The sequence below is a fragment of the Lygodium microphyllum genome, chromosome 1, assembly GCF_053477565.2.
Source record: "Lygodium microphyllum isolate KBCC chromosome 1, Lygodium_microphyllum_v1.1.10, whole genome shotgun sequence".
Taxonomy (NCBI): Eukaryota; Viridiplantae; Streptophyta; class Polypodiopsida; order Schizaeales; family Lygodiaceae; genus Lygodium; species Lygodium microphyllum.
In genome coordinates, this window is record NC_141135.1 from 101188192 (window position 1) to 101332370 (window position 144179).

The 144179-nt window shown below is 41.1% G+C and overlaps 1 protein-coding gene and 1 pseudogene across 7 annotated transcripts; both read left to right on the top strand.

Annotated features, from left to right (window-relative positions):
* The first annotated feature begins 32102 nt into the window (after positions 1-32102).
* On the top strand, positions 32103-114325 carry LOC148041463 (uncharacterized). 6 transcript variants are annotated; one of them, XM_087688307.1, is made up of 6 exons: positions 32103-32368; positions 32736-32895; positions 86370-86602; positions 86681-86830; positions 113364-113508; positions 113666-114325. In XM_087688307.1, exons 3-6 carry the CDS (start codon positions 86475-86477, stop codon positions 113981-113983), a joined length of 741 nt encoding a protein of 246 aa, XP_087544433.1. In that variant the 5' UTR covers positions 32103-32368; positions 32736-32895; positions 86370-86474; the 3' UTR covers positions 113984-114325. The 6 variants fall into 6 exon arrangements, with proteins under 6 accessions (XP_087544433.1, XP_087544423.1, XP_087544416.1 ...); XM_087688297.1 differs by lacking the exon at positions 32736-32895 and adding an exon at positions 83186-83437; XM_087688290.1 differs by lacking the exon at positions 32736-32895 and adding an exon at positions 83186-83410.
* Positions 114326-122429: 8104 nt separating this feature from the next.
* LOC148041464 (ribonuclease TUDOR 2 pseudogene) lies at positions 122430-123816 on the top strand (annotated as a pseudogene). The gene is made up of 2 exons (XR_015691122.1): positions 122430-123027; positions 123142-123816. The product of XR_015691122.1 is annotated as a ribonuclease TUDOR 2 pseudogene (transcript).
* Positions 123817-144179: the final 20363 nt, after the last annotated feature.

Genomic DNA, 144179 nt, shown 5'->3' on the forward strand with positions numbered 1-144179 from the left:
GTAAAATATGCAGGCCGCTTACTGACATATCTTATGCTAATCATGGGATTTTAGCCCTAATAATTGGTCATCTTTAGAAAATGCGGACCTGAGAGAACACATCATATCCATCGGAGTGCAGATAGACTTGACTGTTTGCTTCACAATGCCCTCTTCTTTAGTGGACAAAACCCAAGGAGCGCAAGGTAGCTGCAACCAACCATTAGCACTCGACTGCAACCAAAGCGCCTCCATCTTACCTCCCTCCTTCAAATCCATTCGTGCCCCTATAGTGTCTCTCTTTCTTGTGATGTGATCCCATAGTAAGCTACCCACGTTCTTGAAAATATACATGGGATCCAATAAGTGGTTGATATGTAAGTGGGTCCAATACGGAAACTCATAGAAAATTGAGAATTGTCACATTCCGTTTGGATGTGACTTCGTGTGGACCATTTTCAGCTCATACCAACTTTGGGCATTCATACGTGCTGGCGATCGTCCAAGAAAACCTTCCCTGAGTTCATGACCCTCTGGCAAGAAAGTGGCGTGTCCTTGATATACCATCTTATTCATGGTTCGTGACCTTCAGGAGTCTAACTGTGGCCCACACAATGGACATGCATGATAACTTAAGGTAACCAAACCTGTCCCAATACCTCTATCCAATGAATACAAACTTGAACAAGCTATGATAGATATTACCAACGAGAATGGAAGCCTACTTACATGAGCACTCTCCGAATCCCAAAAAGTCATGCATGGTCCACACGAGAATGGCTCGAATATTGGTGAACCGTCGACCATCGCACTTGCTCATATCTTGCACAGTGACCCCTCCTCCTACAAAACCTTAAGCTCATCGACTAATGGACGAAGATACACATCCATATTTTTGACTTTGTAGCGACTGGGAATGAGCAAGCTAAGGATGAGATGTCCTTTCTTCATAGAAAGCGATGGAGGGATATTGTAGTTGACAAGGACTATAGGTCACACATTGTAAGAAGTTGAGCACAGACTGAATGGATTCACGCCATCCATAGCAAGACTGAGCCAAAGATTCCTTGGCTCTCGGGGCAAAGCCTGGGAAGGTAGAGTCAATATGACTCAATGCGTGTGAATCCACTGATATTCATTGAACTCCATCTGTGGATCTATTCTATGCATGCCACGTTGTCAAGCTCGCCATGCAGGATGTACGAAACATGTGGTTTATGCGAGGGATAAGCAAAAAGTGTCTAAGAACTTTTTGAGGGATGGTTTGCCCTTGCAAGTCCTGTCGATACCTGTGAACACCACACTTTGGACATGTCTCCATAGTCTCGTATTCTCCTCAAAACCATCAATCGTTGATACATGCATGGATGTTGTTGTAGTCCATGCCAAGCTTTTGTAAAACATGTCGGCATCATCGCGAGACTCAGGCATGGTATTTGCAAGTGGTAATATATGATACTTTAGTAACCTGAAAACAAATCATAAAACACCTTGAAAAAGCACAAATATTTTTTTATCATAGTGCCAAAAAGAAATCAACAAAGCGTACGTAGAAGGTACTTGAACAACTCAGTCACACTCGCATTGCTCCACCCGTATTTTGCTTGCACACTTAAGAGTGCAAGCAGTGTCTTCAGGTGAGATACTCGGAACCCATCATATAATGGTATGGATGCTTCCTCTCTAAGCAGATCAAATGTCTCGACATCCATGGGCATCAATGCATGGTTTGGGTTGAGACCTAAATGTTACCATTGTTCATTGACAAAGAGCTTCATCAAGGATGTGACTTCTTTGCATGTGCTCCCAAGGAGGTAGGGCAACAATTAGTGTAGGTCACATGCAGCAACACATCTAGCCAACAATGACTACCATGTCAAACGATGCAAAGAAAGATGTTCTATTGGGCATAATGAGATGTTAGCCATTGCATTTTATCTTATTAATAGATGTTGCTCTCAATTCAATGTCTAACTTGACCTTTCTCCCTTTTAGGTGCATACCTTTTTAATTCTTTGACTTTAGAATAAGAGATACATATATATGCAAAGATAAAGGACATTAGTTAAGAATTATTAGAGGAGGATACTTCTCACATTTGGATTTTGTGTAACAAGCCATGACAGATGATTGAAAGGAAGATGTCCTATGTGGGCATAACGAGATGTTGGCGACCACTGCTACGAACATACAAATGACCAGCAGTTGCATTTCAGGGCAACGCGATGAATTTCGTTAATGTTGAAGCCAAGGAGCAGCAATGTCCCACTATAATATTCTAGGCAAGAGTGCATGGAGTTCAAGGATGTTTCTTCAGAAGAGAGCTTGGAGAGATATGGCTTCTTTGTGGAGATCCAACTCCTCCAAGTCATGTAGGTGCTGTTATCCACAGACACAGTTATGGCAGTAACTTTGAAAAAGGAAATGCTGAGGCTATAGATGCCCAATGTCAATGATTGAGGTGCAAGGGAGGAGCTCTAGAAGTAGAGATACATTTGGTAAGCTGCCCACATTCTTGAAAATATGCATGGGATCCAACAAGTGGTTGATCTATAAGTGGGTCCTATACGGCAACTTGTGGAAAACTGAGAACCGCCACATTCCGTTTGGATGTGACTCCCTATGGACCATTTTCAACTCATACCAGCTTTGGGAATTCATACCTGTTGGAGGTCGTCCAAGAAAACCTTCCCTCAATTCATGACCCTCCGACAAGAAAGTGGCGTGTCCTTAATATACCATCTTATTCATGGTCAGTCACCTTCACGAGTCTAACTGTGGCCCACACAATGGACATGCATGATGACCTGAGGTAACCAGACCTATCCCAACACCTCTATCCAATGAATATAAACTTGAATGAGCTATGATAGATATTCCCAATGAGAATGGAAGCCTACTTACCTGAGCACTCCCCGAATCTTGGAAAGTCATGAATGGTCCACATGAGAATGGCTCGAATATTGACACACCGTCGACCATCACGCTTACTCATATCTAACAGGTGACCCCCTCCTCCCACAAAATCTTAAGCTCATCGACTAATGGACAAAGATACACATCCATATTTTTGACTTTGTAGTGGCCACGTACAAGCAAGCTAAGGCTGAGGTGTCCTTTCTTCATAGAAAGCCATGGAGGGATGTTATAGTTGACAAGGACTATAGGCCACACAATGTGAGAAGTTGATCGCAGACTCAATGGGTTCACGCCATCCATAGCAAGACCATTTCGAAGATTCATTGGCTCTCGGGCCCCTAATATTTGTTGAACTCCCTTTATGGATTTATTCTGTGCATGCCACGTTGTCAAGCTTACCATGCCAAACGTACGAAACATGTGTAACGTACCCACTCCTCAAATTGTGAGGCACGTCTTAGCAGTCCATCGAGAGATATATCTAGAAGACGCCACCCAACACTCCCAAGGAATGACACGGGGTTTGCCAAGTAGGGTCTCTCGAGTTTGCCTCGCAACGGAACTTATCTGGCCATTCCCACTAGGATTGACCTGAAGTTCGAGTTTCTCGTAGTCGAGTCTTCCTAACAGCCTTCTAGCGTCTGTCTACAACTACTCCACTTTGCACAGGTACAACTGGACCAAAGCAGACTCATACCGCACTTGGCTCAAAGAAAATGAAAAACAAGAGGGATGCATCACTCCATCTCTCTGCCCATAAGGCATAGTCCCATTCCGGTCCCCTAAAATGGCATGAATCGGGTTTTTAACTTACAAGTTCTAAGGTCCTTGTCTATCTAACGTTCGCATCAAATAAATTCCATTGAGGAAAGCTCTCGGCTAACCGAGACCACCCTTCCATAGGATAGACCCATTGGTCACATCCACCACGCTTCCCTCGTGGGTTGTTTTAGTTATCTAATTACCTACCACATTATATTTGACACATAAAAGCAGCTTCCTTAATTAACCCGTTAATCACAGGTTCCTTTACGTAATTTAGGGCATAGACATGAAGACAAGATAAAACAAGATCAAACACTTCCTTAACTTATCTTCAGATTAATGTTTATCTACCACCCATACAGGAGAATTAAGTGTCCCTTTCTGCCTCCGCAGAAAAATCCTTCCATCTCTTGGCAATAAAAACCTAAAGGTTTATCCTACCAAGATTCTGCCTTGTAACTAGTATCAAGGCCTCGAGATCCCATCTCCAGTCACGTAGAACACTTGTGTAGGGTCCGAAGGCATTGGGATTTATGGCCAGAGCCCCCTCTGGCACCCAAGCGTCCTCCTACGCCAAGTAATTTCCACAGAAAGACCTCTCGCGGTGGGTTCGGTCCACATTCTCAGCATGGATTCATAACCCCCTTGGTTAGGGTTTAGCAGTTCGCGGGGGGTAGCTAGCACCATCCTTCCTTAATTATCCCTTTAGGAAATCATCCACAGCTGAAGCAACCAGCCTAATAACATTTACTAGGGAAAACATCCCTTTTTATTCCCATGGCAATTTATCCTTACAGTTCCCACCATGAAAATATAATCACTTGGATATTCATCCAAAACCACAACCAATCCTTAAGTATCCTTTCGGCAACAATCAAGCTGAAACAACCAGCCTAACATCCTTTAACTAGGAAAACATCCTTTCCTAATCCAGCAAGTAACCACTCTGCTTACTAATCTCTTTTCCATCTTAAACAAGGTCAACCAAGGCAACGGACAGGCCTTATTCGCAACCCAACCAAGGGTCTTTTATTCTTTCAGTTCTTTACTCATCTTCCTCTAACCAAGTTCAGTTAACACACTTGGCAACGCAAGACTTTTCATCTAGGCCTTTAGGATAAAGTCTAGATGCATGCATCCCATCCATCTTCTCTTAGTGCGGTACTATGCAGAATTTTCCAATCAAACTTATCCATCATCCACATGGTGCGTTTAATATATTAGTACATCCTAAATGACCTTTAACTCTCTTTGTACCTGACAACGAATACTTATTCCTAATGCACTGGATCTCATGTGACTTGCATATATGAAATTCTAGGTTTCTATCCATCAGTGCAATTGCATCCTATGAATGGAAACTAACATTTCATGTGTTTAATTTTTATGCAGATGCAAATCATGATTTTTATTGGTTAATTTAAGCATTGCTCTACGCGAAGGTCTATCATTTTATGTAAAAAATTATGAAAACCTTATCATTTCATGTGCATCAATCCATAAAAAATCCATTCTATTTGTCCACTTGACTCCCATGCAATCATCCCGTATTTGCAATATTTTGTGCAACAATATTTCATGTACTAAGCTAGTTAATATTTCAAGCAGCTCATGCACTTGACTTTTCATAATCATGCACTTTAAGTATGAAAGAAAAACCATGAACAACACGTAATAAGAATTGTGGGAGGGTTAGAGGGCATCCTTTTCGAGTGGGTAGTCAATGTCATATTGCTAGGTGTCACGACCCATCCACAGACTTTCGATCTCATGCATATGCGTAACCCTGAGTGTCCTTGATTTCTCGATGGCTACAAACGAGTCTTCGTGCTTGGCCTTCTGATTTCTCTTCAAGTTCTCTTCTTTCTCACCTTCTTCTTCTCTCTCTCCCTCTTCTTCTCCTTCTTCTTCTCCTTGTCTCTCTCCCTTCCTCTTCTTCTTCTTTTTCCACTCTTCTTTTCCTTCTCCTTTCTCTTCTCTATTCTTCTTCTTCTTCTCTTCATATCCTTCTCTCTCTCTCCCTCTCCCTCTTCTTCTCCTTCTCTCTCTCCCTCTTCTTCCTCTCTTCTTCTCCTCTCTCTCCCTTCTTCTTCTTCTTATCTCTCTCTCCCTCTTCTTATCCTTCTCTCTCTCCCTTCCTCTTCTTCTTCTTCTCTCTCTCCCTCTTCTTCTTCTCCTTCACGGCCTGGGGGGCGGTGCCTGCAAGAGGCCACGGGGGGGTTGTTTTCGAGCCAGGGGAGGGGGAGGAGGCTGCGCTATCCAAACGGAGGGAGGGAGGGAGGGGGCCGTGCTATAGTCGAAGGGGAAGGGCTTGTTGCCGTAGCAGGGGGCATCTTATATGGTGGAGAGGGAGGTTGTAAGGGAGGGGGAAGATGGGGCCACCCCCCACTTGGGGGGCTACATGTCCCCCTCTTATTACTTCTCTCTCTCTCTCTCTCTCTCTCTCTCTCTCTCTCTCTCTCTCTCTCTCTCTCTCTCTCTCTCTCTCTCTCTCTCTCTCTCTCTCTCTCTCTCTCTCTCTCTCTCTCTCTCTCTCTCTCTCTCTCTCTCCCGCCATGCACACAGTAGAGGGAGAGAGAGGGAGAGTAAAAAAATTTACCTTAAATTTAAAAAAACCTTTAAAGGGGGGTTCTTATGGGGGAAGGCACGAGAGGGGGGGATATTAAATCCTCTCCCCCTTAGAGAAATCGAGATGTCCTCATCTCGAGAAGACTTGGGCAAGACAAGCACTAATGGGGCTTATGACCTATGGGTTAAGACCCACCATGCATTTGCTGCGCTACTCTTAATGTTTCAAGTAGTGCACTCATATTTTTCGAATTAACCATAGGTATAAGAGTAGGATCTATTCTCAATTGTGTTACATGTCGACTAAGCTTCTAGGAATTTTAGTCCTTTTAATGGGCTCTAGATCTTCGTCTTCATCTGATCTGTCTATATATCCATAGACTGCACATGTGTAGCTTCGTTTTCTTAGAGGCTCAATGTCTTCTGGACTTAGATCAAGGCAGTTTGCTTGGATGTGTCCTAGCTCATTACAATGGAAACATTGATGGTAGGGACATCTCCTATGGATGTGCCCTATCTCTGCGCACGTATGGCATCTCTTATCATGATCTCCATAATCATCTTTGCTACAATTGCCCGATTTAAGTTCTTGGACGATTGAATTCGCTTGGAGTAATGCATCTTGCAAGTCCGTTGGACGCATTGCTTCAAGACAGTGATCCAAAGGAGTGCTCAGGCCATGGCAAAACTTGGATACTTATTGTGCAATATCCATAGGTGGCGCATATTTTAGTAGGATTACAAACTTTGAGTAGTAAGCTTCCAGGGTTAATTCCAGCTACTTGATCTTGAAGAATTCATTCATCTTCAAGGTCTAATAGGTTGGCCGAAGGTATCATCTACGTATAGTATCTTTCAACTGAGTCCACGTAACACCGGCTTCAGAAATACCTTGATCTTTGCACCATTGCTTCCACCATAACCGAGCCTGGCCAAGTAACTTCAATTTTCCAACCATTGCTTGATTCATGGAGGCAGTTTCCAAAGTAGAGAAATAGTCATCCATCATCTCAATCCATATCTCTGCCTCTGCTGCGACATCTAACCCTTCTCCATCAAACTTGGGTGCCTTAATTTGCTTGAGAAGAAATTTCTTCTCTTACATGTCAGCATTCGTGGGTGCAGAAGGTGCCTAATAATCAAGCCATACCACTCAGGTTACTTCTGTTTAGGATATGTCTATGAATCGAACATTAATCGATTATGTATCATCATGAAGTTTTTCTCTAATACCAACTATAACGTGCCCACTCCTCAAATTGCGGGACGCGTCTTAGCAATCAATTGAGAGATATATCTACAAGACACCACTCGACACTCCCAAGGAATGACATGGGGTTTGCCAACTAGGGTCTCTCCAGTCTGCCTCGCAACGGAACTTATCCGGTCGTTACCATTAGGATCGACCAGGTTCCTCGTAGTCGGGTCTTCCTAACATCCTTCTAGCGTTTGTCTACAACTGCTCCACTTTGCCCAGATACAACTGGACCAAAGCAGACTCATACCGCACTTGATTCAAAGAGAATGGGAAACAAGAGGGATGCATCACTCGATCTCTCTGCCTATAAGTCATAGTCCCATTCCAATCCCCTAAAACGGCATGAATTGGGTTTTTAACTAACGTTCACTTCAAATAAATTTCATTGAGGAAAGCTCTCGGCCAACCGAGACCACCCTTCTGTAGGATAGACCCATTGGTCACATCCACCACGCTTCCCTTGGGAGTTGTTTTAGTTATCTAATTACCTACCACATTATATTTGACACATAAAAGTAGCTTTCTTAATTAACCCGTTAATCACAAGTTCCTTTACGTAATTTAGGGCACAAACACGAAGATAAGATAAAACGAGATCAAACACTTCCTTAACTTATCTTCAGATTAATGTTTGTCTCCCGCCCATATAGGAGAATTAAGTGTCCCTTTCTACCTCCGCAGAAAAATCCTTCCATCTCCCGACAATAAAAACCTAAAGGTTTATCCTACCAAGATTCTGCCTTGTAACTAGTATCAAGGCCTCGAGATCCCATCTCCAGTCACGTTGAACACTTGTGTAGGGTCCGAAGGCATTGGGATTTATAGCCAAAGCCCCCTCTAGCACCCAAGCATCCTCCTACGCTAAGTAATTTCCACAGAAAGACCTCTCGTGACGGGTTTGGTCCACATTCCCGGTGCGGATTCATAACCCCCTTGGTTAGGGTTTGGCAGTTCGCGGGGGGTAGCTAGCGCCATTCTTCCTTAATTATCCCTTTAGGAAATCATCCACAGCTGAAGCAACCAGCCTAATAACATTTACTAGGGAAAACATCCCTTTTTGTTCCCATGGCAATTTATCCTTACAGTTCCCGCCATGAAAATATAATCACTTGGATATTCATCCAAAACCACAACCAATCCTTAAGTATCCTTTCGGCAACAATCAAGCTGAAACAACCAATCTAACATCCTTTAACTAGGAAAACATCCTTTCCCAATCTAGCAAGTAACCACTCTGCTTACTAATCTCTTTTCCATCTTAAACAAGGTCAACCAAGGCAACGGACAGGCCTTATTCGCAACCCAACCAAGGGTCTTTTATTCTTTCAGTTCTTTACTCATCTTCCTCTAACCAAGTTCAGTTAACACACTTGGCAACGCAAGACTTTTCATCTAGGCCTTTAGGATACAGTCTAGATGCATGCATCCCATCCATCTTCTCTTAGTGCAGTACTATGCAGAATTTTCCAATCAAACTTACCCATCATGCACATGGTGCGTTTAATATATTAGTACATCCTAAATGACATTTAACTCTCTTCGTACCTAACAATGAATACTTATTCCTAATGCATTGGATCTCATGTGACTTGCATATATGAAATTCTAGGTTTCTATCCATCGGTGCAATTGCATCCTATGAATGGAAACTAACATTTCGTGTGTTTAATTTTCATGCAGATGTAAATCGTGATTTTGATTAGTTAATTTAAGCATTGCTCTATGCGAAGGTCTATCATTTTATGTAAAATTTTATAAAAACCTTATCATTTCATGTGCATCAATCCATAAAAAATCCATTCTATTTGTCCACTTGACTCCCATGCAATCATCCCGTATTTGCAATATTTCGTGCAACAATATTTCATATACTAGGCTAGTCAATATTTCATGCAACTCATGCACTTGACTTTTCACAATCATGCACTTTAAGTATGAAAAAAAAACCATGAACAACAAGTAATAAGAATAGTGGGAGGGTTAGAGGACACCCTTTTCGAGTGGGTAGTCAATGTCATCTTGCTAGGTGTCACGACCCATCCACAGACTTTTGGTCTCATGCGTATGCGTAACCCTGAGTGTCCTTCATTTCTCGATGGCTACAAATGAGTCTTCGTGCTTGGCCTTCTAATTTCTCTTCAAGTTCTCTTCTTTCTCACCTTCTTCTCCTCTCTCTCCCTCTTCTTCTCCTTCTCTCTCTCCCTTCCTCTTCTTCTTCTTTTTCTACTCTTCTTCTCCATCTCTTTCTCTCCTCTTCTTCTTCTCCTTCTCCTTTCTCTTCTCTCTTCTTCTTCTTCTTCTCTTCATATCCTTCTCTCTCTCTCCCTCTTCCTCTTCTTCTCTTCTTCTCCTTCTCTCTCTCCCTCTTCTTCCTCTCTTCTTCTCCTCTCTCTCTCCCTTCTTCTTTTTCTTCTCCTCTCTCTCCCTCTTCTTCTCCTTCTCTCTCTCTCCCTTCTTCTTCTTCTTCTTCTTCTTCTTCATGGCCAGGGGGGGCGATGCCTGCTGGAGGCCAGGGGGGGTTGTTTTCAAGTCGTGGGAGGGGGAGGAGGCTGCGTTGTCCAGACAGAGGGGGGAGTGTCAAGGATGATGGGGGGGGCATACTGTAGTTAGAGGGGGAGGGCTTGCTACCATAGCAGGGGGGCTGCCTTATATGGTGGAGGGGGAGGTAGTGGTGGGGGGGTGGGGGGGGGGGGGGGGGGGGGGGGAGACGGCGCCACCCCCCACCTGGGAGGCTACATGCCCCCCTCCTATTATACTCTCTCTCTCTCTCTCTCCCCGCCATGCACACGGCAAGGGAAGAGAGAGGGAGAGTAAAAAAAATTGCCTTAAATTTAAAGAAACCTTTAAGGGGGGGGGAGAGGGGGGTTTTTATGGGGGAAGGCATGGGGGAAGCACGGGAGGAGGGGAATATTACAACATGTGATTCATACGAGGGATAATCCGAAAGTGTCTAAGGACTTTTTGAGGGATGGTTTTTCCTTGCAAGTCTTGTCAATACCTATAAGCACCACACTTTGGACATGTCTCCATAGTCTCGTATTCTCCTCGAAACAGTATGCAATTGTTGATACATGCATGGATGGTGTTGTAGTCCATACCAAGCTTTCATAAAACATGCCGTGCATTATCAAAGACTTGGGCATGATATTTGCAAGTGGTAATATATGATACTTCAGTAACCTAAAAGAAAATCATAAAACACCTTGAAAAAGCACAATTGTTTTTTATGATAGTGCCAAAAAGAAATCAACGAAGTGTATGTACAATGTACCTGAACAACTTGGTCACACTCACATCGCTCCACCCGTATTTTTCTTGCACACTTAGAAGTGCAAGCAGTGTGTTCAGGCGAGATACTTGACACCCATCATATAATGGTATGGATGCTTCCTCTCTAAGTGGATCAGATGTCTCAACATCCATGGGTATCAATGCATCGATCATTGCATCCATCTCAGGCTTCAAGTTTGTAGAAAAGTCTGGAAGGCTGCCTGTCTCCTCTAGTATTGACAGTATAGATTGGGTAGTACCTTCCAAGTGGTGGATTGGCTCAGGCACTCCATCCATTGCACGCCCACAAGCTCTCTTCTAACTGGCCGCAAAGGGTGCACTCCTCAGGATGAGACATCACCTCCCTGTAATAAATTTTCTGACCACATCCAATGTTTTTGTATATTATATTCAATTAGTTTGTGAATACAATGCATGATTGATATATACTTTTCTCACCATTTGCTTAAAATCTAAGATCGTAATCAATGATCTCTAATTGAAACTCGTCAAAGCGTCATATGTGTTCTATAGACAATCAACGTTTTTGTCTAATTGCCAGCTTACATTGAAAGCAAAGACATGGGACACACTGATTAAGATACACCTCGCGATCTTGAACATCACGGCCTTCATCATTTTCCATTTGGTCTACATTACGACAAACAATTTGTTTTTGTTATCATTCTTTTTTTCTTTCTTAAATTGTTTGAGAAGGGATTTCTTCTCTTGTAACTCAACAAAATTAATATATGTAAAGTCTCCACCCACCTACACGGATGGGCCTACAGTATGTAAAGTCTAATATACTATGCATGGGACGAGGGAGTAGCTACCCTATGTCGGAGTGTTTCCCATCCCATGGTATTGCATCAGACCTCACCACCTTTTTTCCTTTGTGTGCACCTTTAACAAAACCTCTCTGTCTCTCTCTACTACTACTACTACCACTACTATTACTAGTACTCGCCTTCCTGAAGCGTTGAACACACCCAAGATGCACCCTAAAAAATCTCTCTCTCTCTCTCTCTCTCTCTCTCTCTCTCTCTCTCTCTCTCTCTCTCTCTCTCTCTCTCTCTCTCTCTCTCTCTCTCTACCACTACCACTACCGCTACTCGCTTTCTCGAACACACCAAAGGTGCATCTTTAACAAAATCTCTCTCTCTCTCTCTCTCTCTCTCTCTCTCTCTCTCTCTCTCTCTCTCTCTCTCTCTCTGTACAACTACCACCACCAATATTACTATTACCACCACCACCACCACCACCACCACTACTATTACTACTACTACAAACAAGAAAAGAAGAAGTTAAAGAACAAGATCTTACCCTCTCTTTGTTTTTTATCCATTCATTCTCCTCCCTCCCTTCCTCTCTCTCTCTTTCTCTCTTTCTTTATTATGTTTCATGTTTATTCCCTCTCTCTCTCTCATTCCTTCTTTTTTTTTTCTCTCTTCCTCTCCGTCTCTCATTTCCTTTAACAAAACATCTCTCTCTCTCTCTCTCTCTCTCTCTCTCTCTCTCTCTCTCTCTCTCTCTCTCATTCCTTCTTTTTTTTTTCTCTCTTCCTCTCCGTCTCTCATTTCCTTTAACAAAACATCTCTCTCTCTCTCTCTCTCTCTCTCTCTCTCTCTCTCTCTCTCTCTCTCTCTCTCTCTCTCTCTCTCTTCTACTACTACTACAAACAAGAAAAGAAGAAAAAGCTACTACTACTACTACTACTACAAACAAGAAAACTACCACTACCACTATTACAACAACAATAACAAATAAGAAAAGAAGAAATTAAAGAACTACTACTACTACTACTACCACCACTACTACTATTACTACTACAAACAAGAAAAGAAGAAATTAAAGAACAAGATCTTACTCTCTCTTTGTTTTTTATCCATTCATTCTCCTCTCTCCCTCCCTCTCTCTCTCTTTCTCTCTTTCTTTATTATGTTTCATGTTTTTTCCCTCTCTCATTTCCTCTCTTTCTCTCTCAGTACACATCATTTTTAACAAAAACAAGAAAAAGAAAAGGATAAAAACAAAAACAAACCAAGAGGGAACAATACACTCACCACAAAGGCCCAAGTATGGATTTAGCAGCTCCTCTTTGCCCTCCGTGCACTTCCTCCTCTTCTTCGCAAACGGCAGCGACGGCGGCTGTGAGAAGCTCTCCTTCTCCCTCTTTCTCTCTTTCTCTCCCTCTCCCTCTCAAACATAAGATGCAGTTTGCTCTCCCTTTCACTCCATCTTTCGCTCTTCCGCGCAAAATGCCGCATTCGAGTTTCGGTCTGCTTTTTTCACCTAAGTACTGTCGCTATTTGCAAATGCGACACCACTAATTTGCATCAGAAATGGTCATCGCTATACTCCTATATCCTTGTAGTGACAATTAGAGTCAAACATGATGGTAAAGGGAATGATTGCCATGGTAAGACTCATAACCCAATAGAGGCAAGTCAAAATCTCATTGGTAGTCATACAATAAATCCCATGAACCTAAATCCTCTCTTACTTGTCATTATTCTGGGCAATAGGATCACATAAGGCCACAATGCCATAAAATCACAATGATAGGCATGAAAAAGACAAAGAGAAAGAGCAAGGTAATGCCAAGTATTTTGATGATTGCATTGTTCATAAGTCCACTATTAAAATTGAAGAGATAAATGACTTGGAGTATAGTTCAGATGATTATATACTTGCTAATCCTTTACTTGATGCTAATAAATTGACTCATATTCAGTCCACTTACTCTCAGGATTGGCTTCTTGATTCGAGGGCTTCCTTTTATGTTACCCCACATCATCATCAGTTTTATACCTACCGAACTATTATAGGTTTAATTAGATAGGTTCATGATCATGTATGTGGTATTGTTGGCATAGGTGATGCGAGACTACAGTTTGATATAGGTACTCTCATTATGTTGTATAATGTATGTCATGTCTTGGCTCTTACTAAAAGCCTTATCTCAACTAGACAATTGGATAATGATAGATATCATGTATTTTTTGGTGATTCTACATGGAAAATTACATGTGGCAACCTCATTTTTACTAGAGGTTCCAAGATTGGCAATCTATATCCCTTGCTTACATTTGGATCTATCGATCATGTTTTGGCTGTGACCACTCTTCCACATGTATCTCTTTGGCATTTCTATCTTGGTCATATGTATCTTAAAGGAATCAAAGTCTTGACTCGTTTGCAATACTTACTACCTCTTGACCACTTATGTTTTGATCCATGTGAATATTGTTTTTATGGTGGGTAGACTCATAACTCGCACAAAAAGTTGTGCTTTACACACATGGGTAAGCCTTGGCTTTTGTGCGTTCAGAAACTTGTGGTCCCCTGTCGTATCAATCATTAGGTGGTGCAAAGTATTTCATTGCATTCATTGTTGATAATTATTCACACAAGGTCTAAGCCGAACCCATAAAGCAAAAGCTAGAAGTTTTGTCTACATTTTATCACTTTCTTGCCACAGTTGAGAACCAGTTTGGGCAACTACACAAACTGTGGCTATGTCTTCACCTTTGCTAGAGATGTTTCTTGGATGTCCACAATGCAAAAATGTACATCCTTATCTAATACCAAGGCTAAGTACATTGTAGCCACACTAAGGCTTGCAAGGAGGCCCTATGGTTAGGCTATTTGTTTGCAAATCTTGGTATGACTATGACTCCTACATTGTATTCAAACTCTATGAGTGCCATTTAATTGGCATGTAAACTAATCTTTCATGTGAATAAGGACATTGAGGTTCATTATCACTTCAACAAAGAGGTGATTAAGGACAAGTAGATAGAGCTTCTAACGAGCATCTTGTAAATTTGCTTACTAAAAGTCTCCCAATGGAACATTATGCCTTTCTTAGGAAGTTGATGTGCATAGGATAAGATGACGCCTATTCCTCATCATGTTGTACTTATATGTATACATTGTACTTTGTCACTTTTTTATTATTCTCTCTTCACTCAAGTGCATTCCTTTTAAGTGGGATATTGTTGGAAAATAAAGGTCACTTGTGTCTAGCTACCTACATTTAGTTTATACAAAGTGCTCACACACGTACACTACAGGTGGCGGCCATCCATCATTGTTACTTTATTATTTATTCTTCCTATGACAATAGAATAAGGAAATGCCGGTTACACATTGTGAATTTTGGCATTCATACGTACCATCTTGCTCTCTCTTGCTTGAACCTCCATAACTATTACTTCTACTTCTTATGCTCTCACTCTTGCTCTATCTTTCACAATATACAATCTTGAATGAAATAGGAAGACCTAAAGAGGACACCCATTGATTGTTAAGCTCCTAGAAAAATCATGCAAAGGGAAGATATTGGAGTAGCCAAGGCTACTTCCTTGCACTTTGTGGGCTAATTGCACTACTCATAGTAGTACTACATGTTATATGCGCGTAGAGTTTATATATGGACAAAAGCTGATCATGCCAATAGAGGAAGTGGTTGCTACATGGAATTTATTACCATGGGAAGAAGGAATGAGTAGAGAGGAGCTTCTTGCCCTTTAGATTCAATAGTTAGAGAAAAGACTTGAAGATGTATAATTTATAATGCTGAGGTTGAAGGAAGCCAAATAAAAGAACAAAGACATTTGATAAGATGCATAAACTTTGTTTGAGAGCCATGGAAGCAGGAGATTGGGTGCTTGTATATAATAATAGGTGATAATCAACTTTGGACCTCCATGAAGGTCTCAATGAGATGGTTTGGCCCTTAAATTGTGAATCATACATATGTTAATGCTACCTATTCTCTTTGCAAACTTGATGGGGTGAGATAAAGACGTCTACAGTTGGAAAGAGGATCGAGGTATTCAAAAGAAGGGATTCAACCATCTATGAAGAGGATGAGTATGTGCCAAAATCTAGAAAATGTGCTTGTATAAGCTATGGACAAAATGTCAAAATGGGTTATTGCCTCTAGGATCCAAAAGCTAGGAAGATCGTACATAATAATTATGTGAACTTCAATGAGGAAAAGATGCATAAACAATCCCTCAAGAAAGTGAAAATAAGAAGAGTTACTTTCTAAGATGTATCTCCACTATTGTATTGCCACAAAGGGCAAATGAAAGTGCACAATGTATAGAGAGAAAGAGCTCAAGTAGTGCTTCTACTAGTGAGTAAAAGTGGACATATTTGTGGAGTATTAGGTTGAAATCCCTACTATGCCTCATGAAGAAAGGGTGGAGACTAAAGTTCCCACTCAAAATTAGCCCATTGTGTTATGGAGTGTTGAGATGTCAAGCTCAATAGGAGATGATGCTCACATACCTAGATAACCATTTCCACATTCATACCACTTGTCTAGTTGGTACCTGCATTGACATATACTTCCAATGATACTTTATGGCTAGTCCATCAACTCGAGTTATGAGATATTTATATAATCATCTTGCTAGTTAGCTTGTTCACACTATGGACTACTTACATATTATGTATGTTGTAGTTTCTCTTTACTCTTGGTAGACTGTTATAGTGGAGAAGGAGAAGAAAAATTAGGGTTTTTAGCCTTCTATCTTACATGCATTCTTGGTGTGTTTTGTATCTTGCAAAAGCTCAAGCTCCTTCCCTCTTCCCCTATATTTTCATGGTATTAGAGCAATGTCCAAGTGAGAAGTTATGAGCCGCAAGTAGAAGAGTCTACATGAGTCATAGATTGAATTAAAAAAGGATGCATTTTATTAATCAAAGATTCACAAACAATTGATTTTTTAAATAGGCCATGAATGCACAAGATAGGGAGGTTTTATATATTGAATCTCTTAAGACAAGGAAACCTTGATGTGGAGCACACAAGTGGACCTCTCTCATATAATCTCCAATTAATGTGTGGCCTTCATGAGCTTGGAGTGGCTAAGGAAATATGTAGTCAGATTTGCATTCCAAGTGCATTCTAGCATCCTTCATGAGTCAGAGGATATTCGCGTTTGAATCTAATAAGGTTCACATACTCTATAAAACTTCTCATTTCATAGACAATGTGTTGCAGGTATTGGATGTGGCAATTAGAATTTGTAGACTATCAGACATTATAGGTACCATTTAATGTATGCTTATGCATTAAAACTACTACATGTGATAGTTTACCTAAATTAGTAGGTTATTGATGATAAGAGCATATTTTTTATTTTACCATACAATGTCTAAAGGGTTAATTTAGATTGTTAGTGACCAGCTTGACAAGCATAACTTCCATACTTGGAAGTTTAGATTAATGAATTTCATTATGGGTAAAGTTTATTAGGCCTTTATTGAAGAAGATAATGCTTAGGCTCCAAAGTTACCTATGGGACTTTGATGCTCTGAATAATGTGCTACCTCCACAAGTGGTTGAAGAGGCCATATATATTTTCAAGAGGCTAGGAAAGCGATGGCAAGATGAGAGAGTCAAAAATCCCACATTGTGGAGGAGAGAACTTATCGATACTGGGAGGATAAGGTGATGAAGGAGACAAGAAAAGTCAAAGGCTACAAGTCCTAGTCTAAATGGCATCAAAAGATATGGGACAACAATTTTGAGGCATGGATAGCCTTTTTTAGTACTCTCCCATATGAAAGGAATGACCCCATTTACATGGCTTACCCGAGACGCCACTATGTGGATTTTGACTAGGGGAAGCACGGCAGATACAACTTCCCTTTGATCTATAATGTCAACACTTTCCAGCCCTGAAGAGTGCCTCATTTTTGGAGCTCAAGATCTCCAACCTTCCATCACTCACTCCCTAGATGAGTTCACACTGACCCCACCTTCCTTACCACTTGTAATTATCTCCATCTCTTGCGATTCCTATTAAAGTAGAAGCCAGTACCATAGGAAGAGTGCCTACCACTGCTCTACTTTGACGCCAATCTCGGAATAGATAGCTTGTAATGACTCACCTCATGTTGAGGGCCGCTCTCTTACCAACATTTTGCATGAGTCTCTTAAAAGATATAAGTGATAGTAGGTTCTCGAAATGTAACCATCCTTTCCTCTCTACTACCCCACTCAATGTAAGGATTAATCTGAAGGGCTGCATGCTAAGCCCTGCGTTCCTTAGCAATCCCTTAGGCCCCCTTGTGAAGCTCCTAAGGAGCATGAGGATGACATCTGTCTTGTCTCCTCCTACTTGTACCAAAAAGAAAAAGAAAAGAAATAAAAAGGAAACAAAGAAAAAAGAAGAAAAGAAAAGAAAAAGAAAAGAGAAAATGAGGAAAAGGGAAAGAGTGAATGAAGTCCACTATAACATCAGAGTGCCACAACCATTGCACCTAGGGGTTGTGCACCTTGGTCCATTGCCATTTCAGCTCATCCATGAGATTCTAGAGTGGCTTGAGATTGGCAACTAGGTTACCGGCTAGTTCCCTCATCAAGTACTCAAGAATCCTTTGGAGCTCAAGTATATTAGAAGGAATATGGAAAGGGGCAAGAGTTTGTCATCTCTACCAAGGCTTCTGGCCATCATGCAAAGTGGTACGAAAGGTGGGGTCTTAACCTTCGGTAGCTAGGATGTGGTGGCTTTATGGGACTCACCTACTGTCCTTGCAACCTACTTATAATCCTCTTCTTTGTCCAAAAATGGCAGGTCGATGGTGGCTAGCACATGCATCCAATCCCACTCGTCTTTAGGGACCGACGGTGCATTCCAAGTGTCCATCTCGACTCTTATTGCCTCCAAACCTGTTACCTAGAAATATAAGGCCATTACCTCGATCTTTGATTACTCGTGTGTCCTACATCTAGGGTTAGCCTAGCAGAATGTCATAGTCTACTCCCTTCATAACTATGAAGTTCACTGAGAATTGGACACACGCTATTTTCAAGGGCCAATTCTTTAGCACTCTGAATGGCCTAACTTTCATGTCATTAGCCACCGTGACACTAAACCTTGCGATCTTCACAAATGGGTTACCCCATGCCTGTAGTAGGACTACATGGCTAAGCACACTAACTCGTGCTCTCCTGTGTCTATGATCCCCTTTCTTGTGACGTCTCCTAATGCTACCACTGGTAGGACTGCATGCATCTTTGTGCCCTCCAGAAAGCATTTACATGTAAGAACGTAGGTACTGAATTTAGTGCTAGGCTCGGTATCTCTATGGCTACATCATGGTCATGCAAATTGGATGCTCCTGGCTTGTTAAATCCCTCTGCCCCCCCCCCCCCCCCCACTACTTCAACTCTCACCATAATGAGAAACTTTGCCTAAGTAAATCCCCCATTAGAAAAGTCATAGGGGCCGATATCAACATTGTAAGCAGGCTACTAGCTGCTTGTCTTTCAATATGCTCTATACTCTTTTGCCACTACTCTTGGACAGTGCACCCACCTATATGGCGCCTAGGCTTTGTCTTTGTGGTGCTACATGGGGTGCGGATGCTTTTGTAGATTCTATGTGAGTAGGCAAGATGTACGTGCTCAAACTAGAGAACTCATTGATCTTGTCTTCTAGGATGCTCTTGGGCTTCTTTCACCCACTCCTTGACCTTGTCAACCACTTCCAATTGGTGCCTCGGATCAGGATATTCCCAAACCTTGGCACTCCTCTTCTCTGTTGTCTTAAGAGAAAATGTTTCCACTTTTGCATCCATGACTTGCTTGCCTTTCAGTAGTGTAGTTGGCACTATCAGTTTTGAGAACAACTTTTGTCTCAATTCTCTTCCTTCTCCGCCTACAACTCCTTTTCCCTATGGAGGTTGGGTCAAGGTTGCTAGGTCCAAGTAATGAGATACTGGCCTACCTCATCTACGCCCTAGTCATGACATTCAACAAGATGGAAGTGGCCTTGCAATCAAATGTTTCAACTCCAAATAGCCCCAAAGGTACAGATGGCCCGATAACTAAACTAGTGGACGGTTTTCGTCTAGGGCACTCAACATACAAATGAGTGATTCCACACTCAGGGCATCTCAAGTTGGCCTTCTCTTGATTAGCTTGCTCTCATTTAGGAAATGAGATGAGATGTGTCCTGGGGGTCCCAAGTCTAGCATGCGATTGGCTCTTGACTTTTGACCTCCTAGGCCTCTACCCCTTCCCTAGCCTAACGCGGTCACTCATATTGGTCTAAAATCCATTAGAATGGGATTACCCTCTTCATTGTAGGAGATGTAAGGGTTTACATATGCCTCTTCCTCATTTGGCTCCTTGACATAATGCACTAAAGTGTCACTTGGTGGATAGGTCACAAAGGGTCCAGGTGATCTTAGTATGCCCCTAGGGTTGATGTCCATTCTAGGGATATCTGGCATGGCATCATTAGACACTAGAAGAGCTAATGGAGCTCCCCTTTCGAATTGTGGTGGCAAATGATTTTCCAAGTAGTGTGGCTAGTTGTAAGGTTGTGGGTATGGTAACCTCCTCAGTAAATTAAAACGCATGGCATCATGGCCAAACCTACCACAGTTGGCCCAAGGTCTAGATCTAGGATCCATGCACTCGACCAAGAGGTGGTTCCCTCTACAATGCATGTATTGCACGTGAGGTTGGTTAGGTCTCATGCACTCAACCAAGAGGTGGTCCCCTCTATAATGCACGTATTGCACGTGAGGTTGGTTAGGTCTCCTCATCATCTCATGGAGCTTGGCCAACTCTAGCTTTACATCCGCCAATTCCTAGCTTGGGTCAACACTCTTTCCTTTCTCTTGGGTGCTCTGGCTCGATCTCTTGCTAGTAGTCGTGGCTCTATCTGAGGTTCTAGATGTTGCACTATCTCGACTTGTGGTCCTTGGGTCTCTCTCTTTGAGCAGGTTGTCCACTCATATGGCTTCTTCAAAGACTCTAGCTAGCACATCCCTTTGCAAGGTTGAGTTGCTCACCAAGGCCATGTAAAGCTCTTCACTCCTAATTTCACTTATGAATACGATAAAGACCACTCACTCGCTAGGTTGCTTTCTGTGGCTAGGATTCCTTGAAGAGACTCCACACATGGGTGACATAGTCTCAAATATCCTCTTTGTCCTTTTGACTGTCATTCATTAGTCGAACAATAAGGTTATCCGAGTACCCTGCTGCAGAGAATCTCTTGGTGAAGAGACTCTTTATATTGTTGAAATTATTCCATTTGGCATTGTCTAGACTAGTGTATCATGTATCCCAAGGCAAATACCAAAAGCCTGCGCATGTTGAGCATGGTCTGCTAGGTTGTTTGCCTCACATACCTACTCAAACTACTCTACGAAACCATATGGGTCGTTATCAGGCTAATACTTGTCAAGTTGCTTGGCAAATACGGGTATCTATCTTTGGCTTTTTGAATTCGAAGTAATACCTAGTCTTGTTAGTAACAACGTTGCGAGGACTACTCCACTCTACTCACAATCGTGTTATCTATGAGTTGCTTCTCAACGTAAGGTCAGCTTTAAGTGCTCTTTCCCTCTCAGCATTTGGTCCTGTCCTGTTTCTATTGGCAAGTGCTAAAACTCACTAGACCTCTTGCATTTCTATCTCTTGCCTCAAGCTCTCAAATCGCTACTCCTGATTAAAGGCAACTATGCCTTCCAACACTTTCTTTGCTAGACTCTGCTCTTCCTTGAGGTTTGCTATGATGTCCTCGGTTGGTCTACCATGGGGCTCCATTTTGGTCTGCAAATCATACTAATTTATCATTTGCTTGATGTCAACTCAGAAGTCTCCCAAGTTGAGCTCACTATTTTCGGAATTGGTGCTAGATCCTGGCATTTCGTTAGTCTCTTGGGCTACTAGAGTGTCGATTTATCAGGTTGATCAACTTGTGCAAGATTGAGTCCCTAATCGTGTCAGCTCCTTGTGCTCTCCAAGAGGCTTGATTTGGGGCTTAGTATCCTCGGTTGTGCATTCAAGATTTGAGGGTCTTCTCCTAATTGTGGGTTTGTTCAGTTTTGCTTATCTTGCGTGTGAGTTCTTTGTTATTTCAGAAAGTTCTCAATTTTAAGTGCAGTCAAGTGCTCGTGGGGTGCTTCCTTTCATGTGCAGTGCAAAATCAGGCTTTTAGCTTTATAGGTGCACTTCAAATGATTATTTATGCAATGTGTGATTGTGATGAAAACAATGTGGTGCAACACACACTTTTTTAGTCTACTCCTATAGGTGGTGGTCTGAGAAGTGTTCGTAATCACTTCCTAGGCCGCTAAGTCATGATTTTTGGAGTGTGGAGGATCTATGAGCCTTTCAATGTATGTGGAGGTCTACAGGGGTGTTTCTCAACTCCGAGTTGGGCTCTGTTTGGTTTAGGCTATATTGGTTTTGTTAGCTCTCAAGTTTTATTTTTGGTGTCCAAGTTTCAGTCATCTGATTTTCAAAATCGGACTCTTTGATTTTGGCTCTATCTGAGTGGTCGACTTGGATGGTCCGAGTTTGAGGGATCGAGTCGAACTATTCGAGTTCGAGTATTGATCCAAGTTGTTTAAGGGTCGAGTCGGATAGCCATCCAAGAGTCAGAGATGGTCTAATTGGCAAGTTTGAGTAGGACGGTCCGAATAGGTTGGTCTGAGTCTGGAGACTCAGACGAACACAGTGTGTCCAAGTGGACGAATGATCCGAGTGTTCGAGTCTAGTGACTTGGATGAGGAAAGGGTGTCTAAATGGATGAACATCAAATGGTCTGATTAGGGCAATTGGAAACTATGGTGCATGTTTGATTATGGCAGTAGTGGCGAGTTACAGAATGACAAAAAATATTTAAAAATCCTACACGCGTCGTGCTAATGATTACAACTAGGTTACTCACACTAATCAACAAGCATCAAATAACATCCAAAACATACCTAGAGGGCCAAAACATGCTGCAATGAAGATCACCAAGCAAAATCCCCCCCCCCCCCCTCTCTCTCTCTCAAATGAGGAAATGAACTCTCCCACTAGTTCCTGGCCTATTAAAGCCCTTCTCTACTCAATTCTAATCTTCCCCCTTTCTTCCTTTTGATGTATTACACATTAAAGCTCTTTTTCTCTCCCTTTTTCCATGTTTGGTATGTTTACAACAACAGAAACCCTATTGTGTATAACCTTCTTTTTCTTGTTTTTTCTTTATCCTAATGCATTGAAATTACAACCAAATACCTACACTAATCCAACCTACTCATCTAGATCCAAAAAATCAAAAATTTTACTTGCTAAGGAAATCGAATACCTCTTCAAACTCCCTCACTTATCTACCTCAAGCATCGGTTCGGGGAAAACCCTACTTCAATGCTCAATTTGGAGTGCGTAAGCACTCAATGCTCGAATCCATTGGTCTCGACAAATGGAACCAAAATGTGGAAGCTCACAATCGATTTGCCAAGACCCTTGGACGGCTTATTGTTTCAAGCATTTCAAGCCAAGTGCAATGGCTACCTCTCACATAGTCATGCACGCTCTCACACCTACAAGTGTAGTGAGCTTACCTCCATGATATCCTCCTCAAGCACTCCAATAGCTCAAAGATCCAAGGTGCAAGCTTAGGCAAGCTCGATTCACAAGCTCCAAGCTCCAAGCTCCATCCTCCATTGTTGCATGTGAGACAATAGAAGAGAAGAGAAGAAGAAGAAGAGAGGAGAAGTTGGAGAGCTTCTTCACCACAGTCCCTCACCCTCACACACTCACTCCCTCACACTCCCTCTCTTAAGCACAAGCACAAACACAAGCAAGCAAGAGCAAGAAGAAGAAGAAGAAAAAGAAGAAGAAGAAGAAGAAAAAGAAGAAGATGAAGATGAGAGCTACTTTTGGCCACACACAAGAATGAGCTTCTCTATTCACTTTTTGGCTTTTATACATGCCCTAATCCCTTTTGGGCACACACCCTTTTTTTACATTATTGGCCATTCTAGCCCAAGTCCTTTTTTCCTATTCCCTTCTATTTACATTGTGGCTTCACCCATGCCCGCCATCTATTCTTCATAAATTGCACAGGAGGGAGCCTCGTATTCTTTTACAAAGATTTAGGGGCGCCTTTGTATTTTAAAATACGCCTCTTCCATTTTTGCACTCGCCTTGGTTTTTTAAGGTGTCTTTGTGATTTTGGTCTTTCTTCCTCTTATTTCTACTATCAAACCGCATTTTTCCACTTTGCCCTGTATTTTAAAATTCTCTTTTGCTGTCTTTTTTTTCCTTTCTTGCATTGGGGTTAACATTATCAAAAGAAAATACTCAAAAATTTAGGATCAAGTTGTTTGGTAGAAATACCAAAGCCAAAAATTTATAATTGAAGTCTAAGTTAAAAAATGTCAAGCATGGCAATTTATATATCACTGACTATGCATTGAAGATTAAGAAAATTGCTAAAGCTCTTAGATCTATTAAAATATAGGTTGATGATGATGATAGAGTGGCCACATATTTGGATGGTCTGGGTGAGGAGTAAAAGCAGTTTCGAACCTCCATTGACACAAGAGATACCATTCTTTTTTTTATAGACCTGATATCTATGTTGATATTAGAAGAGAAGAACTTGGACCTTGTTACATCCTCGCTACAAAGCAAGAATAGTTCAAAACCGGTGCTTTTCTCTATAATAAAAGTAGAGATAGAGGTTGCGGTGATGGAGGTTGCGGTGATGGCCATTATGGAAAAAATCAAGGGCAATCTCATGACTCACAGGAGAGTCACATGTAGATGATAGAGGCCACCCTGAGGGGAGGGGGTGGATGTGGCAAATAGAGCATATGTTATGATAACAAAGAATGTTATAATTGTGATCAAAAGAGTTATGTTGTAAAATAAGAAGAGGTGGAAATTTAGAAATAAAAAATAATCACATGATAATTATATGCCAAATCTTGAAATGCCTAGTCTTGTGGAAACATGTGATACTACAATGCATCCTAGTGCTCATGTTGCAAATATCCCATTATCTATGCATGATAAAAAAGTTGTGTTTAGTTGATGTGTTGTATATGCCTAATATTACAATGAATTTGATTTCTATTGCCGGGAAAATGGTTAAGGATTTCAACTAAAGTTCAATCTAAATGGTTTCTTCATAGAAGATTTTAAGAATGAATGTAAGTTAGTTGCAAAGGCAAGTGTATGGGAAGAATGTTTACCTTAGATATTAAGGTAACCAAGGTGCTACTACCTTTGCAAAAGGTGCAGGAATTATGACTAGCATTAACATTTGACATAAATGTATTGACCATGTAAGTATACAACGGTTGAAGAATATAAAGTCACATGAGATTTTGATAGGCTTTTGTAAGTTCAAAGTGGGGGATATGTAGAAAGTCTATGAAGCATCTTAATTTGGAAAACGGATAAGGTATGCATTTCCTCATGATAAACATGTAAGCAAGCATTTACATGATGCTGTACATTTGGATGTGTGGGGTCCTACAAATACCACATCAATGACTGAATGTGAGTATTTTGTAAATTTTATTGATGATCATACAAAGGAAGGTATAGATGTATTTCATAAAGGAGAAAAGTGAGGTGTTCTATCACTTTCAAGATTTTAACATTTTGGTTGAGAAGTAAACAAGTATGCAAATTAAGTACCTAAGGTTAGATGGAGGGGAGAAATATTTCTCCAACAAATTCATGAATCTTTTGAAACAACATGGAATTCAAATGTAGTTTATATACATGTATACTTCACAACAAAGTGGCATTGCTAAAAGGAATAACATGCACAATCCAAAAATTATATGAGCCTTGATGGGGGTGAAAAGAACATGCCTTATTATTATTAGGCTAAAGTTGTCTCTAGAATCGTGTATATTATGAATAGGAATCCCATTGCTATAGTGCATGGTGTGACACCAAAGAAGAAGTTTACTGGCAAGAAACAAAATTTGTCACATATATTTAGATGCATTGCATATATATACGTGCTCGGTGAGCTAAGAAAGAAGTTGGACCCAAAAGCTAAAACATGCATATTTATTGGCTATTTCCTTGAGCAAAAGGGTCACATGTATCATAATCTAGTCTCACAAAAGATAGGGTGAGTGAGCAAAGATATGGTATTCGATGAGATTAGCACTTGGTATACTTCTTAAAAACATATTGTTGTAGCAAGTTCTTTCATATAAATAACACTCGTAAAAGTGTAAAAAATGTGTCATGAAAGGGGAAAAAAAAGTGATTGAGTCACTTGGTATGCCAAATGTTTCTATAGGCCATTCACATGTAGATGATGAATTTGATAGCTTTGGTTAGTGTATGGATGAGGAGCTTGGTATTCTAGTTGTTCATATACCTTGTGTAGGGAAAGCCACAGTTCAACTAGAGTATGATATTCTATATAGAGATTGGCTATGTTGCTCACCATTATGTGTATATGGTGAATGTTATTAAATCAATTGCACTTGTTTTGAGGAGGCGATTGGTCATGTGCATTGGGAGAAAGTCATGGATGAAGTAATAGTTGCATTGGATGTCAATCAAACTTGGGATTTGGCCTAGGTAGTTCACTATATGTATACCCTCTATATCACCTGCGTTCAAGGGGCCTATTTATAAATATCCTTATTTGTGGATTTTTTCTTAATAAAACACAACCCTTTTCTATTCAATCTGTAAGTAACCCCTTTATACGGGACCCTTCTGTATCTAAAAAAGTGTAAAAATGGTATTTTAAAAATCCTTTGTGTTGAACCCACGTGATACATACATATATTTATGACTAACCTCCTCGGGGGATTTGGTGTCATTGACTAACTAAAAGAAAGCTAAAGATTGCAAGTGGATTTACAAAATAAAGAATAATGTAGACAGAAGTGTAAGTAGGTATAAAGCAAGATTGGTCTCCGAAGGTTATGCATAAACTTATAGAGCCGATTATGATGAGACAGTTGCTCCAATGGCAAAGATGGAAACTATTTAAGCTATCATTGTAGTGGATGTAGCAAAAGGCTGGGTCTTGCATCAAATGGATGTAAAGAATGCATTCTTGCATGATGAGTTGCAATAAGAAGTGTATATGGTGAGCCACATAATTATAGGAGCATGGTTCACCCTAATTATGTGTGTAAACTATATTAAGCATTATATGGATTGAAACAAGCACTAAGAACATGGCATGACAAGATAGCACAATATCTTGTATCTATTGGTTTTCATGTTGGAAATCTAAATCTCTCTCTTTATGGGCATAATAATGATAGGGATATTATTGTGATTAGCTTATATGTGGATGCTTTGATTGTTGAGGATGACAATGTGCAAGAGGTGGAGCATGTAAAGAGTCTTCTCAAGGAAAAATTTAACATGAAAGATTTGGAAGAGCTAAAGTATTTTCTTGGCATTGAGGTGATTAGCACATTTAAGGGAATATGGCTCTCACAAATCAGTACATATTGGATATATTGATGAAGTACGGTATGTTTCAAGCTAAGTGCTAATGTGGGTGAGATATTGGAGGATCCCACAATGTGCATGAAGATGTTGAGAAGTTTAATCTTTATTACTATCACCAATCCAAATTGTAATTATTTGGTTGGTTTGGAGAGTTAGTTTATGTAAGTAAGCCTCATTTGGACATTGTGGGATGTACCTTGCAACACCTAAAGGCCACATTGGATTATGATATCTTTTATGAGGTTAATTTGATGGTGCATTTATTTAGTTGTATTGATGAAAATTAGGCAAGCAACGTGTTTGACCATCAATGGCTATGTATTTTCTTTTGGGAGTGGAGCAATGACTTGGAGCAATAAGAAATAACCCACTATTGCACCATTGAGTACAAAGGGAGGACTATATATAGGGGTGCTGCTATGGTAGTATGTGAGCTGGCTTGGATACAAAAGTTACTTGATGATTTAGGGATATAAACAAATAGAAGAGTTGTCATCTATTGTGACAACATGAGCATCATAAAATTGGCAAAGAAACCCAACATTTCATGCACATACAAAACACATTGAGGTTCATTACCATTTCATCAGAGAGGGAGTCTTAACAAGTGGCATTGATCTCATAGAGGAGCAATGCAAATCTTTTCACCAAGGCCAGGCTAGGAATAGAAAAGCTTCAACAGTTTCAAAGATGACTAGGAGTACTCACATTCTTGGATGATCATTTTCATTAGTGTGGTTGGTGCTTGCATTTGAGATATGCTTCTAGTGATGCTTTACAACTAGATGCCTACTCAAGATACAAGATGTCTATATAGTTATTTGGCTAGCTAGCATGTTTAGACTATGGAACGCTTGTATATTATGTATGTTGAACTTTCTCTTTTTTCTTGGAAGACTATTATAGTGGAGAAGAAGAAGAAAGATCAAGGTTTTTAGCTTCCTATCTTGTGTGCATTCTTTGTGTGTTGTGTATATTACAAGAACTCAAGCTCCCTCTCTCTTCCCCTATATTTTCATGAAGATCTACTTGTATCTCATTTCCTCGAGATATTCTAGCCTAGGATTGACCATATGATGTTGTTAGTTTGTGGAGAGCCATCTTTCTATAAAGAGACCATAATTGTGATGACAAGCTTAAATGGAAGCTAATTATGCAATCAGAAATGAATTCTACAACAAAAAATCCAGCTTGGAAATTAGTTTATGTGCCAAAGGGTAAGAATGTATAAGTGGGTTTATAAACTGAAGGTTATGGCTTATAATGTTAAGTCAAAGTACAAGGTACGTCTCATAGCCAAAGGCTTCAAGCAAGAGAAAGGTGTGGATTTTGATGAGATCTTTCCATTTGTGGTGAAAATGACTACTCTTCACACTATGCTTGCTTTAGTGGATAAAGAAGATATAGACATTATGTAGTTGGATATAATGATGACATTCTTACATGGTGATCTTCATGATGAGATCTACATGCGACAACCAGAGGGCTCTATGGAAAATGGCAAAGAAAAGCTTATTTAGAAGCTCAAGAAAAGGTGCGATGGTGGCGGGGTTTTATGCTAATATATTTAGGGAGAGGGTATACAATAAAAAGCGTACATTAGAGTAAATATTTTATGCATTTAATGCTAAAACAAAAATCATTAATGCAAATGTATAAGTGCAAAAATTACCAAAAGCAAGGCAATGCAAAACTTAATGCTTAATGAAAAAGAAGCATTAATGCAAAAATTACCAAAAGCAAGTCAATGCAAAACTGAATGCTTAATGAAAAAGAAGAATTAATCCTATGTTTAATTGTGTTAATTGCCTTCCTTACTTTATGGTCTCTACATAAACCTTTCGTTGTGTGTTGCTATGCCAAGATGAAGTTGTATAGCATAGAATTGATCGTATTTGCCTCCACTTGCGGTCAGAGTCATTGACTATTTGGCCTATGGTTTTCACTTACATTTGATTAGTGGTCATCATCAACAACCATTTGCATTTTGAAGTAGTGTCATTGATGTGTTTTCTTGGAAATTACATGTGAGGATCACATTAAAGTCGACGAGTTCCATTCCATTTGGACAATGCATTGACTTGTGGTAGTGATTTGATGGCCTTTTCAATCACCTATTAGCCTTGTTTTTAATTCTTTTAATCCTTTAAAATTCAGGGGGGAGGGGGGGCGGTTCATATGTAGCACAGGAAAATAACCTAATATTTTCGCATTAAAAATGAAGACATTCCATTCATTTCCCCTTGAAGAACCCCTATATGTCCTTATCTCAATCAAAAGATGTCCTCATCTTGATCAAAATTAAATGTATTCTTTTGCTGAGAGGATTCATGTACTAATGTTGTATTCCCTTTAGGGTAGTTCTTCCATTGCACTAAAGTACTTACGATGGTGTGGTTAATACCACTTGTTGACCATCTAGAAGATGATTAGGATTAGATACATATGGTTTCATAGAATAAATACATCATGAATCTTTTCATGCGCCCCGAGTTCTAGCTTATAAGCATGTGTGCTTAGACATTTAAAAATCTTTCAAGGTCCATAATATCAAGGACTAGAGTACTTATTGTACTTTCCAATTAGCTTTAAGCACCTTCTAGGCCATATTGAAAGAAAAATGGCATGCTATAATGGTTTCTATCTTATCTTGATATTCTTTTTAAAGGAGCTTGGTTGAGGGAAGACATAGTCTTGGATGAATATTTATACTAGCCAGTGAGTCCCTAAAAGTCACAAACATCCTTGACAATTTGGTTTAGACTGTTTGATCACTCACAAGAAGGCAACACATATACCATCTATCCAAGAACCAAATTTTGAGCAAATAGAGAGAAATGAAGACTTATTATTGCAAGTGGATACAAGAGTGAGCTTTGAGAGCTAATATTACAATCATTCAAGTACAAGAATGATCCATGAAAGTCCTAAGATGCATGGGTTCGAGAGATGTGGATGCGTTCTTTTGTCATTCTAGCATGAGCAGTAGCTATGTGACCTTGCCCACATCCTCCTCCATCCCAATCATTTGGGAAGTCTCCATTTCCATGCTATCTTTCATTGGAGTTTCCTTTAGATTTGAGTCTTGGGCAAATTTTCATGAGGTGTGTGGCTTTGCTATAATGGAAGCATGTATGCAAGGAATTTTGATTACCATGTAATGTCTAGTTTCTTTACACTTGAGACGTCTTATGCCATCCTTATGAGTTGATGAATAGCCATGGGTAGCGAATAGTTTCTCTAACCTACTCATGGCATTAGCTTGATATCCCTGATATTACTTTTGAATCCTAGTGCTCAGAAGTCGTAGGAGTTCTTCCCATGAGGATTTCTCATGGGAACCGATTTCCTACCAAGCTTTGGGTTTTTGAAAAACCAAATTGGTCCTACCATGGTCTCTAATTTTTAAATAAAAAAAGCCTTCGAAAAGTTAGGCTTCTTCGTCCTCCATGCCCCTCACTCCCTTCTTCTTTTTTCGCTTCTTCTCCACCCTTTGCCAACGTTGCTGGCCATTAATACATCCTTGCAAACATTCTCCAATTGTGCATTGTTTGGGCTACTTATTGCCAACAAGATCATAATGCTTGCCCTGGGCTACCTTTGAGCCAAACATCGAATGCAATTTCAATCATGAATTTACCATCTAATATGACCTTGCTCAATAGGTTACCAATTTAACACCAGGATCACAAATCTAGAGAGGTTAACTTTGCACAAAGCATGACTAGTCACAATTTAACACCTACTCTTGCCTTATTCAATAGGTTAATCATTTCCTGTGGTTGCATTTAAATCTAGTGAGCTAGACATAGTGCACTCCTCTTGCCCAAATACATTTGCACAAACAAGTCCTGTAGGATATCTGAAGGCAATTTTCTTGGGCTCTAAAGGCATTGCACATGATACTTCTTCTACACAAGAGTGTTCATAGCAAACCCTATATGTCGATGCATTTGACCATTTAACATGCACTGGCTTGCGGAATGTTTGCTTTTTGCGAGTTAGATACCACTGACCCAACCATTGCAATGGTTGCCTTGCATTGACCAAAATAGCTGCGAGTGAAAAGAATACTTGCTAGTATCCATATTGTTGACCACTTCTAGTGTAGTCTAGTAGCTCTAGCACCATTTTCATAAGTTTGGTAGCTTTAATGCCACTGTAATTTGGCATCAACAATCCTAGCATCTTCTCCCCTTGTCTCTGCCCCCGATTCTCCCATTCTTTTTCTCTTGCTTGTGATAAAACCTATCCTTGTTTTGGGGACCAACAATCATAGGACCACATAGATTTACCCAGAAAGGAAAGGGGTTTTCCATAGGGTGATCACTCTCGGGGTGTTTGATAAAAACCCCTTGTCTTCTTGAAAAATAAAAAATCATCCCCATGTGGCATTGGGAGGTTTCCATCTTTTAGAGAAAACCTCCCCTCCATATGAGTCACTCATCTTTGGAGTCAAAACTCCAAACCAGGAACCGCCTTGAAAACCGGTCTCTAAACTCAAAACCAGGAACACGCGTCAAAATCTATTTTTAGTTATCAAAAAAATGAAAAGAAAAATGGGATTTTGCCCGCCTCCCACCGTACGTGAGTCAAGGTTCATTTTTGAAGGTTGCACAGCCCTTCTGGGCCATTCTTGACCTGCTGGAGAATCCCAAAATATGGCAAGCAATGCATTTGAAAGGCAAAATAAAAAATTTGCCCTTCTTGAAGAAGGGCAAAATTTTTCTAGCATTGCGTTGGAAGGGCACTTTTTTTCTTTAAAAATTAGTATATTATATTATAAATAAATTTATTAATCTAATTGCCCAATGCCTAGTTACTAAGGCTATATCAATGATTCATAATAGAGTTGATTAAATCAAATATGTATAGTATAAATTGAATGAAAAATTTATCTTACATATGAATTAGAATTTTATCGTTGTTAAGTGATTTTAATTAAAAAGTTTATTTACACAAGGTTTAGATCTTGAAAAACAATATTTATTGCACGCATAATTCGAAGGCCATATTTTAAAAAGTGACCTTCAAGTGGAAGGGCAAGATCATAGAGAGACCTTCAGGAGAAAATACGGACTAGCCCTTCAAAAATGAACACTGACGTGAGTCTGTGCGTGAGAATATTCTGTGCGCGCGCTTACACGTGTGTGTGTTCGCGTGAGATTGACGTTTGAGTGTATTATACTCATAACTCTTGAAGACTCAGCGTTTGTGGGTGTGTTTCTGATTGTGTAATATTGTATTCAATTCAATGCTGATAAGCCCCGAAGTCCCAGCCGAGGCACACTAGGAAGGTTGGCTTCCTCCATGGCGGGAGCGATTAATCAGTTTAGCAGGTAATCTTGTGAAGTAGCTCGCCTTTCAGAATAGCTGTGAAATTTCATCAGTTCTGTAAGTTAGGCACTCCATATCTCTTCTTGCACGTCGAGGGTTTTGTATTGCTTTTGCACCGTATCGAAGATTAACATGCAAGTGTAATCATGTTGATAGAAGTATGCTAGTACAATCATACTAGCCTTCCAGCCTCCTATGCTGGAAGACTATGCAAGTATAATCTTTGTCGTTAGAAGTATGGTAGTAGCTTCCAGCCTCCTATGCTGGAAGACTATGACCGTGGCATCTCTAAGGGCTTCAGTCTCACTGCCAGTGATGTCAGATTCGATTGAATTCACACGTTCCTCTGCTCTTTAATGGCACATCCAGGAACGCATTAACAGCTCAAGGAAGCAAATTCTAGACGCTAGCACAAGTTGCATGGTTTGGGTCATTGTATGGAATCTAATGATCATTTGATGAACACGTTCTTTGGGCTTCCCATATGAGGAGTGTATGGCTTATCAACTCAGTGTTTTTAATTTTCCAGGTATCTCAATCTGCTTGCTTTTAGATTTCAGGTATCTCAATCTGCTTAAAGGTACTGAGTTAGATAACTAGAACAGTCAATGTGAACACACTAAATTTGACTTAAAAGAAACATGTTGAAATGCATGCTCTAGAAAGAGATGCCTCCTTTGTCAAAACACATAAAATGATAGATAGATAGAATGTTAGAGCTCCTAGTGTCTCTGTCTGACTTAGACGAAGGCTTATAGGTAGGAAATGATTGGGCATGACACAAATGACTGCTAACAAAATAGTGTGACACTGAACTCAAACACAAAGAGTGAATGAAATGATGAATCATAAATTATGCTGATACAATGGAGTGACACAGAACTCAAACACAAAAAGTGAATGAAATGATGAATCATAAATAATGCTGATACAATGGAGTGAGCCTCACATTTTTGTGTCTTTGGGACTAGTACTAAGGTCAGCAGAGTCCAAGCAACGGTGCCCATTAAAGCTTGGAGATGACTGCACTGTGTTGGCTGATCAAGCTGCAGCACTTGGGGATGAGAATGCTTTATGGAGGGAGTGAAACACACTTCTCTAGGCAAGGGGATGTCAAAGAAGACACCGGATGATGATGGACAGCAGTAGAGGGAGCGGAACACAATCCTCAAGAGCTGTTGAAGATGAAGATGATCTAATCTTTCCGGAATCATGATTGTTATCAGGAGATTCTGGGCAGCCAATTTGAAGAGAAAATGCAAAACTGCAGATGATGGAATGGCTCCAAAATGATGTCAACTAATGATGAATGAGGTTGCCTGCAGCGATTGAGTATCCACTAGCATAAAATGCAAACCTTGCTGAGAAGGATTGGTGATCAACAGCCAAAAGAGCTCTTGAGGGTTGGCAACCAGCTCGGCTGGCTGTGAAGACCAGAAAACACGGTAGTCTCAGCTCATGAAGGACCTCCAGCAGCAAATCAGGGCATGGGATAAACCAGAGATGCTAGGCAGCCTATGGAGAAAAGAAACATGTCATAAACTGCTATGATTGGTCTAGTGCAAGTTGCCTAAGGGAGGATGGCATGTGGGCAGCAAGGTGAGAAGATTCTAATGATGTGCAGGCTGCTGTGGGAGCACTCAAGATCTGGTTGCCTGCTGAGAGAACTCGTGGGCAGCTGAAGAAGAGAGAGGGAATGATCTAAGTGTGGAAAGAATGAATGGAGTGATTAGGGGAGAGTGAATAATGTCCATGACATACCCTATTTATAAGGAATTTAGGGTAATTTCCTAAAGTACAAATAAAGTCTTTTTGGGGTGTGGCTGTTAATGGAGACTAAAAAATTGGGAATGAATGCAATACAATCAAATATTAATGTATATAATTGCTTGCTCAACCCCCCTCTCAAGCCCAAAAAGGTGCCCTAAGAAAGATTCTCCATGTGACGCGTATGACGAGTTGTAGCCAAACACCTAACGACGGTCAATCTGTTCGTGAATCAAATGGCACGAGTGATCCTTTCTTTCACCTTCCAACCTCGCCTAGATGAGTGCTGGCTCCTCTCTCCCCGTTTCCTCTGCCAGCCATCCGCTTCAGGTGAGTCCTACTATTCTTAGACTCTCTTACTCTCTAGGCTCCCCTTGACCCCGTTCGAGTGTCCAAGGCCTCCGGATGGTCATCCCTCGCGCGTGTCTCCCCTAAATTATCTTATTAATGTCACATTTCCTTCCCCTTAAGAATCGGTTTCGTCCTCGAAAACGATACTTGGAATGTCCAACTATAAATTGGGAAACCTTTTCCTTAGGGTATTTACTTGCTCCCATGTTGAGCTTTCTTCTGAACAATCTTTCCATTTTACTAAATATTCTTGATAAATAGTATTTCTTGTTCGTCTGTTATTACGAACATTTAATATTCTTTCTGGTTCATGTGGATTAGATTGGTCATCTAATAGCCCCTCAATGTTATCATTTAAGATTAGATTATCCAAATCACCCAGCTTATTCCTTAGCTTACTTACATGAAAAACTGGATGTGTTTTACTACTAGCAGGTAGTTGGAGCTTGTAAGCTTGTCCTCAAACCCTTTTAAGTATTGTGAAAGGACCACAATACCTGGGTGAAAGCTTTGGACATCATCCCATTTTCATGGTTTTAGTTTGTTCAAGCACCTTAAGATTAGACCAATTCTCCTTCTTCAAAGGAGATGTCTCTTCGGTGAGGATCTGCATAAGCTCTAGCTCGATTTTGAGCTTTCTTGATATTTTCTTGAGCAAATTTTAATATACTATTCATATCCTCCAAAAAGTCCTTGGTTGCCTGAATCTTTTCCTTATGTAGTCCTACTGCATGAGGAGCTTTGGGCTGAAACCCATACATTAACATAAATGGACTATATCCGGTGGAAGAGTGCTTGGCACTATTATATGCAAACTTTGCTATCGGTAGATACTCTTTTCAATTAGTTTACCTTTTACTTACATATGCCTTGAGCATATCTTCAAGGATTTGGTTAACCCTTTCAGTTTGCCCATCAGTTTGCGGATGGTCCGCCATACTCATGCTAAGTTTAGTATCCAACTTTCTAAATATAGCACGCCAAAATTGACTATCAAATTTTCTATCTCGAGCAGAAACTATATTTGTCAGAAGGCTATATAATCGGTATATGTTTTCTACGAACAATCTAGCCAATTCTGGTGTTTTAACATCAGTTGAAGTTGGAATAAACCTAGCCATTTTGGTTAACCTATCCACAATCACCCACACAGAGTCGTGCCCCCTCCGTGTTCTGGGTAACGCAACAATAAAGTCCATGGAGATACTCTCCCATTTTCCTGAAGGAATCTCTAATGGGTGGAGAAGTCCTCCCATTTTCAATCTCTCAGCTTTATTAACCTGGCATTTATTACATTTGACCACATAGTCAAGGACGTCCTTATTCATTCCAGGCCAATAGAACTGCCCTTTAATAAGACTATAAGTCTTACTAACTCCTGGATGTCCCACGCTAGGGGTATCATGACACTCAAAGAGTATCTGGCGCCTTATTTCTTCATCTTTCAGGACACATACCCTATCCTTGTAGAGTAAATAATCATTATCAATGGTAAAATTCTTCCACTTGAATCTCATTTGAGCAACCCTTGATGCTCCATTTCCTTGATTAACATCCTCAGATATTCCTTCCTCTGTGGAGGCTCTTTCATTTGGATCCCCATTATTTATTGCTTCCCATATGTTGGAATATGCCAGATCAACCTAGCATTTCCCTTTCAAAGTTTCAAGTAAATCGGAAGTGAACTGAGTAAAACTCAATTCATTTATGATGGGCATTCTATTGAGTGCATCAGCCACTATATTGTACTTCCTCTTTTTATATCTTATTTCATAGTCGAACTCTTGAAGGAGTTCGGCCCATCTGGCTTTACGCCCTTGTAGATCCGGTTGGTCATTAAGCCACTTAATGCTTTCATGATCCGACAAGATCAAAAGTTTGGCACCGTACAGATAGTGCCTCCATTTCTTCATTGCATGTACTATTGCATACAACTCTCTCTCATAAACAGAATAATTCCATTTTGCACGGTCTAATTTCTTGCTTTCAAAAGCAACTGGTCTACCTTCTTGTAATAAGACCGCGCCTATCGCCTTATCACTGGCATTGGCTTCAACCACAAATGGTTTATTGGGATCCACAATTAATAGTACTGGAGCTGTAGCAATAGCTACCTTAAGTTTTTGAAAACTTTTATTTTGGTCTGTTCCCCAGTTAAAGCTCTTCCCTTTCCCTTTAAGTTGGTCTGTCATTGGAACAGCTATTTTGGCATAATCTTGAATGAATCTACGATAAAATCTAGATAATCCTAGGAAGATCTATAGCTCTTTCAGGTTCCTTGGAGATGGCCATTCAATAATTGCCCTTACTTTTCCTAGATCTATCTTGATTCCCTCTTTCGAGATAATATGCCCCAAATATTTGACCTCTTGTGCGAAGAATTCACATTTAGTTTTCTTCGCATAAAGGGAATGTGCTCTCAATTGGAATACTAGTCGTAAGTGTTCCAAATGTTCTTCTCTTGATCTACTAACGATCAAGATATCATCCAAGAAGACTACTACAAAATGTCCTAGATAGGGCCGTAACACACTATTCATCAGCTTCATAAAGGTAGCTGGTGTATTAGTGAGGCCAAGGGGCATCACCAAAAAATCATAATGCCCATATCTAGTATGAAATGCTGTCTTAGGAACATCCTGTGCCTTAATTCTTACTTGGTGATAGCCTGATCTTAAGTCTATTTTTGTGAAGAATTTTGCCCCTTGTAATTGATCAAAAAGATCTTCCATTCTGGGCATAGGAAATTTATTCTTCACCGTTATCTTATTAAGTGCTCTATAATCAACACAAAGTCGCATAGAACCATCTTTTTTCTTTACCAATTTAGCGAAGCCCAAGGTGAATTGCTGGGTTGTATAAACCCTTTATCAAGGTAATTCTTAATTTGTCTTTCAACTTCTTGGTGCTGTGTTGCACTTAACTTATAAGGTGGTTTAGAAATAGTGTGTGTATCCCTATCTGTGTCAATTGGGTGATTTATATCGCCCCTATCTGGTGGAAGGCCACTTGGTAAATTAGAAGGAAACACATCTTTAAATTCATCTAACAAACCACTTAATTCATTACTTACATTCAACTCACAAACATAAGAAAATTGTTGCTTTATATTACAGAAAGTAAAAGTGTTTTGTATAGGAAGAGACCATAACATATATACCTCACAAGCTTCCTTCTTTATCAGCTTCTGAACTTCAGTGGAACACAACAAAGGGTTATCACGTACTTCATGTTCGCCTTGAATCACAAAAGTCTTACCATCCCTTTCAAATTCCAGTGTATTATGATGATAACTACGTTTTAAGGATGGTTCCAATCCCCATAGCCACTCCCTCCCTAAAGCAATATCGGCTCTTTCCATATTCATAATTTGGAAATCAAGTTTATCTTTATATCCTTGGATCTCAATTTCCAAATTGGATACCATTGTATCCCATCTTTTATTATCCTGACCTTGCATCATACGAACAACATATTGATGCCCACTCTTTTGTTGGGGAAGTTTCAATTTTTTGACAAGTGCATAATTTATGAAATTGTGGGTAGTAGAGTCATCAATCATGACTCTAACTCTCTTTCCAGCTATCAATCCATGCACTCTAACTAAATCATGTGGTCCAAAGGTAGACTGCCACATAGAAGTTGACATACAACACCTGTGTTGTACATCCTTGTGCAAGACCTCTAAAGATTTATACCTTTCATGCCCTTTTAATTCTAGGGTCTGCACTACATGGATTTGTTTTTCTTTTCCGTTGCCCTTGTTCTTATCCTTTCCTTTATCTTCCCCCTTTTTCCTTTGAGGGTAATTCCAGGCAGCATGGTTAGGGGATAGACAATTGAAACACAGCCTTTCTTTTTTGGCCTTATCAAAGTCATCTTGACTTAACTTTGGCCTTACATATTGTTTCTTTTCAAAGGGTTGTTTCTTGCCTTTAAGAAATGGCATTTTCCTTTTAAATTTGCCTACAAATTTTGAGGTTTCCAATTCCTTAGTCTTGGGCTCCATATCAATGAGACTAGTGAGTGTACCTGGACGCGTACTATCTTCATTGATTAATGCAAATTTAATTGCCTCTTCAAGCATCTTAGGCAAACTCCTTTTCACTTCCTTTTTACAAGCCTTATCTAGTCCCCTAATGAATCCTCTTGTCTTTTGAAATTCATCTATTCCTTCCAATTTGAGGATTATCTCACGATATTCCTCCAGATATGTCAGCAGGGCTCTTTCCTTTTGTCTGACATAATCCCAATCTTCCCAATTTCTTTCCATTTCATTTTCAGGAAGGAATTCTTTTAAAAAGACCGATTCAAATTGAGTCCAAGTTTCAGGTATTTTATTTGCCTCCTTTAAAGTTCGCCACCATTTATATGCCTTTGGTCCCAAAGTTAAACTGGCCTCCAGCGCTTGGAGATGTGGTGGAGTATTTTTAAGTTTGTGCAAATCCTCCCATTTTTGGAGAAAATTAAAGATAGTGTCTTTATTTCTGTCTTTTTCCTCCCCGTGAAACCGAGGGGGTTTCATATCTTTTAACACTGGGTTATCCCTCAGCTTTTGGTGGGGTTTCCTAGGATCTCGCATAGTCACATCTAAATCTTTCGATGAAGATCGAATATCCGAGGTTTCTAGCTTATTTTTATTCCTTTCTAGTAATAAGGTTAATTGAGATTTTATTTTGGTGAGTGTTTGAGTTAGAAATTCCATTTGAACCTCTTGTGTTTGCATACGAGTAGTTAGATCATCAAATTGTTCTCGTGTGGCAAAAAATTCTTCCCATTGTTCTTCTTGTATTTCCGTTTCATGGGGATCTACCATAGGGTGGTTCCCAGAACTAGAGCCTTCGATTACCCCTTCTCTCCCTTTCCCCTCCATTAATACACTGGAATTGGAAAGCAAATATAAGAAATTTGCGTACAAAGTTGGGGTACTTCCTTGATTACAATAAAATAGAAGTCAATGATCTTTGTAAAGTAGAGATGGCGGGAAGAATGAGGCAGCTGGGAACACGGCCTGTCGGCAGGAGCGTTTGGTATGGGTGTAATTAATCACCCCCTGTCAGGTCACGTGGGAACACAGGCTGTGAACCAAAAAGATTAAAGATTAAAGATTAAAGGGGGACTTAGTCCCATCGTAATCGCCCGCAGGAAAATTAACGATAAGTGTAATCTGTTTTGCCCCCGTTCGTCGTGGTCGCCATCGTTAACACAAAAAAAATGACGACTGATGTGTCCCGGCTGCCAATCTCGTGAAACGGCTATTTGACGTGACCCGATGAAGACAGGACCCAGCGGCTCTTCGTGAGGACAGGACCCGTGGCTCTTCGTGAGGACCAAACCCGTCAGCTCTTCGTGAGGATAGAACCCGCGGCTCTTCGGCTCTGATACTAGTGTGACGCGTATGACGAGTTGTAGCCAAACACCTAACGACGGTCAATCTGTTCGTGAATCAAATGGCACGAGTGATCCTTTCTTTCACCTCCCAACCTCGCCTAGATGAGTGCTAGCTCCTCTCTCTTCGTTTCCTCTGCCAGCTGTCCACTTCAGGTGAGTCCTACTATTCTTAGACTCTCTTACTCTCTAGGCTCCCCTTGACCCGTTCGGGTGCCCAAGGCCCCCGGACGGTCATCCCTCGCGCCTGTCTCCCATAAATTACCTTATTAATGTCACACTCCACTTGCATACATCTTCTAATGACCCCGTCTTATCAATGAATAATCATTTTTTGTTCCCTCGGATTACGCTGTCGGGATTTCTCTCGGAACATGCATGAGTTCTTCCCCATGAGTAATTATGAATGTCGGTATAAATTCCCACAAGGACTGCATGTGAACAAGGAGTTAATAGCATAAGGTTTTAAAATAAAACTTTCGAAAGAAGAAAATAAGGAAAAAAAAATTGCACATGAACCTTCCACATAGAAGTTCCCTTCCAAGCCACATGAAAATCACCGTTAAGAAGAAAAAGAAGAAGAAGAAAAAAAACCTTAACATAAAGGTTAAAGAGGAAACGAGAAGCTATATGTATGAGGTGATGCATGCAAATCACGCAGATGAGGGCAATAGCAATAATATAAAGCACATAGGAACAAGTCCTAAGTAATCAGGTTTTAAAAAATCTTAATTAGATATAAAGAAAAAAAACAGAGGAATGGGGGTGGCCTGAATTTGGTTGCCAGTGTGTCTCTCTTGAGTCCCCTTCTCTCCCTCACCATCCCCTCGTTCCCCTATCTCCCCCCCTTCCCCTTCCCTGCATCACCGTTACCATCACCTCTTCCCTCTCTCCCTTCCCCCAAAAATTCCTTTTTAATGACCTCTTTAATAAAAAGGAGAGGAAATCTTTAATAAAACGCACTCTTCATTTTTCCAAAAATTCATTAATATACCTTTAATAGAGAGTACTCTTCTTTTTAAATTTATTAAACGACCTTTCATTAACTAAAGGTACCTTCTCTCCCCCTCCCCCTTCGCCTCTCAAAAAAGAAGAAAAAAAGAGTACCCCCCTCTTCCACTACTGGGGATTTAATGATAATACTCCTTTTATTTGTGAGGATATTTTATGTTGAAATGCATGGATCTAGAGCATGGCTATGGCAGATGAAAGAGAAAGAGAAGACTCATGATAACATTGACTTAGAGACAATGACTATCACAAGAACGAATTAGGTTCCAAGATGGAAGCTTGGACTCATAAACACAATCTTGCGTGTGTAGACAATGACAACGATTGAAAGGACAAAAAGTACAATGACATTGCATTCAAATGATAGGCAAGTATAATGCTTTATAGTCTTTTGGATAGGTAGCACTTTTCATCACTATGCTTATGGGATTCAGTCCCTTCTCCTAGATTGCTTGCATTTCCCTTGGCCCAATTGCTCCATACAAAGAGACTACAGTGGGTGTGATTGCCTAATTCTCATTACCCCTTCTCAATTGCAACCAGAAAAGCACAAAGTGTGTAGAGGTTTTAGTGAGCAATCGCTTGCAAAGTGTAGGCACACCACAAACATGGTAATCGTCCAAAGGCTGTTGCAAACAAAGCAAAGTATGGGTGTCAAAAACATGGTGGATATCTAGAGGCTATAACAAGGGCTTCACAAAGTGTACAGAGGCTGTAATGCCAGGTTACATGAGGAGTTTACAAGCTTATGAAAAGGAGTATTAAAGCAAGGTTATACAAGGCTTAAAAAAAGTCTATAAGAGTAGTGTGAATAGGACCAGTGAGGCTTGTCCTTCTACTCTTGATGGTATTCTTCTTCTTCTGCTTCTTTATGTCCACGGTCTTCTTCTTCTTTCACAGTTGCAAGATAGGCCTTTTGATGCCTTTTTTTAGCATGATATAACTTTTCAGTATGTCTGGTCCTTTTGCAAAAATCACAAACTAGCTGGTCCTTTTTGCCTTTGTATTTGTTACTAACATACAACACTTGTTCATCCTTAGAGGTACTTGGCTCTTCTTTATTTTTGATTTTCTTTTCTTCTTCTAATAGGGAGGCTTGAATGTCAACAAGTTTAGGATTTGGCATATTGATTAAAGTAGTGGAGACATTATTATAATCAGGAGATAGACTTTTTAATAGAACACCAATGTATACATTTTCATCCATTTTTATGCTGATCCCTGTAAGCTAGGTCAAGAGACTTTCCATGTAATTCAGATATGTTGCAAGAGATATGTTAGGTTTCATGTCTAGTCTAAAAAATTTAATTAATAAACCATACTTTGAAGACTTTGAGTGTGCACCAAACAGAGTATCCAATCTTTTTCAAGTGTCATGGAATGTGTCATAGGAATCCACATGGTGGATATAGCTGTCATCTAGTTCAAGCTTTATGATGGCTTGAGCCTTGTCATCACTTTTCTGCGAGGCAACTGCAAGAGTTGCATCCCGGGTTTTCTCTTGTCGACTAGTAATGGCCCATAGACACTTCTTCATCAGGATGAGCTTTATGCATGTTGGCTAGTTATGAGATCCGACTCCTTTGAAGCAAAATGATGAAGAGTCTTTGCCCATGTTGGAGTGAGTGGAACAGTAGCAAATAAGCACCAAAACTCTCAGAAATGAGTCAACTTTGGCTATGTCAAGAGACACAAGCAATGGCAGTGATAAATAGTATCAAGAGATACTAGTTGAACTAAATTGATGAGCTTGAATCCTTCAAATTCTCATAAATCTCCCCCTCGTTGGTTTGATGGGCAACTCTTGTTGGAAACTCACTAAATCAACAGATCAAAGTGGCAGATACTTGGTTCAAGTGGCAGGAGTGAGAAAATGTAGTGTTTTATGAGCTTCAACCCAAATGGCTATGGATTCGTGTTTAGGGTTTTAGAACAGGGGCCTAATTTTTTGCTTATTGCAGCTCACATAGATGGCCATTTTGAAAACCCTTTGAGTGGGAGAGAGCTTAGGTATAGAGCTTTCAAAGCCCTATGATCTTGGTAGGAATCACTCCGCGTGCGGGGAGAGTAGGCCGCATGAACGGGTGTAGGCGTAGAACAGACAATGATGACGAATTTGTGCAATGCTGGGCTCAGAGTACGGTAATGTTGATGTTTGAAGTGATAGAAAATTGCCCCTTGAGTAGAGCAAGAGGTCCACAAAAGAAAGTTTAGTGAGATATATCTTGGTTTGAGAGATATGAAAGCTCCAAGCAGGGTAGGTGTAGACTAGCTATGGCTGCCATGAAGGTAGGGAGTGTAGATGAAGAATTGAAGTCAACCACTTGGACTGAGCTGGACAGAGATGAAGAGGAGCTGAGAGAAGAGTTTTCAGAGCTAAGCCATGCTCACTATGGCTTTGCTACCATGTTGAAATGCATGGATCTAGAGCATGGCTATGGGGGATGAAAAAGAAAGAGAAGATTCATGATAACATTGACTTGGAGACAATGACTGTCATACAAGTGAATTAGGTTCCAAGATGGAAGCTTAGACTCATAAACACAATCTTGTGTGTGTAGACAATGACACTGACTGACAGGACAAAAAGTACAATGACATTGCATTTAAATGATAGACAAGTACAATGCTTTATAGTCTTTTGGGTAGGTAGTGTCAGAGTGCAGCGGTGCGGAAGCGTAGGACTGAGAGAGAGAGAACGTAGAGAGAGAAGGGAGAGAAAGAGACAGTGGACAATGAAGATCTGCTGTATAAAGAATGCTGAATACAAAGATATACACGGGCGCAGTGCGCTGGACTGCGTGTCTCCACCTCGACGATGCGACCTGCTGTCCACCTCGAAGTCTGCTGCAGTCTGCACTGTCTGCTGTCTGAAATCTGTGAACAGAGACAGAGACTGCACGTCACCGGTCTGTAATCTGCGTCAGAGAAGAAGTGTGTCCAGACTGCTGAAAGTGTCGACTATAAATAGTCAAAATTTGCCAGGAAATAGGCGCCAGAAATACCCTGTCGGCTGCATTAAATGCAGCCGACTGACTGTACAGGTCGGATTGCCACGTGGCAGTCCGACTGCACTCTGCCTGTCCGACTGCACAGCGATCTGATCTCTAACACCCCCTCTCAGAGCCTGGGCAGGGCAGAAGCCTGAGGGATCTGGAATGTCTCCGAAGTAGAGCCTGAGGAAGCGCCTTCGTAAACAAATCCGCAAGATTATCCTCCGTCTTGCAATACTCCACAGTGATGGTCTCATCCAGAAGCTTTTCTCGGATGAAGTGGTACTGAATCTCAATGTGCTTCGTCCGGGCATGAAAAACAGGGTTCCTTGCCAAGGCAATGCAACTCTCATTGTCACATCCCAGCAATGTAGGACAAGTCTGGGGGCACCCAAGCTCCTCCAACAATCTCCGAAGCCACACAACCTCGTAGGTGGTGGAAGACGCGGCCCGATACTCCGCCTCAGTAGACGAAAGGGCTACCGTGGGCTGCTTCTTGCTACTCCATGAAATAACACCTGCACCCAAAGTAAAACAGTAACCTGTAGTAGACCGCCTGTGGTCCACGTCACCGGCCCAATCAGAGTCGCTCCAACCTGCAAGTACAAGATCTGACCCATCTGTCCTTGCGGGGTAATGAATCCCCAAATCAGACGTCCCCCTCAGATACCGAAGTATCCTCTGAGCAGCCTGCCAATGCACCGTCTTAGATTCACTCATGAACCTTGCCAAGAGCCCAACAGCAAAACATAGATCAACCCTGGTGTTGAGAAGCCAAATCAAGGACCCAATCAATTGTCGATAGCGGGACGCATCCGCCAAAGGAGAAGCTGAATGGGAAGTGGCCTTCCAGTTCGGATCCATAGGAGTAGAGAGGGCCCGACAGTCTTCCATCTCAAAAGACACCAAGAGCTCCTGTACATATCTCTGTTGGGAGATAAAGATCCCCCTTGGAGACTGATAAATCTCATGGCCTAAAAAGAAATGGAGTAGCCCCAAATCCGTCATCTCGAATGTCCGATGTAAAGCTGACTTTGTCTCCTGGACCTGCTGTGCATCATCACCTGTGACAATCAAATCATCAACATATAATACAAACAGCACACAACCATCCTCGGAAGTGTGAACATACAGCTGCGGATCGGCCTTGGACCGCCGATATCCCAACTGAGACTGGAGGAAGGAATCAATCTTCTCGTTCCAAGCTCGTGGGGCCTGCTTGAGGCCATACAGGGCCTTCTTCAGCCTGTAGACTTTCCCATCTGAAGAACCAAAGCCAGGAGGCTGCTCCACATAGATCTCCTCCTTCAAATCACCATTCAGGAAGGCCGACTTCACATCCAACTGATAAACAGGCCATCTCCTATGGCCAGCCAAAGCAAGAACAGCTCTAATGGTTGCCATACGAGCTGTGGGGGCAAAGGTGTCATGACAGTCAATCCTTGGGCGCTGTGCAAAACCCTTAGCAACAAGGCGAGCCTTGTGCTTATCCAAAGTACCATCACTGAGATATTTGGTCTTGAAGACCCACTTGACTCCAATCACCTTCTTCTTCGGGGGGCGTGGCACAAGTGAACAAGTGCCATTCCTCTCAATAGCCTCCAACTCAGCTTCCATAGCTTTCTTCCATGGGGCGGACTGTAAAGCCTCCTTCACGGAGGTGGGCTCTCGATCCTGCATAACACGGGACATCAAACAATAGTTGGAGCAAACAAGCTCCGAAGAATGCGCCTGGTGCCTCTGTGACCGCCGCGGACCATCCTGCGGTCCCCACTCCTCAGGAACCCCCTCGATCCCTGAATCACGAAGTGTGTCACGGGCCCAGCGAGGAGGAGGCCGAACCTCCCCTCGTCGTTCTCCATCAGCAGAAGACTCTGGAATATCTACCGGTGGTAACTCCTCAGAGGTGTCCGGTGGAACAGTAGACTCTATGTTAGAAACAGAATCATAATCAAAAGGCACGGGCTCCAGTGGAACTGTAGAAGGAGCCCAACTCTCCCCTGGATCTCCAAGAACGGGATGCTCCTCACCCGTTGAAGTAGCCGGAACCTCCACAAACCGCACATCACGGCTAGTGTACACATCCCGCTTGACGGGATCATACAGTCGGTAGCCTTGGGACTGGGAGCTGTAGCCAACAAATACCTGTTTTCGGGAAGCCGCTTCAAATTTATCACAATGAGCCTTGGGAATGTGAACATAGGCATCACAGCTAAAGACTCGAAAGTAAGAAACATCTGGCTTCGCCCCAAAATAAGCCTCAAATGGAGTCATCCCTTCCACGGCCGAAGTAGGGGATCGATTAAGGATGTGGACTGCAGTAGCCACAGCCTCGGCCCACAGAACCTGAGGGGTCTGTCGGTGCTCCACCATGGTGCGTGCCATCTCGATCACACTGCGGTTCTTCCATTCAAGAATACCATTTTCTTGAGGAGTATTGGTATTGGCAAACTCCTGGTGAATTCCTCTATCTGCACAAAACCGAGCAAACTCATTAGACACAAATTCACCTCCCTTGTCGGATCGCAAGGTCTTCAACTTCCGGCCTGATCGATTCTCCTCAAAGAGAAGCCAATCCTTGAAGTGCGAGAAAGCTTCTGACTTTAATGCCAAAAAGTAGGCCCATGTCATCCTGCTATAGTCATCCACGATCAGCATGAAGTACGAGCTCCCACGCAAGGACTCATTCCTCATAGGGCCACATAGATCCGTAGATACTAGCTCCATCGGTGAAGTAGACCGCCGCGAAGCTGTGTGGGGAATGGCATCTCTATGCTGCTTCCCTCGTATGCAGGAGACACATGGCTGCTGGCTCACCACAATATCCGGCAACCCTCGAACAAGCTGTCCACGTGATGCCTTCCGAAGATAGTCATAGGTCAGGTGACCAAACCTAGCATGCCATAACTCAGACTGTGACTGTGAGGTAAGAAGAAGAGTAGAGAGGGCAGTGGAAGACTTCAGTTTGTAAATGCCGTTCTCCTCATATCCGGATGAGAGAACCGTCCTCAATCCACGATCAAGGACTCGCACAGTAGAACTGTCAAACTCCACCAAAAGACCAAGGGAGCAAATCTTATGAACTGAAAGGAGATGGTACCCTAATCCTGGTACATGTAAAACCTCTGAGGTATGGGTGCCACCTCGTCCATCCGGAATAAGCTGCATCTTACCCCGACCTGCAACAGAAACTGAAGAGCTGTCTCCAATGAGAACCTGCCCACGCGAGGGTCGCAGCTGGGCAACACCATCTGATGGAGTCATGTGCCGTGAGGCACCACTATCAACAATCCACTCTCGAGCTTGGGGAGCCGTCATTGCAGCATCAGAAGCATTCGGTGAAGCGTCCTCAATGACAGTTAGATGAAGAAATGCAGCTGATGAGGGTGCAGCCACCGCTTCAGAATCTTTGGTGTCCTTCTTCTTGGTGTCCTTCGTGTCTTTGTTAGGGAAATCCTTCTTCCAATGGCCAGTCTTTCCACAAATATGACATGTGGAGTCTTTGTCCTTGTCCTTCTTGGACTTGTTATCCCCCTTCTTCTTCTTTTGGTCCTTCCCCTTCTTCTGAGATGCTTGACCTGACAGCGCCTCCGACTTGGAAGCATTCTGTCCCTTTAACTGTTCCTCTTGGTCCAAGACCATAGGAATCAACTCTTCCCACCGAAGAGTAGACTCTCGCCCCGAAGCAATAAGGGCAGAGTAAAATGTACCGAATCGTGGCGGCAACTGGGACAATAGTGTGATCGCCATGTCTTCGGAGGAAATCGGCTTCCCCGCATTTTGAACCTGCATCTGTAGCTGCCTTAGCTTGTTAATGTGCTCCCGTAGCGAAGAAGACTTATTTACGGACAAGGTCCGCATCTGAACCTCCAAAGAAACCCTCTTCATCAGGGTCATCCTATTGTACATTTGATCAAGCTCCAGCCATATCTCACGAGCCACCGTCAAGTGCTCGATGTGAGCGATCACGGCTGTAGTGCATGATAGAAAGAGAAAGGATCGAATCCTGGCATTCAGTTTGTCCCAATGAGACTGGGCCCTGGCCAACTCCGCACAAGCATCGGAAGAGAGTTTGGAATCATCTCTTAGCGAGGGCCGGTCAATCTCCTCCTGTACCAACTCTGCCAAATCATAGGACTCAAGGATGGCCAACATCATGACGCGCCAAATGCGGTAGTTGTCGCCGTCGAGCTTCTGATCTGTAGGAAGAGCCGGTAAGACAGGCACCTTCCGGTCCATAATCGCTTGGAACTCCAAGTCCATCTCTGTAGACATCTTCACCTGCAATGCCTTCTCAAACGCAAAAGCAGCCCCCTCTAACTGGGTAAACTCAGCCTGCTAAGGCTCTTCCGCGTCCTGAAGCTTCTTCACCCGCTAGAGGCGATGAAAAAAACAAAACTTGCACTTTTAGGCTGAAAACTCAAACTTCCTCCACGTCAAACAGCAGTAAACAGCAGCAAATCCACCACCTGTACTCCTTTCCTGTGCGCCCACACTCGTTTTAGCCTTGTTCCAAGGCGCAACCCTCCTGTCTGCCCTTTAACGCAAAAAACGCAAATTTGTGTCGCGATGGAAACTCCTCTTCAGGTTGATTTTGCGCTCAGTCAGCCCTCAAATATTGCTCTGATACCATGTCAGAGTGCAGCGGTGCGGAAGCGTAGGACTGAGAGAGAGAGAACGCAGAGAGAGAAGGGAGAGAAAGAGACAGTGGACAATGAAGATCTGCTGTATAAAGAATGCTGAATACAAAGATATACACGGGCGTAGTGCGCTGGACTGCGTGTCTCCACCTCAACGATGCGACCTGCTGTCCACCTCGAAGTCTGCTGCAGTCTGCACTGTCTGCTGTTTGAAATCTGTGAACAGAGACAGAGACTGCGCGTCACCGGTCTGTAATCTGCGTCAGAGAAGAAGTGTGTCTAGACTGCTGAAAGTGTCGACTATAAATGGCCAAAATCTGCCAGGAAATAGGTGCCAGAAATGCCCTGTCGCAGCCGATTGACTGTACAGGTCGGACTGCCACGTGGCAGTCCGACTGCACTCTGCCTGTCCGACTGCACAGCGATGTGATCTCTAACAGGTAGCACTTTTCACCACTGTGCTTATGCAATTCAATCCCTTCTCTTGGATTGCTTGCATTTCCCTTGGCCCAACTGCTTCATACAAAGAGGCTACATTGGGTGTGATTGCCTAATTCTCAACATTTTGTAAAAAACCACCTCCTCCCTCCCCAAACTTTTTATGAGCACATTTTGTATCCCCCCCCTTGAAATTGACACTTGGCTAATTAAAGTTACGACAATTTGACACATGGATTTTTGACTTTATGACAATTAGATCTTTTACCCTCCTCTTGCCATGTGCTAATACCTTAAAGATCCCATGACATGAGCGGGATTGTCATACTTCCTCTCTTCTCAACTTTAAAAGGAAGCCTAGTTGTGAGTAAATAGTATAAAAGGCAAGCAATAGCTCGATGATGCCCGATAGAAGGGGAGACAAGTGAAAACAAAGCGATGCGAGGAAGAGAGGAATGATAAAATACTTGCACATTCGAGACAGAGTGATAAGGTGAAGTCTGAATTTCTTAACATATATTTTTCTAAGCCATAATTCCTATCGGTTCTCTTTTCTCCTCATCTATCATTTTTCATCTCATCCTACTTTTTTTTTTTGTCCCGTCCTATCCGCTTTTTTTTCCTCCATTCCTTATGCCCCCATGCAAAAAGGTCAACGTGATGAACGAGGTGGGTCCACCAACATTGCGGGTTATCATTAGTAACACTTAGCGCAAGGGAAATGACGGTCAACAATGCTATTCATTTCAATATACAAAATCAAGTATTTGTGCATAATTTGTAAAATAAACCATATGATCCCTAGGAAAAAAATTATGGAACAATCAATTATCTGTCTATTTAGTAGTTTAATTTTCAAAATTTAAACATTATCTTAAGTAGAAGCTTTAATAGATTTTAATTAAACGAATTTGGTATTTGTTGAATCTTAGTGAAAAACCATAAGATTTACCCAACGAACAAGATGTATCTTTTATGGCATTTTTAATGATTAAAATATCACAATGACATTCATGCATGTACATTAATAACTTAGAGAAAAGTCAAGATGTTAGCATTTTTGCATGAAGCATGAGCTTGGCATTAAAAATAATGTATACATAATTAGTTAAATTCTTTAACTCATATCTTGAATTATTATCATTCTTTAAAATCTCATAGAGCACCTGATGTGACCAACATAAAATTATGTAAATAAATTATAGATTATTTTCTCAAATTTTGAGAATAAATCTCATATGACAATATTAGATTAATACTTAGGAGTTATTCAAAAAATAAAATAGAATGGTTGCACCTAGTCGCATGTTGACAAAAGAATGAAATTTTAGCTAGTGATATTTTTATTGAAAGATCAAATGCTAGAATTTCTACTTAATACAACCACTTAGATTAGAAAACATGATCATACTACATGTATAAATCTCCCTTGTCACTTGAACAATAAAATACTATTTGAGAAGGAATGATTAATTTTCACTTGCGTCAGATATTATGTGTAATTGTGCATCCAAAAAAATTATTAAAAAAATGTTGTTTGATTAACGGTAGTGTCTTAGCCAAAATGAAGGCTAGTGGTGGATTTGCTGTTTGATAAAGATGTTTTAGCCTAGTTAAGGCCATTTTTGGTTACGAATGGATGTGCTTGGTTTTGGATGTGTTTGAAAAGATGTATGTTAAAAGTCAAGTAGACAAGATGTGATGATATAGTGTAGATTCATTGCAAGAGGTAGCACTACGGTTTATGTGATAATGTAGTGTAGATTTGCCGCATGAGACAGTACCATGGCCGGCATGTACTCACCCCTAGTTCTTGCGGTCACGGCTTACATGCGGCCAATTTGTATCCGTTTAGAGTATAGACCACCATCTAGACGAGAGGGTAAATGTACGAGGAAGAATCATCTCTTATGGGGGTCAAGAATCAAGGGGGATCTGGTAGTAAATACTTGAATCAGTCCTAAGATAGGAAAAGAATCATTGGCAAGCACAGTGCATGGGGTAGGTGCATGGGAGAGACCGCAAGACAAAGAAAGGGTACAAGGTAGGAAAATGAGTACAATGGAGTAAGCATTGAGTAGCCTAGAAATTATGGGTTAGTTATTGCTCCGAAGAAGAGAGCGGATTTTTGAAAGGATTAATGTCTTCATTGATTTGAAAGGACTGTTTTCATTGCTTGTGTGTTGTGCTTAATGAAGATGTGAAATGAATCCAATGTAAATGGATAATTAAGAAAGTTGCTTTTATATGTCAAACAGTATGTGGTGTTAGTATGCTTTGTTTAAATAACTAAAGAAAACCATGTTTAATCGAGAAGTGGGCGATTGTCTTTTCTTGATGGAATATGATCGATGGTTGGGTGAACCAAGTAAGTTGGGTGTTTTCTTCATATTGAAAGTTAGGAATAAGAGCTGTATAGTGACTTTTCCTAGGGTTCACATTCCTAGATTCTGATCACACCGTTTTAGGAGAACGAAGATGAGATTTTGCCTTATAGGCAAAGGGGTAGAATTTAGCTCCCCCTCATCTCTCCGTCATTATAAACCAAGTGCGGCAATTAACTTGCTCTTAGTCTTGTAGGGTCACAATGTGATCATTGTTGGGATTGAGCATTACAATGCTGTTAGAGATTATTAGGCCTTTTAGAAACCTTGAGGTCGATCCTTGTGGGTCAAGGCCAAACGCTTTGTAGTGAGGTAGATCCAAGGTGCTCAGTCAGACCAAAGTTTCTTGTGGAGTGTGGACGGCGGCAAAGCTAGGATAGATCGTGGATGACTACCAAATGTTACATTCTCACAATTAAGTGGTGGGTATTTTATACACCTTTTAAATGTACAACAAATATAAACATAATTGGTTCCCTATTTATGGACAATTATGTGGCAAGGTAGTCGATGATGAGGAAACTACCTCGAGAGAAGCTACTAGTTCTATATCTATGTTTGTGAGAATGCAAATTCATGTCTAATCTTGGCCAAATGATACTACCCCTGTCTCTATGTTAGACAAGTTGCGGAAGCATAGTTATGGAGTGATGGCTGAAAGATCCAAGGCTCTAGTGTACATAAATCTTGTAGATATGTGAAACTGGAAGAAGAAATCCCCTCTGAAGTCCCCTTCGAATCCCACTCTTAAGTGTTAAGCTAAAAAAGATTCATTACACATTAAATCTTTGTTAGCTCATTAAAGCAGTCCCAAAACTCAAAGATTACCAAAGTTTGTGTGTCCCATTAGCCAAAATCCTAAATTTGAAGAATCCATATCTATAGATAGGAGGCTCCCTAGCCACTCAGGTCATTGCTTCTCTTGCAAGTCATCACGCTTCTTGCATTGGAATTTAAGCACTACGCCTTCAATTCTGAGCACGCATCTAGAGGTGGCTATCAAAACCCTAATTTTTGTTGTAAATTAGGATTTACATAAGAGATTGATTAAAATCTCTTCCTTTGATGGCTCAGACTACTGGAAAATGCTGAGATAACTTGAGAGATGGTTGGATGAAGCTATCACCTACAGCTTAAGACCACCAGAAAGACTGTTGCCCCCTCCTGTATGCTGTCATTTGCACCAGAAGGGCCTTGGACTGTTGGCATTTTAGTGTATTCAGCCTACAAGAGAGAGGGAGGAGATGTTGCTGGTCTAATTTGCAGCCATTGGAGGATCTTTTGAGGCACCTAGGGGTAGGAGAAGACCAATCAACAATAGGTGGCAGCATCTACATGCTTTTGAGACAGGGAAGTAGGAATCAATGACTTATTTTCTTCAATTCTTTGCATCTACAAGCTGTTGAGACAGGGCAGCAGCAATAAATGACAGATTTTCTTCAGTTCTTCGTGAAGAAAGTCTGAATTTTCTCTCTCCTCAACATCCTCTCTCATCTCCTAGTCTTTCTACAATCTTGCTCCGAAGATTACAGCATTGAGATTACCAGAGGCTAAGAAATTTCAGATTTCTTTTCTATAAACCCTAATCTGTAGGAGAAGTTAGGGTTTAGCAGCAGCCTCGAGAAGTGTGCCAGAAATTGGAAGCTCCAAGACTCGGATTCAACAGGGCTGAAGTTGTTTGTAGTCAAATTCAAGTGGAGGGACTAACAAATCAATGAATTTGGGGCATTCTCTATCTCCATCAAAGTGGGTGAAGGCCCATTGACTACTCGAATCAAGGGGCAAATTAGATTGAAGACTTGCTAGTCATTTTGGATAGCAAGGGGAGTTGGAATACCGAAAGGATTGGGAGAATCCCATTGTATATTAACTTCTTCTTCAATTAAGTTAAATAAATATCGAAAGGGGCGCTAGTTTTGGGGCCAACTGGGTGTCCATTGTCCAAGATTGTAAGTTAATTTGCATTTCTTAGTTTTGTAATAAATGTTAACACTATAACTAAGTTGTAATTAGGGAATTACCGACCATCCATGGAAGAAAGATTGGTTTCATGGTTCCATTGTTGGGATTACCACTCAATCCCTTGATTTGGTGGGCCCAAGGAGGCACCTGACTGCAAGCCAAAGCTTTATGCTAGTGCTGATTTTCACTCTTAGCTGAGAAATTACAGCAATATGTATTCATATAGTGAGATGGACCCAAGCAGTGATGATGCCTCTCAATATGAACATTCATATGGGAATGAAGGAAATGCAATGCTGACCTTGGATAAGGCTTAGACCATGGACAACAAGCTGAATGCTCTTTGGGAAGATGCATAGCCTTCAGGGCATAAGGAGGCTGATGACCAGCAAAGTGAAGAGGAATTTGATGATCAGTTCAAGAATCGGATGAGGACAACAATGAATTTCTTTATTGAATTGGGAAAGGATCCTCAATTTACCCGATTTTTGAATACTCCAAAAAGAAGAATAATAAAGGTAAGAAGAAGAAGATGCCTTTTATACCTTTGGGATAGCAAGATGCACGGAAAATAATGCCAAACTCTTCATTTAAAGCTCCCAAAGATGCTAATGAAATGAAACAGTTGGTACCTATGGAGCAAGGAATGCAAATGCAAGGCCATCACGGAAGTGCCAATCCAATGGATTTGGACAACCGGGCATGCATGCTATGATGGGGCAGCTAGGATATTTTGATGGAAGCACTATTTTTCATGCTATGGTGGGATAAGGACTGTATATGGGAATGTATGGCACAAATCCCTATGGTATGCACCAACCAATGCATGGTGTGTAAGGCCCAATGTATTCAGGTATGGCTAGAAATATAAAAAACCCTATGTATGGCAGCATTGACTTGATTCCTGGGGCACAAAGTACCAAAGGATATACTTGCTGAAATTCAGCTTGAGGTTGGGGAGTTGGATGAGATTTTGGTACTCCAGCAAATTTTGACATATAAAGAAAGAAAGGTCAAAGGTAAAGTTTTCAGGAGATACTTGGTAAAATTTCAAAATTATTTACCAATGGATGCCAAATGGATGGAAGACCAAACCATCCTCAGTTGTTGTAGCTTTACCAAGATGTCTTTTAGTTAGAGACGACTTTAGTTCGGGCTCCGTTAGGTTCAGCAGAGCAAGGGTCCAGAGTATTGCCCAATGCTTAAGGGGGAGGTAGCACTTCCACTCGTCCAATTATGGAGAGCTCTCATATGTAGTGGATCTCGGATGTATTCAGCATGCATCCAAGGTAGTGCATTGACAATATGTTTGCCATGGGGTCACTACTTAGTATACTAGTCATTGTGATATGTATGTAGATGAGTACGAGTTTCATCTGGGCACTAGAACTATACTTTTGCATCAGCTTATGATCAATTCAACATGAATTTTGTCTCAATTTTGAGGCAAAAATTCTGATCAGTTTCAACTCAGTTTTTGATCAGCTTGAGAATCATTTATAGTCACTTTTGGAATCAACTTTGCATCAGTTTCTGCATTGATTGCTGATCAGTTTTTGCAATGAGTTTATGATCAGTTTGGGGTCACATTTGCAGTAGTTTGTGATTAGTTCTCAGATCAGCGAGTGATCAATTTATAGTCAGATTATGCTCAGCTTTTAATGGTTTACATGTGGTTCCATGGACAACATCGTATGTTATGATGCCATTGATGTTTTAGCCATGGTTTATGCTTGGTTGTACTATGCTATGGTTTGATTTTGCCAGATGAGTTGAGCTCATGGGAAATAGATATGTCACATGATAATTTGGCAATGTTTTTAAGATTCTTTGAGTCTTATGTTATGTTATGATTGACTGGTAATTTTCAACATGTGTTGGAACTTGGGTATATGGAATGGTTGAGCAACAATGCACAATGTTGTGTTAACTACGATGCCTTGTGGAAATTCCATCCACTATTTTGCTTTTGATGCATGTGGTAGTGCAATCAAGGACGATTGCAAGGATTTTAAGGGGGAGGGCTGTCATGAGGACATGTATTTTTGAAACCTCACTTAACATGTGGATTAATTTTTAATCACATGGTTAAGTAAATGTTGCACATGTGAGGTGTAATAGGGGTTAGAGTAAATTTAAGAGCCCGAGACTCCAGGAAATCACGGGATGTCAAAGGAAAAAGTGACTATAAGCTATGAATGAAAAAACAACTTTAGAGGCTAGAGAGAGGCATTTTAGTGTATTCAGCCTACAAGAGAGAGGGAGGAGATGCTGCTGGTCTGATTTGCAGCCATTGGAGGGCCTTTTGAGGCAGCCAGGGGCAAGAGAATACCAATCAATAGTAGGTGATAACATCTATGGGCTTTTGAGATAGGGCAGCATTAGTCAATGACTGATTTTCTTCAGTTCTTTGCATCTACAAGCTGTTGATATTGGGCAGTAGAAGTAAATGACAGATTTTCTTCGGTTCTTCACAAAGAAAGTCTGAATTTTCTCTCTCCTCAGCATTCTCTCTCATCTTCCAACCTTTCTATAGCCTTGCTCCAAAGATTACAGCATTGAGATCACTAGAGGCTGAGAAATTTCAGATTTCTCTGCTATAAACCCTAAGCTGCAACAAAAGTTAGGGTTTAGCAGTAGCCTTGGGAAGCATGCAAAAAATTGGAAGCTCCAAGACTTGGATTCAATAGGACTGAAGTTGTTTTTAGTTAAATTCAAGTGGAGGGACCAGCAAATCAATGAACTTGGGGCGTTTTCCATCTCTGTCAAAGCAGATGAAGTCCAATTGATTCCCCAAATCAAGGGCAAATTAGATTGAAGACTTGCTGGTCATTTTGGATAGCAAGGGGAGTTGGAATACTAAAAGGGATTGGGAGAATCCCATTGAACATTGATTTTTTCTTCAATTAAGTTAAATAAATGGGGAGAGAAATAAACTCGCAAAGATCGAAGTTATCAAGAATACACTCTAGCTTACACGACCGTAGAGAATAGTTGGAACCGTCCAACTTGTCTTCTTTGGGCAAAGAAGACAAACATGGGCACTTGTATAGTGGGTGCCATGTAAGGCATCTTCAGGCCAATAGAACGTGCCTTATGAGAAACATGAAGGGAGGGAGGAGGAGAAGGGTGCTCAAATGGGGAGTTGGTATAGGGGACTTAGACCTCAAATAATCTTATCACTTAGAAGAGTGATGAGAGACCTCACCCTCTTTAGTAAAGCTGAAAAATTGGTGTTGAGACATCTTCAAGAACTTGCAATCACCCTGAAAATTGCGCTTGATGAGCAAACAATAGAAAAATAGGAGAAATCAGCTATCTTCTACGCCTAGATGATGTCTCTTGCACCTAGATGGGGTCGCTTGTGTCTAGGAAGTTGTCGCCTACAGTCAGGGACTGTCGCTAGGGGGCAAAAGGGTAGAAAAAATCTGCGTTTTGCTGCTAGATGGTGTGGCATGATTTGAAAGGCAGTTGCCTTGGCAGCAGAGAAGATGGGAAGTAGGGGGAGCAGTCGCCTAGTGCTTGGAGGGTTGTGTTTGCAGCAAACACAAATCTGGTGAAGGTTGCGGGTCAGTTCGGGGTGGTCTTTGCGATGAAAAGCTCCTTTGTGGTCTCTTGTTTGGCTTTGATACCATGTGAGAGTGCACAATAGAAGAAGGAATTCCAACACAAAGAAAGAAGACAGCAGGAAGATGAAGGAAGAAAGAAATCTGCACTGACTGAAATAAATGCTGAATACAAACAGATGGACCGAACAGTCCCTGCGCGCAGCCCGAGGAGTCAGTGACCAGATCTGGCCTGAAATGATGATAGCAGCAGCAGCACTAGAGAGGAGTGTACCTGCAATCGTAGGAGCAGCCTGCAAAAGAAGTGATCTGCTCCAGCCAGCCAGCCAGCTGTAAATAGCAGAGAAGGGCCAAAACTGGCCGACTTGATGCTGGCTGACGGCTCGGCTGTATAAAAAATGCAGAAAAAATACAGCTGGTGTGGCCATAAAATGAGGGAGATAGGACAATGTCTGACATAGTGGCCCAGGTTGGGGAATGCTGAAAAATGCTTACAGAATTGGGGAAATGCACACTAAAATGCTAGAGCTCCCATGTCTTTGTTAGACTCTGACAGGAGCTCACAATCAAGAGATAACAGAATGACAACACTAAAAGTGACAGGTTAACAAATACCTTATCAGATAGTGACCTTGATGAGCCACCTACTAGTTTTGACAAGGCCCTTATTGTATTTGTTCAATCATTGTTTCTTGGTAATGCTGAACCTTATCAGTATGCCTTTTGAATCAAATCCTAAAGTAGTAAATAATTTGTTTTGGAATTAGACATCGACCATGCCAATGCATGTGTTAAGACCTTTCAAACACTTACTATGTGGCGTGTTCTATCAGGATTTTTATCCAAAAAGATTTGTATTTTCCTTTTGTGATTCTACTAGAAGCTATATTTTAGGGGGGTTGTAACCACTTATTGCACTCTAAGTTGATCCGGAAAGCTATACCCATATATTTGGCCTCTAGCCATGTGCCCAGTGCCTTTGAGCCATGTTGGCTTTTAATCAACCTCTGAGCCATGCCTTACTTCGGATCCTTGAGCTTTTCAGTAGACCATGTCATGATCTTTCTCACAGTGCATCTCTCTCACTTATGTATCTCTTTTCCAAAACCATTGTACGGGATTAGACATTGCCTCTTAGAGGTAAGATATTTCATTTTCCTTTTTTCCATATGTTTCATGTCATGGGGTTTAGTCATCCATGACCCGAAGGGGGAATTTGTTAGATTTATTTATCCTCGTGCATGAAGACACATTGTTGTATGTAAAAGTGCATGTTTAGGTGTGAACATCTTTTACACCACTTGGCATTTAATAAGGCTCAAAGGTGTGGATGGATACCTCAGTCTATATATTCAGATCTTATCACTTGTATTTTTATCACAATCTATCACATCAATATATTCAGCTTGTTGTGTACTAGCAAGAGTTCTCTCTCTTTTTTTTTCATAAAAGGAAGAGTTCTCTCTCTCTCTCTCTCTCTCTATCTACCTGCCTACCTACCTACCATGGAGCTTCACCCTTCATAGCCTATTGGTCCATCTTCATGAGTGCCATACCCAACAACATGTAGTGTCTGATGAGCAAGACATTGTGCAGTCTTTTGTACTAGATCCTAATCCCTTTCCTCACATTCTTCCTTCAGAGATAGTGCCTTTTGAGCCGGGTCTACTATTTGCTCTTGACCTACCATCAGATTCTTCAGCTTTAAGGCCCCTTCTGCGAGATCCATTATCTCGCTGGTAGTAGCAGACTATGTGAGATTCGGGGATCCTTACATCGGATTTCACTCCAAAGGGCCCTCGAAGATCTGCTCGGCTTGCATCTCAGGATTCATTTGCATTGCTGTTTACATAGTGCATTTTGAGGTAGATAGGCTCTTTAGTATCTTTAATAGCAAGAGGCCATGGAAAAGGAGCTAGAGAATATTGACCAAAATAAGACTTGGACCTTGGTGGATTGTTCGAGCCACAAGAAAGTCATCAGGACGAAGTGGATATTCAGTACTAAGCTAAAAGTTGATAGGACTTTAGGCAAGTACATGGCTTGTCTTGTGGTGTAAGGGTTTCGACAGAAGCAAGGTATTGACTATGAAGAAACCTTTGGTTCTACTGCGTGGTTGACATCATTTCATTTGTTGGTTGCACTAGCCACTTTCATACCATGCCGTTAAACATAATGGCCTTATCAACTTTTCCCTCTATTTGTATAATGTGCTCCCTCCATAATATCAAAGCATTATTCCTTCCCTATCTCTATGGATGGTCGACTACCAAAAGCAAGAAGTTTTTTCGTCCCATTGTTCTTTTTTTCTCTATTTTATCCTCTCTAGACAATGCTTCCCTTTTTACAGAGCATCTCCTTTTTATTTTGAACTTCTAACACTAATAATAGTCTTTTTGCATGCATCCTTTACCTTACATCCATTCCACAAGCTTTTGGTAGCCTAAGCGTATACTTTTAAAGTCCCATGCCACACACACCTTAGCCTTGGACTACGGTTGGCGAATCTATTAGGTGGATGTTAGAAGTGTCTTTCTGAAGGGTTATTTGGAGAAGGAAGTCTATGTGGAGTAGCCTCTTGGATTTGCTTCTACTGACCGGAAAGATAAGATCTTTCGCTTGCGGAAAGCTCATTACAGACTAAAGCAAGCACCGCGTTCTTGGTTCTAGAGGATGGATAAGTTTTCTAGAACTCACGGATACCATTCTACCCCTTATGACCCGAACTTATATGTCCATACTACATCAAAGAGGGTCAGCTAATTCTATTATAGGTAGATGATTTAGTTATCACTGACTCTCATTTTGCTACCATAGTAGAAATTAAGGCCTAGCTTTATTCTACTTTTGAGATAATAGACCTTGGTTTATTGTCTTATTTTTTGGGGATGGAGGTAGTTCGATCTTCAAATAGTATTTTTGTGTTGAAATAGAAGTATGCTCTTCAGTTAGTGGACCAGTATTGCAAAGATTAGACACGACCTGTGGCCATGCTTCTTGATCCCACTATCCATGTTTCTAAGGATACCCTCAATCAACCCATCTATAGGTTTGTGGATGGTAGGGAAACTACTTTGGTTCATTGGCACTAGACTAGATTTAGCTTACTTAGTTTAGTTTACTCAATTAGTATTTTATTGCATGTCATATTGGATTGCATGTCTTCATGTTTTGAGATACCTAGAATGTCATATTGGATTGCATGCCTTCATGTTTTGAGATATTTGCAGTCTATGAAACCAGCCTTCCTTCTTGGAATGGGTGGTGATAACCTGATTTAAGAGTTAATTACAGCAATAAATAAATGCACATAAAATGAAATACACACTTTACCATAACATTCTTGGACAGTAGACTCCCTGTTGGCCCCAAAACTGGCGCCCCTTGCGGTATTTCTTTAGCTTTCATTCAATTGGAAGGAGTACAACTTGAGATTTTTCAATCTTCTCTTGCTAACCAATTGCTCTTGCTGTCATAAATGACCAGCAAGCCTTTTGGGTTATTTGCCCCTTGATTCACCCAAGACTTCTTCTCCAATTTGACCCTTGGCTGGCCAAATGCTGCCCCAAATCAATTCGGGATGGGCTGGCTCCTGAAATCCCTTGATAATCTTCAATTATCAGCTGCTGATTTCAGTCCCTTGAGCCTTCAATCTCTGGCACTGATCCAAGGTGGCTGCTAAACCCTAACTTTTGCTGTAAATTAGGGTTACTACAGAAATTACAGCTCAGCCCACCAAAAATGGCTGAGATCTCCTCTGAATGGCTGAGAATTGCTGAGAATGGCTGAGCATAGGCTGAAGGAGATGAGAGAATGCTGTAGAGAGAGAAAATTCTGAGATTTTTCGCGAAGAACTAATCAAAATTAGCTATTGCCTTGCTGTAGCAGCCCCAAATGGATGCACCAACAACAATAGGAGCATCAGAGACTGTTTTCTTCAGGAGAAAGTGCATCGGCAACAATTGCCAGCTTCCCAAGGTCAAGAATATGCAATTCCATCACCAAAATGGTCTCCAATGATTGGGAAATGGCCCCAAAAGCTAGCAGCAACAATCCAACACCTCTTTCCAACAGCTCCAAAATGAAAAATGAGATTTCCCTCTCCCTTCAGCCCTATTTAGCCTTTCCCCCACTTGCATGGGAAAGCTTTGTCAAGTGGCAGCTTTCTTAATCCATTTTCAGCAATTTTCAGCCATTTAATTAATTTTCAAAATTAATTAATTCTGAAAATTAATTCAGCCCTTAATCCATGGCAAAAATTTTGACCTTGCCCATCCAAAAATTAATTGGCTAGGCCATTTGCAACCCAAAGTGGTCCCATGCATTAATTGACCCTTGGACAAGCATTAATCCATTAATTAATGCCTAGTCCCTAGTGTCACCAGTGATACTTAATGGCCAATTAATGGTTCTAGGGGCAAACTAATACCAAAATTCACCTAGAATCTAACTAGTGTAACTTGTTACAACTTTTTCTTTTGACACCCATCTTTTTCACAAGGTCCTTCGGTCTTCAACTGTGAAAAAGTAGCTTGCACCTCACATGTGCATCTTTTAATTGCACATTTGATTTATCTTTTAATCAAATGTCAATTAAACATAAGCAAAGCATCAAATTTTCATGTTCTCGTGACAGTCTACCTATTCTTATGGCCTAACTTATGGATTTGGTTTATGTTTTCAAGGGTACATTGACTTTGACTAGGCAAGAGATCTTGACACTCGGTGTTTCCATGGCGGCTCTCTCTTTACCTTGGGCATGACATCCATCTCTTGTGCTAGTCGTAAGTTGGAGACGGTGATAGCTTCCATGGTGAGGTTGATTATCGGACTCTTTTTGATGGTATCATAGAGGCTATCTACTTGAGAAGCTTACTAGCAATACTTTATTTTTCATGCGACTCTCCCATCGCTGCTATTGTGATAACAAAAGTGCCATTGCCCTTGTGGGCAATCTAATCATTACACCACGGATGCGGCATATGGGAGTCCACTTCCACTTTAGTAGAGAGATGGTTGAGCTACGTATCATATACCTAGAGTTTGTGCCTTCATCTGACAACTTTGCAAACATATTGATCAAGGTGGCTAATATTGCAGTATATTCCACCCAAGATCGGCTTGGGTATAGCCGATATCGCAATATATTCTACCCGGGATTGTCTTGGGCACACCTTGTCTTACTTCTTCAAATTAACGGGGAGAGGGTGATTGCCTCTAGCTTTTCCTTCCAGTTTGAGAGGGGGTGGCTTTCTTCTCTTGGTGATGACAGGATGCTGTTTACAGTTTCTTTTCTAGACATTTTGTATATTGTACTTTATATCTTCATTTGTATCATCAGGATGACATGATTGTAAAATGGTACTTGGATAAGTAAAAATGCCTCTACGAGGGCACTGTCCAAGTGGCACTATTGCATAGCATTGTGCATAAGCATGATTACATCTGCATTGTCTCTTGCATAACTCCAGTGTATTGACATTCTGTTCTTATAAACGTGCATGTGTGTGTATTTATCCCTTTTCTGTCTTTTGGAGTGGTTGACTTTGGATCCATAGCACTTGGACAAGTAAACAATGCCCCTATGAGGACACTGTGCAAGTGGCACTATTGCATAGCATTGTGCATGAGCATGATTACACTTGCATTGTCTCTTGCATAACTCCAGTGCATTGACATTCTGTTATTGTAAACATACATTTGTATACATTTATCCCTTTTCGGTCTTTTGGAGCAGTTGACTTTGGATCCAGTACTTGGACAAGTAAACAATGCCCCTACGAGGGCACTGTCCAAGTGGCACTGTTGCATAGCATTGTGCATAAGCATGATTACATCTACATTATCTCTTGCATAACTCTAGTGCATTGACATTTTGTTCTTGTAAACATGCATCTGTTTGCGTTTATCACTTTTTGATATTTTGGAGTGGTTGACTTTGGATCCACCATATTCGTAGCATTGCATATGGTAGTCTCTAGGGCAATCTCCCTTGCTTGCTTAGCTCTGCTAGCTTGCCTCCTTACATCTTTTTTGCCTCTACATACCCATCATATTTGCTGCATACACCACTAGCCTCTTTCTTCGTCATTGACATCCAATAGTGGTAGGGATAGCTTGTTTTTTTTGTGGAAGCCTTTGGGCTTGGCTACTAGTCTCCTATCTGTTACTTAATTGACTGCCACCTCTACTTTTTAAAACAATCATTCTTTAAGAAAAAAAGGTTCATAGTGGTTCCATCCGTCTTTGTAGGACTTGATAGACCAGTGGGTAGTCGACGTGCACCCTTTGTCCAATGCCCTAGCCTCTTTGGGATGACCACTTGGACTCCCTTGGTAAGATAACTATCATCACTGTATTCTTGGTAGGCCATTGGGTAGCCACCATGCATCCTTTGTCCAATGCCTTGGCTGCTTTGGGGTGGAACACCTTAGTGTAAAAACCCATAAAAACAAAAATACTCACAACTTTGGGTTGGCCTTTCTTTCTAGCTCAGTTTTTGGGCCTGAGAGGGGGTATTATGCTAAGGTAAGTATTACATGCTGAATTAGCCACTTAAATAGTTTAAAAAATGCTTAATTATTGAAAATTCTAAAATAGTGTTGCGGTTTGAGAGAGTTTTAGAACGACAGAACGGTGTGCGGTACGAGGTCTCGAAACTTTCTATAAATAGGCATGCTATCCTCCATTTAGTACCTCATATTATACACCATTTTAAACTCTCTCGAACCGTATACCATTTTAGGGTTTTCATTGATTAAGCATTTTGGGGACTGTTTAAGAGGCTAATTCAGCATGTAATGCTTATTTTAGCTCAACACTCTCTATCACCCCCAAAAACTGAGCTAGAAAGGAAGGCCAACCCAAAGTTTTGTTTTTTGGTGTTTTTATCCCAAGGCATTCCATCCCAAAGTAGCTAAGGCATCGGACAATGGATGCGTGGTGGTTGCTCAGTGGCCTACCAAGACTACAAAGGTGATGGTTATCTTACCAAAGGGAGTCCAAGTGGTCAACCCAGAGAGACCAGGGCATTAGATGAACAATACACATCGGCTACTCAGTGGCCTACCAAGTCCTGCAAAGACAAATAGAACCATAAAGGACCCTTTTTTTGTTTGTTTGGTTTGTTTGTTTGTTTAAGTGCTTGTTTCAAAAATTGTGAGTTATGGGCGATTAAGTAATGGACGGGAGACTAGCGGTTAGTCCCAAATGCTTTGACAAAATAAGTAAGCTACTCCTACTAATAGGTGGTGATGACAGAGGAATAGACAAAGGGTGCACGAAGCAAATATGGTGGGTATGTCGAGAGGCAAAAGAGATTTGTGGAAAGCAAGCTAGCAAAGCTAAGTATGCAAGGGAGATTGCCATGTGCAATGCCATGAATATGGTGAATCCAGAGTGGACCACTCCAAACACCAATGCATTGGAGGCATGCAAGAGACAATGCATGTGTGATCATGCTCATGCAATATGCTATGCAACAGTGCCACTTGGATAGTGCCCTCGTAGGGGAATTGTCCACGTGTCCTTTTATAATTATGTCATCTTGATGATGTGGATGAAGACAAAGTACAATATACATAATGTCTGAAAAAAAACTGTAAATAACTTCTTGTCACCACCAAGAGAAGAAAGCTACCCCCTCTTAAATTGAAAGGAAAAGCTAGAGGGAATCTTTGTCTCCTTGCCAATTTGACGAAGTAGGGAAAGTAGGGGAGGGTGTACCGAGGCTGATCTTGGATAGAATATATTGCAACACTGGCCAATTGATCTGCCTTGGTTAACATGTTTGCAAAAATTGTCTAATGAAGGCACAAACTCTAGGCAGATGGTGCCTGTTGGGTGTAAAGGCCCTTTACGCACTCTCCCGTGTATATATTACTTCACACATGTGAACTCACCCTAGCGAGTGTAAGTGTACCGTACCCTAAGTATAAATACATTCTTTTATTCTTTGTGTATACCACACTGGTACACACCTATCCATGGACTCATTCTCACTCTATCTCACTGTTCAGTATTGTTTAGTTTTGGGTCATTGAGCTCCTCGATTAATGTGCATGCTCTCAGCTCTCTTTCTCTATCTGCTTCCGCTTCAACTATACAAATTTGTATCAAAGCTACAATGGTTCTTGTATACCATAGGCAATAGGCACCAGTTGCAAGCTCAACAAGATAGCGACAGTTGTCAGACTTAGGTTACATGCACATAGTGGAGACTAAGGTGACTATTGTAGTCAACACGCAGGAGTGTTACAGGCGACAGGCGTAACAGTCTGGGGACTGTTGAAGAGCGGGCAACCAGTCAACAATGCACGGGCATCGGATAGGAGACGTGGGCAGTTGACGGGGTGGTTGACGGACTGACAAACAGTGACGGGCTGACGACCAACATGGGCGACAGACTGCCGCGTGACGGGCGAATGCGGCATGTCGGGCGACTGGAGGTCGGGGATTGCAGGGACGACAAACACGTCACGCGGCCGCATGATCGTCGGGCAGGTCAATGGCCCCAATATTCCTTTTTTTTCTTTCCTAAAATTAGAAATCTTTAGTCAGATTTATTTCCCCTCATGCGGGTGTTCATGAGAGCAAGCACATAGCACGAATCTGTGCCAATTTGCTCCATAAAGTTTGGGGCTTTTGCAGAAATCGTGAAATTTCTGCAACATTAGCCTGTACTTGATGCTCGGGAAGATGTATTTATACAACTGGAGCAAATTCACTACATAAATTTTGGGGCTTTTCACATTGGTGATGTATTTTGAGTAGTTTTGAGATTGGATAGTGAAATTTGCAGCAGATTCACTACTGAGTGGGAGTCTTTTGAGTTTTGGATGCTTCAAATGTTGAAAAAGGGCAGCTTTTCTTGGTACATGTATTGCTGAATACTCACTATGCAGTGAAACAGTGGTAAATACAGCATTTGGATCATTGCATTTGGGAATTTTGGTGATGTATTATTGAAGTGGGAGCTGTTCTTAATGCTAATGTATCAGATTTGATTCGTGCATATGCTGTAATTAGTACTTGAGACTTAAATTTGCAGCTAAACATCTGCTTCTTGGACACCTTGGAAGTACAAGAGTGTGTACTTGCTGTTACAATTCAGCAACCTTGCTATTGGCTGAAAGCATTCAACCCTTTATTGTAGTTGTGTATTGTTGAAGATGACTGGCAGTGCATCTACGTCTGACACAAAGAATCTCTTTGAGATTCGTAAATTCGGGGGCAATGGTTTTGATATTTGGAAAGATCGTATGTAGGGTATACTCTTTCTAAAGGATTGTGATGACGCTTTAGAAGAACATAAGCCTGTTACTTTGTTAGATGAGAATTTGGCTAAAATGAATAAAAAGGCCATTACTTACATTAAAATGGCTGTCATAGATGATACCTTGGTTGATATAAAGCGGCTTCATACTGCCTTTGTAGTTTGGTAGAAACTCAAGGCTACTTATGAGAATACAACTCTTGTCAATCAAGTACATCTCATGCGGAAGTTGGTCAACTTGAAGCTTGATGAGTCCAAGCCTACCTCGGAGCATTTGAATACTTTCACTGGTATTTTGGGTTAGTTATAGGATGTAGGTTTGCCAGCTTTTGATCCTAAATTGAGGACTATCTTCTCGCTAATGACCTTGCCCGATTCATGGGAAGCATTGGTTGTGTCATTGACCAATAACCCCAACTTGACATTTGATGGTGTGCATGGTTTTATTCTAAATGAAGAGATTAGACGCAAGGCAAGTGGGGAAAACAGTGGATTAACTTACATGTAAGAGAAAGAACTGAAAAAAGATATAATGCTGCAAATAAAAACAAAAATTGCAACAAAAGCAAGGAAAAACAGCAAGATGTAACTTGTTATCAATGTGGTTGCAAAGGGTATAAAAAGCTCGATTGCAGGTACTTTTAAAAAGAACAAGAATGCAAGAAGCAAGCTAATGCAAAAGGCAAAAAGAATGACAAGGATGGCAGCTCTACCCAGAGATAGAAAAAGTAAATGTGGTATCTAGTGTTATTATTAAGAAAATAGAAGAGGATAAAGATGTTGATTTGTTGGTTGCATTTTCAGATCCTCTTGTTATGACAATGGAGGACATGTATATCACTAAAACAGATGCGATAGATGCTTTGTTGTTAGCTCATGGTGCTTCTTTTCATGCAACTCCATCTCTGGAGTGTTTTTCTACTTATGTAGAAGATAATCTTGGAAAAGTCCACCTTGGCAACAATTATGCATGTGATATTGAAGGAATGGGCACCATACACTTGGCTCTAGAAAATGGTCAAGAATTGATTCTTCATGATGTTAGGTATGTACTTGGCATCAAGAAGAGCTTGCTTTCTGTTGGGTAGCTAGACAACAAAGGTTACTTCATTGCTTTTGGTGGTGGTATGTGGAAAATATAGAAAGGATCTATGCTAGTCACTAGAGGTGGTAAAAAGGGGACTATGTATTATCTCTACTGCAAGGCACTTCTTGGAAAGTTTGTTGTAGTTGCTCAAGTACAGTCACACATGGAGTTATGGCACAAGCGTCTTGGACGTATGAGCCAAAAGGGTTTGTAGTCACTCTCTTCACTTGGAAGAGTTGATGTGAAAAACTCAAAGCTTGAATTTTGTGATGATTGTGTTTTTGGTAAACATGTAAAGAGTTCATACTCGCATGGAGCCTCTAGGAAGGCATGTATCTTGAATTTAGTCTATTCTGATGTTTGCACCATGCCAATAAAAACTTATAGTGATTTTCATTATTTTGTGTCTTTTATTGATGACCATTCTAGGAAACTATGGGTCTACTTGCTTAAGTAGAAAAGCGAGGCATTGGATGCTTTTAAAACGTTTTATGCATTGGTTAATACTCAAAAAGGCTTAAAGTTAAAATGCATAAGAACAGATAATGGGGGAGAGTATGTATCTAAAGAATTCAATAAGTTTTGTGATGACAATGGGATTAAACGAGAGCTTAGAGCTCCTTACAATTCATCATCTAATGGTGTGGCTGAGCGAATGAATCGCACGTTATGTGAAAAGATTCGGTGCATATTGTCCATAGCTAATCTCTTGCAATCGTTTTGGGGAGAGGCAATTAAACCGTGGTGCATATTTGCAACCGATCTCCACATCGTGCACTTGAAAGTGGCATCCTTGAAGTGGTTTGGTCTGGCAAATGTGCTTTATATGACCACTTACGAGTCTTTGGCTGTGAATGCTATGTACATGTACCTGTTGATAGTAGAATCAAACTTGAGATGAAATCTCATAGAGGCATCTTCATGGGTTATGGAGATAAAGGTGAAATGGGCTATAGAGTTTGGGTTCCAAGCATGAAAAAGGTGCTACGCAGCCGGGATGTGTTATTTAATGAGTCAAAGCTACTGAAAAATGTCACATCTAATGACTCAGACAAAAAGAAAGTTAAAATTCAGCATGATAAGTTACTTGAGCAGCAATGGGCTATTGAAAATTCAGCTTCTTTTGATGCTGATTATGACAATCAGCGTATCATTATTGAGCCAAATGAAAATGGGCAGCAAGGGGATGTTGAACATCAGCTTGAGCACCAAAATCAGCATGCTGAAAATGAATTACAGTAGCGTGAAATTGTATTACAGCAACCTGAACATGTAGTTTAGTAGCCAAACAATGAGGTCATCGACATTTCCTTGGATGTGGATTCATTACTTGATAACACAGATCATTGGGTAAGAAGGTCTACATGTGTCAGAAGACCTATACAAAGATTTGATCCTTCTTTGAACTGCATTTTGCTCACAAATGAAGGTGAGCCTCTTACGTATAAAGAGGTCTTATCATGTGAGTTAAAGAAAAAGTGGGAGCTAGCTATGCAGGAAGAAATGAAGTCATTGTATCAGAATCATACTTTGGGATTTTGTTACATTTCCCAAGGATAGGAAAGCTATTCCTAACAAATGGGTCTATAAAATCAAATGTGTGGATGGCAAACCCAAATATAAAGCTAGACTTGTGGCTAAGGGCTATACACAAAAGGAGGGCATTGATTTTTAGGAAGTGTTTTCTCTTGTTGTCAAAATGACCACTCTTCGAGTGTTATTTGCCATTGTAGCATCTATGGTTCTTGAACTTGATCAGATGGATGTTAGAACTGCATTTCTGCATGGTGATCTGGAAGAAGAGTTGTACATGAAGCAGCCCGAAGGCTTTGTTATACATGGAAAGGAGCATTTGGTATGTAAGCTTAAGAGAAGCTTGTATGGTTTGAAAGAGGCTTCTAGACAATGGTATAAAAAATTTAATGCCTTCATGCTCTCACATGGATTTAAAAGGAGTAGTGCAGATCATTGCTTATATATTCAGAAGGCTGATGATAGAAGCCTTATTATACTTGTGCTTTATGTGGATGATGTGCTTATTGCTAAGATAAGCATAAAAGCCAGATTAATGCATTGAAAAGATAGCTGAATTCAGCCTTTTCCATGAAGGATTTGGGTGCAGCTGAACAAATTTTGGGCGTGCGTGTAACACGAGATAGAGAGCAACAACTCTTATTTCTCTCGCAAGAAAAGTGCATCAGCAAAGTACTTGATCGTTTTTCTATGGCTGATCCTCTTGGTGTACCTTTTCCACCTTAGCTTAAGCTTAGCAAAGTAGATTGCCCAAAAGATGATAAGGTAGCTAGTACTATGAAGGGTGTTCCTTATGCTTAAGCTTGTGGTTCACTCATGTATGCTATGGTTGTTGCCACTAGACCTGACATTTCTTACCCATGGGGGGTTGTAAGCAGGTTCATGTCAAATCCTGGCAAAGCACATTGGGAAGCAGTGAAATGTATCTTATGGTACCTTAAGGGCACACAAAGAAAATGTAATTGCTATGGCAAGGGTACGTTAGATTTACAAGGGTATTGTGATGCAGACATGGTAGATGTCTTAGGTATTTGCAAGTCTACTAGTGGGTACATCTTTACCTTGATTGGTGGGGCGGTTTCTTGGTGCTCTAGATTGCAAAAAATAGTAGCACTCTCTACCACTGAGGCTGAATATATTTCAGCCACTGAAGCTTCAAAAGAAGCAGTTTGCTTGGTCGTTTGGTCAAGGATTTTGGGCTGCCTACCAAAACACCTATACTTAGATGTGATAGCTAGAGTGCTGTATGCTTGACTAAGAATGCCATGTTTCATGTACGCACCAAACATATTGATGTTCGGTATCATTTTGTCAAACAGGTTCTAGATGATGGTCTAGTCACCCTGATTAAGATCAAATCACGGGATAACCTTGTAAATGTTCTCACCAAAAGTCTTGCAAAGGCTCCACATGAGCATTGCATCAAACTTGTGGGAATTGGTTAAAGGTTCGCTTCGAACCTTTAAGTGGGAGGTTGTTGGGTGTAAAGGCCCTTTATGCGCTCTCACGTGTATATATTACTTCACATATGTGAACTCACCCTAGCGGGTGTAAGTGTACTGTACCCTAAGTATAAATGCATTCTTTTATTCTTTGTGTGTACCACACTGGTACACACCTATCCATTGACTCACTTTCACTCTATCTCACTGTTCAACACTGTTCAGTTTTGGGTCATTGAGCTCCTCGATTAATGTGCCTGCTCTCAGCTCTCTTTCTCTATCTACTTCCGCTCAACTCTACAGTGCCTAACTCAACTTGCTCTTTGGTGAAGTGGAAGTCGACTCCCACATGTCGCGTTCATGATGTAATGATCGGATTGCCCGCAAGGGCAATGATACTTTGGTTGTTGTAGTAGACAAAAGTAGAAGAGTCACATGGAAACTGAAGTGCTACTAGTAAGCTTCTCAAGTAGATAGTCTCTGTGGTACCATAAAAAAGAGCCCCATACTTAGCCTCAACCGTGGAAGTCAACATTCTCTTGCTTATGACTGGCTTAAGAGATGTGTGCCGTGCCCAAGATAAAGAGGTAGTTTCCATGGGAATAGCGGATATGAGGATCTCTTGCCCAGCCATCACAGTCAATGCACCCTTGCAAACTAAACGAGAACCATACATTAGGCCATAAAAATAGGTACAACACAAATATCTCAAAACATGAAGAGATGCAATTCAATGTGATATCCTAGGTATAGTGAAACACTGATGACTAAGCAAACTAACTGAGTAAGCTAAATCTAGCTTAGTGTGAATCAAACAAAGGAGTTTTTCTACCATAGATCTATAGGTGTGCTCGTCAAAAAGCTGACCTAGGGTATCCTTAGAAAGATGGATAGTGGGATCAAGAGGTGTGGCCATAGGTCGTGTCTGATTTGTACAATATTGGTCTATTAACTAAAGAGCGTACTTCTACTGTGATGTAAAAATACACCCTCCCAGATCAAACAATGTTCCTCTTATCAAATACTACGTCTCTCCTAACGATCGCCTTGTTTGTTCGAGGATTGAAGAGACCATAGGCTTTCACTTCAAAGGAGTATTTGACAAAAGTCGAGATTAGCTTGGGGAGTGAGCTTGTCTATCTTATCATAAGGGGTGTGCGTGTAGGCACGACTCCCAAAGACTCTAAAGTGGGAAACTATAGGCCGAGAGCCAAAAAATTCTTCATATAGTCTTCTGAGGGGCAGCCGTAGTTGGGGCATCGGTTAAAGATATACACCAAAGTGTTGATAGCCTCAATCCAAAGGCGCTTAGGGAGCTCTGTTGCAAACAGCATAGAGTGTGCCATGTTCATGATGGTCCGGTTCCTACGCTCTACAACTCCATTTTGGAAAGGGGAGTTGGTAGAGGTAAGGTGGTGTGAGATGCCATGCTCTTGTAGAAACTTGGAAAACTTGAAACCAGCCTTTCTTCCGTGGGTGGGTGGTAAATCTCTGATTACAACTTAATTACAACAGCAAACAATAAATGCAAATTTGAAAATACAAATTTACCTACTTTCTTCAGATCCCCTTCGCAATCCAAACTCCCCTTGTTGTCCAAAGTGACGAACAAGTCTTCAATCTGTTTTGCTCCTTGATTTGGGCACTTAATTGGCCTTCACCCACTTCATAGACGATGAAAATGGCCCAAATTCAATGGATGGCTAGTCCTCCAGCTGAATTTAGCTGAAATTCACCTTCAGCCCTGAAAAATCCAAGTCTTGGAACTTCCAATTTTTGGCACGCTTCCCAAGACTGCTACTAAACCCTAATTTCTGCTGTAAATTAGGGTTTACAATAGAGAAATTTGCAATTTCTCATCCTACGAGGGTCTATATGCTGGGATCTTCGGAGCAAGGCTGTAAAATGGCTGGGAGATGAAAGAGAAAATTCAGAGTTTTGTTATGAAGAATGATTGAAAACCAGTCAAATGCAGCTATTGCCTTGCCACAACAGCATTAAATGCTATCGCCTACAGTTGAGACATCCAAATCAGTTGCCACCTTGTACTTGGATGCAATCACCCAGCTGTGGAGGGTCCAAAACTGCAATCGCCTCCTCAAAACTCACTTGTGGCTGGTTGCAATGGCTGAAAATAGGCTGGCCATGGCTGCTCACAACTCTCCCATATTTGCTACAGCCAGAAGGATCTCGTTTTTTCTCTTCTTCAGCCTTTTATAAGCCTAAATGGGCTAATTTTCCATGTGGCAGCCTTCCCAAATGGTTTTTCCAACATTATCCATAATTAAACATTGATTTTCAGCCTTTAATATTGAAAATTAATTTAATAATTATTTCGGTGCCCAGAAAAATAATCTGACTAGCCAATAATTAAATTGACTAGGCGTCTTCCACTCTTGAGTCTCTCTGTGCCATCTTTGACCATTAGATCGGCGTTAGGTACCATTAAATGCCACATCTCTACTGACACTTATGGCCAAATGAATGACCTGGGCCAACAATTGACACCAGATACCACCAAGTACCTATGCAATATAACTTATAGTAACTTTTGCATTTGATATCTTGTGATTTTATGAGGTTCCAGGCTTGTAAATTTACTCTAACCTCAGTTGCACCTCACATGTGCAACATTTACTTAGTCATATGATTAAAAATTAATTCACATGTTAAGCGAGGTTTCAAAAATACATGTCCTCACGACAAAACTTGTGGGAGGAGGTGAACTCGCCTCCACTTTCACTCCTCATGTATCCTATATGATGACTGGTTTGGTTATGCACTAGTAGCACCTTAGTATAAAAATATGTGAAGGCATCAAACTTATGCTTGAGAAACTGTACCCATATGTATCTAGAATGATCATCCACAGTAAAAAAGAAGTATAGTGTGGTCTTCAAGGCGGCAGTGGATGTTGGCCCACAAAGATCAACATGAATCAATCTAAGAGACACCTTGGCTCTAATGTGTAGACTGCTGAGGAAATGGGATATGGTGCTTTTTCCTAAGTTGACAAGCTTTCCAGATATCCTATCATAGCTTTTGGCATAGAAGGTCATCAACCATTTGTCGATGCAACAACTCATAAAGAGAGTTGTATTTGAGATGTCCTAAGCGAAAATGCCAAAGACACTCAGTGCTCCTAGGCTCTCGTGTGGTAGCTAAAGCTTGGAAGCTATGAAACTCAAGAGCCCTCAGCTATTGGCTTGGAAAAAAAGTGTCATATGGTACATGCCATTAGGTTGTGCCTCAGTGCAAGTAATCACTAAACTAGTCCAAGATTCAAGGACCTCGACTATGGTCGCTATGGAGAAGACTGCTCGACCAACCAGCAAAGCTGCTGAATGGATAACAGGTTGACCCCAAGTTGGGAGGCATAGTATACGTTATTCAGCATAGCAAGATCCAAGCCCTGGTCAGTGGCAAAATTGATGCAACCATGAGTGTGAATCTTGATTGAGTTGTTTCCAACTCGGACTCGGTCGATCGTAGGGGCCTGGGAAATGAAACTGTAGTGGATGGGGGTCATATGATGATTAGCTTCATTGTGCACAATCAAGGAGTAGCAGTATTTAGCAGGTGCAGGAGATGTACTCGGACAGGTGAGCAGGAGTTGTAGGTGTCGCAGGCGAGCAGGGCAGCAGGCGTGCAGCAGTAGGTGACGGGACCAATCTAGTGGGCGTGATAGGGCAGTAGTCGTGGCACAGGGCGACAAGGCAGGGCAGGTGTAACGGCTAGCAACGGACCAGCGGGGCAGCAGTTGAGCGACGACACTTTGCAGGCGACAGTTGACAGGCGATTGGATGGCTGACGGGCGCATGGCGACCTACGTGGCTGATCAACGGACCCCCCGTCATGTTATTTTTTCTCAAAAAATCAGTTTTTACCCCTTTTCCTTTGCGACTGTTCGTGCGTGTAAGCACAGTTCAAGTTTTTTGGGTAGATTTGTCCAGATTTGATGCGAGTAAGACACAACACTGATATTTGTCTAAGAAATTGCAAGGATTTGTTTTGCCTCCGACATTTGGGGCTTTTCATGTACATGCAAGAATTGGGCTGAAATTTACCCAATTTCTCGACATTGATGCACATTGGACCCCGTGCAATTTGGGGTTTTTGCTGTTTGGGAAAAATTTGTGTGCCATTTGGTCATTTTATATACATGCGGGTTTAATTCCATGCAATTTGGGCACCTAGCACTTGGAAAAATTTGGGGGTTTTGTTGAAATTGCTCTATTTTGGCAAAATTGGCCTGTTCTATGCATGTCAGAGACAGGGCAGATGTATGGTTGATGCTTTGAGCACAAAAAAATTTGGGGCTTTTGACCGTGTGTGCCAAATTTTGTGCCCGTGGGTGCATGTACAACATAAATTGTAGCTAAAATTTGGGACTTCTCATGTAATGTGATGCATTTGTCCTTGGAACAGCTATAATCAGTTGTGGAGTGTTGTAGAACAAGGTTTAGTGCTTCTGAAAATTTATTTGCGGTTCTGAAATTACTGCTTTTACGTGGTCATTTATTGTTGATTGGTACTTGCTTGTACCTTGGTCACATGTGTGCAGTTTGGGCCTGCATTTGCTGAATTTTTTGGTCACATTTGGGCTAAAATCATGGCTAGTAGTAGTGATAACAGTAATCTCATGCACATTAAGAAGCTTGAAAGAGCACATAACTTTGCAATTTGGCAAAAACAATGCTATAATATCTTGTTGCAGAAGAAGCAGGCAAAGCCGATTAAGACCAAAGGGGCAAAGCCCGCAAACATGGAACAGGAAGTTTGGGATGAGTTAAATGAGCTTGCACGCTCAACCATCGAGCTACAATTTCTGATGCCTAGCTGTTTAACATTGAAGGTTTGGATTCTGCCTATGCTATTTGGACTCAATTGGAAGAACTGTATGCAAAGAAGAGTGTCGCAAGCAAAGTTTATTGGCTGAAAAAGCTTATGGATCTACGTATGAAAGAGGGTACAGCAATGTCTACTCACTTGAGTGAGTTTAACTCCATTTTCAGCCAGCTAGTTGCCTTGAAGTTCATGATTGATGAAGAATTTAATGCTATGTTCTTGCTTTGCACTCTGTGAGAGAGTTGGGATACATTCAAAACTGCTATGAGCAATTCTAATGCATTTCTTTTGTATGCTGATGTAGAGAGTGCTCTACTCATGGAAGAAATGAATTGGCAGAACAATGTATCCAGTAAGTCTTCCAGTGCTTTGCATACTAGGGGCAGATCACAGCAGAAAGGCAAATCTGATAGCAAGCGATGCAGTCAATCACATGATAAGGATGTTGAATGCCATCATTGTGGCAAGAAGGGTCACTTTAAACGTGAGTGCTACAAATGGAAGAAAGAGAAAGGAAAGGGCAAGAATACAGATGATAGCAAGGAAGAGAAGAAAGAGAGTTAGCTGAAGAAGAGCAGTGTCAAAATTGAAGAGGTGAATGTAGTCACTCATGACAGTGATAGTGGAAATGACGTACTCTTTGTCTCTTCACACTTTAGTACACATGCTTTACTTGCAGATACGGATGATGACATGCATACTTGGATTCTAGATTCAGGTGCTTCCTTTCATGTCACCCCTCATCGTGAGTGGTCTTTTGACTATACACGGGGTTGACATGGTGTTGTTCATCTTGGGAACAACTATGCATGTGACATTGCAAGCACATAGTAGCTAGATGACGATGGATTTCATACCACCTTTGGTGATGGGAAATGAAAGATCTGTAAGGGATCTAGAGTGATTGCCAGAGGTTGTAAAAGTGATACCTTGTATCCTCTCCATGTATCTAGTGTGCGTGACCATGTTGTTGTTGTGACCGAGCAGCCAAGTGTTTCTTTGTGGCATGGCTGGTTGGGACACATGAGTCAAACTGAAATGAAAGTGCTTTCTTGTTTAGGTTACTTGTCTGGTCTTCGTTATGTTGATTTTGAGCATTGTGATCATTATGTTTATGGTAAACATGCAGAGACGTCTCATAAGAAGTCTCTTTCGCTGAAATCTTCTCCTCTAGAGTTAGTACATTTCGATGTATGTTAAATGTCAAAGTTATGTTTGGGGGGAAAGAAATATTTTGTCACCTTTGTTGATGATGCTACATGGAAGGTATGGATTTATCCTATTTGTAGCAAGGACGAAGTGCTTGACAAGTTTCAAAAATTCTTGGCATTGGTTGAGAATCAGACTGATAAGACACTTAAGTGTCTTTGCTCTGACAATGGTGGGGAATATGTGTCCAAGGCCTTTCACGCATTTTGTGACAATAAAGGGATAAAGAGGGAGCTCACTGCCTCTCATAATCCACCCCAAAATGGAGTTGCAAAGCGTATGAATCGGACCATATAGGATAAGGTCTGTACGATGTTGTCTCATGCTGCATTACCCCATGGTTTTTGGGCAGCGGCTGTTATGATAGTCGTACACTTGATTAATCGGTAACCAAACAGGTCTTTAGGGGGGGGGGGGGGGGGTTCCCCAAGAAGTGTGGTCGGGCAAGCCACCTTCGTATGCACACTTGAAAGTGTTTGGTTGCGAAGTATTTGTGCACATACGTAAGGAAAAATGTAGCAAACTTGAGCCTAAGTCCTGTAAATGTATTTTCCTAGGATATGGTGATGAATGTGAAATGGAATATAGATTATGGGATTCCGAGAAAAGGAAAGTATTACGTAGCAATGATGTTATCTTCCGGGAAGATCACATGCATAAACAGCCCGAAAAGACTGAGGAGGTCCGTAGGGTTGTATTCCGGAAAGAAATACCTTTTGGACAGCAAAATGTGTCTACTGTACAGCCGCAAATACCTGCTGTAAATGAACCTGCAAATGCAGAAAATAATGCTGGAAATGATCAGTCAGCTATTGCCCATAATGGTGAGCCACTGGATGTGTAGGAACAGCCAGGACATCAAGCTGTTAATGTTGATTTGCAGGCTGAAATGCCAGGACAGCAAGCTGAAAATGGAAATTTGCAGGAACAATGAGCAAACAATGATCATTGGGTTAGGAGATCATCTAGGGCTACTAGGCAACCTAATAGATTCGTTCCTGGTGCAAACAATGTGGCTGATTATGTCATGTTGACAGACTGTGGTGAACTATCTTGCTTCAAGGAAGCAATGAACAGATAGGACAGTAAGAAATGGTCTAAAGCCATGTCGTCAGAGATGGAATCTCTTGAGAAAAATGGCACTTGAGACGTGGTGCAGTTGCCTAAAGGGCAAAAAACCCTTCTATGCAAATGGGTTTACAAGATGGTGGTCACTTTTGGTTCCTCGCTACAGTACAAAGCAAGATTGGTTGCGAAGGGGTACAAGCAGGAACATGGAGTTGACTTTGACGAGATCTTCTCTCCTGTAGTCAAGATGACTACATTGAGAACCATTTTGGGCTTGGTTGCAGCTAAAGATATGGAGCTCATACAGATGGATGTAAAGACTGTATTCTTACATGGTAATATGCATGAAGACATATATATGCAGCAGCCTGAAGGGTTTGTGGCAAAAGGGAAATAGAAGATGGTATGTAAACTGAAAAGGAGTTTGCATGGGCTGAAACAAACACCAAGAGAATGATATCATAAGTTTGATACATTTATGCAGTCTCAAGGTTTTCATAGAAGTCAAGTGGATCACTGCTTGTACACCAAGAAGGCCGCAAATGGCAGCCTGATTATCTTGGTTTTGTATGTTGATGACATGCTGATTGCTGAAAGGGATACTCATGCCTTGGACTCACTGAAGCAAAGTCTTCATGGCAGCTTTGACATGAGGGATCTTGGTGAAGTAGATCACATTCTTGGCATGTGAATACTCAGAGATAGATCACAAGGATTACTCTATCTATCTCAACAGGAGTATATCATCAAGGTTTTGCAACGTTTCAATATGGAGGGGGGGGGGGGGGGACAATTGGGGTTCCATTGCCTCTATATGTGAAACTCAGTGCAGAGGACAACCCTACATCGGATGATGAAAAGGCTGAAATGGCCAAGATACCATATGCTTTAGTTGTTGGTAGTTTGATGTATGCTATGGTTGCTACACGTCCTGACATTGCCTTTGTAGTAGGAGTGGTTAGCAGATACATGGCACACCCTGGTAAAAAGCATTGGGAAGTAGTGAAAGATATTATGAGATACCTCAAAAGCACAAAGGATTTGTGCATTTGCTTTGGAAAGTAGAAGGCATCTATCGTTGGCTTTACGGATGCAGACTATGTTGGTCATGCGGATTGCAGAAAGTCCACTTTTGGGAATGTGTTTACCTTCACAGGAGGACCAGTCTCTTGGATCTCCAGGCTACAAAAGTGTGTTGCATTGTCTACTACAGAGGCAGAGTATGTGGCTGTCACTGAGGCATGCAAGGAGGCTTTATGGCTTTCACGTTTGGTGGGAGAGCTTGGTATTATAGAGTTACTTGTTCTCCATTGTGATAGTCAGAGTGCTATCATACTAGTACGGAATCCCATCTTTCATGCAAAGACAAAGCACATACATGTGAAGTATCACTTCATTAGAGATGTACTTGACAACAAGAGCATTGAGCTTGTCAAAGTGCATATAGATGATAATCTTGCAGATCTTCTCACGAAGGGTCTTCCAGTAGAGCGGTTTGCTCATTGCCGACAGATGATGGAAGTTGGATAGATATATGTATTTCAGTTTTGTACATACCTAGGCTTAGCTGATTCTTTTCTCCTCTTAAGGCACATTGCCTTTAGGTGGGAGGTTGTTGGGAATAAAGGGCCATCGTGCCTTTTATATACGCATGGGTGTGAACACACCCTTAGCATATTCGTACTTTCATATGTATATATATATATCTAAAAAACCTAAAGAGGTACACTCATCTTTGTACTGACCAAAAAAGTGTCATGCTCACACTCTCCTTTCTACTCACTACTCTCTCTACTCTGTGTGAGTGTATTATCCGTCACGTTCACTCTCAACTCCACGTCAGGCTCCAACATCTCATTAGGTTTGACCAAGTAGTAAAGTTCAACCCAGTAAAATGAGTCTTGTCATTAAAGGCATGTTTCGCTGATGGGGAGGAGCCATGAGAGGTCGGATAAGTGGAATAAGTTGGAGGTGGATAGGCAGAAATAAGTTGGAGGTGGTTAGGTAAAAATAGGCTGAAAATGTCCAATGGATGGAGATTGATGTGGAGGCACTAGAACATGAATGTTTCTATGAAGTGCTGGTGGAGGTGGAGAGATCGGGACACGTAAGTCCTGCTGTCCAACAGTCAACGGTGCCATAGTTGCCTCCGTATGATCCATACCTTACGGCACTGTATGTATCCGTACGAAAAAACATGCCCACTTTTGCTACTGCATTTGCCATATACTGCCGTGTTTCGTCCGCACTTTAAATTGGTGCGTTTCGCTTATGTGGCACTTTGGGGGGATGGGAAGCCTTGGATACCTCATCTCACCCCTCCCCCCCCGGAAGCCCTCCTTGGATTCCATCCAACTAGCAGCCCTCTTTGATTGTTTGACCCTTCTCTCATCTACAAAAGGTGCTCCTCTCCTCCATGCTTCCACATCAATTCAGCAAGCATTTGCCATTCTCATCTCTCTCTCTCTTGGATTTTGAATTGATTTGTGATTTGTCACTCTCATCTCCCATCCCCTCTTTCCCGTACCCTATCAAAGCATTTGGCATTCTTATTTCCTATCCCGTCTTTCTTACTCTTACTCTTTCAACTTTACCCCAACCCTCTGGCCTCTCCCTCTCTTTCAACTTTCAAGTTTCAAGAGTCAAGACTCAAGTATCTCATTCTCCCTCTCCCTCTCTCTCTCTCACTCTCCCCTGGGCCTCTCCATTTGTCATCGGCACCATGACTTATGAGAAGCACAAGGCCTTCAATTTGCACGTGATCCATGTGGAAAGGGACACAAAGAAGTCCAAATCCCACCATTGGACATGCAAGTATTGCTGGAAGCGCTATATAAGTGGTGCAACTCGGCTTCTCCAACATCTTTCTAAGACGGGGAGGCAAGTTACTCGATGTAAGGAGATCCCTCAAAACATCGCGGAGGAGATTCTTGCCAAGATGAGAGGGGGGTCCACAAGAGCAGGAGGAAGTGGCTTATCAGCACCAACTCCTATGCCTACTAACAAGGAAGCATCGAATGTGGGCATATCTTTAACCGATGCGGGAGAGGCCTCTACCATTGGTGGTGGGGGCTCGACATCCGCATCCGCATCCGCATCGGGCTCCGGTAAAAGGCAAAGAGTGGAGGCTCATGCGGCACCGGAGAGAGAATCCTCTCTTTCTCAAGCTCCTAGTCATGTGTGCGGATTGGTTGCCTTTCTTAAAGAAAGGCAATGACTTGCGGACATTGAAATTGCGCACATGGTGATTGAGTGCAATCTTGCATTCAATGTCCTGAAGCAAGAGCAATGGAGAAGATGGTAAAAGCCATTGTCAATGTGGGTCCATGTGAAGGATGAGCTGGTGTCATATATAACGACACGAGGATGAAAAAGATTGATGAAGAGAAGGAGAGGATTGATAGAGCCCTTGATCCTATTCGGGCTGCATGGATAAAATATGGTTGCTCCATTCTTACCGACGGATGGAGTGATCGTAAGAAACGAGGCATCATCAACATACTCTTCTCATGTCCACTCGGCACTTACTTTTTGCGGGTTGTAGATACCGGCAAGAGGGGGAGGAAAACGACAGGCGCATTTATCTACTGTCACATTTGGCAAGCTATCATCGAGGTATACATTGCCTTTGAAATTTGTTTCACTTCCTTTCATTATGATAATTGATTTATGCAGAACTACCTATCTCCCTATTCTAATTTCTCTCTAATATCTATCTCGATTCTCTCTTTCCCCTTGGGCAACAACCTCCATCTCTCTTCATTCTTGAATCTTGAAAGTTGAAACTCGAAAGGCTTAACTCTCTCTTTCTCTCTCTAACCTCCAAGTATTGTTAGTATACTTGTAATTTGTAAATTATGGTTGTAGGTGGGCCCCTTGAATGTGGTGCAAGTTGTTACCAACAATGCATCGAATTGTTGGCGCATGGGCCGTTTGCTTGAGGCCAAGTTTTCCACAATTGTGTGGACTCCATGTGCAAGTCATTGTTTGGATTTGCTCATGAAGGACATTGGGAAGCTCAAGTGGGTGGTCCGCAAAGCTACATCAGTTGTCACCTTCTTCATGGTAAAGGTAAAGATGCTTGCGATGTATCATGAGCATAGCACACTGGAGTTGAAGAAGTCTTCTTCAACTCTCTTTGCTTACATGTGGTTATTGCTGGAGTGCCTTTATGAGGTGCGGTTTACTACCTTGTGCTAGACAGTGATGTCCACTCTATGGAATGAATGGGATGAGCATGAGATAGAGGAGGCCAAAGCCATACAACGCTTGTGCCTCAACGAGTAGTTTTGGTAGAAAGTTTATGCCGTTGTCATTGTTGTGACTCTCTTTTATAGGCTGTTATGTATGAGTGATTACGAGGGGTCCACCATGGGCCTTCTCGTTCACTTGTTTAGAGCGGCATTGGTGGAGACATGTGCTTGTACAGTGATCACAGAGACACAACGTGCACATGTTTTAGAGATAGCAGAGAGGAGATGGATATGGATACATAAGTCCATTCATGGTTTTACTGCATTGGTACATCTAGCCTACAAGTCGCCGGTGGTCATGGATGATAGAGAGCCTCGTTCGGACCAGCTTGCTTATTTGACTTATACCGTCCCTATGGATGACCACAATGCAGTGTTGGAGGAGCTAGGATGCTATGCAGATCAAAGAGGGTATGTGGCTTTTGCTTCTTCCACTTATTGGAGGAGAGAGTCACTTGTGAAGCCTTTATTTTGGTGGTAAAACTTTGGATATGCATGGGAGACCCTTCAGCCCTTAGCCGTGAGGGTCCTTGCCCAAGATTGCTCTTCAGGTACATGTGAGAGAAACTTGAGTGCCTATTCTCCCATTCACACGAAGATTTGCAATCGGCTTAGCACACGATAGTTAGAGTGGCTAGTCTATTGCCACACTAACTTATGCATGATGAGGGCTATGATGAGCATGGATAGTTCGAAGCAGGTAAAGTTTAAACACTTAACTGTAAAATTTAAAATTTGTTGTTTTAAACTTTGAACTTTGAAGTTATACGTTACAATTTAGACTTAACCATTTACAATCTTATATGCATTGTGTAGATGAATGTTGATACATTCAAGTTGACAGGCGATACTCTTCCAAGTGTACATTAGGAGGTGAACGAGGAGGAGATGATTTTTGCAGAGCTCTATAGAGAGCTTATAGCAGTAGATACTCGTGATACTCATACTCAGTGTGCTCATGGGCGAGGAGTTCAAGTAGGTGGTAGCAGGGGCATGGTCATTCGACGCCTTCCAACATCGAGGGGTGATTCGAGTGGCCTATAGACATATGTAAGGCGGGGCTCTAGTAGATCACATCTTGTGCCTCATGATGATATCTCCCCCTTGCCTACATAGTTGCCACCTAGGGAGCCATCATTTGATGATGATGGTAACCTCATCAGTGAGGATGAGTATGAGTATGTCTTATCGTTCGATGCTGAGGAGTCATCTTCAGACTCTCTTGATGAGCACTCAGATGGTTCTGATGATGATAATGATGATAGTGATGCTCATCATAGATTCATTGGTCTCTCTCTTTTTTGTATCTACTATCATTGTATCTACATGCATGATGCCACTATGATACACTAGATTGTAGTTGTATTATATGTTTTGTGCAGCCCATGCGGCCGCGATGGTCACCCTCATGTATTTATCTTATTTTGTAATGAAATGGCTATTTTCCCTTTAAACATGTATTCTATCATTTAATGATTTATGGTTTTTTAAAAAATCATGTTAATTTTTTTTCGTACTAATATCATACTGTACCTCATAAAATCACAAGGTACCATTTAGTACCGTATTTTATCGTACTATACTATATTGTATCTTTCGTTTCAGACAACTATGAGCAACGGTATAGCATAAAGAACAGAAGGCCCACTAGGTAATGCCATGCAGGCAAACTGTGGTACCAATTGATCCACACTTGGTGATGGCTAGGTGGCATTTTTCAAGCCGTGCGGTGTGAATAAGCCAAAAGTGTATGGTTGGAAGGATAAATTTCGATCATGGAGATACCACTCGGCTGAGGAAAAGATGAGGTTCTAAAGGGCACGTCTAAAGGTGAAGGATCCCCTTGGGTAGTTCACTGTATGTATATCCTCTATATCATGTACATTCAAGGTCTATTTATAAATATCCTTATTTGTGAATTTTCCTTTAATAAAATGTAACCCTTTTCTATTTAATTTGTAAGTAACTGCTTTATATGGGACCTTTTTGTATGTAAAAAATGTGTAAAAATTGTATTTTAAAAATCCCTTATGTTGAATCCACGTGATGCATACATATATTTATGACTGACCTCCTTGGGAGGATCCCCTGGTTTGATGTGTGAAGACATGAAAGGTGCACTTAATGGAAGTTGAAAGCAAGGTGTTGTGAAACTGGTGGGTGGGATGGTTGGGATATTAAATGAATTTGTCATTTTGTATAGTAGTGGGAAATGAGTTAGGTTCCTTTTGTCCATTAAATGCAAATGAAGAAAAAGATGGTTCAACCAAATCAAATTGACGATGAAATGTAAAAGTTGAAGGAAAAGATGAAGAAGCACTCACAAGTGAATCTTGCAACTTTTGCTTACCTTTTCTTGAGTTCAAATGAAAAAATCTATCCTCTTCGGGGCTTATGAACCAATACTTGTTATGAAGAGTTTCTTCATCCTGAGCATTGGATTCATCAATATCTCGTGGAAAAGAGGAAGTAAATTCAAAAGATTGAGAAGTATTGATATACGTACTTGACATAGGAGTGAATGAAGGTGAAGAATTGTATGGGAAACATGAAAGAGGTAGAGTTGGAGATGATTGCAGTAGAGAGGAAAATGGTCTGTACTTCATGCCAGTTTCCACGTCATGGTGATCAATCCTTAGAGGAGCTTCCGTCCTTCCTAAAAAATCATTAGATTGATGTACCGAATCTAAAGGGGAAAACTCAAATTCGCCTTCAATCTATTGTTGAGCTCGATATATGAGGATGAGATTGTATTTAGCTCGTGAGATCTTGTATGGTCTATTGATTCCATGGTAGTTTGAGAGCTCTTCAGCCATGTTGGAAGTAGGAGGAGCAAGTTGTGAGGTCCACTCCGTCTTGTGTCTCAATATGCTAGGCTTGAGAGCATTATGATGATGTGGTAAAGATGTATTTGAAGTCATCTTGCCCTCTTGTTGTTCTTGCTGCTTGTGAAGGGCTTTCAAATCAAAGGCCAAGGTTTCATGGAAGAGAGGCTTGCTCTGATACCATGTGGAGGAATACCCTGTCGCAGAAACATAAATGAGAGTGTATGACAAAGCATAAACTCAATAGAACATAGTTACGGTTAGGGTAACTCAAAGACAATGAACACAATGAAGATCTGAATGAATGAATGAATGCTGAATATACAATGCTCATGCAGCAAACAAATCGTTTAGGGAATAAAAATTGTAATGCAAACTCTTGTGTCTTGAGGACTGAGGTAGAGGTAATGAGTGGGAGAGTATGTCGTACTCTTGACAGATCCTGAAACGCAGCAAGACAGCCTCCAAGATGTTTGACATCAGTAAATGCAGCAAGGGTGATGTTGGATCAGTGTTAGCGTGGACAGGCAAAGGAGAGAGAAAACTGCAATTGCAACAGGCTGATGATGACATGGCAGGCTGATGGCAGAAAAAACATAGGTATGATGATGTGGTAAGATGATGGCAATAAAAACACAAGTATAATGACATGGTAGTCCGTACTACAGCCACAGATCACAAACACAGTAGTAGAGCAGGTTGCCAGCTGTAGATGATGCAGCAGATGTAGTAGATGCAGCAAAATAGTGTAGATTGCGTGATGGAGGCTGGAAATAGGTGTCGGATGGATGTAGGTAATGTCAGGCAGCCTTGTTGAGATGACCTCCGCGAACGGGGTGTGGATAGCAAAGCTAGATCACCTGAAACTTGTAAAAACGCGATTAAACTGAAATGGAGGGCAGCTTGGCTATTTATAGAAAGTTTTGGGACCTCGTACTGTGCACCATTTTAAACTCTCTCGAACTGCACACCATTTTACAGTTTTCATTAACTAAGCATTTTTGGGGCTGGTTAAGAGGCTAATTAACCATAAAATACTTATTTTAGCTCAACAATAACTTCCTCTAATAATCTTCTCACAAGAAGCACAAACAGGTCGATTTCTTGCCATCTATCCATCGGGCACAATGCGACCTGTATCACATGCAGTGCTACACATAACAAGTCACTATCATGTTGTGAATAGACAAATGAGAATCCACAAAATAAATAAATAAATAACATCTTGTCATAACATTTGTTGTGAAGTGGATGACTTCGCGAACCTAAAATCTAAAAACTTTTGAACATGTGGCGAACCTAACATCTGAAAACAAAAATTATACAACCTCATAATAACAAAAAAGAAATTATATGAGCTAAAAGATTAAGAAATAATAGAGAGAAAATACACAATAGGGCCCAATTTCCCCTATGACGGAAGCCATGGTTTGCCATCCAACATGCAAAGTCCGTCCTCTAGGTATGAACCACACCCTTAGACACTTAAGCTAGAGACTCCCACTCCATGATCCATAACGGTGAACAATGGCAGTCTATACAACCAGCACCGTTTCTTCTACTATCACTTTACAAGTTAATATCTGGAGTACCATGAGGTGCGATGAGTTGATTCCAATTAACAGGAGGATGTTTTTGAGAATTTTGCGCTGCCTGGGCCATGAGGCCCACTGTGGACAGCAAGTCTTCGAGTAAACTACATCCCACCATGGTTGTGAAGGTCTGTTGCTAGGTATAAGATAGTGCCCTTTTATCTAATCCAGCTCATTTGACATCTTTGTGTAACATGATATTTTTCTTTGAAAAAAAAGGTTGATTGTTGTGTCCATGTTGCAGATTATAGGTTTGTTTGAGGGTTTAACTTGTGTTTTCAATGTTTATCTAGCTTGTCAGGTTTATCTTATTTAAAAATTCAAGCATGGCAAAGGTGTGACTATGCAGTTGATGTTGTATTAAACCTGCAGATTCGTACCAAGTTTCACACTTACAACTGTTGATACAAACTCTCAAAAAAGAAAAAGCTTGGGTTATTGTGGTGGCCATTTCTCCTTAATGATGTGTCCAAATACATGCACATTAAGAGAGAGAAGATCGGATCTATACAAAACAAAGAACAAAAGCTCCTCCATGGGAAGAAGGCATATACTTTTAAGTTCTTTGATACCCTTATCTATAGAAACAGACAAGAATTTGTCAGGTAATGAGAGTATTCAGGACTTTACTCATTGTTTTGCGAGATGTTATTGCATGCCAATGTTATGTCCCCATCAAGTAGCCTCTTTTCTTGTGTAGCAGATATGAGGCAACTCAAGAATACTGTACAAGAATTTGGATTTGATGGATTAGGCTCCAAATCTGAGGAGTATGCTGCAGCAAGGGTCATTGCTTTAGCACAAGCTGGAGAGGGAGCTGTGCTTTTTTTAGGGTAAGTATCACCATTTTGTATGGTGTACACAGTTTGCAAGGAGAATTGTATTTGTAGGCTTATCTGTAGAAGTTTTTCCTTTTACTCCTTGCCATAGGTACGAGTTCTTTTGTCTTGAATATTACATAGGAGTTGCCCTTAAGCTGTTACTAAACTGGGTGTATCATCAAGAAATCTGTTGTCCTCATAGTGTGATCAGCAGCTGAATAGGCAGCAGTGGATGACTGACCTCCATGCTTGACTGGATCGAGGGTTTTCTTTTGAGAGAAAATACAAAGGTAGGGTGCAAAAAGCTTTAAAAATGATATATAGTTTCTTGCTTTAACTGATAGAGAAAGAGCTCATGCCCGTCACGTCGCAAGCTGCCCCCGCTCCGTCTGATCGCACCAGTTTGACAGCTCTCCCCCCCATGGTGAGTCCCCCCCCCAACCCGGCGGCCATATCCCGCCCTGATAGATCACGCCCTCCCCGCCTGTCCATCTTTCGCCCCCACCCTTGATAGTTCGCCCCGACAGCTCGCTGTGTTTGCTACCGTCATATCCACCCACCCACCACCCCCCCACCCCGCCCAATTGCCAAAAACAGCAGCTTCCCTCCCCTTGCCATTGTTTCCCCCCACCCTCCAGTTGTTCCCTCTATCTGCAGCAACTTTCCCCCCTGAGGTAGCACCGCGATGTGATTGATAGTTTTCTCAGAAGGGACGCACAATGGAAACCTCTGGTCAGACGTCGCCGCACTCAGCGAGTGCCCCCCCAATCAAACACCTTGCGCGTTGTCCTCTCTGAGGAGCAGGTCTTAGCCGTCCAAGCTAAGGAGCTGGAGCTAAAGGAAACAACGATTTATGGTTAGGTAGTAGGACATTCCCCAACCAAGGCCCAACTTCGGGATTGGCTTCACTCCACGTTGCGCATCGGCACAATGCAGATCGTGGAGGTGGTCCTAATGGGCCAAGGGATCTTCATGGTTTGGCTCAGTTCGATAGACGCAGCTCGTGAGTTACCTGCCAGCTCACCATATGCATCCACGAAGGGGGTCATATACATGGTCCCTTGTACAGTGGAGGCATTTGCACTCCACAACAGGTTTCTTTGGCACCCGTTCACCCTTCTTTTCCCTAGCCTGGCGATAGAGTATCAGTGGAAGACTTTGGACGGCTCTTCGGCACTGTCCTTCCCTCATTTTTCGTGGATAAATTGACAGCAGTTGGAGTCCCAAAGGTACGGGTGGCAGTGAAAGAGGTCAAAAATATCCCACAGTTCTCAGAGATTGGGGTGGGCGGGTACTATACTTGGCAAATCGGCTCTAATAAAAATACTAAAGGTAAACTACCTCACTAAGGATGGTTTGCCAAGTCACCCTCCTCCATCCATTTGCATCTATCATAGGTGAAACAATATTCACCTTTACCAAAAAGCACATGGAAACTTTACCCCTAACTCTTCATGCCCCAAAACCTGCATTAGATTCTAGGCGTTTTTCCCTTTGGATCACACAAATCCTTGCAACTTTCACATTGCTGCCCAAAATGGTACATTGGCTGCATTTCCCTCATGACCAAAAACACTATATAGAGCCTTTGTATGACAAGCATTGATACCGTAAGTTCCAAACACACCCAAGTTAGCAAATGTATTACTGAATATGCAAATTTGTGCCATAGGCATCATGCCAACATTACCATACATGGAAGTTTGCACTCCACTTTCCATACTTCAATACATTGTGTATTGGGCCTTGCAAAACTCTGCACAGGTGGCTGCATATCAAATACATTTGGTCATTGCATTCCCATGGCTGAAGCATTACCAGCTATTGCTTGGAAAACTGAACCACCACCAAAGTACCCTAAGGGCTCTCAAAACACAGCAAGCAGCCTCGGTAAGCACACAGCAGCTGCAAACACAAATGTGTGTTTGGATCAAGCTGAAAGTGGTGGTGGGAGCTCAAGACAGTGGGCAGCAAGCTGAGGATGAAGATGATGATGCAAGCGGCTACTGTGACTGCAAAATGCAGCTTTTTACTGCCCTTGGTAAGTTGGCAACTACTGCAAAGTGTCTGATGCCCAAAACATGATGTGATAGGCTGTAGAGGAGTCACAAGAAGCAAATGCAGCAATTAGGGCAGTGTAGACAGCTCACCTGGAGCTGGACACGAGCTGGTAGCACCATGAACTGAGGTATCTGCCAATGGAGGAGTGTAGATAGCACTAGGAGGATGGCACCAGCTGATGGAGAAAATGCAAGAATAGGATGGGACCGAGTGGAAGAGCAGCCTTCTATTTATATATGTGGATCCTCCCGAATTCGGGTTTGGGCCTTTGGCTTATGGAATAAGAACACTCTCTAGGAAAGTTGTCATTTTAATGAAAGTTTCATAATAGCATGTTTTGGGGCTATTTTAAAGAGCTAATTGAATGGTTTAAGTTTGTAATGCATTTTTACTCAACAATGCCTATTCCATGTCCTTCAATCAGCACACTAGTGGTCAATCACCTACCAATTAGCACACCAAAAAATATGCCTCAAAGGCCATCACTCTATCTATGATGTCCAACACTACATTCGGATCAACTTGATTCATGAGAAAGCATCAACCATGGAAGCTATGGGGGCTGCACTAGAACCCCCTGAGCCAGAAGAGAGACCACCCATTAACTCACGGATTGACTTTTCTCCTTCATCTAGCTGTTGCGGAGTTTCTTGTGTCTCTAAACATTGTCAATCTTGGGATGTTGCTTGAAGGGAAGGATCAAGGAGGGCTGAGGCCACAGTTTGGAAGAGTGCCAATGTAAGGGGTGTGGTGTCCACTGTTGGTGAAGGTGAAGGTAAGACAAAAGGGGTCCGGGGATGGAGGCTGGCCGGCAAGTAGAGCAGCAAAATTCCAGCCAGGCGGTGCTGGCAAGGGGCAGGAAGCGGGCAAGTGGGGGAGCTGGCAGGTGGTGAGCAGTGAGCAAAGGGCTGGTGGAGCACAAGGTGGTAGAAGGCACGAAGCAGGAAAGGGGGGAGCTGCAGCTGGCAGGTGTGAAGGACAGGAGAGGAGGTGCAGCTGCAAGGAGGGGCAAAGACAGGCACAGGTGGCACAGTGAAAGGCTGAGGGCAGGCATAGGTGGCAGGACTGAGGAGGCAAAGGCTAAAGTCAGGCAGCGTCACCTTAGGGCTGCAAGGAGAAGCTCGCCCAACTGATGCATGCAACAGCAGGGTCAGCACACACGCATTTTCAGCTTACTTGTTTTTGTTAGACCCTTATACCAAATGTTCTCCCTTTACAGGGCCAGTCTGGGAGATCCATATTCTCTGTGCTTATATTTATAGATCTATTCACTGTTTTTACCTTAGTAACAATCATCATTGAGGAGGTTTTGATAAAAACTTCTCTGTTAAGGAAAGGTTCGGAAAAATAACCCTTCCCAATGTGTCTTTTAAAGCATGATAATAATTTCTCAAAAGAGTTAAATCGGTAAAATTGTGTTTTCACCTTGTCCATCAAGCAAAGGGTGATACAAAGAAGAAAAATGCAGCTTGGCTATCACATTCTAAAACAGAGCTTTCCAAATTAAAATGGCGGTCCAAGAATCCTTACCATCCACACCTGTTTTAGGCAAAACATAGAGCCTAAGCATTTTAGTCTGACACACATTCTATCACCCATTATGATTTTGAGGAAACAAAAGTTCAAATATACCAATATTGTTATTCACAAGAATAATGTGTCACCATCAGTGTGGTCCACTTGCCATTATTCTATTTTGAGTCATTGGTATACCTGTAATGAAGTCCATGGCAATACTCCCCCAATGATGGTTTAGAGAGAAGCAAAGGCTATAGCAGTTTTTAAGTATTTCCATAGACAAATTCAAACAATGCATTCCCTAACAAGAATGACAACCGTTCTTGAGACCTGGCACTGACAATTCCACTTTCTTGCCGAGGGTACATTTTACTATAAATGCCAATATCCATCCTCATGAAAGCCCAGTCACGTCTAGGAAGTGCTGGCTAGACTTCTCACTGCCCGTGTCTCTCCCGCCAGCCGTCTCCTTAAGAAGAGTTATACTATTTTTGCACTCACTCACTTCCTAGGCTCCCCTTGACCCCATTCGAGTGCCCAATGCCCCCGGATGGTCTTCTCTCGCACTTATTCCCCAAAATATTACACCATAAATGTAACATTTCCTCCCCCTTAAGAATCAGTTTCGTCCTCGAAAACGATACTTGGAAGGTCCAGTTGTAAATTGGGAAACCTTTTCCTTAAAGTACTTACTCACTTTCATGTTGAGCTTTCTTCCGAACAATCTTTCCATTTAACCAAATATTCTTGATAAACAGTATTCCTTGTTCGTTTGCTACGAACATGTAAAATTCTTTCCGGTTCATGTGGATTAGATTGGTCATCTAATAGCTCCTCAATATTATCATTTAAGATTAGATTATCCATATCACCCAGCTTCTTTCTTAGCTTACTTACATGAAAAACTGGATGTGTTTTACTACCAGCAGGTAGTTGGAGCTTGTAAGCATGTTCTCCCACCCTTTTAAGTATTGTGATGAAAGGACCACAATACCTACGTGAAAGCTTTGGACATTATCCCATTTTCATGGTTTTAGTTTGTTCAAGCACCTTAAGATAGACCGATTCCCCTTCTTCAAAGGAGATGTCTCTTCGATGAGGATCTGTATAAGCTCTAGCTCCATTTTGAGCTTTCTTAATATTTACTTGAGCAAATTTTAACATGTTATTCATATCCTCCAAAAAGTCCTTGGCTGCCTGAACCTTTTCCTTATGCAGTCCTACTGTATGAGGAGCTCTGGGCTGAAACCCATACATTAGCATAAATGAACTATATCCAGTGGAAGAGTGATTGGTACTATTATATGCAAACTCTGCTATTGATAGATACTCTTTCCAATTAGTTTGCCTTTTACTTACATATGCCCTGAGCATATCTTCAAGGATTTGGTTAACCCTTTCAGTTTGCCCATCAGTTTGCAGATGGTCCGCCGTACTCATGCTAAGTTTAGTATCCAACTTTCTAAATACAGCACGCCAAAATTGACTATCAAATTTTCTATCCCGAGCAGAAACTATATTTGTCAGAAGGCCATACAATCGGTATATGTTTTCTACGAACAATCTAGCCAATTCTGGTGTTTTAACATCAGTTGAAGTTGGAATAAACCTAGCCATTTTGGTTAACCTATCCACAATTACCCACACAGAGTCGTGTCCCCCTCTATGTCCTGGGTAATGCGACAATAAATTCCATGGAGATACTCTCCCATTTTCCCGAAGAAATCTCTAATGGGTGGAGAAGTCCTCCCATTTTCAATCTTTCAACTTTATTAACCTGGCATTTATTACATTTGACCACATAGTCAAGGATGTCCTTATTCATTCCAGGTCAATAGAACTGCCTTTTAATAAGACTATAAGTCTTATTAACTCCTGGATGTCCCGCACTAGGGGTATTATGACACTCAAAGAGTATCTGGCACCTTATTTCTTCATCTTTCGGGACACATACCCTACCCTTGTAGAGTAAATAACTATTATCAATGGTAAAATTCTTCCACTTGAATCCCATTTGAGCAACCCTTGATGCTCCATTTCCTTATTGAACATCCTCAGATATTCCTTCCTCAGTGGAGGGTCTTCCATTTGGATCCCCGTTTTCTATTGCTTCCCATATGTTGGAATATGCCAGATCAACCTGGAATTTCCCTTTTAAGGATTCAAGTGAATCGGAAGTGAACTTAGTAAAACTCAATTCATTTATGATGGGCATTTTGCTAAGTGCATCAGCCACTATATTGTACTTTCCTTTTCTATACCTTATCTCATAGTCGAACTCTTGGAGGAGTTTGGCCCATTTGGCTTTACGCCCTTATAGATCCGGTTGGTCGTTAAGCCACTTAATGCTTTCATGATCCGACAAGATCAAAAGTTTGGCACCGTACAAATAGTGCCTCATTTCTTCATTGCATGTACTGTTGCATACAGCTCCCTCTCATAAATAGAATAATTTCGTTTGGCACAGTCTAATTTCTTGCTTTCAAAAGCAACTGGCCGACCTTTTTGTAATAAGACCGTGCCTACTGCCGTATCACAAATGGTTTATTGGGATCCACAATTAATAGTACTGGAGCTGTAGCAATAGCTACCTTGAGTTTTTGAAAACTATCATTTTGGTCTGTTCCCCAATTAAAGCTCTTCCCTTTCCCTTTAAGTTGGTCCGTCATTGAAACAACTATCTTGGCATAATCTCGAATGAATCTACGATAAAATCCAGATAAACCTAGGAAGATCTGCAGCTCTTCTAGGTTCCTTGGAGATGGCCATTCAATAATTGCCCTTACTTTTTCTGGATCCATCTTGATTCCCTCTTTCGAGATAATATGCCCCAAATATTTGACCTCTTGTGCGAAGAATTCACATTTAGTTTTCTTCGCATAAAGGGAATGTATTCTTAACAATTGGAATACTAATCATAAGTGTTCCAAATGTTCTTATCTTGATTTACTAAAGATCAAGATATCATCCAAGAAGACTACTACAAAGTGTCCTAGATATGGCCGTAACACACTTCATCAGCTTCATAAAAGTAGCTGGTGCATTAGTGAGGCTAAAAGGCATCACCTAAAAATCATAATGCTCATATCTAGTACGAAATGTTGTCTTAGGAACATCCTCTGCCTTAATTCTTACTTGGTGATAGCTTGATCTTAAGTCAATCTTTGTGAAGAATTTTACCCCTTGTAATTGATCAAAAAGATCTTCCATTCTCGACATAGAAAATTTATTCTTCACTGTTATTTTATTAAGTGCTCTATAATCAACACAAAGTTGCATAGAACCATCTTTTTTCTTTACCAATAAAATTAGCGAAGCCCAAGGTGAATTGTTGAGTTGTATAAATCCTTTATCAAGGTAATCCTTAATTTGTCTTTCGACTTCTTGGTGCTCTATTTCACTTAGCTTATAAGGTGGTCTAGAAATAGGGTGTATATCCCTATCTATATCAATTGGGTGATTTACATCACCCCTATCTGGTGGAAGGCCACTTGGTAAATCAGAAGGAAACACATCTTTAAATTCATCTAACAAACTACTTAATTCATTATTTACATTCAACTCACAAACATAAGAAAATTGTTGCTTTATATTACAAAAAGTAAAAGTGTCCTGTACAGGAAAAGACCATAACATATATACCTCACAAGCTTCCTTCTTTATCAGCTTTTGAACTTCAATGGAACACATCAAAGGGTTATCAGATACTTCATGTTCACCTTGAATCACAAAAGTCTTACCATCCCTTTCAAATTCCAATGTATTATGATGATAACTACGCTTTAAGGATGGTTCTAATCCCCATAGCTACTCCCTTTCTAATGCAATATCGGCTCTTTCCATATTTATAATTTGGAAATCAAGTTTATCTTTATACCCTTGGATCTCGATTCCCAAATTGGATACCATTGTATCCCATATTTTATTATCCTGACCTTGTATCATACGAACAACATATTGATGCCCACTTTTTTGTTGGGGAAGTTTCAATTTTTTGACAAGTGCATAATTTATGAAGTTGTGGGTGGTAGAGTCATCAATCATGACTCTAACTCTCTTTCCAGCTATCAATCCATGCACTCTAACTAAATCATGTGGCCTGAAAGTAGACTGCCACATAGAAGTTGACATACAACACCTATGTTGTACATCCTTGTGCAAGACCTCTAAAGATTTATACTTTTCATGCCCCTTTAATTCTAGGGTCTACACTACATGGATTTGTTTGTCTTTTCCCTTGCCCTTGTCCTTATTCTTTCCTTTATCTTCCATCTATTTCCTTTGAGGGCAATTCCAGGCAGCATGGTTAGGGGATAGACAATTGAAACACAGCCTTTCTTTTTTAGCCTTATCAAAGTCATCTTGACTTAACTTTGGCCTTACATATTGTTTCTTTTCAAAGGGTTGTTTCTTACCCTTAAGAAATGACATTTTCCTTTTAAATTTTTCTACAAATTTTGAGGCTTCAAATTTCTTTAATCTTGGGCTCCGTATCAATGAGACTAGTGAGTGCACCCGGACGCGTATTATCTTCATTGATTAATGCAAATTTAATTGCCTCTTCAAGCATCTTGGGTAAACTCCTTTTCACTTCCTTTTTACAGGCCTTATCTAGTCCCCTTATAAATCCCCTTGTCTTTTGAAATTCATCTATTCCTTCCAATTTAAGAATTATCTCACGATACTCCTCGAGATATGTCAGCAAAGGTCTTCCCTTTTGTCTGACAAAATCCCAATCTTCCCAATTTCTTTCCATTTCATTTTCAGGAAGGAATTCTTTCAAAAAGACCGATTCAAATTGAGCCCAAGTTTCAAGTATTTTATTTGCCTCTTTTAAAGTTCTCCACCATTTATATGCCTTTGACCCCAAGGTTAAACTAGCCTCCAGCGCCTAAAGATGTGGTGGAGTATTCTTTAATTTATGCAAATCTTCCCATTTTTGGAGGAAATTAAAGATAGTATCTTTATTTCTATCCTTTTCCTCCCCATGAAATTGAGGATTAGATGCCCGTCAATATTTAATGCGGGAGATTTCTACTATGTGCCCCTCTCTATTATCAGTCATAAAGCACGACAGACGGTTCTCTGTTTAGTAGTATTAGATGCCCGTCAATATTTGATGCCGGAGATTTCTGCTAAGTGCCTCCCTCTATTATCAGTCATAAAGCACGAGAGACTGTTCTCTGTTTCTCCCCCCAGCCACGTCTAGGAAGTGCTGGCTAAACTTCTCACTCCCCGTGTCTCTCCCGCCAGCCGTCTCCTTAAGGTGAGTTATACTATTTTTACACTCACTCGCTTCCTAGGCTCCCCTTGACCCCATTTGGGTTTCCAAGGGCCCCGAACGGTCTTCTCTCGCACTTGTTCCCCCGGACGGTCTTCTCCTGTTGGGGGGGGACGGGGATAGGTGGGGGAGGGGTCGCCTGAACTGGGTAGATATCAAGGGAGGGAGCGTGGAGCTACGAGGGCGATAGGGGGGGGGGGGGGGAACGCCATGTCTCTGGAGGAGGGGGGGTGTATGCTAGGGTCGGGGGAGGGGCCGGGGGGTGGAGGGGCTAGGGATGGGAGCTATGGGCCCTCAAGTGAGGCGGCCTGAGACGCCTCTGTGGGGGGTGGATGTGGAGATCTGTGGACTTGTCGGGCAAGGCGAGGAGGGGGGGACGCTCGCTCTCCATCACCCTACCGTGGCTGTTTGAGGAGTTCCCTGTGGTCCCCCCTGTCGTCTCCCTCTTTGTCGTCTCTCTACTCGTGTAAAACCGTCCGCATCCACCTGTGGGCTTGTAGGCAGGGCCGCCCTCGCACTGAAGTGCGTATACCGAGAGGTTGCACCTCCACTCCCCTAGTGATGGACAGCTCAGTTATGTAGTGGATCTTGGATGTACTTTGTTTACATCTAGGGTAGTGTATGTTGATAGTATTTTTACCATTGCCATCACTATTCAATGCAGTAGTCCATTGCAATTGGTATGTGTATGTGTATAGTTTGCACCTAGGCTTTGAAACTATACATTCGTAAGGTCACTAACATGTATAAAATACATGGAATGTACATATGGATGTGATGTAGGGTACATTTGCAAGGCATGTATGGGACACATGGATGGTATGTAATATACAAGAGAAATACATTTGCATGAGTTACATGTGGTTTGCAGCTGATATATGCTCTACATGAGTACCATGTGGCACACCATTGCTACGAGGCATTGGTTATGCTCAGCTTATGCATTACTTTGCCTTAATAATGAGAACAGTATTGGGTTTTGGCATGTGGATGCACCCCTTATGATTCTAACAGTAGTTATGATTTGTGTGTGTGAATCATAATTAGTGACTGGAATTTTAGACATGTAGAGGGCATGAGCATGGTTAAGCAATAGGTGTATATGTTATTTGACTATGATGCCAACATGTATTTCTAGTAGTGGCGATAGATGCTTTTGAAAAATTGTAGTGCAATTGAAGGTGATTACAAGGATTTCAAGGGGGTGGTTTGTCATCAGAGGGACATGAAATTTTGTGCTTTGCTTAGCGTTTGATTTAAGTGTTAATCATATATGCACTTGTGATATGCACATATGATGTGCAAGTTAGTTATTTTACAATGTTGGGCCAAGGACCCTGAGATTTTAGTGGGCGTCAAAGGCAAAAGTTGTAATAAGTTGTACACAACAGCCTACAGGTGCTACGTAGTACCTAGTGACAATAAATTTTATAAGCTTGTTGACATTAGAAACTATGCATTAATTAGCTTGGTGACATTAGAAATAGGGCATTAATTAATTAATGCTAGTTTAGGGGCTAATAAATGCTCAGGAATACTTGGATGACAAATTGGCCTAGCCAATGTAATTGTTGGCTAGTTGGTATTATTAATTTTCTAAGAAAGAATTAATACTTAAATCAATTTTCAGAATTAATATTCTGAAAATAAATTTGATTGCACTAAAAATTGTTGAAAAATGCATTTAGAAGGGTGCCACTAGCAAAACTTGTCCATGCAAGTGAGGGAAATGCTATCAGAGGCTGGTGGAACCTCATCCCAAAGTTGTGGAGGTTACGAGAGGAGGAGAGAGCTGCTGCTAGCAATTGTCCAACCAGTGGTGATCAGCCCAGCCATTGGAGCTGCCCATCATCACTCTCCATCATTAGATGCTTGCTGTCCAGCCATTCCACAATGTTCTTGATTGTTTCCAGCCGTCTGTTTATTGGTATCAGCCAAGCGGCCTGTTGCCGATCACTCCAAGCTATTGTACAACCTGCCATGTCAGCCTACAGCTGCGTTTTTAGGTTCCAGCTGCTGCCCAGCCATTGTGACTCTCCTCCAGCTGCTGCATTTACTGATTTTCTCTGTCCTCTAGTTGTTGCCATTGTCGCTGCAGTTTGCGTTTGTTGTCTTCTCTCTCTTGACAGCTGCATTTGTTGGATACTTAACTCTCTTTTGCCTGTTTGGCATTAGATCCGACTATCTCAGTTGCGTTTGCTGGTGTTTGACACATTGGGAGGTTGTTGTTTACATTTCCGGATCTGTTTAGGAGTGCGACACACTCTCTAGCTCAATATCTCTGCCTTCCTTGAGACATGAGAGTTCGAAGTTCAATATTCATTCCTTGCATGGTTTGTTTGTTGCATGAGCATTGTATAGTCACTAGTCATTTACTTCATTCATTCATTATGTTCATTGTCTCTGAGTTACCCTAACCCTAATTGTGTTCAGTGTTTAGTTTGTGCTTTGTTGTACAATAGTCTTGCATTTTTTGTGTTCGGAGTATTTCTTCACATGGTATTAGTAAGAAGCCTTGGCCTTGATCTAAAAGCTCCTTGCAAAAGCCAAAATCACAAAGGGGAAGATGAGTGGAGCGTTGCTCCCCCGTGCTGCGAACATGTCCCCTCCCCCCGCCGCGTTGCCCTGCCTTATCCACCCCTGCTTACTGTCCCCCCTGCGCTAACTCTCCCCCGCCCTGACCCCCCTCCTCCCGCACTGCCCGCGCCGCCTCCACCCTGCGGCCTCGGCCCTATCCGGAAAACCTACCATCCACGCTATGCCCGTTGTGAGCCGGCCATCCATGGTGTCCAGCACCTCTCCCACCGTCAGAAAACAACATTTCCTCCTCGCCATCGGCGGACAATCCCGCCCCCTCCCTCTAGTTGCTCCCTCCCTTTGCAGCAACTTTTCCCCCTCCAGTAGCACAGTAGCATGATTGGTAGGTTCTTAGCAAGAATGTGCAATGGAAACCTCTGGTCAAACGCCACTGCATTCTACGAGTGCCCCCCAGTCAAACACCTTCCGCATCGTCCTCTCTGAGGAATAGCTCTTAGCCATTCGTGCCACAGAGCTGGAGCTGAAAGAAATAGCGATCTTTGGTCAGGTTGTAAGACATTTTCCATCTAGGGCCCAGCTTTGGGATTGGCTTCACTCCATGCTGCGCATTGGCACATCGCAGATCGTGGAGGCAGTTCTCATAGGTCAAGGGATCTTCATGGTTCGACTCACCTCTGCGGACGCAGCTCGTGAGCTAGTGGATAGCTCACTCTATGTCTCCATGCGAAGGGGGTCATTTACATGGTCCCTAGTGCAGTGGCTTCAGAGTGTTGGCATTCGTGCTCCATAACAGGTTTCTTAGACATCCGGTCAACTTACTTCTCCTCGGACGAGCGGTAGAGTATCGCCAGTTAGTGGAGGATTTTGGACGGCTCTTCGGTATAGTTCTTCCTACCTCCTTCATGGATACAGTGATAGCCGCAGGAGTCTCAAAGGTACGGGTGGTAGTGAAAGATACAAAGAATATACCAAAGTTTTTGGAGATTGAGGCAAACGGACACTCTTCAGGCAGCAGGTTATTATGACTAGGCAGCCAAGGCAATGCTTGCGTTGCTATGACTTTGGGCATGAGGCAGCAGATTGCACGCACTTCGGAGCCAAGACGGCTCCGCTGATAGGCCCGTAGGTGAATGTTGACGGTTTTACACGGGTCCAGAGATGATAGAGAGGGAGACAGCAAGGGGGGACGCAGTCAGAGCCCCCTAGACACAACCATGGCAACATGGAGCAAGAGGGCGAGCGTCGGCCCTCCGGTAGAGCCCCCCGCAGCCCCCCGTTGCTCGTTCCACCCGGTAGGACCACAGGCCTCCACATCCACCACACATGGAGGCGTCACAGGCTACCTCACCTGAGATTCCACGGCCCCCATATACCCCTCCCCCCCCCACACCCACCTCGTACCTCCGACCACCCTACCATCCCTTGATCTTCCTCCTTTCCACCATCTCCCCCACCAATCAGTTTTTCTGATCCTCACCTAGTACAGGTGATCCCCCCTCCTCTCCCCTGGCCCATCCCTCCCTTTCCCACAAGAGGTGATGAGCCCCATACGCCTACATCCTCCACTCACTAGCAGCCTAGCAGCAACCCCCACCCCCCCCCCCCCCCCCTACACAGCCACTAGCTCATTTGTCCCTGCCGCCCATCACACTTTCCCAAGACAAGCACAACTGCTACCACAAGAGTTCTTTCGCAATGGTTCGTGGTCCTATTTGAGAGTTGCAAAGCGTGGAGGGTTTCCACTACCTTTAGAGGTGGGGGATCTTCGTGGTACGCAAGTCGAGGAGCGGCAAGGTCCATTTACTAGCACCACCGGATGGACCAAACTATGCTTTCTTTCTTCAGACCTCTCACTTAGGAGACTGGATGATGACATATATAGAGGAGGAGGTGAAGAGTCAGGTGGCAGACCACATCTCCCAATGGATGGGAGAAGGAGAACTAGCACTCTTTTCCTAGCAATGGCCTGGTTGCATGATGGACATTAACTAGTGGGCTGGTGTCGAGGTCTCACATTTGAGCATTATCTTTCAAGCCTCTCCACAGTGGAGAGCACTGATGGATGTGATCGAGTGGCCCTTGGCACATGCGGGCCGTTTCTACGAGTGTACAGAGTCATGCCTCTCAGCCTGGCTGATAGATGCCCTGGTGGTACCACCTGGAGCATCTATCACCCCCATGGTCCCGCTCGAGGGCCACCATGGGGGAATGGAGTTCACCGTCCATGCCTACAGCAAAGCGTATCCACATGCCCCATAGCTATTCTTCTTTATCAGCAGCTTTGACACTGAACAGATGCTTGTTCGGTCAGTCACAGGTTTCTCTATGAGTTTACATCTTACATCCTAGAATGTGAATAGCCTCCACTACAGTGGGGCACGTGGTTTTGAAACTGGTCTATGACTCGCATAAAGCGGTAGTTCCTTCAATTAACACCTGGTCTTTACACACACACATAAGTAGAGACCTCACTCCCTCGCTCAACACCAGATTGACCCCGAAGACTGGCACCCCTCTCGGTATTTCTTTATCAATTAAAAGATGGAAAATTACAAAAAAATGATAATGTTCCAAAATACATAACCTGTAAACAGTTGGTTTTCATCTCTTCTGAGTAAATCCCAGCTGCATAAGAATAGTACATGATGTCTAGATCAACATTCCTTTTAGGAAAGCATTTTCTGTGACCAAAACTCAATGATTCTTGTGCAGAATTGCAGTCTGCAGATCTTTGAATTCACTGTTCTTATTGTCCAGCATGTCTTGAATTCACTGTTCTTACTGTCCAACATGTGTAGAATTCACTGTTCTTACTGTCCAACATGTGTAGAATTCACTGTTCTTACTGTTCAGCATGTCCTACATTTTTTGTGACCAATACTCAATGATTCATGTGCAGAATTTCAGAGAAAACACAGAATTGTACCTTCGATGGAATCAGCCTATCATGCAAAGCATTTCCTCTGAGAATAGAGAGAGAGTTGATTAGAGGGAGCAAGCTCTACCTCCGTACTTGAGTCAGAGACGTAGAAGTACTCTCCATGGTTGATTTTCTTGCAGCAATTTGCTCTCAGCTCCTCAAAACTTCATTCTCCCATCTGCCCCTTATGCCTATTACGTTTTTTTAAAATACTCTCTCTCTCTCTTTTGGGAATTTGTGCCACATGGCATACATGTAACAATTTTCCCGTTTAAACCTTTTGGTCTAAAATTCTCCATGATCTGTGCAAAAATTGACCTTGGCACAGACCAAAGAATTAATCCTTGTGCAAAAACGAAGATAATGACACGAACAGATTCTGGGGTTCAAAAATAGTAACTCTCTAAATTTTAGGGATGGTGACCCTTGTATTCCTCAAGTTGTTCTGAGCAACTTTTATCATTGTGACCACATCAAAAAGTGTAATGTGGCTCAGTTACGGTGACTTTTATTCCATGAGTATTCTCACATGTGCATCTTGTCTTGGCCAGGCTCATTGTCCTGCACCATCTCCAGTGGCTAAGCACACAGTCCCAAACCACTAGCATTCTATTCTTCAGTGCCCATTCAATATGGAACCGGTCCTAAGGCTCAAACAAACCATTAGTCCAATTTGTCCCAATGGTTGCCTCTTCTGGCCATGCAAAGATCCCAGCTTATTTCAAGAGAACTCTGGGGGTAAGAAGCAACAACAACAAAAGAAAAGAAAAATAAAATATTTATATAAGTAAATAAGAAAAGAAAATGTAAAAAGTATCACCGTCTGGTGATATAGCATTGATCACGGAATTAATCCTCGTGCAAAAATGAAGATAATGACGTGAATAGATTCTGGGGTCCAAAAATAGTAACTCCCTAAATTTTAGGGATGGTGACCCTTGCATTCCTCAAGTTGTTTTGAGCAACTTTTATCATTATGACTACATCAAAAAGTATAACATGGCTCAGTTATGGTGACTTTTATTCCGCGAGCATTCTCACATGTGCATCTTCTGTCTTGGTCAGGCTCATTGTCCTGTACCATCTCCAGTGGCTAAGCACACAGTCCCATACCACTGGCATTCTATTCTTCAGTGCCCATTCAATATGAAACCGGTCCTAAGGCTCAAACAAACCATTAGTCCTATTTGTCCCAATGGCTGCCTCTTTTGGCCATGCAAAGATCCTGGCTTATTCCAAGAGAACTCTGGGGGTAAGAAGCAATAGCAACAAAAGAAAAAAATAATAATTTATATTACTAAATAAGAAAAGCAACTGTAAAAAAGTATCCCCACCTGGTGACAGGTTTGAGGAAGTTGATTATTTGACAGGAATTGTAGCTTGCCCTTGCGCCCAGGCCCATCGGGTAGGGAAGGTATTTCCAGGCAGCTCACACAGTTACTGGGAGTACGCGGCGTATGTACCTCTATTGGCCTAGGCCTCATCGCCCGTGTATGTGATCACGAAACGATTGTGGCAGGGAGGGTTATATGGATCAGATTGGATATTGGGGACTCGTGCCTTGGAGTCCTCAATGTCTATGCCCATACTGAGGTTAGGGCACGCAATGGGTTCTGGGTGGAGATCACAATAGGACTCCTAGAGGTGGACTCTTGGATGGTTGGAGGAGACTTTAACAACCTGGAGGCCTTAGAAGACCAATAGGGCAAAGGTAGAAATTACTAGGGTATGGTAAAGGGAGGAGCAGGAGGCATGGGAGGTCTTTCTCCTCGTACTAGGAGCAGGGATGCTTGGAGAGACCCATCTTTCCACAGGAGGGAGAGGTCGCTGGACTTCTCTTGGGGATATAGGCGGTTGGGTGGAATTTTGCTGGAGCGGCTGGATAGGTTCTATGTATCATCAGGACATGGCGGGAGGTGTACAAGATGGTGAATCAGGAGACATTGCAGCAGGCATCAGGTTGTCAGAGAGGAGTTGAGTTGAGGAGAAGGGAGATTGATGTAGCGATACCTGAGTGGCTTGACCCCTTGATATGAGAGCCGGTAGAGCCTGGCGAGGTATGGGCCGCTAGATTTTCATCGGCAAGTATCCCCCTACAGGTGACAGGTAGAGTGGGCGGCGCTCCCTGTGGGAAGACAGTGGGAGGGGGGACATTTGGTCCTTGACAGAGGGCACCAGGATGAGGAGATCGTTGTCCTTCCTTGGAGGAGAATTTGTGTCGTTGGTCTGGAGGAGAAGACCTAGCGTCTGGACCCTTGTGTGTTCTGGGAGAAGTTTTGGGAGTGGCACCTCTAGATATGGGAGAGTAGGCCACTTGATGAGCTGAAGTGGGACCTTGGAGAGTGGCTATGGCCGGTCATTGCGGTCACCAAGAAGCCACTTAGGTTCTTGGAGTATACAACCAGGCTGGGAGGCTTTACCCAGCTGCTAGGTAAGTATTGGAGCCCACAGCAAACCGCTCTGAGGTATGGGAGATCGTAGGGAGTCTTACTGGATGGCACATCTAGAAGACATACTATCAAGAGGCTTTTGGCGGGGAGAGCCTTTTAGTAGGCGACTTTGGTAGAGCTTTGGACTTCCATCATCCACTCTCTCTGCGGCCGGTGGGACTAGGTGCAGGGCGAGTCTTGAGCTCGTTAAGAGCTCCGTTTTCACTTCCTGTGCACCTAGGGTGGCCAGGACTCGTTTTTCATGATGCAGGCAGGCAATCCCAGATGGCAATATACCCCCCCTCCATGGCTTCTTGCTCCCATCCCCCCCAGACCGCCTTGAGAGACTTGTATACATGATGTATTTGTGACTTAGAATCGCTCGTTGCTCGTCACCGCTGTCCTGTCTCGTGTGCACCCCACTCTCTGCCCCGCCTTTTCCGCCGGTCAATGTCGACTAGCCACCGCGCCTCCCGCAACCCATCTGTTTCGCCCGCCTGTCCCTTTCGTGTTGCGCTACACCTCTCCCCCCCCACCAGACACTAGTGTCTCCAAGCTGCCCCCCCAGCGCTGCTTCATGCCCCCCGCCCCTCGCCTTGTGGTTTCCCCCGCCAACAACCCCTTTGCGTTGCAACCCCCCGCCCACGCACTGTCTTCCCTCACCTTGCGGCTTTTGTTCACTGCTCCGGGCCTGCCACCCGTTGTTTTCCTTCCCATCATCCCCCCCCCCCCCCCCCCCCCCCCCCCCCCTTGCCACCGACATCCCCTCCCCCTGCGTTGCTCCCTCTATCTGCAAGCAACAATTTCCTCCCCTCGGCAGTTTAGCAGTGTGATTGGCACGTTCTCAGTAGGGACGTGCAATGGAAACCTTTGGTCAGACACCGGTGCATTCTACGAGTGCCCCCCAATCAAACACCTTGTGCATCATCCTTTCTGAGGAATAGCTCTTGGCCGTCTGGGCCCGGGCCACAGAGTTAGAGCTGAAAGAAACAGCGATCTTTGGTCAGGTTGTTGGACACTCCTCATCGAGGGCCTAGCTGCGGGATTGGCTCCTCTCCACGCTGCGCATTGGTACAACGCAAATCAGGGAGGCAGTCCTCATGGGCCGAGGGATTTTCATGGTTTGACTCACCTTTGCGGAGGCAGCCCGTGAGTTAGTGGAGAGCTCGCCCTATGCCTCCATGAAGGGGGTCATCTACATGGTTCCCTAATATAGCGGCTTCAGAGTGGAGTCATTTGCACTCCACAACAGTTTTCTCAGACACCCAGTCACCCTACTTTTCCCTGGACTGGCAGTAGAGTATCGCCAGTTAGTGGAGGACTTTGGATGGCTATTTGGTATAGTTCTTTCTACTTCCTTTGCGGATGCAGTGACAGCTGTAGGAGTCCCTAATGTACAAGTGGCTGTGAAAGACACAAAAAGCATACCAAAGTTTTTGGAGATTGAGGCTGGAGGTCACTCCTTTAGGCAGTAGGTCATTGTGACTGGGCAACCAGGGTAGTGCTTGCGTTGCCATGACTTTGGGCATTAGGCGGCAGATTGTACGCGTTTCGGGGCCAAGGCGGCTCCGTTGACAGGCCCACAAGTGGATGCTGACGGCTTTACATAGGTCGACAAACGACAAAGAGAGAGGCGGCAAGGGGGGCCGTAGACAGCTCCTCAAACCTAGCCTCGTCAGCAGGAAGCAGGAGGGCGAGCAACGCCCCCTCGGCAGAGCACTCCACAGTCCCCCTTTGCCCGCTCCACCCGACAGGACCGCAATCCCCCACATCCATCTCCTGTATCACAGACCACCTCACCTGAGATCCCATAGCTTCCCCCCCCCCCCCCCCCCCCCCCCCCCAATTGACCCTGGTCCACAGATCCCTCTGTGAGGGCCACCAGCCCCTCCCCACACCCAATACATACCTCCAACCATCCCTCCATCCCTCGACCCCCCTCTTCCCCACCACCACCTCGCTTGCCGAGCACCCCCCCAAATCCGCACCCGGTTCAGGTGATCCCCCCTAGACCCACCCCCCCTCCTCCCACAGGTGGTGATGAGCCACACATGTCTACATCCTCCTCGTGCCAGCAGTGCTCTCTCTCCTACATAGCCACTAGCTCATCTGTCCTTGCTGCCCATCACACTTTCCGAGACAGACACAACTGTTGCCAGAGGAGTTCTTCTACAGTGGCCCATGGTCCTACCTGAGAGTTGCGAAGCGCGGAGAGTTTCCACTACCTCTTGAGGTGGGGATCTTCATGGTTTGTAAGTCAAGGAGGGGCAAGGTCCATCTACTAGGACCACTAGATGGACCAAACTACGCTTTTTTCCTTCAGTCCTCTCACTCAAAGGACTAGACGACGACACAAATAGAGGAGTTGAAGAGTCAGGTGGCAGACCACACCTCCAAGTGGATGGGAGATGAAGGATTAGCACTATTTGCACAACAGTGGCCTGGTTGCATGATGGACATCAACTGGTGGGCTAGTGCCAAGGTTCCACACTTGAGCATTATTTTTCGAGCCCCTCCATAGTGGCGAGCTCTGTGGGATGTGATCAAGTGGCCCCTGGCATAGGCGGCCCATTTCTACCAGTGTTCCGTTCGCCCTGCAGACCGGTGGCAAGACGTACTTGTATACCCCATAGTTCTTCCTCTTTATCAGCAGCCTCAATACCAAATAGATGCATGTTCGGTCAATCAGAGGTTTCCCCATGAGCCTACACCTTGCATCTTGGAATGTGAATAGTCTCCACTACAGTGGGGCACATGGTTCTAGGAAGTTGATTGTTCGGCAAGAGTTGCAGCCTGCCCTTGCCGGACAAATCGACATCTTACTTCTATAGGAGCACAAGCTCATTCCCACCCAAGCTCAGCGGGTAGGAAAGGTACTTCCGGGCAGCTCGTACACATACTAGGAGTACGCCATAGGTGCCCACAGTAGGAGTGGAGGCGTATGCACCTCTATTGGCCCGAATCTCACCACCCGTGTATGAGACCATGGGATGATAGTGGCAGGGAGGGTTCTATGGATCAGATTGGATATTGGGGACTTGTGCCTTGGAGTCCTCAATGTCTATGCCCCTACGGAGATTAGGGCACACAGCAGGTTCTCGGTGGAGATCGCGGATGGACTCCCAGAGGTGGACTCCTAGATAGGAGGTGACGAGATAGATAGAGCATATTTGGACTAGAGAGTGGGGCAGGAGGGACCGGATTGTAGAGGAGGTTGCAGAGGTCCTAGCCGAGTCGAGCAGAATTTGCCAAGAGGTAGCCATACAGGCCAGGCAGCACAGCTGGGAGCAAAGAGCACTTTGGCGGGACCTTGCAGCTATGCAAAGATTACTACGGGAGACACTAGGGGATCCCATCCTCCACGCACAGGAGGTGCGCACGCGAGCAGCCATGGCTGGCCTAGAGGATAGGCGATCGGAGTTCTCTTTCCTCAGGGACACGATGTGCAGGGAGTTTTTCTAGGTGCACTAGCCTCACACCGCAGGAGAGCAGATACGCAGCCTTCGGGATCAGTATAGGAGGACTCGTTCTAGCCTAGACGAGGTGATGGAGATTGCCACCGACTATTACATGCTCCTTTTCCAACAGGAGACAACCTCAGCTAGAGGACAGAGATGTAGACAGCAGGTCTGGGATCACATCCCGTCCCTTGTCATAGAGGAGATGGAATGCTCCCTCCTAGCCCCCTTCACAAAGAAGAAACTAGAGGAGGCTTTCCATACACAGGATGGGCAGAAATGCTCAGGAGAGGATGGCCTCTCTAAGGTCTTTTTCACCACCTACTGGGAAGTGGTGAAGGACTCTCTACTGATGGCCTTCCAGGAGATTTTCACTTCAGGACAAATGCTAGGGAGTCTTTCGGCAGGCCTTATCAGTCTTCTCCCCAAAAGGGGAGACTGGTTGGAGCTTTCCCAGTGGAGACCGATCACCTTATTGTCAGTGGTCTACAAGGCACTTGCAAAGATGATTGGTAGGCGACTACGCCCTATGCTTTCAGACATCATCCATGACACAGAGATAGGCTTTGTCCAGGATAGGACCATCCTAGACAATGTATTCACCTTCTTTGAGGCGATAGAGTGGGCTCAGCATAGTGGACAGAGACTAGCCGTACTACCCTTGGATTTCGAGAAAGCTTATGATAGGGTGGACTGGGGTTTCCTAGAGGGCACCATGGTGAGGTTGGGTTTCCCCTAGGTTTGGATTCGCGGGGTCTCTGCACTTAACAGATCGGCCACCAGCAAGGTTCTCATAGGCGGAAGGTGAGGGGAGGAGTTTCGATTGGAGAGATCCGTTCGACAGGGCTGCCCCCTGGCCCCGTACCTGTTTCTACTCTTTGCAGAGGCGATGTCCCACTTCCTCAGGTCATGCGTGAGTGGATTATGCGGCCTTCGGCTTCCAATGAGAGAGGAGACTGAGTTGTTAGACTCATAGTATGCAGATGATACAGCTCTCTTCATAGAGGACGATGAGTTGATGCTGGAGAGAGTAAGGCTGGCTCTTAACGTGTTCTGTTCTGCAGTGGGAGCAAAAATCAACTGGTGAAAGTCAGTTGGTTTCCTCACAGATCCGGACTCTAGCATGGAGTGAGGCGTCCACCTGGGATTTAGATGGGTAAGTAGAGGGCAGACTGGCCGGTACCTAGGGTTCCAGGTGGGACTTGACATCACTCTTGCCAAGTAGTTTCTTCCTGTCCTTGATTCTATTCCGAGGAAACTGACCTACTGGAGCACGGCTCGCCTCTCACTAGCCGGCCGAGCCCTGGTGATTAACCAAGTTCTCCTAGCGACGGCCTTGTACATCGCCTCCTGTTGGTGCTTCTCCTCATTCTATGTACTGCAGCTTCGCCGCCTAGTGTGGAACTTCCTTTGGTCAGGGTCAAATGGCTCCAAGGATTCCATGGCCAAGGTGGCGTGGGCGACCATCATACGGCATCAGTCAGAGGGAGAGCTTGGGATCATAGACCCAGACTATTAGAGTAAGGCCCTCTTCGGAAAGCTAGTTATCTGCGGCCTCACGCTAGGTGGGCAGACCTTGAAGGTCTTATTGCAGGAGGGTCTTCAAGATTGTAGACCGAGGCTTGGCAGTGAGTGGAGGCCGTTCCTGAGATGGATCTTCACGCCAGCCCAAATCACCCCTTCCCCCCCCCCTAAGATCACCTTTCCTACACAACTTACTTTGCGTGTGGGAGGGCCTCCGTAAGGCCCTAATCCAGAGCCCCCCAGGCTGCCAGGAGGAGATAGACCGTCAGTCGGTGATCTGGAACCCCCAGGTCAAAGATCGGGAAGGAGCACAGATTGGCGAGCGCCCCCACATCTAGCGGGCTGGTTGGGAGTCCGGCGAACCATCAGGACATGGCGCGAAGTGTACAGGATGGTAGATGAGGAGGTGTTGCAGTGAGTATCAGGTTGCCAAAGAGGAGTGGAGTTGAGGAGAAGGAAGATAGATGCAGCAATACCTTTGGAGTGGCTTGCTCCCTTAATACGAGAGCGGATAGAGCCCGGGGAGGTATGGGCCGCTAGGTTTTCACCAGCAGTAGGCATTCCCTTACAGGTGGCAGGTAAAGTGGACGGCGCCCCGCAGGGGACTTTCTTCACCATTCAGGAGGGGGGCATCTGGCCCTTGACAGAGGGCAGCAGGATGAGGGGATAGTTGCCCTTTTGTGGAGGAGGATTCGGGTGGTAGGCCTTCAAGGGAAGACGTGGCGATTGGACCCCTATGTTTTCTGGATGGAGCTCAATGAGTGGCACCTTTGGATCTGGGAGAGCAGGCCACTTGATGAGCTGGAGTGGGATCCAAGAGAATGGCTATGGCCGGCCACTGCGGTCGCCAAGAAGCCACCCAGGTTTCTGGAGTACAGTGCCAGGATTGGTAGACACGTACTGATGCAGGAGGATATGGATTGGGCGCCATCACGCAGCAGGCACTGGGCGGAGCACAGTATCACGGAGCCTTTCTGACGGACCTTTTGGTGCCACCTATGGGATAGCTGGAGGTCGAGGAGGGTGTTGTACTTCTTATGGCTGGTGGCACATGGAGGCTTGGCGGTGGGAAGTTGGCTTACCCAGATGCAGAAAGAGGGAGGTTGCAAGTGCTGCACATAGCAACCTTTGGAAACCTCAAAGCATTGCCTTTGGTCGTGTGAGGAGGCGTAGTTCGTGTGGAGAGGAGCATGCTGCATCCTTCGCTGTATATCACCCAGCCTTGGATGTATCTCATGGGGAGCTTTTTGTTGGCAGACAGTCAGCCAGGGCCGTCACCTTTAGTATGAGGCTGGGATGCAAGACATGATATTCATTATCGAGGCAGGGTCGTGTGCAGTGGTCGGTTTGGAGGCTCTACCCATCTGCCAAGTACTAGAGCCCACAGCAGACCGCTCAGAGGTATGGGAGATCATAGGGAGTCTTACTGGTTGGCATATCTGGAAGGCGCGGTATTAGGAGGCTTTTGGTTGAGAGAGACTTTCAGCACAGGCGACCTTAGCAGAGCTCTGGACCTCCATCATCCACTCCCTCCATGGCCGATGGGATCAGGTGCAGGGCAAGTCCAGGGCTTGTTAGGAGCTCCGTTGTCATTTCATACGCACTTGGGGCGACCAAGACCTGTTTTTCGTGATGCAGGTAGGCAGCCCCAGATGGCGATACACCCCCCCCTCCATGGCTTCTTGCCCCCATCCCCCCTAGACCGCCTTGAGAGGCTTGTATACATGATGTATTTGTGAGTTTGCATTAGCTCCAGCTAGTCTGTTGGGCATGAGCACTCAGTTGTAATCAGTCTTTTGAGTAATATAATCAGTCACATTTTATTTGCAAAAAAAAAAGAAGTATTTGTGACTTTGCATCAGCTCCAGCTAGTCTGCTGAGCATGAGTACTCCATTGTAATCAGTTTTTTGAGTAATATAATCAGCCACATTTTACTTGCAAGACTATTCACCATAAAATTCCACAAGGGATAGTTGGTGCCATCTAATTTATTCTCCTGAGTGAGGACTCCCAAAATGTTGCTGTGATCCCTGGTGTCCTGATTTGACATTGCTGCAAATTAATGCCCAAATTCAGCAGTCAAACACTTCCAAGCTTAAAGTGTGAAATGTAATCTTATAGGTTCCAAAATCCCAACTTGGGATACTAATGCAAGTACAAAACTGTCAAGATTGTTAAACTCCTTGAAAGCGTGTCCATCTTAGTTGTGTTCACATTGCAAACTAAATGACTAGAACATTGGGCATTGCCCATAGAATTGGCAAATTCTAACAATGGAGTGGACACAACCATTTGTGAGTGGTGATGTTGGTGGTGGCCGGTAGGCTTTGATACCACTATAGGATGATTTGTGAGGAGGAGCTAAGGTGGGTGAAGCTTCATGGAAAATTTTTTTTTTCCGGGGGGGGGGGGGGGGGGGCGCGGGGGAGGGTACAAAGAGAGAGATATCATCAGATGGTTGAGGCCAAGAGATGGGTCACTAGAAAGGCTAATAAATTATGGCATATTTGGGACAACAAAAAGAAGTGGCAAGAAAGATTCCTCCAACTCTGGAAGTGTATGGTTCTTTATTAGGGTAAAGTGTTCTTGTGGAGGTTGCTTATTAGGGGTCTTCCAACTGGGGATGTGTTGCGTGCTCGCAAGATCTCCTGTGGTCGCTGTGTATTTTGCACTACATGTGATGAGACATTGCTTCATCTCTTTGTCTCTTGCCTTTTTTTGCTTGACAGATCTGGAGTTTTGTTTCTCGTGTGTGGTCCTCGGCGACTTAGCTGCGGATATCAGCTCATTCATGGATTATGGGAAGGATGCCTTCTATGTCCGCCTTGCAATCAAATTATTCCTGCCTCTTCCATTTCCTTTGATGGACAGCTTTGTGGCATATTTGGCGTACTCGGAATGCCGTTATTTTTTATTCTCCCTTGGGCATCCATGGTCATATGGCCCATGTTCATGGTTTAGTGTTGTGGCAGATCTCGTCGATGGTTTTAGCTGATCTGATTCTTCCTGACATAGCTGCTCCCTGGCTGGATATTGGTTGCTCCACTCTAGCTGTCCTTTCTATGTGATAGGGTCTTGGTAGCCTTTCACCTTGATTTGTGTTTGTATGGTCTGATGTAAATATTGCTACTTGATTCAATTATTTTCATGGAGAGAGAGAGAGAGAGAGAGAGAGAGTGTGTGTGTGTGTGTGTGTGTGAGTGAGAGAGAGAGAGTGTGTGTGTGTGTGCACCTACACCAATGTGGATAGCTTAATGTGATAGTTTGATGATTGAAAGTACAATACTAGGGGTTTATTTTATAGCCTTGGGATTCTCCAAAACCCAACTTTAGGTTCTTGCAAATCGAGTAAATTCTATTGGACTTGCATCCTTGTTTGTGGCTCGCTAGGCTTCTCAGTGGTTGGAATTTAAGAATGAGGGATAGGGTTTCATGAAGCCTAAAAAGATTGGGTTCAATCATAGCAAAAACTCTCTAGCTATCACATGCCCTAAGGTATGTTCACACGCCAACATACATTGAGGTGTGTTGACACACATGGAGGTTGTAGATATGAGTAACGATTTTCTTGCTGTTCCATGAGTAGTAGAGCTATGAATTCAAGTCAGGCTCAAAAGCTAGAGTCACACAATTGGTGGATTCCATCTCTCTTTTAGGCATGCCTATGTATCATAGCTGATTGATCATGAATTCTTGCGCCAAGTAAAACTCAAAACTCTGCAGGTGGGTGTGCTCATTGGGCCAAAAATCTGGGTTGCTTGATTGTCAATGCCCCAATGGACTGTTGCTGAGAGGAATGTATGGGTTAATTTGTTTTTGTTGTTTCCATGTCCATGAGCACAACATCACGGAGGCTTTCTGACGGACCTTCTGGCGTTGCCTATGGGATAGTTGGAGGCCAAGGAGGGTATTGTATTTCCTATGGTTGGTGGCATATGGAGGCTTGGCGGTGGGGAGTTGGTTAGCCGACATGCAGAAGGAGGGAGGTTGTAAACACTACACAGAGCAACCTCTGGAGTCCCCAAAGCATTGCCTTTGGTCGTGTGAGGCGGCGCAGCTCGTGTGGAGAGGAGCATGCTACATCTTGTGCCGTATACACCCAGCCTTGGATATATCTCATAGGGAGCTTTCTGCTGGCAGGTAGTCAACTAGGGCCGTCACCTTCTATATGAGGCTAGGATGTAGGACATGATATTCATTATTGAGTCAGGGTCGTGTGCAGTGGTCGGTCTAGAGGCCCTACCCATTTGCCAGGTACTAGAGCCCACAGCAAACCTCTTTGAGGTATGGGAGATCATAGGGAGTCTTACTAGATGGCATATTTGGAAGGCGCGGTGTTAGGAGGTTTTTGGTGGGGAGAGACTTTCAATACAGGCGACTTTAGCAAAGCTCTGGACCTCCATCATCCATTCCATCCGTGGCCGATGGGACCAGGTGCAAGGTGAGTCTCGAGCTTGGCAGGAGCTCCGATCTCATTTCATGTGCACTTGGGGTGGCCAAGGCCTGTTTTTCATGATGCAGGCAGGCAGCCCCAGATGGCGATACACCCCCCCTCCATAGCTTCTTGCCCCCATCCCCCCTAGACCGCCCTGAGAGGCTTGTATATTTCATATATCTGTGACTCTGATCAGCTCCAGCTAGTCTGTTGAGCATGAGCACTTGTATTCAGGGTTTTTTCTGAAGTAATATAATTAGCCACATTTTATTTGCAAAAAAAAAAAAAGAACATGTGTGTTTGCCCAGGTTCTTAGCTTTCCAATTATTGTGTTGCATCTTTTTCTGTTGAATTATTAAGCATGCCCATACCGTTGTCAGGATGGACGGTTACAAAGAACCCTTGCAAATGACTGTTGGTGCAGCTGAAGCTATGGCAGTGTTGACAGCTGCTCAAGAACGCTTTTCCGCCAGGCCAGTTACTCATGAAGCATGGGGCTTGAGTTTGGATGCAGTGGGCTGGAAGGTATCTGAAAGTGCTTTCTCATTATTTTGATGGTTTCTGAGCTGGATATGGGTAGAGTTTTACAAAAAGGTATCTGAAAGGGCTTCCTCAAAATTTTGATGTTCTCTGAACTGGAGATGGTGGTCTTTTACAAAGCTGTCTATTGTCTTGGCTGCAGGTTGACAGAATGATGGTCACAAGCCTCGAACAAAATATTTTCTACAGTCGTGTGGTGTTAATACCCAAGCATGTGGCCAGCAAGAGTATGCTGCCTTCAGTAACAAGTCAAAGAAGTGTGGATATGCGTCCTTCTGATGGCATTGCGCTTGCTCTACGCTGCCATGCACCAATATTTATTTCCAAAGATGTTGCAGAACAAGTGATCAGAAAATTGCAACGAAAATTTGCTCCAGAGTTGCTACCAAATCACTCAAGTTTGCAAGCTGCTCAATGGATGCTTCCACCGGTTGATTATAGTCAGATAGTAGCTTGGTAAAAGCCTGGAATGGCTCAATTGGTATTGCCGCTTCCAAGTCCTACAAGCCAATTATATTCATAGATCCCTGTAAATTACTAAAGAAGTTAGATCTTCTAAATATCATAGAAGAACATATATTAAAACTGATTCCCACCTTTTCATCGTAACAAGTCTAGATAAAGATGATGTAAATACCATAGCTCAACATGTGTGTAAAGTCTTGGCTCCACTTTATCTGCAATTAGATTGTGAGGGGGCATCTTTGAAATGTATATTCTGGAACTTTAAGCAATGGGTCTGTTTTTCACTGAGCAGCATCCGTAAAACATTGTGATTGTGTCAGGTGAATAATATTGAAAGTGCAAGTCTTCCCAAAATGCATAAATGCTTCAGTGGAAGTTTTAACATTGGTATCAAGAATGTTTAATCGATTGAGTCACATGGATTATGTAGCCTTGGTTAAAACGGTTGAGTAGAGAGGAACTGTTGACCTTCAATATTAGACAGTTGGAAAGGAGGCCAGAGAATATTGAGATAGTAGTTTCCAAGTTACATGTAAGGCTTCAAAATAAGAAGAGGTTTGACAAGAAACATAGAGTCGTGCCAAGCGCAATAAAGGAGGGTGATTGGATGTTGATTTATCACAATAGTTTAGAAAATCTACATAACACTATTTGCAAGTTCTAAATGATAGTTTGTTCTATATGTGTTGAAATATGTATAGGACAATGCTACCTATTCAAATACCTATAGTAGGTAAGCAAATCAAGATGATCTTTAAAAGGTGCAAGTTTGATTCATGTGAGGTAGAGGGCTTGGAGACAAGTTTCAATGAACATTCACAAGAAGTTATTCCACTGTCCTTTCTTTGAGAGAGTATTTTGCAGCATGGGCTGTTAGGAGCGCAAAGAGGTCTCTGGATCAAGGGATGAACTTTCACAAGGAATCTTTTCTGTGAAAGTATTCTGCAATGTCAATGTTTTAAGAGTGTAGAGAGGTGGGGCATTACAGTATAAATCATTTAGAGCAACACAGAGACTAACACTTATTATACATTGGGAATGGAAATCTGGCTTGCTCATGCTTTGCCTCAAATCTCGACTCAGTTGCAGCTACTAGGGTTCATATTGTCTGCATGTGTAGCTTTGGTTGAGCCCAAATTACATAGGACATACTTAGCCACAAGTATAAAAATTTGGTTCTCCTTCAGTCTTTTTCCAAAGTTCTGTCACTTTGGAAATACATTTGTATGGTGGAGCCCAAGCTATCAGTCATTTAGAGTAACACAGAGAGACTCGCACTCATATTTGATAGTGCTGTAGGCAATCATTGGCTCCATGTTGATGCCCTTTATTCTATGATTCTGGCTCATTAATGTGTTTAAATTGTGACTTGCAGATAGTTGTTTACCCAGGCGTGTAGGTTTGGAGTCTGACTAATTTTAGGGTTTCTTGTGATAGTTAAGCCCTTTTAGGGTTAGGTTTATCTATAGAATAAAACTTTGTGCAACCCTAGTAGATGGAAGTGTGGCATTATTCATTATGGTCTTTCAAGCGTTGTACTTTCATTTATTCATTAGTACATTGACTTTCATTTGTGGTTTATCATTGTGTGTTAACTCTCTCTCTCTCTCTCTCTCTCTCTCTCTTTGAGTCACTTCACACTTGGGTCAATAGTGGTATCAAAGCAACTTCCACCATAGTCATTACTCATGACTACCCCCAATAGCCAACATTGGCATTGAGCACCACACCTCGGTCGGTTGCACCACAAAGCCATTGCCACCGCACTGACTTCATCTCTCTGCTAGTGGTTCCCAATGGTTGCACGTCATCGTGTTGCCATTGTCACCAGCACTTGGTCTTATCTTCCACATGCTAGGAGTTGTGGTCCTTCACCTCACACCTTCTGTCGTCAACGATTACCTCGGCCATTGCTCCTACCTGTTGAGTATCACAACTAGTGCCAACGTGCAAAACTCATCACTCGGCCATCTAAGGAACACCACCATCAAGTAGCTTCAATACCTTCGCCTTTGTTGGGAAGTGTGTCCCCTGCCTTGGTTGTGGCTTGTGTCACGAGTTGCAATGCCTTGTCTATGTCATATGGTTGTAGTCTAGGCATTGTTGCTAGCTATGTTGCCATGCCAATGCACCTCTCTATCTAACTCACACATCGACCCTTGGACTTGCCATGTATTGTGCATTGCCTTAGTAGGGAACCATGTCCCTACGCATGCACTACGGCTTATTTATCGACATGCCTCATGACAAATATGCTTAGTTGCCTTTTGATCATGTTTCTCACGTCAATATTCACTCAGTAGCCTAACATCTCTACAATGATTACTCCCTAACTTTTTATCTTGAAAGCCCTTGTATGCATGCTTGTCTAAGCGACATACGGTATGGGGAAAAATTGGGGATTTTCCTCAAAATTACTCAATGCATTGTTAATTTTTAGAAATGTTTGGGGCTTTTAAAAAATTTCTAAGAGTTCCTTGCAAAAAATTGTCACAAATGATAATTAATTTTGGAGTCTTTTCACCATGTGCCTCCAAATTCTCTCCAATATAGATGGCCAATTTGGGGATTTTATCATTTTTTATCAAATTCATCCAATTTGAGGCTTAGTTTGGCATTTTTGGTGTGACATCAATCATCATTTGAGTTAAAGCTCACACAAATTTTTCAAAGTTCTCTTTAATTTCTTTAATGTTGTCAGGTTTTTGCAAATCTTGCTCGAATTGATCACATTTGAGGTTCAATTCAACATTTGGTAAACTTTTAGGTGAGATTTTGGTAAAAAGTCTTCATAAATTATGGTGTTTCATTTGTGATCTACTAATGAATATCCAAACCACCCCTCTTGACATTATCTTCACTCTTCTTTACTTGTTAGGTACCAAAATTTGGAACTTTTATCTCATATAGTCTTCTTTGATTATTGTGCATTGAGAAGGTCCTTTTTGGGCATGTTCATACCGATTTCCTTCAACATTAAAGACAAATTGTATCTTTCACGCATATTTATTGCACGATTTTATTTGCACCTAATGTTGTCCACTCTTTTTTAGGAATTCCTAGCCTTCAATTACCGACTTTAGCATCACATTGCTTGGCACCAGCATTGGATAAAATTTTAATTATTTGAAGGTATAATTTCAACATAGTCTCTCTTTGTCTTTATCATCTTCAATTAGCAAGAGAAATGTTATTGCTTCTGTCTTATCTAACTTTAGCAAGTGTTCAATGAGTTATTGTGTCAATGGTCTAGTACTCTCTCTCTCTCTCTCTCTCTCTCTCTCTTAGGATTCATATTCTCTCTCTTGATTTATATCGAGCATGTTTTCTTGTTGAATTCCTTTTATGACCAACAATAATAATAATAATAATGATTTATTGAGCATTCTTGGTGTGAATGACAAGCTCAATAGCACCAATTACTTAATAAGGATGTGCATGATGCAACATTTTCTTATTGCAAATAATCTACGGAATATTATAATTTGCCTTGAGCAAAGATCCACTTCTCATACATTGGCACCATTTTCTACCTCCACATAAAGGGATGGCTCTAATGATGTTGAGCCTTCTTCGTCTTCTACATTGGCTCTTACTCGAGAGGAGAAAATTTGATGGGATGGTTATGACACCCAAGTGCATGCCTTAATTGCCTTGTCATTGAAGAGAGGTATCATTCCCCACATCCAATCATGTAAGGTAGGTAGCAAATCATGGGAACAACTTGATGCATTATATGAAGTGTGTAATGAAGTGCGAGTAAGATGTCCATGAATGAAGGAGGTAATATGGATGCTTAGCTCATTGACATCAAAGATCCTTGAGAACAATTATTAAATAATGTTAAAAGTGGTCCTAGATAAGCAACTTATTTCTATTTCTCTTTATGTATAGTTAAAGGTTAATAAGCAAGACACATTCAATGTGTGGTAATTGTACATGAGATATATTTATATTTATATATAACATTAGTTCACAATGATACACTCGATCACAAAAGAAAGCCAATGAATAAACGAATGAATGAAATTATAACTCTTGGAAGACCACAATGAATAATGCCACATTTCATATTCTAGGGTTTCACAAAATGTTCTTTTATAGATAAACCTACTTTAAACTGACTTAAGTCCTAGATAACTAGGGGCAAAAATTGTCTTAAGCATGCTAATGAGCCCAAAATACGGAAGTGATACTTTAAACATGCTAATGAGACAATTAGGGGTAACAATTATCTTAAACACCTTAAGTGATAGTTTAAACATGGTAATGAGCCCAAAACATGGAATAAAGGGTATTAATATGGAGCAATGAGATGGCCTACAAAGTTCCCTTCATGGTGTGGGCAAAATAATCTAGGAAAGATGAATTCCTAGAATATTATTAATCATAGTTACATATGTTCATCTTGATGAATTTTGCAACCTATGACAATAAAATGAATGATAGATTTTGTTTTAAAAGGCATCAAGTGTAGAGATAGCCAAAAATCTTGAAATTTTAGTGGAGGAGTGTCGGGACCTAAAACGGGCTCCCCACTGGCTGTAAGGCACTAGCTGGGTCTCTACTACTCACCTAAAACCACCCCACACGGCCTCATGGCCAGGAGTGTCTAAGAAATTTGCGTTTGTACAATTTTTTAGTCCAACGAACATTATTTCCCTAGTCCTTAGAGGGAGTCCCTAAACATATTGGTGTTACACACCACGTAGCACACACACAAGGAGTACCCCTTGATTGATCACCACGGCCCCACTACGACTCTCCTACACCTCGGGGCCCCAAGATGTGTCATGAACATAAAACACATTTGAAATAAAGTACACTTTCAATTAAACAATCCAGGAGCTGATAGATAAACCTCACTAAATAATCCCTAAGAAACCAAATATCTAGCCCTATGGCTTGGGGTACCTCACACTCTCAACATCGGTCATTACTCATACAAACATGTGATATGCATCCAAGATATGATACCATATGGTGCATCAATGCTAGTGTGTATATGACCATAGTGCTCAAACAAATTTATTCATAGAAAATCAACAATGTGAAAGTGCGAAGACAATTATTTTCATGATTTTTTTTCCTAGATAGTGCTTCGTTGTTTAGGGCTAGTACTGAGCTTTCTCGTGCTACTAGTCCCTTTAAGTTTTAAAGAACCACAAACTCTATATGATATGCGTCATGAAACACTAGAATTTAACGTACTTCATCACTCAACAGTCCCCTACTCCCTACTGCTTAAAATTTTGTATGCATTGATAGATGTAAGGTATGGCTTTTTATGTATTTTTCTTTATTGAAAGTGATAAAAACTCACTCTAACAAAGAGGTAGGGATGAACGAAGGCTAAACCTCATGCTTTAGCTCTATCATATATTCACAAACATAAATCTTATTTTTCATTATTTTTATGATGCGAAAAAATTAGTTTTTTTTCTATTTATTTATAGAAAATTACTGATAATTACTATTTTTTTGGTTTAGAGTGATTGTTCTTATGAAAAATGATTTTTTTAGTATGTTTCATTCCATGGGAACAATAAATGTACACCAAAAATCCAAAAACTGCATATTTTTCCTTAAACTGCCTAGTCTCGGGTTTTGTGTGTTTTGTATATAAAATTATTATATAATTGATTTTTTATGATTTCTTCAACGTGACTTATCAATCAAAGTATGGGCAATCGAATACAATCATTGCTAACCATTTCAAACAACAATTGATCATAAACAATAAAATCTACATTTTTCTTATAAAATCGCTCATTATGACACATGCTTTTTGAACTTGAAGACCCACTGATGCTCTTTTACAGCTGCTGTTGATGATCCATTCAACCTCGATTCATGTCTCTTTTCACTCCTACATCATCATACGACAAAAAACGTCTATCTTAGCTCATTCCCTTTTCTTTTACATCGATCCATGAGAACAAACCACAAGAGGGGAGAGGAGATAGAAAATCTAAAATCTAATATTTTTACTTAGTGTGTCATTTTCGATCGTTTTTGCAGTGATGACGGGTGAAAAAATTCGGGATCTCATGCCCCAAAGCATTCCTCTTGATTTCCATGTTCAGAAAAACCCATTTTTTGGCCATGAAAGGATGTGCCGAAAAAATGGTGCCCCCTCCTTTCTACGTTCAGTTTTTTGTGTTTATGCCCCCCTTAATCAAGTCATTAAGGCTTAACATTAAAATATCTAATTTAATCCTCAAGTTTTCACACTGTAGGCAAGTGGTTTTTTCGCTTTTGGAGGGGCAAACAAGCTCGGATTTGAGATCTGTCTCGACGTCTTGCTTCGTGACGTCAAAATCTATAAATTCACCATTGTCACACACTTCCTAGCTCCTAGATCATATAATTGCTTCATTACGCAAAATCTTGCAGAGATTAGATGGGGGGTCAAATGGATTCTGATCGACAAATTGAGACTTGTGTTGGGTTTCTAGCATCAAATTCCATCTAAGAAAACTCCAACTCATTGATCCGCAACCGTTTCATTTTGCATGGAAAATTTGGTATTTTACGACCTCCCGAGCTCTTTTTCGCTTAAAAAAATAGTCGCTAAAATCCACTCTCAAGGAGTCTTCATAAAAAGATATGTCAAATCGTTTTCTAAGTAACCAGCCCAATCACAATCCATGAATCCATACATAATAAGTGAAGAAATAGTCTCAAAGAAAAGGCTTGAATGTTTGGTGTATTTGAAATGTGCGAAAACACTCTTCATTGATTACCAATGATTCATAAAAGAATTGTGAATGATCTTGTTATGATGAGAAGTCAAATATTATGTAGTTGCCTTTATTACAGTTGGTATTAGAGCTTAGGTATTTGGTCCTTTCTTCCTTCTCTTTCCTCACACCTAGTTACATTTTACAAAAAAATGCCCTAGTTCAGATAGATACAGTGTAGGGACGAGTTGTAAGGAGCAGTGATGGAGTACCACAGGGGGATGGCAGTTTTCTTGATGAAGACCACACAAACTATAAACTATGGCAGGAGGTTTGGACAAATTGGAGGCAAGGGGATAAAAATGGCAGTTCATTTTCAATCCCTAGTCAAAATTAAGAGGTAAACCTCTCAAGGACTCACAAGAGTTAGTGAGGGCTTTAGTTCCAATTACTTTTGAGAAGAGCTCTTTTCTTTCTTCCATGCAAGCTTCCTTTTCGAGTTTCCATGGAGTACCATCTCTTCATATCTCTTAGACCTTGCTTCTCCCTTGCAAATGGGTGTTGCCATGGGTTTTCTCACATTATCGTGAATGTTTGGAGTACCCAATCACTGTGGTGTGGTCCACAAAAACAAGGGTAAGGATTAGTGCAAGCTGCTTTGTTTGTAGCAGGTCGTTTTACTTGTTTCTCTAGAACTGCCTCTTTTGAGCATGATGAGGGAGCATCTAGTTTAGGAATTTCAGTGCAATCCTGCAATGGTACTACTAGCGAGGAGGTTCTGAACTCGCAGATTTGGGACCATCCACTTTTCTTTCCAAGGTTGAGGCAGCAATATCCATGGCCCAATCACAAAAGCAGGGCTAAAGATCTGGTCATAGGCCCGCTCCTCACGCTGTCCATGGTGCCTAGCTCTAGGTCCATAAGCACAGCATTGGGGACTTAGCGGCCCGCAGAGCTACGGCTCATTGTAGTAGACAGTGATGTGCTTGAGCGGAGTCTTAGAGTCGCCATGGTAGGTGCCCGTGGGGTCGGTGCCGTGCTTAGTGCACATGACCTCCTAGAACTTGGCACCGATCTAGTTGCCACATTTGCCTTCCTGGACATGATCTCTCTCTCTCTCTCTCTCTCTCTGTGTCTGTGTTCTCCCCTTCGCATGCAGATCTTGGCTCAATCTGCTTTGTTTGTCCTGTTTTTCCCCTCTTTCTTGTGTGTTCTCCGGAGGTTTACTTTTGACTTACTGCGTTTTTGCTTGCTCCTCTGTTCCTTTCATCCTCCTCTATTTCAAAGTCTCTCTCTTTCTCTCTCATCACCATCATCAGCATCGTCATCATCATCAGCAGCTCCAACCTCACGCGGCATGGCGACTCAGTGGCTCAGAGGCATTGTCAAGGGCATCCCTTTGGGAGACTCTCTGCTGATGGGCAACGTCCAGGATGGCCCCCCCTGAGAAGACCATAACCTTGTCTTCTGTGATTGCCCCTAAATTGGCTCGGCATGGTGGTTGATTACTTTGTGCCACCAATCAACACAAAATTTGGTTATGTGTATATGGATCAAGTGAACCTGGTAGTTGAAGTTGTGGTGTTCGCCCTCAATTAAGCCAGAACAGTGAAGCCACCCCTTATTTGGAGGATTTGGAACGTGCAAAGAAACAAGCAAAGCAGAAAGGGGTTGAAATATGGGATAAATCACCTGGTGCGGCAAAAAGGGGTTGGAATATGGGATAAATCACCTGGTGCAGTAGAGGCTTCCATTTGAGATCTTCCACCTTCTGCTCTTGAAGATTCAACAAACTTTGATGCAATGAGTCTGCTCAACTCAAGTAAGGGGAAAGCATTGCCTGCAATTGTAGAGCAGGTCAGAGATGGAAGCACAGTCCGGGTATACTTGCTTCCAAACTTCCAATTTGTGCAAGTTTTTGTGGCAGGAATTCAGGCTCCATTTATGGGGGAAGGCATAGTCTAAATACAAAAACTCAGGCTTCTAATGATGTTGCTGTGGAACTTACAAATGGTGAGCCAGAATTTGTGGAGCTGACGTCAGCACAAAGGTTGGCTGCTTCTACAGCTACTGCAGCCAATGTGAAGGTTTCGCTAGATCCTTATGCAAGGGAAGCAAAACACTTCATTGAAGTTCGAGTTTTGCACAGACATGTACGGATTGTTTTAGAGGGTGTTGATAAGTTCAACAGCTTGATTTGTTCAGTTTACTATACCAGTGGTGATGTTGCAGTTGATCTTGGTCTGGAGTTACTTAAGAATGGATTGGCAAAAGTTGTTGAATGTAGTGCCAAATTACTTGAAGAAGAAGCAAGATGGCAGTTTAAGTCTATTGAATTGCTAGCAAAGAAAGAAAGGTTGCGACTATGGACAAATTATGTGCCACCTCCTTTTAAATCTACTAATGTTTGTGATGGCAATTATAGGAAAGGTCATTGAGGTTGTTAATGGAGATTGTATTGTGGTTGCAGATTGATGTCATGGCAGTCCCATAGCTAAGCGCAGGGTGAACTTGTCAAGCATACATGCTTCCAAAATGGAAAATCCAAAGCTTCAGATGAAACCTGCTTCCTATTCCAGAGAGGCAAAGGAATCTTTACGAAATCGTCTCATAGGACATGAGGTTAATGTAGCAATGGAGTATTCTTGCAAAGTAACTGCAGTAGATGGGTTCATATCCGCTTAGAGAGGAAGCATCCATACCATTATATGATGAGTGCTGAGTATCTCACGTGAAGACATTGCTTGCACTTCTAAGTGTGCAAGCAAAATACGGGTGGAGCGATACGAGTGTGACGGAGTTGATCAGGTACCTTGTATGTACGCTTTGTTGATTTCTTTTTGACACTATTATTAAAAACATTTGTGCTTTTTCAAGGTGTTTTATGATTCATTCCATCTCTCTTATACTGCTACTTTCAAGCTTGAAACAAAAAACTCTACTAGGGTAGGATCACTTCGGTCCCGTAGGTTATCTTAAATGACACTTGTGTCACTTCAATCTTGTAGGCTATCTTATAGGTCCATAGCGTTGCATGAGCTTGTTATCCCAGTCACTGTGCGAGGCAGAGGCCACTTTAGTCAAGACATTCACTAGGATTTTGTTCTTAGATTTTATCTAATTGTTGACTTGAGGGTAGTAAGGTAATGATTTTATATGGATGATCAGGAATGTGGATAACAAATAAGCAATTACTTTATTAATGAAGTGCGTGCCTTGGTTGCTAACTAGCTTGATGGGATAGTTGAATTGTGAGATCACCTTCCCCAAAGGAACTTAGCCGTAGTTACGACAAAAAATTTGTTTTTGTTATTATTATTTTTTTCTTTTTTAAATTGTTTGAGAAGGGATTTCTTCTCTTATAACTTAGCAAAAATTAACGTATGTAAAGTCTCCATCCACCCACAAATTAAAGTATGTCGGAGTGTTTCTCGTCTCGTGGTATTGCATCGGACCTGGCTATCACTTTCTTTTTGTCTGTCCATTGTGAACAGGTGCATGAACTCATGTGTCTTTTAATTGTATTATGACATGGTACATATTATAATAGTTAAATCTCTTGTACGTGATTGTGAACATGTAATTTTTTACCCAAACTCCCAATAACTTTAATGGTGGTATTATATTCCTTTAACTCTTCGAAGTGTGAGTATATGATCAAATCGATGTTCTGAGCATAGATGATGAGAATATGCAAATGGAGGGGTCGATATTGCAAGGGGTAGAGGTTATCGAAAGCTTGGAGCATGTAGAGGAGCTAGCATCGGGTAACAATGATGGAAATACAAGAGTCCAAGAATTCTTTGAGAACGAGGTGGACTCATCCTTTTGTGGTGACATGTCTATCGACCTTTCAGTGTATGTGTTGTGTTAGGAGATTGACATGAGACTATGGGATACTTCATACTTAGAGCAAACAATATCATGATGAGAGTATCTTATTGCAGCTTCATGAGCAGGTGTTCCATCAGTCCAAGGTCCTTAACTTTGAATGCCTAGTAGTAGCCATAAATGTGGGGCTCATAAACATGCAATGCTTAGGGGTTGATGGAGTGAATGCAATAGTGATTGCAGTCTCATCTACTCCAGTTCTACATGGTACAGTGATTTCCAATGAGTTTATGGACAATTCAATGCATGCTATCGTATGGGTTAGTGAGGATCTTGTGCCACCATCGGTGCTTAAAGATGGTACTATAAATTACGTTTATGATACAACGGACGCATTGGATCACAATTATTCTTTGGACCTTGGTAGTTATATAGATACCCATGCTTGTATAGATGATCCTTCTGCTCTTGATGCTTATCATGTAGGTTATCCATTTGATCTCGGAGAAAGGAATGGTTTCAGAAAAGCTCTATTTTGATCAATATTTCATCAGTGCAACTCTCACTTCCCTCACTTCAAGGGTACAATTTTAACTAAGGATTAGTTAACTTTGTCCCAGTCTGTATTGTAGGACAACTTCAGATAGCACATTATTTTAGAATGATTTTTACCATGCATTAATGGCAATCAAGTGTCACATATATAGATTGAAAGTACGCTTGATGAACTTCGTTTTGACATGTCTCATATCTTAATTGGAGTTGTCCATAGGAAGTTATGACCAATTTTCTCTAGCAGGCTTGTACTTGATAGCATGCTTTTCACTGTTTATCAGCCCCTAATTGTGATAACACACTATCCCTTAAAACTCAACAAAACTATCCCTTAAAACTCAACAAATCATATTTGATAATTTTTGTAAAAGATAACACTTGATTAAAGTCATAAATCAGCCAAGCCATGAAAAGAAAGGTGTTCCAATACACAATATCGCTAAGATTATAGACTATCAATATATCCAATAAGTAATAACCCTTAAAACTATCCCTTAAAACTCAACAAATCATGTTTGATAAATTTTGTAGAAGATAACACTTGATTAAAGTCATAAATCAGCCAAGCCATGAAAAGAAAGGTGTTCCAATATACAATATCGCTAAGATTATAGACTATCAATATATCCAATAAGTAATAACCCTTAGTATGTGGGAGACTCAAGACACATCTTTTGACAAGTTACCATTGGTTTTATTTCGTAGTCATGGAATGTATAATTTGTTTTACATCTTCTAGGCTTTGGAAGATTGGAAGATGTTGACAATCTTCATGTTTAGAAGATTTTGGACTTACGGGTGAGATATGAATATTGTAGTTTTAAATATATTTTAAAGGATGATATTTTACCAAAAATAGTAATTTTTATAGTATGTTTATCATTTGTTCTTTCATCTAGTACTAGCACTATATGCTACATGCTATGTAATTGTACATGTAGCATTCTCTCAGAAGAGGTTCTAGAGAGAATGCACTCGTTTTGATACCCTAATTTGCTTTTTTATCTAAGCTTTTGTGATTTAAATGCTCATGCCAAAGATTATAAATTTGAATGCAAACTAGGGTGAAGGTGCCAATATAATGGTAGCCAACTTGGCCTTGTCGATCCCTTCATTTTGTCAAGTAAAGCACTAAAGTAGAACTAGATGGTCACTCATAAAATTACATGTCATACAATGTAAACCAAAAAGAAATCCTCAAACATGGCCATTTGGACACTAAGACAATTTCTTATAATTCAATACATGATCCTTGTGTGCTTTAAAAAAAATTGCTATAATTGGGGGAGTGATTTGTTTCTTGCTCCCTTATCTGGGATAAGCATGCCAATAGCCACGTGCCCCTTACGAAAAGATCAATGCATTCCAAATTTCAACACACCGCAGTGTCATTATCTACATAAAGGGTTGTATCTTCACATAATTTGAATTTAGAGGCTTTGTCTCTCCCAATGGACAACTGCAAGCAATGAACGCCTGTCTCATAGAATTGTAGACCATTGCCAACAAAATCCCCTCCATGGTAGTTCTATTTTAGATGTGGCGTGAGAAGACACAATTAGAGCCAATCTTAGGGTATAAGGGCTAGATATGTGGTGAGGGTGAGTCATATATAAGTTGATGCTAGTAAGGCTAATCCCATACTACTACCAACACACAAGTGTTACTCTCTTATATTCCAAATTTTAAAATAGTATAAGGTTAACTTTTTCAAAGGCACGTTGCAGATGCTTCAATTTGCCACTGTGTGATGGGAGAGTTTTGTTTGAATATGACATGCCACATTACTCTCTATCCCCCCTTTTTTTAAATGCGGTAATAGATGAGATAGGCCACATAGGTGTTCTAAACTAGGCATACATGCATATCTTTAAAGAATATCCTTGATTGAAACTAAATTTAAATTACATAGACTTGTTCATCATGAAGAGGGATATGCAAGCTTTTTCTTGATTGCATTTCGTTGCTATGTTGCTACATGGGACTTTTGGCCACATGATAGGTAACATAGAACATGCCCCTTTACCTTCCGTAAGATTATGGGGAGCCTCTCTCAACTAGATGACTCAATGTGAAATAACTTTCTCATATGAGCATTGATACCCCTATACAATGTCCAAACCCACTCGACACCCAATCATAGGTCTTCTCATAACGCAAATGAAAATTGGATCTATTACTACTACCATATTGACAAACTTTATGGCTAAAAGTAATGAAGATTGTTACTAGCTTGCCTTCACATAGGGCTTTATATTTATTTTACTCATGGTGAGGTTTTTCCTATATGAGAAAATTATTGTTTTGGAAAATAAGTAATTTGATGAATTCCTAAAACATTCAATATACAATAATATCAATGTTTTAGACGTGCCACCATAACTAGTTCTTTTATATTAAACTTTATACTCATACATACACATACATGTAACACACCTCTCTCTCCATAAATACACAAACACACGTACATGCACAGGCACATGTGCACATGCACACACATGCACGCATGCTCACTCGCTCGCTCGCTCGCTCACTCACTCACTAACCTTGCACAAGAAATCTCCAAACTTAGGATATTGATAGATACTATGGATAATTTGACAAAGGAGGATGAGATGAACCTTCGCAATTAAATGGATTCTTCCAAATCTATTATCACCAACTTGTTTTAGCATGTTGGGATTCCTTTCCCACGAAGAAAATCCAAGACCTAAAAAAACCTTGGATTTTGATGTAACTCCACTTCACTAGATGGGACAGATAAGAAAGCCTTGGTATTTCTTGAATTTTTAGAAGAGGATGTTGAATTTTTGAATACTACTTTGAGAGATTCCAAAGTCGGTCATGAAACAATAGCAAGGCTCTTATGTGGATGCATTCATCTCTTCTCCACCCTTGGATATTTATCTATAACCTTGTAATCATTAATTATGGTGATATGCAATTTCTATGCTTATAGTCCCTATTCCCATATAAATGTGGGGGTAACCATTACTTTAGTGAACCTATTCTGATTACGATGGCACCTTTAATATTAAAGGAGCTCTTTGTGTAGAAAATAATTAAAATAACGGACATAGTTATCCAAAATAAGCTAGAAAAAGTTGATTTGTCAATTTTATGTCTCTACATGGAGTGGACAATGTAATAGAGGTGGAACCATTGTTTGGTAAAATAACTTAGCATAGAGATGATACAGATTTGGCTCAATTATATATATTAGAGTTGATCATGCCTATTGTAATTGGGTACATGTGTACTTATGTTTTGATAACCACCCGCAATGAGGATATGATTAGAGAGGTGATAGAGTCTCTAATGAGTCATTGAAGTGCCCAAGATTTGGGTTCCTCTAGCTCGTCGAGTTACCATTGGTATGGACATGAAATTATAGTACTAAAAAAATACCACATATTTGAGTAGTTTACTATTACAAAAATTGTAGACTTTTGTATTTACAACCCATAGTTAGGGATATCAAATTTATAAATGACAAGTAGTATATATATTTGATATGAGTAGTTTCTCTAATTCCTAGATTTTATCCACCCTTCGATCTTGTAGCATCAATACATAATTTTTTGATAGTCCTAGTGAACACAAAATAGTTGATTGTGTGATTTAAATATATATAAGCAATTAATATGTTATCATTGCTCTTAATATGCATAACCTGTCATTGTATATATACTATATAGTAAAATTAGTTTGTATACATAAGTGTAACACAAAATCAAGGGTTTTGTAGGATTGAAATGAATGTAACATAATCTACATTGCATTATTTACTCTAAATAATGATAGTTAAACTTGTTTTGACTCTATTATTCAACAGTCACATGAAAAGTTGATAAATATATAAAGTAAATATATTTCAATTCAAAATAATTTTTGATGGAAAGATAAGATATATAAGAAAATTTCAAACATTTTAAAAATATTTCATTTGTATCCTATCCTCTCCTCTCTTTTAGTTTTTCCACATCAATTAGTCCCTTTAGCACATCCTATTTACATGTAAATTTTTCTAACATTTATATTATTTTTATAATTTTAAATTTATTTCTTATTTTTAAGTGTTTCAATTTTTAGAGATTTACCTCACACTTTAGTATTATTTTTATTTTTTACTGATTTTGTTATGTTAGAGATTTATCTCACACTTTAATAATATTATTTAATTATTTAATTTAATTTGTTATTTTTTAATAATTTGATTGTGTTAGAGGTTTATTTCACACTTCAAAAGTATTCTTAATTTAATCTCTCTTTTTATGTGTGTTATAGGCTTTGACTCATACTTTAATATTAGGATTTTATGATTAATTACTTGTATTGTTTTATAGGCTTGTACTCACACTCAACACAAAAGAAAAAGAGCTGCTTGGATTTACTATTGATAGTAATTGAGGCTCATACTTGAAATTCAATAGTATGTTTAGGTAATAAAATATTAGTTTTTGTGTGTGTTAGAAGATTGTCTCACTCTAAGAACAAATTTAAATTATGTGATACTTGTATTTTTGTTGTGTTAGAGGCTTGTACTCACACTTATAGTAGAATCAAAAGGTTTGATTTGATTTGCTATTGATAGTGTTTGAGGCTCATATAACTTACACTCGAATTATAAGTATAAGTAATAAAACTTTCATTTTTACATGTCTTGAAGGCTTGTTTCACATGACATGAATTTAAACTCTGTGATGCTTGTAGTTGTGTTGTGTTAGAGGTTGGTACTTACACTACATGATGAATTTAAACTTTGTGATGCTTGTACTTGTGTTGTGTTAGAGGTTGGTACTAACACATGAAGTCTAATTTTTTTATCATAGTCTTAGATGTTTTTATCTAGTCTAGATCTTATATTGATTCTATAGCTTACTCTTCAGTCGTATGGTCATAAATATATTGCAATACATGTTAACAATGTATATTTTGAGTTGGCAATGTTTTGAATATCTTGTTGATTGTAATTCTTAATTTAAAATAAAATATGATTTATTTATTATTTTTAAATATTATTTAAAAAATAGTAAGTATTGAGGTTATGATATAGAAAATATTTTTGAGTGAAGCTATTTTCTAATACATACAAAAAAATGCTTGAATGAAGCTATTTGTTAATACATGTATCAATATAATGAACATTAGCTTCACATAATTTTTCATAACGATGACAAGGGATAAAATCATCAATTAAGTGTCAATTTTTTGCACATGCATTCAAGTACAAGAGAATTTTTGGTCCTAGCATTTGATGTAGGTTTTGTACCTCCAAGGTATTGTATGAGAATATTAGGTGACACATGGGCATAGTTTTGGTTGTGGAAAAAACACTAACTTAGTCCATTTTACAACAATTATTTTTTGAAGAGTGCATTAACTCTTGCAAATGTATAAAGGAAAAGTACAATTGAAAGGCTCGTCGTGTTATGATAATTGCTATAAAAATAACATGATGATTTATTTATTTATCTTTGTGGATTTTCATTATCTATTTTCCATGAAATTTGCGACTTATTGTGCGATTGCATAAACAATAGCTCCTTGCTATGAAGCACCCACCAACAATAAATGATTTCGATGCATTAAAATTTAAAAAAAAAACAAAAATGTTTTCTTTTGCATAACTCTATCTAATAGTCTACTTACCACAACATAAAACTTAGTTCCCTGCCATTTATCTATTAGACACAATGTAAGAATTGTCACAGACATGCACATGTGCAACAAGTCATAAATCATGCGACCAATAGAGGATGACAATCCACAATAATGAATAAGAAAATAATAATATTATTTTCAAAGTGATTATCATAATGGTAGCTAGAAAATGTTTCCAGTACTTTGATGGCTCTCTTGCATGGTTTTTATAAATTTATAACCTTTCTAAATCCTAAGACTCAAAACAAGCCTTCAAACAATGGTTTGTTTTTCCACATGTAAATGTAGCTTGATAATATTTGAAGACTATACTCCTCTACCATAGTATTAACTACAAAATAACTTAGGTCTCAAAATTATTTGGAAGTACATCATACTCCAAAAAGTAGTCCAGGAATAAGTCTCCAAAATTGATAGCCTATTATCAGCAATTGATTGATTCTTTTCAAAAGATGGCATGTAATAAATATTAAAAATGACCCACATAATAACAAAGTAGTCAAATTCTAAGACACTTTGTAATGGCACAATACCGAAGAACTCAACTAGGCCTACTTCAGATTCCTCCTCCTTCTTGAAGAAATCTTCTAGACTTGTTAGTAAACCAATAATTACAATTGGTCCATTTTCAAACAAAAGGTGTATTTTTCTACCTCTAATTAGGTCTGATAATTACAACCTTACTATGACAATAAACCTTTTATAAAAGTTTCTAAAGTCCTCATTACTTATTTTATCTTCTACAAAGCACATTGAGAGCTTTTGACATACATTATGGGTGCACACACATCACCAAGGCTTGTATTTAGTAAAATCTTGTGAATAATAATCTTAATTTGAGAGTAAATTTTAGGTCCTTTCAATTTAAGAGTCATAGTTTGTGTCAACCCTATGAAAAGCTTCAACATAGCAAGACTCCCTTGGTAGCTAACTAGATAACAACCTTTACAAGATCGTCAAGTCTCATTATGTCCATGTAGAGATATATCGATATCACATGACTTTAATTGAAACCATCCCTATCGTGAATGAATATACAAGGAGCTCTCTAGGTTTAAGGTTTGTTTATATTCTACTTGTATAATTTAAATCAAATGATTAATTTAAAGAGAATCCTATAAATGATTTTCTTACAATTTCTTTTGTGAAAAAAAATGTGAAATCCTTTTCAAAGAATATATAGTTAGAAATATTTTTATTTTAGGAAAAAATGATTAATTATGTCTTTGGCTTTAGCTCGATCGTGTATATCAATTTATAAGATATTAAAATTATTCAGGCTACTAATTTAGAAATTGAAACACTTAAAATATGAAATGAAAGATAAAAGATCACATTTAAAATAGCAATGATAATAACTAGTAAATTTAGCTTAGTTGAATCTAGAAATAAATTAGTCAAATACATCATTATTTCACATTTATGTATTCTTGTGGATTTTTATTTTAGCCTATTTGATATGAAGCCCCTAGATATTCTGTACTTCACATTATCTAAGAACTACAATTGCTTAGGTAACTTAGTACAGAGTGTGTTTATCATACTAACTATCACAATGATTCTAAATTGTGAAATATTCTTCAATACAATAGAATAATCAAAAACTCTGAATTTTCTATAAGTATAACATAGATTGTGGAAAAGTCTCTAGCATAATAAAATAAACTCTTAAGTAGCATAATACTTTTGAAGTGTGAATAACCTCCCACACAATAGGATAGTCAAACTTTAAAGTTATTTATATATATCTAACTTATAAATAAATAAATAAATAAGTAAGTAAACATGCATAAATTAAGGTATATTAAGTTAAAGTTTGATTATTTTAATGTACTTAAGTATTAAATTTATATATCCAAAGTTAAATGTATCTAATTTTTATGTATAAACAAGTACTGTGGCCTTCTAGTATATCTTGAAATAGTGATGTGCCACCAATTGGGACTCCATTGATTAGTTATAGGGATTATACAAGTTATTACAAGTTTACTATATGAGAAATTTCAGCCATTATACTCTTTATAGTAGGGGACATGTATATTCAATGATAATAAGGCATTTGGATCTTCCTTTGGATGAATTATCAGTCATCATCTACAAGTGCTCTAGGTTATCCTAGATTAGTTACAGGTCTTACACATAGTATTTTACTCAAACAATGAATTGGGATTACTTTTGGGAGACTTTTTACTTGGTTACATGTGTTACATAGTAATTTAGAGAATTTCCATGATCTATAAAAGGTATTGCAAGTTGTATTAAACTCATACATGTCATATATAGGGTACCATAGGGTTGGGAGACCTTATCTTGCACTTAGGGGAGGTGGATACACTAAAATAGTGCTTTTACAAGGTGCAGGATTGTTTGCAACATCATTAAAAGAATATTTCAATAATACTCTATTTTGATTTTAAAATTGAGTGTTATAGCTCATCCTAAAGAGCTATTTATGGGCTTTCTTTTCCATCAACAACTTATTGCTTCCAATATCAAAGCCAAAAGTTATAGCCATTTTTGTATCAGGGGGTCTACTAGGACTACACTATATTAGTGAGCAAAAATGGTTCGGGAAAGAACAAGCCTAATGATGATGTTCAACAACAAATTAAAAAAGCATGTGAGACAATATTTGAGGCACATCATGATGATGAAGATTCTTAAGAATACGGTGCATATAATACTCTCAATGCCACTCTTTGTAACCGTGAGACTAGGCATTCTATCGGACACATGGAATCAGTTTCTAAATTGGATTAGATGGTTGAACAGTTGGTTCAACCCAATATGCAAATGAAGGAAGTCATGGAGCACATGGCCCAATCTATGAAGGATTTCTTGGAGAGGTTTGCTTCTTCCACTAGAGATTCTTTGGACAAACTTAGTACTCAAATCTCTATGCTTGTGGTAGCACAAATAACAAGCAAAGAGAGTAGAGATAAACAGTCCTTTTAACCATCAAATGATAATCCTCAACCAAGTATCATTGTGAAGAAGGGGATACCACACATCACTTATGAGATTGGGGAGACTTCTTTTAGGGCTCATGAGCTTATTTTAAGCATTCGTGATTCAAATCCTCCTCAAACCACTAGAAGAAGCCAACCACCTAATCCTTTAGGCAGGATTTAAACCAACTATCATAGGAGTGCCTCTAATCTTTCAAATCCCAATGGTAGTTACATGGACATGCAACCCCAAGTAATTAATGGACAATACGGCTTTGTTGAGAGGGAACTCTCTAATAAGATTGTGTTAACGAAATATAGTGGCCATTCATCATCACCGACCGATTTGGGACAGCAGACTTGAAAATTAGAGTTCTACTTCGACATTTTTCCTAGGTCAGATGACCAAAAGTTTCACTTTGCTATAGTTTATCTAGAGGGATTTTCTGATACATGGTGGAGGTACATAATGTTAGATATCCTCAATGCCCCATCCTCATAAGGTGCCACCAATAATCTATGGTTCTCTAAGTTGTAAGGCCTCCATTATAAGAAGAAGCCATGTGTGAGTAAGCATAGACATTGGGTAGGTCCTAACTTATATGTCAAATGAGGTCTATGTGATCAGATGGTAAAAATGTAACCTTTGTGGATTTAGCCTTTAGGTTAGATAGAGTAGTTATATTGGTAGCAACTCGAGGGACAATGTATTGAGTTGCAGGGTGTGGGAGTTATTAGATGCCTATTTTGGAATTCGAGAGCCCCTATTCCCTAGAATATTCCATGGCCGACTAGGAAAGGTTTATAATATGGTCAGACATGCTAACTAGACTATCTTTTCGGGGAAAATAAAGACCCCTCTAAAGCTATCATCAATCTATCTTTCACCTAATCAGAGTTCTTCCAACTACCCTAAGCTCTTTGTCTATCATTTGTCTAGATTGCCATCTAAGCTTCATAGCGGAAGTGTATGAGTGGACAAAGCCATCTTTGTATCAGTTCATTTGAAATTAAAGAAGTCTTTGTTCTTCTTATATTTGGTGTGTTTTCTACTTGTTTAGATTTTGTCTGCTATGCCGTCGTGTAATTTCTATATATAAAGAGGAAAAATCAACATGTACATAGTTGGGAGGAATTCAAAGCTAACATGTCACAAGTGTTTATCTCTTCCATTGAGAAAGAAAAGTTGACTAGAAGATGGTATCAGTTGGACCAAAGAAGCTGATTAGTTAGAGAATATATAAATCAAATTTTGAATCTTACCATATATGTAGAAAATGTGAGTGATGATACAAAGTTGCATAAGTATATCTATGGTATGGAGCCTAATTTGGAGCTGATGTTATGGCCTATAAAGTCGCCACACTATTCCATGCCATTGAGCTAACAAAGAGGTATGCTCATAAGTATCGGAGGAACATTCGTATGAACACTTCTTTTAGACAACAAAGGGCTATTACTGAATATGATAACTTTGGTGGCAATTATGGAGGATCCAATACTTCATGTAGCATTTCCAAAGTCCCTATATACCCTACTTTCAATGCTTCAAGATAGCAAAGTGCTTCAAAGTTATCAATAAGGCAAAGTGGAGCCTAAGCAAGGTGATAATATATCTTGAGACAATTCAACAAATAATGGCAAGTTCATACCTATGGATCTTTTCAAGGAAAGAAAAGAAAATGGTGTACATTTCAAATGTGGTGAAAATATACAGTTGATCATGCATCCTAGTGTACTTTCAAGAATACCAAGGTTAAGAAGGACAATATGATAGCACTTGAGGATATGACGATGAGGTTATTGATGAACCAACAGTGAGTACACAAGTTGAATTTGAAGAGCATGATGAGGATCTTAATCTCAATTAGTCTTATAAGGTTGTGGATGGATTTCCATTTGATCCCAATGGGGACACATCCCTTTTGATCGTAGTGGGATAGATTTACCTCTTGTTGTCACTACCCTTGTTCTATTTCCATGGATGCTTGGATAAGTTTAAAGGGCCCTAATACACTTCGTATGAAGGGTGCCATTCATAAAAAAGATGTGCTTATCTTGATACACAGTAGAAGTGTACATAGTTTTATGAATAAGTAAATTATCGATATGCTACATAGTTTTTCCACTGCTTTAGAGCAACCCATAAGTGTACAAGTAGCTAATGGTAAAGAGAAAATCAACACTCAAATGTGTCCACATGTTCCCATATAGGTAGTTAAAAATTATAAGGTACAAGTGAATCAAATTGCTTTGAAAATGAAACCCATAGATATTATGCTTGGTTGTGATTGGCTAATGACTTTAGGGAAAATTACTATAGACTTCTCATAGTTGTACATTGAGTTTGCCATATGGGCAATATATCCATCTACAAGGAATCCCTTATAAATCTGATTTTTAGCTTATCACCATTAAACAACTCAAGAAGGAATACAAGATGCGGTCACAAATTTTTGTTATACATCTAAATGAAGTGGTAAAAGATCAGTCCAAGAATAGAGCATCCAGCTTTGAGAGCTTTACTTGAGGAGTATATGAACTTTTTTGAAGTACCTACTTTAATACCTCCTAAGAGAGCAGCGGATCACCTTATATATTTGGATCCTCATTCAAAGCCAATTAATAAACCACCCTACATATTGTCAAAATGTAAGCATGAAGTAGTAGCCAAGAAAATCAAATAGCTTTTATAAATGGGGTTTATTGAGCCTATTTCTTCACCTTATGTATCTTCGATCTTGTTAGTGAAAAAGAAAGATGGATCCTTTAGGATGTGGATTGCCTGCAAGGATCTAAACAAGATCACAGTGAAGAATGGGTATCCAATTCTTAGAGTTGATGATTTACTTGATGAACTCAAGGAGGCTATATTATTTATCAAGATTGATTTGAGGTTTGTATATCATCAGATCTGTATACGAGAGGATGATGAAGTTAAAACTGCCTTTAAGACTGATTGTGGGCTATACCATTTCCTAGAGATGCCTTTTGGTCTTACTAATGCTTAAGCTACCTTTTAGAGTTTGATGAATAAGATTTTGCAACCTTTCCTCTTTCAATTTTTCCTAGTCTTCTTTGATGACATAGTACTTTATAGTAAGACTCTATATGACCATTTATCACATATGAGGTAGATTTTTGATGTGTTAAGGCATCATAGACTCTTTGCTAAGGAGAAGAAGTGCTCTTTTATGAAAACTAAGGTGGAATAATTGGGCCATGTTCTTAGTAAAAAAGGGATATATTCTAACCTTAAGAAGATGTAGTATATTAGAGAGATTGGCCAACACCTATCACCACTCCTTTACTTGGGCGGTTTCTTAGTCTATCATCATTTTATCGTCGCACATTTATTAAGCACTATGCAATTGTAGCAGCTTCTTTGACTGACATGTTGAAGAAGAAAGCTTTCTTTTGGGTTGCACTTGTGTAGATAATAGCTTCAACTAGTTAAATATATTACTTACTTTTGCTCTTATTTTAGAATGCTCGAATTTCTCTAGAGAGTTTACCATACAATGTAATGCTAGTGGCTATGGTATGGGGGCTATTTTTCTATGGGAGTATGGAGTTATTGCCTTTGAAAGTTGCAAGCTTATAGATAAAGAGATGGCTATGAATTTCTATGACCAAGAGATGCTAGCTATTCTACATGCGATAAAGAAATAACACTATTATTTGCTTGGTAGCAGGTTTAGAGTTCAAAGTGATCACAAGGTCCTAAAGTATTTTCTTACTAAGTCAAATCTTACCCCTAAGTAGCCTAGGTGGTAGTGACCTTGCTAAATTATGATTTTGACATCACTCATACACAATGTAAAGACAACGTGATAGCTGATTCTCTTTCTAGAATGTGGACACGTCAGGTTTTAGCTATGACTGAGTTACTGGATTGAGAAGTTACAGGAAGTCTATCTTTTGGATGATAAGCTTAGCCATGTACTTCAAAAATTATAGCAAGGTCTTATGGAGAAAAACTCACATTATTAGCTTAAAATGGTCTAATTTGGCTTAATGGCAAGATTGTTATTTCCTCTACTTCTTCTTTCAAGCTAAAAATTATTGAGGAGTTACATTCTTTAACTAAGAACTATGTCATGAAGTGTATACCTTGTCAATAGAATAAGGATAGCACCCATAAGCTAGGTAATTTGTTGTAGCCATTACTTGTTCTTGAAGGCAAATGGATACATATTACTATGGATTTCATTATTGGCCTGCCTACTATACCAAAAAGGGTTGAAATAACATTTATGTGGTTGTGGATAGACTCATTAAGGTAGCCCATTTTATTCCTACCAAGACTCAGTTCACTGCTTTACAAGTGGCTAGTCAATTCATGGAGCAGATCTTTAGATTACATGTATTATTGTATGTGATTGTGCATGATAGGAATACCAAATTCATGAGTAACTTTTGGTAGGTGATATTTAGCTCCATGGGTATTAAATTGGCTCCTTCTACAATCTATCATCCGTAGATTGATGGCCAGACAAAAAGGGTATATAAGTAGTTGGAGACTTACCTTCACCATTTTTGTCATGATGTGCAACATGTGTGGGATTCATGGGTGCATTTGGTTGAGTTTTTCTATAATAAATCTACTCATGCTAACATTGGAGTTTCACCCTTTGAGGCTATGTATGGCTATACAAGGTGACCCTATCCATAGTCATCTTTAGTGAGAAGATTAACCCTCATGGAAAGGAAGAATTGGAAAGAATGCATGTCATTCTTCAATAATGTAAGATGAATTGTAGAAAAGCTCAAGATCAAATAAAGATATAAGCTGATAAGAAAAGGTGACCCTTAGAGTTCCAGGAGGGAGAGTTAGTTCTAATTTTTAGAAAATTTCCATCTATATATGATCAAAATACTCTTCAATAGCTATGTTTTAAAATGTGGCATGCCCTATTTGGATAGTTCTATTAGAAGTTATGGCAGTTTTCTTCAACATGGCCTGTTTTTTACAGCAAGCCATCTATTCTTTACTGAGTCTATTTCTTGAAGATTTGAAAAATCCAATTTCCTTTGAAGATAACCACATTATGTATATGGTAGAGCCTTTCCTTTATATTTTCCTTTTGACAAATAACTCTTTATTACTTGATCCAATTCTCACCTTTTGTATAACTAAAATTGGAGTAGTACTCTATTTTATACATTCTTCTTTGCCATTGCAAATTTGTTTTTGTGAGCAATAACCTTTAGGTATAGATGGATTGTAAGAAGCAGAGAATATATATTTTAGTAAGAGAGTTATTAATAATACTTTGTCACACTAATATAGGCATAAAAGATGTGAGACATGCAATTTTTGACATCTTTTATCATAATACAATTACTGTATCTTATCTGACCTGCTTGTACTAAGCTTTCATGGCTTCTCTATCTTATTTTCTATCTTTCTAGTCTCTATCTCCTCATCACTCATACTCTATTCTCTCTCTTGCACTCTTCTTTCTCTCACCTCTCAACCCTCTTTTTGACACAATAATAAGGCTAAATATTCAAGTCTATATACTAGTTTAAAACAATGTACTTATCTAAGATACAAAAAGGTAGTTGCAAAAGAATATGCTTGCAGTCAGATAAGTCCAAAATATAAAAAGCTAACAAGGAAATTTCTAAAAACTCATTGTTCAAGAAAAAGGTGTTGATTAAGAAGAGCTTAAAATATGTCATGTTGGTAGAAAAAATAATAGTAGATCTAATGTGCACAAAATCACCTCTCTTATTTTCTACCTCAAACCTTTTTAGAAAAATCATTAACTCCTATAATTAAAGGGACCTTTTGGGGTCCATATTTCCCCTAATGGTATGCTTTATACACTACAATAGAGCTTACTTACCTTTAGAGTATCCTAGAGCTAATCTAGATCATATTAATTCAAAATATTGATGCAATCAAAATTGTTGCATAAATGTTTATAGTAACCAAGTAGATCTATTTTACCATTCCCAACATTAAGTGAGTAATGAAAAAAGACATAATTAAAAGGTGGAATTGGCCTACCACTAGGATAATTTAGATACAAGGAACCATAAACCAAACATTCAATAGTTTTCTTTTCCTTTGAACGATATTGGAATGTTGTTATTACATTTACATGACTCTTAATGTAATATGCCTTTGAGAGAGCCATAAAAATATGCAAATCCACTTTCCTCTTAGATTTTGATTTTGTTCATAAGTAGTTCCATGACATAAGATAGGATATGAGAGAAGATTTTATAAATTGGTTTTCTAAGTGTAATATTGACTTGGAAGGACTAGAGGAAAAAATAGAGCGTGAAAAACTCTTAGTTGAACATATAATATGGTAAGAGCCTTTAGAGATAAAAAAGATTATAATAACCTTAATAAAATATTTTAAAATGAAATGATTGCTATCCTTCATCATCATCATAGGGTGTCGTCTCACACATCACTGTCATTGACATTGCCACCATTGTCATCGAATCTTGTGGAAAAACCTACACATAAATGCAACAAAGTGTGATTGCCACCATTGCAAAGTAAAACACTAATTTGATCAACGGATGTGAGGAGCAAATTTTGTATGTAAAGAAACAAAGGCTGTTGGACAAGAGGGGAGACCCAAAGGCTATTCCTTTGTAATTGCATTACTTTTATGAACATTGCACTACGAGAGAGAGAGAGAGAGAGAGAGAGAGAGAGAGAGAGAGAGAGAGAGAGAGAGAGAGAGAGAGAGAGAGAGAGAGAGAGAGAGAGAGAGAGAAGGGGGGAGGGAGGGAGGGAGAGAAATAGTAAGAGCTAGTGAGAAATAGTAACATAGAGTAAAAAGTGTGTGTAGAGGGAGTGAGAGACGGAGGGTTGCATATTTGGTTTGTACACAAGGATTATGTGTTGGTTTATGCTTGCAGTTTCAAAGGTCTCATCGTATTAAATTTCCTTTCCATGTAAAGAATTGAGTTAGGAGAGAGAAAGAGGAGAGAGATAATTGCAAACGAGAGAGAACATGAGTGTAGAGAAGAGAGAAAGACTAGTCAAGGAGAGAAGAGAGAAAGACTAGTCAAGGAGAGAACAATATTGGATCTAGAGAGAGAAATATAGGAAAACGAGAGAGAAGGAAGCCATGCAAGTTGAGAGAAAGGAGATGTAAGATGATGTGAGGTGTCCGCTAGGCTTATTCCAAGGGGCACCTTTATGTAGTCCATCGGTAGGTTTTCCAAATGATACCGTTCAATGCTCCCTTGGAACATCGCAAGGTTTGTCACTTAAACCCCACTAAGTCTACATTGCAACGGAAGTGTTTCGATCAAAATCACTAGGATCAACCTGAAATTTTGGGTTTCTAAAATCATACAAATATCCTAACAGCCAACTAGCGTCAGAAATTTTGGTTCCCATTTCTACAAATTACTCCATCTAAATTGAACTTGCCAATGTACTTGGTTCAAAGAGAATGGGAGACGGAGGGGAGTATGGTACGTCAACCCTCTTGCCCATAAGGCAAATGCCATTTCGGCCCCCTGAAATAATGCAAGTCGGTTCTACCTAACAACTAGTTGGTCAATTTATCTCGTTTTCCTATTTCTATTTTCGATTTAGAAAAGCTCCCAGCTAACCAGGACCACCCTACCATTGGACAAACCTGTCGCAGGTTACGCCCACCTGCTTTCCTTTGATAAAGGAATTATCCTTAGCTTTTTAATTACCTTCAATACATATATTGGAACATATATATACCAGCTTACCTTCAATACATGTATTGGAACATATATACCAGCTTCCTTAATTAGTCCATTAAATCACAAGTTTCCTCACGTAATTTATCTCACAGACACGTATACAATTCAAATAACCCTTGAGTAAAAAAAAATTCTTTATTATATTGGAAGTTTATTACAATTTTATCTTTCCAACCTTGTAGAAGATATATATAATTCCACGAGGGTATTCTGTCCACCAAGATTTCAACCTTGTAACTAGTATTTAGGGTTCCAGGATCCCATCTTGGGTCATGAAGGGGCTCGTTAGATTCTAGGAACAATGCAAGATTTACGACAAGAGCCCCCTTGTTGACACCCACATTTCCTACTACTTGAGACTATCCCTATGGATAGACCTTTCGCTACTACATAGCTGGTCTAAGCCTCTCGAAGTGATAACCATGTATAATGTCCCCATTACTTAGTTTATTTTAATGTGCATATAAATTCCAAATAAAATTGATTTATGTTGCACATTAAAAAAAACTAGCTTTAATTATGAAACTGACTCTCATTATGAAGATAAGAACAAGAAGAACTAGTCTAGTGGATAATCACTTGGTAATTAAGTGCACTTGGGTGATGACACTACCAGGGAGAGTGACCTCTCGGGAAAATTTTCTTGCAGGGTAGTCAAAGCTTCTCATGCGCAACCAACGATACCAACAAAGCCTTTGTAACCCATTGCCAAGTGTGCCAAGACCAAGATGCGAAGGTCTATGCCTTGGTCGCCTCCGTGGTCATAAGCCTTGGAGTAACGACCGCCCGATGATGCACCATGCGATGCTCACCCATATATTCGTAAATTTTTATATTCGTGCTACAAAAATGGATCTCTCTCTGACGTTATCAATGATGTCATCAAAAGAAAGCATTCTTTCTTTGTCATCGATGATGTCATCGAAAAATGCTAAAAAGCAAGCGTCCTCTCTTTTACTCCCTTGCAAAATTATAAATTGAGGGCTTGGGGATGACCAGGGAGGAAGGACAAGAGAAATCTTGACGAGGACGAGAACTGATTGAGAAGGAGGAGACTCTATTCCATGAGATAAAGAGACATCATTCCATCCAACCCAAGGAAGGGGATACGCTGAAGGTCTCTCATCCTCTTCTACTCTAATTTGAGAAGAGAAGACATTGAAGAAGTTTATCCTATTCCATCAATCTGGTTAGAAGTCATACCTCTACTCTCGTCCCTATTCTATCTATTAGAGAGAGAGAAGTATTGCTCTCCACGAAGCAAGAAGAACCATCCGTAAGGCCTACATCATCGAATCCCGCAATAAACATCATCATCTGTTGAGATGACAAGCTCAACACAATCGTACATTAATAATGGACCGCTTGGTTAGATGGGTCCACATGTCTACACTTAGCACGTCGGTGGTCATTATGACTCACATGGCCACTGATTCATTACTTATTATATTTAAGTTGTTACACCTATTTACAGTTGGCATAGTTATAGCGCCAATTTACTAGTGTAGTCGGTTATGCATTGTTTGACTTAGTAAGCCACTTTCCTTTATATTGTATCTTATCTATACTTTGTGTATATTGTAAAGTGTGTGGAAGAAGAAGAAGAAATCAGCAAGAAAACGTTTTGGCATCTATCTCTCTTCTTGTCTCTTGAGTGAGCTTCTCCTTGTGCATTCTGTGTGTGTTCGGCGCAGCATCTTGAGCAAGTCCCCCCACCACGCGATTCTTGACATGGTATCAGAGCCGCGCCACTGAGAGAGGCTGATTTCGAAGGCTGAAGTGAAGGAGAAGCAAGGTTCGAGTAAGCAAGCCACGGATAAGAAGCTCTTCCATTCTTTCACTCTTTCTCTTGGACAGTGTCTGTGGAGGCACCAGAAGAAGGGCAGAGCAAAAATCTCAGATTGCAGTGAGATTTGGTGTACGCGAAGAGCGTTGTGTATTCTATAAATATCCCTTTAAGGCTATCCGCTGCTATTTTGGCCATCCGAGGTCATTTCAGGTCTTGTTTTAGAGCCGCAAGGTTGTAGACACAATAATCTCAGGGTACACTGTGATTTCGCATGTATTGACCGAAAATGGGTGTGCAGGTTACAGATTGCAAATCTGTAATTTTTAAGGTGTTTATAGAAAGCAAACATAATGTTTATCTACAAACAGGTTGCAGATTACATGTGCTATTGAGCAATCAGTGAAAAAGGTTGCTTGGTGTAGTGCTGTGCATGTGTTGTGAAAGATTGCAGAAGATTTGCTTGCTGTTTGGTATCGATTTTGTGATAATGACAGAGAACAGTGGAAATCCCATCATTGAGAAGCTCGACAAGAACAACTACCCTTCATGGAATTTCCATATCACGAACTTTCTTATTGGAAAATGCCTCTACGAGTTTGTTTCAGGTGAAGAAAAGGAGCTGGAGGTGAGTGATCCTCCAACTGTAGAAGAAACAAAGGCACAAAAGGAATGGAATACAAAAGACAAAAAGTTCATGTATTGGCTATCTACAGTAATTGACAATAATATACTGGGACATATTAGAAATTCAGAGAATTTATATGTAGCTTGGACTATACTTGAAAGTATGTTTTTCGTAAATACAAAGGCAAGAAAGATTCAACTCAAGCAAGAGTTGAATACATTGAAGAAATGGAAGATGTCTATCAATGAGCATGCACTAAAGGTAACGAGCATTGCAGATACCTTGGCAGTGATTGATGCAATGCCCGATGATGATGATTTGGTGTCGTCTACCTTGGGTGGACTTAACAATGAAAAGACTTGGAAGTCTTTTGTAAC

Coding starts and splice junctions, on each gene's coding strand:
- LOC148041463 (XM_087688273.1), top strand. CDS start 32,340: ATGGCGGGAGCGATTAATCAGTTTAGCAG. Junction 86,603..86,700: donor AACAGACAAGAATTTGTCAG/GTAATGAGAGTA, acceptor CTTGTGTAGCAG/ATATGAGGCAACTCAAGAAT. Junction 113,509..113,665: donor TGGATGCAGTGGGCTGGAAG/GTATCTGAAAGT, acceptor TCTTGGCTGCAG/GTTGACAGAATGATGGTCAC.